The following is a 138,932-nucleotide window of genomic DNA, read 5'->3' on the forward strand; positions in this document are numbered from 1 at the left end:
GTGTGACATCATAGATGTACAGAGATCAGAAAATCATTACATGAAAAAGTTAAACATAATTGGAAAATATGCTTTGTGTTTAACTGGGTTTAATCTCTAAAGACATAAATGAAAAGTAATTTTAAGGGATAAGAAAATAGTTTCAAACAGATTTTTAGGGGATTTTGAACCCTTTTCAAAACTGCAAGTATGCACACAAATCCCACATGGGATGTGTTCAAACACTGCATGTATTCTTTATCATTTCTAGTTAAAACAAGTCCTTTAAAATTGTTTATTTATTCATTCATTTTTATTCTGTGTAGTTTTGAAACAAGAATTTTACTAATAGTAAATTACTATTGTGTTTTCAGTGTCTTTCGAGGCTGATGTGAGACAAACACATTTGCAGTGACACACCCTCATGTGACTTTTCTGCAGAAACGAAACCTAAATTCATGCTGAATTTGGACAGTAAATGCTGTTCAGTCAAACACTTTTGGTTTCTCTCAGTGAGGGTGGGGCTAATATAACATCACAAAGTCATCATGGGACTTTTCTAAGTATTGGAGAATTGATCCATTGTTTTAAGGTATAAACAGTTTATCAGAGTATGAATATTCATAGATACAGCTTCTTCTTCAGCTAAATAACGACATAAAAACTGTTCTTTAAAAAAAATCCATATAAGTCAACCACAAATTCCAGTTTTTTATTTTATTTTATTTTATTCACACAATCTTATCTCCAATAACATTCATTTACAACAGAAATGTTTGATTTCCCGTTCTCAAAATATTTCATTGTGTGTATATCTACAAATGAAAAAAATCAATCAGTATTTTAAAATAAATTTACTCTTAAAGTGATTAATCCTCCCATGTTTGCAAAGTTATTTTCATTTAAAGAAGGCATATTTAAAACGTAAACAAGTTGGCATTTAACCATCACTGCATCCACCAAAAAATTATTAGATCAAGACTGAATTTTTGTGCCACTTTTACCTGAGTGTTGCTGAGAAAACACTTTAGAGGCTTATTGGTTTGCTTTATTTTACTTCAATTACTAATATTTAATTTTCAGTTATTACTATCCATACATTTGGTATCATATTAAAATTTTAAAATTCATTAGTGTCTATTGTGAGTAATATTTGCAACTGTCAAAAGCGAATATTAGTTTCAATTACTTTTTGAAATCTAATTTTCCTTCCTACGTTAAAAACTGAAACACGAAATTGTTTTCTTTCGTTTTTTTGTCTTAGATGTTTCTCCTCGAGTTTTCATCTCATTTTCAGAATCAGGGATTCTCTCCTGTTGTTTTGTCTTTTTAGTAGAATGTGCTGCAGTGTTATTCTCCACGCCATTTGAACTCATTCTATTGCCGGTCTCACTTTCCTCTTCTACTCTTTCACTATCTTCACTGTCTTTGGGTTTCTTTGACTTTTTCCATGAGATTTTCCGTAATTTCCAGAATCTTTTAGATTTTGTAGTTTTTGGTTTTTGCTGGACTTTTTCTTGGCTCAGTGTTTCTGGTTTTGTGTGTGGATGAAGAGAACTCTCTATTATCTCATTTTGTTCATCACTCCCTTCAGTTTTCTGCTTTTTAGCAGATCTTTTTCCACTGGCATCATTTGTTGGTTTTGGTTTCTCTTCTTGTCCTCTCTTGCTCTGATTTTTTTCAAAATCTTTTGTTTTAGATGAACTCCTTTTCCCTGATGCCTTTTGATCCTCTCCCCTCTTAACACTCCAGAAGGCTGGAGTATTATCATGACTTCTGTGCATTTTATGTGTGGTTTCCACCTTTTCCCCTTGGTTCTGTTTAGATGACTCTCTTTCAGGTTTGTCTCCTCCATGTTTGGCTGGAGAATGTCTTTGGACCTGCTGTAGGTTTCCTGATGCAGGCATACCAGTGTCGGGTTTTTCTGTTGCTTCTTTAATCCCCTCTACATTTTCATCTGTCACATGTTTCACAGGTTTAACATCTACTTTTCTTTTCTTTCTCATATTTTCATCAAAGCTTTCACCTTCCTGGTCACTTGCTGCCGTGTTGTGGGACTTCCTGTCCTCGCCCTCCATTTTTACATGTTGATTATCTTGGTAATCAAGTGATGGTCTGCTCTGATGGAAAAATACTCCTGTGTTTTGACCTGCTTCAATACTGAGGCCTGATTCTGACCTTCTAGGTCTTGCATCTGAACAGGTGTCCGTTCTTACTTCTTCATCTCTTTTTAACTCATCTTCCTCATCCTGTTTGTTTTCCACATTTTGACAATGAGCTGGGTTCCTATTGACGTCATGCAGGACTCCTCTGCTTTTGGACACGTCTCTGTTGTCGGGGAAACCTCCACCTCCGGCATGAGCTAAAAAGTTTAGATAAAGTAGCAAAAAAAGAATTACAAGAATATTCAAAAACAACAGACGGAAGGCCTGTTTCTTACTTTTCCGTTTGTAAAACAGAAGATAAGCACTCTGGGATCTATTGGCAAAAAAAGGAAAGAAGAAAACTCTGTCAAGTGGTTCAGGTGCTTCAGAAAAATATACAAAAAAGTTCTTACTTTAAAGTCTCATGTTCCTGGAAAGGTTGGTGTTTCATCTGTAATGAAAAGAAAACAGTGTCTCTTTTTATTTTCCAACATGTACAACTTTATTCAGAAAATTTAGAAATAACAGAGAATCAGTCTTACTAGAGTGACGCAGGAGTCATTAAAGCAAAACCATCTGTCTTCTTTTCCATCCTGACATCTGATTGTTGCAGTATAATGTCCACTTTTCAGGCTCCCAAAGTGCTCCACAAAGGCATAGATTTCATAGATCTGATTCTGATAGACACAGAAAATAATATTTCTATAACAATACTAGAAATCAGCTTTGAATTGATTTTAAATCTCATTCTAAAACCGTACCTCTGGTATGTTTATGGTGTGAGGAACATCCACAAATTGGTCATTTTTGACATATGACATGTAATTGTAGTTGAACTCAAACCTCTTCAGCAGCAACACCAACACCACTGGATGACATGTGATTAAGGATTTCTGAATAGGAAAGGAAAGACGGTCACTTTACGTTGATGATAAACCATATTCACAAACTTGTGGTTACTCACAGACAAAGCATCACATTTGTGGCCACAGTCCTCACAGTACAGCTGGTTGTCTTCATCCAGACAGGACTCCTTAAAAAACTCCTGGATACCATCCACCTGTGGAAAGCACCTGTCTTAGTAAAACTCACCGTTCTCCTTGCATGGACTTTCCAGAACACTCAATATTGTCTGTGCAAACAATGATAGCTTCAAACCACAGCATTAGTTCTAGTTTTTTTAACCTTCAAATTTATTAAATTTGGTGTTTATCTAATGTTGGTTTAAAACAATAAACTCACCACGCTGTAATATTTCCCATGAGATTTCACCAGTGCAAGAGGAAGACTCCAGAATTCAGTTTCTTCATCAATTCTATCATTACACTCTGTGCAAACTGTCCTGTTTGTCATTTTTCCCTGGAAGACCTGAAAACAGAAATATGACAACAGATGAGAACAGATGCTGTTGTTTGTGAAAATGACATCTCCTGTGGCCTCCGTGTTTCACCTGGGATGCCTCCTCACTGCAGAGAGTTAAGATCTTCTCAAAGTACTCCGCTGCATCACGTTGCTGATTCACTGGAGGAGCAGGAAGGAGGATTAACATAAAAATAAAAAGTGGTGATTCTTTTATGTTTCCTTTTCTGAGGCATTTATCCTCTGACATGTATAAAGTTTGATTTATACTAAAAATTCTGCAATATCCATTCATTTTTTTAACTTGCTCAATCCCTTTTGAGCTCATAGGGTTGCTGGAGTTTAGTTCCTGAAGTCAATTGTCGTTGTGTCCTTGGGCAAGACACTTCCCCCTCCCTGCCTCCAGTGTGGTTCCATTGATGTGTGAATGTGATGGTCAGAGTAGCCAGAGCCACACCTCTGTCAGTCTGCTCCAAGCAGCTGTGGCTACATCAATAGTGTAGCAAGACAAAGTATGAATAAGGAGTGAATCAATAATGGATACATATTGTAAGCACTTTGAGCTTTGAGGAGAACGCTTATGATCATAATGGGGTTCAAGCAAAGGCCTTCTAGCTATGAGGCAAGAGTGCTAACCACTACACCTCTGTCCAACCAAATCTGATAATAATTTGATACCTGGAAAGTGCAGGAAAAGGAGCAGTCACTGGCTGGTTAGTAGTGAATACTGTTAGGCTACAAGAAAATTAATGTTATTTGGTTGATTAGAATGAAAGAAAAGCAACAACAACAAAAAAGAAAATCCATGGTTTTGTCATTTTTCTTGCTGATTTGCATCACAAACATCAATATATTAAACATCGTGGTTTTTTTTCTTTAACCTTTTCATTCAAGATACCCAAACAAATATTTCACTATAGTTTATTATGCTTATTTTCTATCTGCTTTTGCAACAATATTTTTGCATGTATACGTTTGATCATATCATTTTATTTTAATTGAAGGTGCTAAACTTTTGAAAAAGTATGATCTATTAGTGTTCACAAGCACCAGAACCATCCATGCCTCAACATGTATAGATTAATAACTGACATGTACTTTTATACTCTACCTCTGTCAATGCCCAGCTTGTTGGTAACCTGCACCGTTTCTGCTGTTTGTCTGTTTAAATCCTGAAACAAGGCTTTGAGTACAGGATCTATAAAAGCAGTGCCATGGGTATTGTCTCTGAAAAAAAAAAACACTTATTGGAGTTAGAGATATGTTACATACACTATATGGTTGGTTAGTTTTGACTTTTCTTTTTTTTTTTAAGTTAAAATTGTGTCCCAAACCTGTTCACAGCATCCCTGAAACCTCTGGTCCTGAACAGAACCTGCAGAACACTGTTCAGGTAACATGTTGATCCCTGGTTTATTAATCCAAACATATAACTTTCTGTGAGAGATCACGTAAAAAAATTGCAATTAAAAATTGAGACAAACTAAGTTTAACTAAAACTATTTAGTCAGAAGATCACAACAACTTTCTTACCTTGATTGTTAAACGTCCACTGAATTTCTGTAGAATTATAAAAACTCATGTTGCGTCAGTGTTTGACTCTTTTTCCTCTCACCTGGTCTCAGCTTTTCTGTGACGGACGGTCAGCAGGATCGCAGAGATGCATCGCCTTTCTCGAGAAGAGAAAATGGTTCTGAACTTGCTTTCCTTTTGTGTGCAGAGGTGATGTTGCATTCAAGGTCTGTCGGAAATGCCAGACTTCAGTGTTAAGTCACAAACGCAATGTTATTTTCTGCTAAATCACTGTGAAATTATAAATAATAATAATAATAATGATAAAGGACTTGTTTTTGTATTTGTATTTCTTGTGTTGAATCAGTGGTGAGTTCACATCAAGGAAATTAAAACAAAAGACTCAATAGGAGGGAGAATTCTTCTTTTAAATGTTAAATTATTTTTAAAGCAAAACGTATTTTCTTAAAATATGTACACATCAAAACCAAAGTTAGATTTTTATCCTTAACTTTCTGAAAATACCGTGCTACATTCATTGACAGTGGAAACTCCCTGAAAGATCTTTTGCATGAAACAGCCTCACAGTTTAGTTTCTATTCAGGGTCAAAGCAAATGTCTTATCTTCTGTCAGGTGACTTCTGGGAAATCTCTCAATAGGAAAACTGCAAACAAAAATTAATGAAACATCTGGTCTAGATTTTATTCTGCATGACAGAGTCACAAAACCGGTAATTTCTTTTTTGTAAGAAAGTGTCGCAAAAATAGACGTTTCCCCTAAAAACACTCATGAGTCCTGTTCTGTATGTAAAAATATAAAGTTTCTTTTTTTTAAAGGAAATATATGTAACATTTTATTTAAAAAAAAAACTTTACTAAACTTATTTTGGCACTAACAAAAAGTGATTTTTGCTAACTGAACTGATTAAAAATGTGTTTTTATATGTGTTTACTCAAAGCCATAAAAGTCATTTTGGGTAAAAGATTAAAAAGTAGATAGCAGAAAGTCATACAGAAGGCAGTGAACAGATAAAGAGGTATACTTTCGGTTTTGATTTTCCTCTTTGGAGCATTTTTCTTGAAATTGAAACAGTGGAACATTCAGGATCAGTGACCGTAAAAAAGGAAAAGATGAGATATGATCCTATAAATGCTTCAAGGTCCAAAGCTGAAAAACCTTGCAGAAAAAGAAACTAAACTGATAAGAAATTTAAATACATTTTTGCATTGTTAGATGCTAATAGTTTGGCCGAGTGTTAGTTTACAGTTAATAGTTTATTTTTTATTTTTATTTTTTTATTGATCGATCTTGTATACAGAAAATAATAGGAATGAAATAGTATTTAAAGATCCACTCTGATGAAAGCATAAACCCCAACTCAAAGGTAAATTCCTAATGAACTTCTGTTGCTTTGCAGAACTATGTCCTAGAAAACTACACAAGTTTTTTGCTAAAAATTTCATAATCATAATTAAAAGACCACTGGGAAGACTTTTAAAATAGATCAAAAGATTAAGCACAATTATCCAAACAGTAAGGGGGGGGGGTTAAATTATTTTTGTTCAGTTAGATGCTGAAAGTTTTGAAAATGAAAATAACTCTCAAAAGCAATTCTGCCCCACTGGAAGCACTGGAACTGTTTATTTTTCTAATTATGTTCACATTTCAAACAAAAGCAGTCACAATGTAGGTTTAAGTGTGGGTTTATTCAGAAATATATCCAACAAGCATTGATGCAAACATAAAACCATATTTTTATATACAATTACACTTATTTTATGCATATATTGAAAATGTAACAAAAGTTTAAGATGAGCCTTTATCGAAAGCTGCTATTCTCAGGGGATAGTGATTGATCAGGATTTTTTTTCTTGTGAGACAGCATCAATAACTACAGTGCTGCTGTTAAATATATTAATTTAATGTCAGCTGTGCATCATGTAGTGTTAAACTGAACTCTTGCTCTTCATTTTTTTCTGTTTTTTATTGTTTTTTAAGTTCTCTTGTATTTTGTTGTTACTGTTGTCCCCTTAATGTTATCATTGTTCTACAATGTAGCTCAGTACCTGTGCTGTTTCGTCAATAATATTGTATTATAATAATAACGGCGGCTGGGTAGCTCAGTAGGTGATAGCCTAACATGCAGGAATCCAAGGTTTGATTCCCGGAGGGGGATAAACAATGGTACTGGGTCAATTACCATATCAATGGCAAGCAATTAACAGTGAGGGTCCTAAGGCAAGACCCTTACCGCTACTGCCTCCCGAGGCTGTAGCGGTAGGCTGCAGCTCACCGCTCCCACAGGGGATGGGTCAAATGCGGAGAAGAATTTCCCCATTGTGGGATAAATAAAGTACCAATTATTATTATTATTAATGTATTCTATTGTAATGATGTAAAAGATAAAGCTGCACAGTCCAGTATCTTCACTGATGCCACACAGGGATGGAAGTTTGTCTGGGAGCGACGCCATCTGAGCATGGTTCAAAATGAGTGCTCGTTTTCAAACATTTAAATGTGGCTTTCAGACACACAAAGCAGAACTCCACTCTGCATCGAGGACACAAAAGATTTTTACACTTTTTCGAGGTGTGCTCCAGCAGAGATCCACAGGTGGGGCAGGCCCTGATGGAAGGACACCCCCTGACGTTTTTAACCGATTCAAAAAGGATTTCTGGGCAGGTCCTCAGAGTTTTCAGAGCCTCGTTGAAGCAACCATCATTATCACAGCGGTCTGTGCGTGGCTGTGGACCCTTCCATTCTTTCAGACACTGCCAGCAGAACTCGTAGGCCCGTCCTTTCCGTACTGTGCAAATCTGGCAGCGCACACTCAGGTTAGAATCATCTTTCCTTGTCACAGAGAAACTACATCCAGGACACTGTAATAATAGATAATAATACATTATTAGAGGAAAAAGGTTCTTGGATTCAGATTTGGAAATATTTCATTTTGAATAAGATACTCACTGTTTCGGAGTTGAAATATTCCCTGGCGGTATTAAGAGCCATTGTGCTTTCAAAGTATTCTCTTTCCTCCGGGGTCAGCAGAGCCATTTTACGAACTTCCACATAAGGCCACTCCCTATTGCAGTTCGGCTGACCACAAACAAACTTGCTTTTACCCTGAATGGACACATAAACAGAATGAAAAGTTAGAAAAACTGCCCTTTTATTCAAATAAATAGATGCTTTGAGTGTGGTTGTGCTGCTACATTTACATGCAGTTATTCAGCTGATGCTTTAATGCAAAAAAGTTTAAAGGTAGGGTTCGATCTGAAAAAAGTGTCTAATTAAAATTTGTTTGATTTTAAACTACAGAATGTAACCTTGAAATAATTAAACTAGATGCGTTTCTTATCCCTGTACTTTCCCAGATCGTTTGACCTTATGTGTTCGTAGAAAAACTGACAAATATGTTAGTATATTTTGTTATAATGAATGTTTGTTAATATAAGTTGAAAATGTGTTTAGTTTATGTCCTTTTTATGCAAAACCACTTTGTCAGAACCAAATAAATTCAATTTTACGATAATAGTTGAAAATGTGAACTAATATTTATTTGAAGCAATCAGAAACTGAAAGATGAATCATAAATAAATTGATTCAATTGAATGAAAGAGGATCACCTGCAGCCGATCAGGAAACACAGTTAAAAGCTTCAATGACGCCGTTTAGTAATAGTGGATAAAACAAACGCACCTCTTCCAACAACCGGCGGCACCAGTTGGTGAGAGACATGGGGGTCACGGCGTGGCCGCAGGACATCTCTGCTCTTGGAGACGCAAATTCCTCATAAAGAACTAAACAAAAACAACAACCACACATGCAGTCACAAAATGAGATCACACTGCGACCAACCTAACGCTAAAATGCGACACAAAACAAGCCTTTAAACCACGCAAAACTTACAATCCATTTCATCCTCTCTGTCCACAAATCTGAGCGTTCTGTCGTGGAGGTTGTAGCTCTTCTCCATGGCGCTCATCTTCCTGAAGGTCTGATCTGTCCTGTGGAGACGAGACGCTGCAACATGAATAAAACACGAATACTTTCGATTCCGCTTAAGTTTCCATATGGAGTCACGTGACCTCCATTCAAAGACGCACAGCAACGTCGCATGGAAGTGTGTTTCATTTGGAAGAAGAAAAAACGCACATTTTACCTCTTGAAACCGTCTTGGTTTTTGGTCTTGGATTTTGGATTTCTGTGTGCTTAGGATAAAACTAAAAATCGCTGCCATTTAAATCCAGCGATTTCAAATTAAAAGTTCCAATGGATGCACACATTTCCAGTGATTTTAATAATTTTTCAAGCATGTCTTTTGTGTATTTTCAATTTTTTTTGGCAGTTGAATACTTTTTTTTTGTTGAAATGAAAGTATAATAAAAAAAGTCTTGATTTTAAATCAAAGCAACGTTTCCGAGATTTTTCCTTTCTGTTTCGATTACTGTGCGTCCATGCCCGATTCAAGCCTTGTTTTTCATCACTGAGTCTGATCACTGAGAGATCAGCACACGAGTATAACTTGATATGAGCAGACCTCGTGTTTTTTTCTTCTTCTCCTTTTTGGATGTATTACAGTAAAAGTAAAAGTTAAAAAATGCAATCTCTGTTTTTCAGCACTTTGGATAGTTCCTTGTCCCCAGGTGATTTTACAGCATGAAAAACCCCTAAACTTTGCAAAGTCATGACAGGACTAAAAACTGCACCGGGGGGTTTCTTGTTGTCTATAGCTTGAATACTTATATCATATTGTATATCATGCAAAACAATGAGGGAAACAGGCTCACTAACTTAAGATGAAAACTAATTTTATACCACATTAAGCATCAATTTATTTGCTGTATCTAATCAAAATGCATATTTAATTTCAATAATAGACCACCACACTTTAAAGTTCTCAACATTTATTTGTGCAACAAATGATCAACTCCAACTGGGGAGAATTTGACAAAAATACAATGATTATAAAGCATAAGAGAAACAAACAAGTATAAACATAGTTGAAAAACTGTTCGTTTGATGGAATGATGAATGTGAAGCAGCTGGATGTCTGATCCCCTGCTATCATGCTCCTCTTCCTCCATCCAGAGACATCACCATCTGGATCAGAGACTTGTGGACGATCCCGAATTCACACAGCAGTTTGTTGTCAGAGTCCAGCCTCTTATCAGCAAAGATCAGCTTCATGTCTGCTGTCATCCGCTCTGCAAACAAACTTTTTTAGTCACTAAAAACAACAAAAAAGAGCTCCTGCAGACTGAAATTTTTAAGAAAGTGTCCCAAACCTGCTTTCCCGGGAAGCTTTAGTGCTATTTTCTGCTTCAGTTGCAGCACAGTCGTCAGCTGCAGCTGTTTCTCATCTTGACACAGGTCGACGGTTATCTTCTGGCCCTCATAGGTGCTCACGATCACCTGGATCACCATCGTTTCAGTCCCGCTGGTAGCGTTGTCTTCATCATCTAAAGTGAAACGGGAGGCAGATCAGACTTTAAACGGGACCCGACGTCACAGAGGGCCGTTCTAGTTTCGCTTTAGTATTATATCTTTTTTTAAATAAATAAATAAAATAATTAGTGAATAAAGTTATGAAGTTCAGGAGAGATGGGGACTTTAAAATAAACTAAGATCTGATGAACTTATTTGTCAGCATATAGTAAAAATGTATGTCTTCAAAATATATTAAAGAAAACTAAACAACGACAAAATAAAAATAAACAATGAATTGTTAGTGATTTTTTTAATGGACCAGTTCGTATAATGATTTATTTTCATTCATTCACTTGTTTTTCCCAAAAGTTGCTGGAAAGGGAAAAAACCAATTACCGCAAATGCAGCATTCACGAAGGAGCGGCAGCTCGAGAAACAGAAAGTATAAATTCAGTCTTCATCCACAGTTCAGATGAGACAGAGATTGTTTTAAAGGTCCATAGTTGTTATTTTCTATTATTGTTTAAAGATTTGTGGTTTTGTTATGGGGCGTAGAAAAAACAAGAAAAGACAAATTATTGATCAACCAGATTCTATAGACAACAGATATCATGGCTTAAGGAATCAGGGGGCAACTTGTTACCTGAACAGTGTTCTGCAGGTTCTGTTCATGACCAAAGACTTCAGGAAAGCTGTCATCAGGTCTGTTCCAAAACTTTCTTCCTCTTCGATCTTTTTTTGTTTTGTTTTTTTAAGAAGCTTCTCACGTCCAGCATGTGTTTTTTTCTGTAGTTCCTCTGAGCCTGACATGATTGATCATCATCTCACCTCCTTGTTTGAGAACTTACAAAATAATTCAGCAAACACCTATGCCATAACGAAACAACTGGGCATTACCCGAGGTATAGTTCGTGCTTTATGTTTCATAACTATCATTTTGATGATTAACAAAACTCATACAACTCCATGTCCATCATGTTTTCAGTTCATGAACAACAGGATGCTGCTGAGTGTCTTGAAAAAATTTTACATTGCACCAGTTTCAAAGCGTCTCAGGTCATACAACGGAAAATTATTTTGATTTCTCTACAAATTAGTAAAGAATCAAACTCTGTGACTGATTTTTTTTCTTTGTGTTTATGAAATTTCAGATATTCAAAGGAGAGCTGACTCACAGGAGCACCTGCTCCAAATGCAGAAGAGTTTCTGAGGACAGCAGCCTGTTCTGGAGTTTACCGCTCACTCTGATGGATCCAGAAAAACACGACTATTCTGTGGTTAGAACATATGAAACTCTTTGGTACACATAATCAAATATGGAAACTTTTTGTTTTATGTCCAGCAGTAGTCCTGGACTGCAAGGATTAGCTTATTTAGGCAATTCTTCTTTCTCACTGACCGTTTGAGTGAAAATTTTGCCCCTGCCACAAACGCACACGTGCAGGACACAAAAACTCACCAATAGTCGCTTACCTAGCACTCAGTGAAAATCAATTTCAGACATTGTGAACTCACCCACCAAAAAGGGATGACATCACCTACAAGAAACTGAAAAATAAAATGGTAGCTATAGGGCAGGGATGCTCATTTAGTTTAGTCTGAAAATTGAATTGAACTAAAACTAACAGAAAAGTTGCCATTTTGAAAAAAGTGGGCCTTATAAAGCTATTTGTGGCTTAAAGTTAGTCAGTGACCATTTCCACTATTGCATTCAAAAACTCAGATGCTATTTTAAACAAAGAGTTTGATCTTGATTATGTCAATATGGGTAGAAAAATGACAGCAAAAGTAAAATTATTAGTTGATTTGCACACATACATGTAGAACCAGATGCAACAGCTGGCTGTTTTAGATGAGGAACTACTGAAAACGACAATTCACAGGCACAGGTACTAAAATGTTGACTAAATAAAATCTACTAGTTTACTGAAATACATTCACTCCATCAACTAATGTGCATTTTCTAATCCAGAATTTGACCTGGCTCTGGTTAATGAGCAAAAAACAAACAAACAGTAAAACTCAAAATTTTGCCAAAAGAAATTTTTTTTCGTACCACATTTCTTCAGCTAAAGCTCAACATTTAGTGTTTCTGGCATTTGTGATAACACAACATGTCATCACATCTGGGGTTTCAGTCAAAACTTTAAGTGAGACAAAGCCAAAAACCAATTTTACTTTGAAATCACATAATTAGACATTTTTAAGGTGGATTTGATCTGTTTTTTTTTATCTATAGTGTGTGTTATTGAAAATTAAACCACATCTTCATTTGTTCAGACGGAGGGGATCAAAAGTTTCCTTGGAGAGTCCAGCATCAGTGGAGATGACCTGATTTATTGTGAGCAGTGCAACGCTAAAACTGATTCTACCAGCGTACGTATAAAGACACTGATTCTGAGGACAGTTGTGGTTTTTAAAGCAAACCCAAGCACAACATCAATTATGTTTGTGCCTAGACACCACAGTAATCAGAATACTATTTGCTGCATGTTCTCATGGATCCTCATTGAAACTCCAAACATGTCCTGATGTTCCTTGTATTTGAATCAGAAATGTGAGCTGAAGCGTCATCCTCAAGTTTTGACGCTGCTGCTGAAGAGATTCAAGTTTGACTGCAGTACCATGCAGTATGTGAAACTCAAACGCAGAGTGCAGATTCCTCTCATCCTGCAGGTACCTCGCCATGGAGATCAGGTAAAACACTCAATTAATCTTTCAGAAATACCTTTTCTTCTTCCTGTTGCTGATTCTCTTCTTCTATTGTACACAGAGTCAGGGGTATGAGCTGTATGCTTTGGTGGAGCACTCTGGAGAGCTGAGACATGGACATTACACCGCAACCATCAGGGCCCAGGATGATAACAGATGGTACCACTTCAATGACATTTCAGTAACAGCGGTAAGATTAAAGATTTTACTTCGTTTTACGACAAAAAAAAGTATTAGCATGAATAGACGAGCAGAAAAAAGATTAATTGTTACCAAAAAAAAAAATCACAATTTTGTTCATTTCTTATGCAGGCACTACAGCAAAAAAACATTCAGGATGACATTAAGTAAGTATTTTTTTTTATAAATGTTTGAAAAGATTGTTTTTATCTATTAGAGATATTCATTCTTGTCATGATCAAGCAGTAAACAGTTTTTTGGCAAAACTCTAAAACATAAAAATATGTAGTCCTTTTCTGCAGAACTGTCTTTTATTAAAATTGACTTTTCTCTCAATTTTTTAGATAAAGTTATTTTGAATCCCTTTGATCAAAAATAATCACACTGTACTTAGATATGTCAGAAATTCTTAAAATTAGAAAAGATTTCTTTGAATAAGCAAAAAATCTGCCAACAGGGTAAAAAGTCTTAGTTTAACAAAAATATACAATGACTTAGTCTTATTTTCTTAAACTTAGTTTGGTATGCTATTAAAAAACAGAAAATAAGACAATTTTTGTTGAAACAAGGGTATTTTCTTTAAGATTAAGTTTTTGCAGAGCAAATCTGAATAAAATCAGTGAGCCATGTTTTTTTAAATATGTTTTTTACATGTGAGAACAAAAAACTCCTTGAAAACAACAAAAAAACTGTTCTCATATTAATTATATACCTGTGTTTGACTAAGATGACAACTAAGTGTTTAAATCTGTCTTTCTAGCTCCCAGACCGCTTATCTGCTGTTTTACAGGAAAAGTAAGAAATGTTTCTTGTAAAATGAATCATTTGAATGATGTCAAGACTTTTTCTGATTTATCTTTCATTCAAATCTTTCAGCTGAAGACACTACAACAGTAGACACCTCTGAAATGTCCAAACCTGAAGCTGAAGACAAACCCTGTCGTGACCAGGATGTTAAGTCCAGCAACAACCAGGAGACGACAATGAGAAGAACCACTGATAACAGGAATGCACCTGATAATGACAGAACAAAGAGCCCAAAAAAATCGAAACGGGGGAAACGATCTGGAGCAAAGGACAATGATTTAGAACCTGCTTCTCCAAAAGTTATAAAGATAGAAAAAGCTCAAACAGGGTCAAACTTTGACCACAAACAAATAGTTTTTGATAAAAAAGATGAAAAAGAAAAACCTGATCAGGGCCTGGAGTGCAACAACTGTGAACTGTCTAGTTCTCCTGCAGAACAGATGGAAGAAAACAGAAAAAGAGGTGAAGAACAAAAAATAACAAAAAGAGAGTCGGCAGGTCTTCATAGTGAGGGGGAAGGGGACACGGCTGAGAAGAATCCAAACACAGGAGAGAACCTCCAGCCTAAAGAAGCACAGGTGCCCATTGAAAATGAGGTGAAAGAGAAAGAAAAGAGTAAAGAAGATGAACGAGATCACTTGTTTTTAGAAAGAAGTGACATGTCTACTTTTAAAGACTCCACACCTACCCACAGCAGTGACGTAAAAGCCAGTGTCCCAAAAGATAATGAGGAGGCCTCACCTGAGGAGCAGTGCGGGGCAGACCCACAGAAAATGGATGAGAAGAGTGAGGAGGAACTGAGACTAGACGAAAAGATGACAGAAAGAAGCAAAGGCCCATACGAAGGGAGTGATAGAACCATCGGATCAGATCAGATCAGTAAAATAGAAGATCCAGGTAAAGCCACTCTAAACGATCTTAGTTCAGACAGAGCAGAAGAACGTACGGAACAAGAAAAGGATGCATTCAAGACTGAAGATGAAGCTTCTGCTTCTATCCAAGTGACTCCAGACGTGGATGTTTTAGCTGCTAATTTGACTAAACTCAGTCTGGAATCACCAGAACCCCCAGGACAAAGTGCCAATGACCTCAGAGGAAAACTACAGAGTAGCACAGAAACTCAGAGCTTTGATGAGAAGAACGATGGGGCTTTGAAAAAATCAGAAGCTCTAAACTCAGGGAAAAGAAAAGGATCAATGAAAAAAGACAAAAAAGGAAAATATAAACAAAAGCATGTGATCTTTCAAAGGGGTCTTGTTACCACAAGATGAAGATAAGTAAAATTTTTCATGTCAACATGACTCTTATTGTTGTCCACAAACCACTTTTTTTTTAAATCATGTCAATCAATTTTTGTGTTATATCATCCCTGGACGTACTTGTTGTAATTTGAAATGTTTATTTATTTCAATAACTAAATCAAAACTTTGATTGAATTTATCTGTATAAAAATATGTGTATTAAAGTACATTAGGTTTTTTTGTTCTGCCATGATATTACATTGCTAAAATGATGCATTCTTTTCTGATTGATCCTTTGTAATAAAAACTAATATTGATACCAAATGTTTCCATATGTTAATTTTGCACAAACTGTCACTGAAGATCATAATTTGCTTCAAAAAGAAAAGAGAAAGCTAAACAGGCCTGTTTTATCTTATCTGCATGTTCCCTGCTATCGTTCTCTGAACTTTGTCCTTTCATTATTGCATTAGTTCACTAGTTTGCATAGTGCACAATACTTTCAGTATATAATATAGTGTATTTCAGTATGTTATAGAGAATGTTTCTTTCTCTGAAACATTTTTAGAGGTTTTTAAAAGAAACAGGCCCAAAAAAACTGCTTCAACCTCTTCAGACAGGCATACACATACAGGGAAATCACATTTTGAGTTATATGAATACAGTAGTTAATTCTGCTTAACTGGGGTCCTGTCAAAGATAAATAAAAATAAATGGCGCTGGGACTTCAAGGTTAAAACAGCTATTCCATTTTAAAAAATGAATTAAAATTAAGTTATTGTCTCCTGAGAAATGGAAACTCATGTCTACAAACTGGTTTTTCTGAGTCACCGGGATGAGGGGTCACTTAACTTTCAATCAGAAGGTTTCAGCATTTACAGGAATTCATCTACTGTGACTGTACATACACACAAACACACTTTCCCACAAACGAAACTGATCATCTTCGTCTTCACCGGCAGTTTAAATATGATAAGGTCTGTCCTGAAAAAAAGTGGAAATTCAGAACGCTTGTTGTGTGTTTTAGGCTTTTATTTGATTTAATTTTTTAACAGAAATTAGCCAAAGCTCCTGTATGTCTGCTATTACCAGATTTGATTTTAATTAGTATCAAATAAATCTAGAAAAGCTTTTTGTGGAAGTCCGTAAGTTTTTGTGTGTCCGTGAACGCACCACAACAGGGGCGTGTCATAAAACAGAATAGAAACCGCTCCGTTCGGTGATTTTGATACATTTATCTCTAAAGTTGTTCAACTGCTCAGCTTTCAATGCTTTTCTCATTAATTTTCAGGTAAGCTTTAACATTTCCTAAACTCTTGTGTACTTGTTTTCATTAATTAATCTCTATATTGTCAGTTTTTAGAAATATTTCTTCGGGGGAAAAACTATTAATCTGTCAAAGAAACCAAAATGTTTTCATCATGGCGCAAACAAACTACCGGTAAGAAGAACGAATAAAAGATTTATTTATATTTTCCGACATTTTTTCGTGACTTTAAAAACCACCTTTATGGCTGTGCTAGAGCATGAAGGTATTCCTTATAAGGGGTTGTTGAACCAGGGAGCGACCTGCTACCTGAACAGCGTCCTGCAGGTCCTCTTCATGACCACAGACTTCAGAGAAGCCCTCCAGAGGTTTGTCGCGCACGCGCAGGACAATCTTCCCATTAACCCTCAGAACTGTTTCTCATGTTGTGTTTATGGTCCACACAGAAGTCACTCCGGATCCCTAGATCGTCGTCTAAAGGAGCTTTTTGATGAGCTGAAGGAATATGACTGCTATACTTATAAAATCACGAAGGCGCTGGGAATCACTGATGGTAAAATGAATCACTTTTAGTGGAATTTTCTGTTGTAATAGTCAAATTTCTTAACATAGAAAGTTAAAGATTCAACGTTCAAGGTACGTTGTTGAATTAAAGTTATTTTGACCTTATTAAGTCATTGTGTCTTCATGAAAGTCAGTTAATATGCCTGGAATTTAGCTTAATATACTATACAGACATTGTAGAACAATTTGAACTAAAGAGTTTGTATTTTTTTATCCTCTGAAGGGTTTGTTCAAGCTGATGCTGCTGAATGCTTTGAGAAAATTCTGAGAAACATGACAAATCAAGAAGCGGCTCAGGTATGATCTTTACGTTAAATACAAGACGGGTGTGTAGGACCCATTGACTGTGTTTAAGAACTGGGGAGAGTGAGTGACATCACCTATAGGTGTCATGATTTGAACTTGTCTTGTTTTTGGTCCTTGTTCTGTCTTGTTTCTGTTTCCTGTTTTATTTTGAAAGTCTCCTGTCTTGTCTGTTTTCTTGAGTTTTACTTCCTTTGGTCCCCATCAGCCCTGATCGTGTCCACCTGTGTCTTGTCTGCCCTGTCTGTATTTAAGTCTTGTCTCTGCCTTCCTCCTGTGTTGGTCCATTAGTGTTCCTGTTCTGGTGTTCTCGTCTTGTCATGCCAAGTTCCTTGTTCTCTTGCCACGTCACAGTGAGTTATGTTTCAGTTCTGAGATCCTGCTCTGCAGCGCTTTTCGTTTGTGTTTCGCATTAAACCCCTTTGCCCCTGATCCTCATGCCTCCGCCTCTGCGTCTGGGTCCAACCGGCTCTCGAGCCACCCTGCACCTTGACAGAATGGACCAACCATATTTTTTGGACCCAGCAGAGCGGGACATGCAGCTCCTAGAGGCTTATTGTCAGGAAGCCGAGCGCACGAGGTCTTACTGGGTTTTCGATCAGGCCCAGTTTGCCTCGTATGCCTGGAGTGGGAGCCACCTGGACTTCACAGGGAGCCGTCTTGCCCTGAGGGGGGGTCGTCGCCGTCGTCCCCGCCGTCCCCTTCCTGTTCCAGAGGTGGTCCGGCACGCACCACATCGCTTTCCAGTGGTGGTGCCAGATGCACCCCATCCCCGTCATGTTCCGGTGGTGGTCCCGGATGCACCACAACCACGTTCAGTGGTGGTCCCGGACGCACCCCGACCCATCCCAGCTCCCAGGGGGTTGCCGCCTGCACCCCGACCCGTCCCGGCTCCCAGGGGGTTGCCGCCTGCACCCCGACCCGTCCCGGCTCCCAGGGGGTTGCCGCCTGCACCCCGACCCGTCCCGGCTTCCAGGGGGGTTCCGCCGGAACCCCGACCGGTCCCCATTTCCGGCTCCACGCCTGACCCGCCTGAGCTCGGCTCCACGCCTGACCCGCCTGAGCTCGGCTCCACGCCTGACCCGCCTGAGCTCGGCTCCACGCCTGACCCGCCAGAGCCTGACTGCTGGCCCGACCCGCCAGAGCCTGACTGCTGGCCCGACCCGCCAGAGCCTGACTGCTGGCCCGACCCGCCAGAGCCTGACTGCTGGCCCGACCCCGCCAGAGCCTGACTGCTGGCCCGACCCGCCAGAGCCTGACTGCTGGCCCGACCCGCCAGAGCCTGACTGCTGGCCCGACCCGCCAGAGCCTGACTGCTGGCCCGACCCGCCAGAGCCTGACTGCTGGCCCGACCCGCCAGAGCCTGACTGCTGGCCCGACCCGCCAGAGCCTGACTGCTGGCCCGACCCGCCAGAGCCTGACTGCTGGCCCGACCCGCCAGAGCCTGACTGCTGGCCCGACCCGCCAGAGCCTGACTGCTGGCCCGACCCGCCAGAGCCTGACTGCTGGCCCGACCCGCCAGAGCCTGACTGCTGGCCCGACCCGCCAGAGCCTGACTGCTGGCCCGACCCGCCAGAGCCTGACTGCTGGCCCGACCCGCCAGAGCCTGACTGCTGGCCCGACCCGCCAGAGCCTGACTGCTGGCCCGACCCGCCAGAGCCTGACTGCTGGCCCGACCCGCCAGAGCCTGACTGCTGGCCCGACCCGCCAGAGCCTGACTGCTGGCCCGACCCGCCAGAGCCTGACTGCTGGCCCGACCCGCCAGACTCCACGCCTGACGACTCCACGCCTGACGACTCCACGCCTGACGACTCCACGCCTGACGACTCCACGCCTGACGACTCCACGCCTGACGACTCCACGCCTGACGACTCCACGCCTGACGACTCCACGCCTGACGACTCCACGCCTGACGACTCCACGCCTGACGACTCCACGCCTGACGACTCCACGCCTGACGACTCCACGCCTGACGACTCCACGCCTGACGACTCCACGCCTGACGACTCCACGCCTGACGACCTCCACGCCTGACGACGCCTCCACGCCTGACGACGCCTCCACGCCTGACGACGCCTCCACGCCTGACGACGCCTCCACGCCTGACGACGCCTCCACGCCTGACGACGCCTCCAAGCCTGACGACGCCTCCAAGCCTGACGACGCCTCCAAGCCTGACGACGCCTCCAAGCCTGACGACGCCTGCCCCCAAGCCTGACGACGCCTCCAAGCCTGACGACGCCTCCAAGCCTGACGACGCCTCCAAGCCTGACGACGCCTCCAAGCCTGACGACGCCTCCAAGCCTGACGACGCCTCCAAGCCTGACGACGCCTCCAAGCCTGACGACGCCTCCAAGCCTGACGACGCCTCCAAGCCTGACGACGCCTCCAAGCCTGACGACGCCTCCAAGCCTGACGACGCCTCCAAGCCTGACGACGCCTCCAAGCCTGACGACGCCTCCAAGCCTGACGACGCCTCCAAGCCTGACGACGCCTCCAAGCCTGACGACGCCTCCAAGCCTGACGACGCCTCCACGCATCTCATGCCGGACCTGCCTCGCCGGACCGCTCGGCCCCCCGGCCGTCCTCCGGACCTGCCTCGCCGGACCGCTCGGCCCCCCGGCCGTCCTCCGGACCTGCCTCGCCGGACCTCTGGGCCCCCCGGCCGTCCTCCGGACCTGCCTCGCCGGACGGCACGGACCCCCGGCCGTCCTCTGGACTCTTGTGCCCGTCGAGGTTTATCCTCCGGGGCCCCCCCCTCATGTGACTTTTGGAACCTCGGAGCGGTTCCTTGAGGGGGGGGGTACTGTCATGATTTGAACTTGTCTTGTTTTTGGTCCTTGTTCTGTCTTGTTTCTGTTTCCTGTTTTATTTTGAAAGTCTCCTGTCTTGTCTGTTTTCTTGAGTTTTACTTCCTTTGGTCCCCATCAGCCCTGATCGTGTCCACCTGTGTCTTGTCTGCCCTGTCTGTATTTAAGTCTTGTCTCTGCCTTCCTCCTGTGTTGGTCCATTAGTGTTCCTGTTCTGGTGTTCTCGTCTTGTCATGCCAAGTTCCTTGTTCTCTTGCCACGTCACAGTGAGTTATGTTTCAGTTCTGAGATCCTGCTCTGCAGCGCTTTTCGTTTGTGTTTCGCATTAAACCCCTTTGCCCCTGATCCTCATGCCTCCGCCTCTGCGTCTGGGTCCAACCGGCTCTCGAGCCACCCTGCACCTTGACAATAGGAAATGGTTTACTTCTGGCTCCAACAAAATCAAGTTAGTTCAGTCCTATTTTAACCATCAACAGTAAATGAGAACTGGACTGAGCAACCCCTCCATCTTCATGTTCCAAATAGGAAGTACCCGCGGGTCCCATAAAGCCAAAATCCCATAGACTTCTATTGAGTCAAAATAACTATTCTTTCTCTACTACCTTTTCCTAACATGTTCCTGCTAATCATTTGTTTTTCATGATATTTTTGTTGTAGCGCCAATCTGATGCCAGTGATTGGCCAGTTTACAACTTGAACAACTTACACTACAGAAAGCAATAACATGTTAAAAAAGAAAAAAAAAGTATCAGAGCAAGAAGGTTTATTCTAACAAATAGAATGACTTAGTAATAGCTGTTGATTTCTCTATAGGAGTCTATGGGATTTTGGCTACTTTGGGTATTTCCTGTTTGGAATGCCCAGGTGGAGGGGTCACTCAGTCCAGTTCTATACGGTCAATGGTTGGAGCAAACTCCTCCACCTCCGCAGATAGCACCTCTCCGGCATCTTCACACACCTACTTCTTTGATTCTTTCAATCATTCGTTTATTGAGTTTGCAGCATCTATGTACATTGTGATTTAGAGTATAAAAAAACATACAAGATGGTCAAAAGAGTGTTTCACTCTCAGGTGCAAGGTTACAATTACGCTGCGCTTGACGCTTTAAAACATCAGCGTCCAGTCTCTCCGTACAAACAAACGACACGCCCACTGTCTACTTGGCTGTCAATACACAAAAGTAATAAATCCTCCAAAGCTTAAGAAACTTCAACTTATGCAAGGCAATGTTAAGCATATAAATTCAAGGTTTATCAAAATATGTCTAACTGGCTCCAGGGTGGAAGGAGGAGGACATGTGTGTGAGCTTTGCTTTCTTTCATTGCAGATATTTCAGGGTGTGCTGACAGTCAAGAGCAAATGCTGCAAATGCAACACTGAGACATGTGATGATAATCCATGCTGGAGTCTTCCTCTGGAACTGGTGGATTCTGAGGCGGAGTACAAAGTTGTGAGGAATCGTTTTGTTACATAATGTTCACAATACTATCACTTTTTTTTTATTTTGATCATGTTGGATTTGTTTTAAGCAAAGTGACTCCCAAATACAGGAAATGTACTTTAGCTCAGCGGTCCCCAACCTTTATTGCGCCACGGACCGGTTTGATGTCTGACAAAATTCTCTCAGACCGGTATGTTATATGTGGCGGACATGCGCTGCAGCAACGCTGCAATAAAGGCAGAGACACGTGATAAGACGTACTCTGCACTTTTAGTTTGACACGCTAAACATTGTACATGCACAGGTGTCATCATCCTCTCCCCTTCCCACACTCATGGTGCTAAAAAGAAGTAAACATAACAGGAAGAAATAACTAAGGGTGAAACAACATAACTGCCAGATGAAAGGACCTGTAGGCAAAAAGAAACACCTGTGCTCAACCCTATTATGACCAAAGCAGGCAAAGGGGATTGATTTAATTCCCTGTGATGCCAGCTCCGACAGTAACCCCTGCAGCCTGTGGAACTCCGACAGCAGACCAAACGTGCACTTGACAGACATTACAATACAACAAAGTGATATGATATGACCTTCATGAAAACTGTGGTATTTTCTAAACATAACAATAAGCACGAATTATGACATGAGCAACGTCCTCTCTACCCACAACACTCTCTGGTCGCTAATCGCTATGATAACGTTTAAACATGCCTTCAAAATAAGTGCATGGAAATCCGACTCACCACAATGCTGAATGGTTCGAGGGAATCTTCCGTTGGGATAAATCCGTATTTTAAGTAGGACTCCTGATAGTGTCTATTAAATGTAGCTTTCTTTTTTTGGAAGTCGAATGTTCCTTTTCTGTCTCCTGGCTGGGCCTTTTCCCCTTGGCAAAGAAACTTTCCAAAGACGTTTGTTTTTTATTCCTTTTGGTAGTTCCTGAGTTTTATTTTAGCTGACCGAGACGAGCGAATTGGCCTGCGTCAAGAGTGACATAAACGGATGTAACAGAGAATCAGGCAATTTTTCAAAAATAAAACATCTTTCAGATTCTGAAATAAATAAAACGGAAGTCATGTAAGTTATTTTATGTTTTCTGTGCAGCCCGGTTCCAAATGACCCACGGACCGGTACCGGTCCCCTGCCCGGGGTTGGGGAGCACTGCTTTAGCTTTAGCTGACACTTCTGTGTCCTGCAAAACAGGATTGAATTTCTCTAATTACCTGAGATTTTGATTTACATACATACAGTATGTATGTATTTGTGAGTCACTGATTGTGCAATGTTCATAGGTACACTTCAACTGTGAGAGACAGAGTGTGAAAAACAATTCAGGGAATCATATTGTTTGATTTTTAAAGAATTTGTTTGAATAATGGTGAACAAAATAAGCATGTGATCAAAAACAAAATCCTAATGCTTTCAAGTTTATTTATATGGTGCCTTAAAATGACCGCAGTGAAGTAAGGTTAAAAGCTCAAAGATATTAAAAACGACAACTAAGAGGTTAAAACAATAAAAAGTGTAAACAAGTGTCATAAAGACATAAAGCAAAAGCCAAACAGTAGAGCACACCAGCAGAGCAGAGTCTCTGGCTGTGTCAAAGGTCTGGATATAAAAATAGGTCTTGATAAGCTTTTTAAAAATGAACAGTGAGGATGTCTGCCAAATGGTCAGTGGCAAAGCAATCCACAGCTTCGATGCACAGATTGAAAATGCTCGTCCCGCCCTGAGCTTCCTCTTGGACCTCAGTACGGCTGATCTGAGGTACTGGGTTAAGAAGCTCAGAGAGGTATGGCGGTGCACAACTAAAGATTTAATGCATTAATTTAAAGATTTAAAAACAAATAAAAGAATCTTAAGATGAACTCTAAAATTCACAGACAGCCAGTGAAGAGTAGCCAGGATGGGGGCGGGGGGGGGGGGGGGGGGGGTCCCTCTTACACGGTCCAACGAGATCCGGAGCAGCAGGGTTCTGGACCAGTTGAGACGTGAGAAGGACAACTGGCTTACTCTGGCTGAGCCAGTTGAGTGCAGTACCTTCAACCCCAATCAAATCTTCCAACTTGGAAAGTAGGATATTGTGGTCCACAGTATCGAATGCCATGGACCAATCCAGCAGAAGGACAATACAGTTCCCATCATCAGTTGCCTGAAAAGTATAATTAAAAACCCTCAGCAGCGCTGATTCTTTGATGTGCAGGATTTTAAAGTCGGACTGAAACTTTTCCAAGACACGATTCCTATTAAGAAATGATTTTAACAGGAAGTAAACCACTTTCTCCAAAATCTTTCAGAGAAAGGGCAACCTAAATATTTTCCAATGAATGTATCACTGGTTGGTGATGACAGAAGGGATTTGATTGGCTCAACCACATCTTGTTCAGGTGTACAATCTTGTCCCTGGTGTCCTTTGACAGCTCTTTGGTCTTAGTAATGGATGTTGCATAAGAACTGGACTGAGTGACCCCTCTCCCTCGTGCTCCAAACAGGGAGAAACCACTGGCCATAAAACGCCAAAATCCTATAGACTTCTACTGATATCACAAATAATTTAGACCCCTTTGACATAATTTTGTTGCAGCCGGAAATAGGCCATTTTCTATAGGTGACGTCACACTCACTCAGTTCAGTTCCATACACAGTCAAAGGTCATGGTGGAGAGGTTACAGTCTGACCTTTTAAGGGCGTGGACAGGTGTGCTTTATACAGATGTCAGTCCAAGCTTTTTACATTTCTAAAGGTAACTCGTGGAGTATAGAAAAGCTTGTTAAAGAAGAAGTTACAGGTCTGTGAGGACCAGAAATTTTGCTTGTTTGTTGGAGCTAAATACTTTTTTCTGTACTATAACACAAATTTTAAAGATGTAAAATGACAATTCCTGGATTATTTCTTAACGTTCTGTTTCTCACAGCCAAAGTGTAGCTGTGGGGAAGCAGCTGATTTCCTGCTGATATATTTCTGGTTTAAATAAAAGTGTTAACCCACAGCAGGTGATGACAGTTGGACCAGTGTGTTTGTTTCCATCATCACATTACTCTGACATGTCATTGTCTGGTGATCCAGTGATTCTGTTCAAACCAAATCTGAAATACATAAAAATAGACCAAGTAGATCTGAACTAATAGAACAGAAGGAGGTTGCATGAAATACAAATTATTCAGACTAAACAATAAGTTCTCAAATAAACTGCTGGTGCCAAAACCCAGCTTTTGACATAACACGGGATTTAACAGTTTGCAACACAATGCTGCCATGAAGCGGTCACTTAATTGAGTGCAGAAAAGTTCATGCTTGACAATAGCACATGAATTAATATAAAACAGTCCCAGATCCCATTTCTATACATATCTATGAATTAATATGTAACAGAACACATTTTAGTTGCTGCGCAACTGATCACGTGTCTCATGATCACATCTATCCTTTTTACGAGCTTCCTTGTTTCACTTTGGTTACATTCGTAGACAATTAAAGCTGTGACTGTCTTTAACTCATGCTGTAATAGTAATGGATGTTATAGGAGGACGGCCTCAGTCAATACTTCTGTCCGTCAGAGGTCAGTGGTCCGGACCAGCTGTTCTGTGGGGACTGTAATGCCAAAACCGACTCTACAATTGTGAGTTTCTATTATTATTACATTTGATTTGTTGATTTTTATTTTGATTATTTGTATTCATGGCCTTTGGGGTTAAAAAAATATATAATGTTTTATTTTTAAAGCTATATTTTTCCATTTTTTATCAAAAGTATTGATATTTTTTAACTCTTTTTATTGTTGTTTTTATTAAGTAATATCCAACAGGGTTAATAACTTTAGTAACTTAACTTTAATAACTTTAGTTTAGAACTTTTAACAAATAAAGAGACTAAAACAGGTAACAAGAAAGTAAGAAATAGCAGGACTTTTAATTTGTCCAAATGTGTAAATTTCTTTTTCACAGTATTCTTTCAACAAAAAGGGTACAAATAGAGCAATCCAGTACAAATGATGTTTATTCCTTTGTTTTCAATCAGAAACTTGAACTGAAGCACCATCCTGAAGTTCTGACGCTGCTGCTGAAGAGATTTAAGTTTGATTACAGTAATAAGTGCTACTTCAAAGTGAAACGCAGAGTGGAGATTCCTGAATATCTAGAGATCCAGGTAAACTGCATAACCTGTTGTGTTTATTTTATTGTTGCTTATGTCATTTATACCTTATTTTTATTTTATTTTCCCAGAACCAGACATATGAGCTGTATGCATTTGTGGAACATCATGGTAATTTGAAATCTGGACATTACACTGCAACAATCCAGTCCCAGGAGGATAAGAGATGGTACAACTTCAATGACAGTAGAGTTGATGTACGTCATGTTTAGTTCTTTTGTCTAAAAGACCGATTGTATTTCACACTTTATTTATTTATTAAAGCTATCCACATTGTTTTGCAGAGTTTCTATCAGTTTTACCAACTGGATAAAAAGGAGACGTAAGTTTCCGCAGTTTCTTTATTTCACTCTGCATAACTATGTTAATGATGTTGATCATGTTGATCCCACTAGATTCCACAGTGCTTATCTGCTGTTCTACAGGAAAAGTGAGATCTCAAACATTCTCCTTTTGGTATTTTTCTGAATGTCTAAGAGATAAGGTTTTTTTTTTAAATGTCCTTTTTTCTTTCTTGTGGGTGAACTTCAGTTTCTGCAGAGGACGCGTTGAATGAAGAAAATAACAAGGGGAGCGTATCTGAATCCCTGGAAACACACAGAAGTGAAACAAACAAACCACACAAATGTGATGAGGAGACTGTAAAAAGTGAGACGAACTGTGAAATGGCACAGAGCTGTGAAAGTGCAGAAAGACGAGAAATGGAGGAGAAGGAAGAGGAGAAATTTATTAGTGTGGAGAGAGAAGATGACTTGAAAGATCAGAGGAAGATGAGTGGGAAAAAAGTAGAAGACTATGAAGATCAGACAAAGACAGGTTTGAAGAAAGAAGACGACTATAGAGGTCAGACGAAGATGAGTTTGAAGAAAGAAGACGACTATAGAGGTCAGACGAAGATGAGTTTGAAGAAAGAAGACGACTATAGAGGTCAGACGAAGATGAGTTTGAAGAAAGAAGACGACTATAGAGATCAGACGAAGATGAGTTTGAAGAAAGAAGACGACTATAGAGATCAGACGAAGATGAGTTTGAAGAAAGAAGACGACTTGAGAGATCAGACGAAGATGAGTTTGAAGAAAGAAGACGACTATAGAGATCAGACGAAGATGAGTTTGAAGAAAGAAGACGACTTGAGAGATCAGACGAAGATGAGTTTGAAGAAAGAAGACGACTATAGAGATCAGACAAAGATGAGTTTGAAGAAAGAAGACGACTTGAGAGATCAGACGAAGATGAGTTTGAAGAAAGAAAACGACTATAGAGATCAGACGAAGATGAGTTTGAAGAAAGAAGACGACTTGAGAGATCAGACGAAGATGAGTTTGAAGAAAGAAGACGACTATAGAGATCAGACAAAGATGAGTTTGAAGAAAGAAGACGACTATAGAGATCAGACAAAGATGAGTTTGAAGAAAGAAGACGACTTGAGAGATCAGACGAAGATGAGTTTGAAGAAAGAAAACGACTATAGAGATCAGACGAAGATGAGTTTGAAGAAAGAAGACGACTTGAGAGATCAGACGAAGATGAGTTTGAAGAAAGAAGACGACTATAGAGGTCAGACGAAGATGAGTTTGAAGAAAGAAGACGACTATAGAGATCAGACAAAGATGAGTTTGAAGAAAGAAGACGACTTGAGAGATCAGACGAAGATGAGTTTGAAGAAAGAAGACGACTTGAGAGATCAGACGAAGATGAGTTTGAAGAAAGAAGACGACTTGAGAGATCAGACGAAGATGAGTTTGAAGAAAGAAGACGACTATAGAGATCAGACGAAGATGAGTTTGAAGAAAGAAGACGACTATAGAGGTCAGACGAAGATGAGTTTGAAGAAAGAAGACGACTATAGAGATCAGACAAAGATGAGTTTGAAGAAAGAAGACGACTTGAGAGATCAGACAAAGATGAGTTTGAAGAAAGAAGACGACTATAGAGATCAGACGAAGATGAGTTTGAAGAAAGAAGACGACTATAGAGATCAGACGAAGATGAGTTTGAAGAAAGAAGACGACTATAGAGGTCAGACGAAGATGAGTTTGAAGAAAGAAGACGACTATAGAGATCAGACGAAGATGAGTTTGAAGAAAGAAGACGATTTAAGAGATCAGACGAAGATGAGTGTTGACAAACAAAAAGATGAAAAAAACAAGCCAGAAGACCAAGCACAAGCTGCAAAACGTTTGACCATATATGACCTTTATACGACTTCAAAACAGAGCAGTGGTAGGCAAAGTGAATACAGACCGAGATCTTCAGAGAGGAGTCAGGAAGGTGATAAAGAGAACAGGAGAGGATCAACACTGCATGAGCAACAAAGCAACAACAAATCCACTGAAAGCCAGATCTCTCCTGGAAATCAGACAGGTAGAGGAAGTATCCAGAGCAACATCAACAGGGAGATGGCAGAAGTTCAAAGAGAAGATTTCAAACATTTAGTGAAACATTTTGAAGGTTTAGTCAATGATGGCCAGGGTCAAAGCAGAGAGGGGCCCTCAAGCACGAGTGTGGATTATGATGCAGGGAGCAGGAAGAACTCATGTATTCAACAGAGGGATGACAGCAGAGATGCTGGAAACGAACAGAGAAATAATGTGCAGCTTCCACAAACTGGAGGAACTACTCTGACAAATGATGGATGTGATGATGATGGTTCTGGTTCTGTTCAGCACTCTGGAACATTATATCGTTCTTCCATGTCAGTTAGCTTACAAAATCAAAGTTCAGGAAAAAAATGTGATTACAAAGAGATAACAAAGAGAACACAAAATGAAGTCATTTTGGATGTATTACCCAAAAGAAAATATAATGGAGAAACTGATGATCAACAACACAAACACAACGATGAACGTACGTCCGAAAGAGATGGCCGATATGAAGCAACTTTAAATCGTCCTGCGAGTTCATCTGAAGACAGAAAGGAAAGAACCAACAGATCTAATGTGGAAAAAACAAGAGAGTCATACAGTTCCTGTGACCGATTACATCACCAAACCGAGCCCCCAAAAATCCTTCAGCAGAATGCAACATCTGGATTTATCAATGCTTCACAAGATTGTCATGTGGACCAAAACAGCACAGAGATGACGCCTGTGCACACAGCTCCACCAAACTCTGATCCAGTGAGCCATTTGACAAAATCTGTAAAGGAATTGACTTTGACTGACAGGCAGACACATGAAGATGTTCTCACAAACACGCCTGTGAAAAAAGAACGCAGGGGTCAGCAAATATTATCTAGCAATCACTATGAGTCTAGCTACAATCCAGAGTCTCCAAACCATGGTCATTCCTGTCCGACTTACCAAAATTCACAAAGTCATACTGCATATTCTTATCCCTCCTTCTCAGGGCACAACATGCCTGTGAATACTGATCGCAGGGGTCAGCAAATGCTATCAAACCCTCATCGTCGGTCTCACTGCAATCCAGAGTCTCCAAATCATGGTCATTCCTGTCCGACTTACCCATATTCACAAAGTAATATAGCACATTCTTATCCCTCCCTCTCAGGGCACAACATGCCTGTGAATACTGATCACAGGGGTCAGCAAATGCTATTTAACACTTATAATTGGTGTGGCTACAATCTGGTGTATCCAATCCATGGTTCTTTATATCCAATTAACCAAAATTCACAAGGTTATATAGCAAGTTCTTGTCCCTTCTACTCAGGACACATCACGCCTGCTGAAAATGTCACAGCCCCCACAGGCGGTTTGGTTATTCCGACTGTCTTTGATTCCTCTATAGATCCAATGCACAATATTTCTGCTCCGCCTGACCCAGTTGGTCCACAGTTAGGTTCTGGAATCAGAACCACCACAGAAATTCTGAGGAGAGAGACTCAAACAGGGTCCAGTCATGAAAACACGGAGCGAGGCTCTTCTGAGTCACAGGCACAAGTCATAACTGAAGACTCAGCTGATCCTTATGTAATAAGAGCGGTGTGCGGTTGTTTATGCCCTAAAACTCACCATTTTTGACCAAAAACAGTTTTTAGTCAGAGAAACATGCAGATTGTTGATTTTTGTTTTAGTCTGAACTTTGACCCTGTACTGTGTTCTTATGCACTGCAGAAAAACATGACCTGCTGGCACAAGAGCAAAATAGGAATTTTGAAAATATTAAAAGCAGTAAGTATTTAAAGCGGTATCTAATAAAATTAAGACTTGTTTTTTTCCAAAAAAAGATTTACTCTAAATACAAATAGAATATAATAAACAACCTTTTGTAACATAATAGTGGTTGGATTACATGTTTGCTTCGTCTCTTCCAATCAATTAAACTCCATTTGTTGGTCACTATTTTTATGGAATCCTGGGTGTGTTGTATATAATCAGTGTAAATAAGTCTATTTTTGTTTATGTATAACTATGTCAAGAAATTCCCTCATCTTATTGTCTTTATTTTCCAATCAATGTATCAAAATATCTTTGATACATTTGTTATTTGTCTTTTTTCTTGTGTTTTTATTGCTTCAAACAAACCAAACTTAAATAATGTATTGCACAGTATATTGAATGTTATAAAAAAAAATGTTAAGTTTTAAATCTGCCAAGAAACAGTGTATTCTGATAATAGAACCTTAACTGTTGTACTGTACATTAATACATGTATTAAAACATTAAATGTAATGGAATCTTTCCATTTTTTTTGCTCAGTAACGTCCTTTGGTGATTTTTTGAAGCATAGTTATTTGAATTCAGTTTTTCAGTGTAGATGATCTCATGATTAAAGACTGCAGGGTTCTGAAAGGTTCTGTGAACATGTATTGAGGGTAAGTCCATGTCACCTCCATCTCTCATTTCACTGTTTTGAAGCTGTTAAATTAACATTTTCATTACAATTCACAAACTAACTTTAACTACATCTTCACTCATTCATTTGGATGTTTACAGTTTTCCATGTTTTATTTTGTTTATTTTTAGCCCACGTTTGAGGCGTTCATGCTACATTGTAAAGTCTAAATGATTTTAAATATGAACATTTTAAGAATAAATAAATAAAACATCTCAATGACAGCTTTATTATATCCTTTGGAGTCAGAAAAATAGGGGGTGAGTTGCTGTCTAACTTGAAAGCTGCTTACATCCAGGATGATCAAATGCAGAGTCACATTTTTACTAATAAAAAGGGATGGAAATTTTTTTTTCTGTAAGCTATAAAAACACATGTGATAAAAGTCGCTGTTTACCATTTCCCTCTATAAAAACTCCTCTGTAGAGCGTCATCACTTCCAGGGCTCTTTAGGTGTCCTCTGCCTCCTCTCCAGTCGGCTGTTAGCAGAAACAGCCCGCTGTGTTTTCTCCTGATTTCTGTTTGAGCTGCGGGACCTTCTGTCCACATCTGGTGAGCCACGGCTCTCGGTTGGATGGGTGATGGCGTAGACGCTGTTGGAGCGTCTTTTTGTAGGGGAAACTGAAGGATTCAGATTCATACTGTTGAAATAAGTCTGTGGTTTTACAGCTTTTCCTTTACTTTTAAAAGCGGTCGTAGCTTCCCTGTGGTTGCTTGTGAATGCAGGTGGTGCAGGATGCTTTCTAGCTCTTGCAGGGCTGCACACAGGTACATACGTCTCTGGTTCGACGTTCCTAATGACCCCTTTTTGAATTTGACCCTTCCTGTTTGTTTCAAAGTGGCGTTCTGCATGAAGTCTGTCAGTGATGAGACCAATGGACTCTGCTTCTGCTCCTCTCTGATTGATGTCAGGATGTTGCATCCCCATTGCTGCTCCCTGGTTGAACTGTTCCTCTTTTAAGAGATGGTCATCTCCACCACTGCAACTTCCACTGCTCAATGGAGGAAAATTAGCAAAAGTCTGTTCATCTCTCTCCCATCCTTCATCAGTTCTTGGGTCACCATCATCAGTCATGTATGGACATCCACTTGCTTGAAGGGAAGCATAGAAAAAAAATCATGTCACAAGCAAAAGTCTAGAGTCTACATGGTTGTTTGCAATTTAAAATTAAAAAGTTATCAAAATTTCACATGCAGTTTTTTAAAAAACCTCAGATTTGCATGTAGCGGTGAACAAAAAAAAGTAGAAACATCTGTATTTTTTTTCAGAGCCACTAGGGGCGACTCCTGTAAAGGGTCTTCTTTCAAAATGTGATTTTTTTTCTCATCTAAATATACACAGTAGGTCATATCTTACTAACTTTTTCATTAATTAAGGCCCAAACTCATCATTTGAACCTCATGAACTCATGAAGGATAACAAAGTATCTTGTAGGATGTAGCTATGCTGTGTTTAATAACCAGTGTTAGTGTGGGGATTTACAGATTTTTTCTTTTTTTTAGCCAGACTCTTGGGCTTAAAGCATAAAGATTTGCTGGAACAATTGTTTTCTCTGAGGAAACACGTTGGTTAGAACTTTTACAGATGTACCCCAAAAATATCTCATATATTTTTGTCAGTTTACTCAGAAAGTGAAACTTTGACTTTATAAAGAACCATCTTCATTACTGGATCTGTTGTTTCTCATCTTCGTCTTGACATCATAGCTTTCTATCGGGTTCAGGTCTGGTGAGTTTGCTGGTCAGTCGACCACAGTAACAATATGGTTATTGTACCAACTTTTGGTGCCAAGTCCTGCCAGCATCTCCATCCAGCTCAAGAATTTCCTTGTTGATGCATCAATGTGGATTTCAGGAACCACAGTGGACCATGACATGACACCTGAACTTCACACTGGACCTTAACATGGAAATGTTCTCAATATTCTAATTTTCTAAGACTGAATTCTGAGTTTTCATCACCCGTGAGCCATAATCACCAATTATAAGAAATGAAGGCTTCAAACATTTCAGTCCAGGAGGAATAATTCTATGTAAAATACAAATGTTACTGTTTAAAGTAAAAATATTGAACTTTTCCTGAGAATCTAAGAACTGACATGGACTCACTACAATAGTGTGTTTTTTGCCTTTTTTAAGTTATTCAAGTTAAGATAATTAAAGTATTTTAAGTTCATGAGAGAAGAAACCTAAACTTACCCTTCATGTACATCAGGAGGTAAGCTGTATGGGACCTATTTAAGAGACAAAAATTGAAAACATGTAAAGAAGCACAAAATATTTATAATCTGAAGAATAAACTGTAATTTACCTTAATGTGTTTTCTCCATTTATAAAATATTTAGAGTCAACCTGGAAAATTAAATGAAACAGAGCAGCTCACCAGGACTGTCTTTGATCTTTAACATGCGAGTGTGTAAAATAAAACAAATAAGGCCTCACATTTTTAACGCTGCGGTCATTGAAACAATACCAGCTGCCAGTTTCAAAGGATTTAATATCTGCGGTGTAGTGACCTCCAGTCAGATCACCAAAATGATCAACCACAGCATAGAGGTCATACCTGCAATTCTAAGCAGAGGGAAATTTCATACATTTTTTTAATGATTATCTAAAAGTGCATAAAAAACTATTAACAGGTGAATTACCGCGATGTCTACAGTTTGAGCCACATCAGCTGTGCACTGCAGCTTGACGTAACACTTGTGCTTGCTGTCAAAGGTGAATCTCTTCAGAAGGAGGGTCAGAGCTTCAGGGCTTTGTGTCACCTCACATTCCTGGAGAACATGAAGGAAAAGGTTAAAAAAACAAACAAAAAAAAGGGAATCAGCACTGATAATAAACACTTACAGTACCACAATGCTCAACCTACCAGGTCTGCATCCTGTTTTTGGTTGCAGCTGTTGCAGTAAAGTTGGTTCTCTCCAGACACTTTTTGCACCTTGAAGAAACCCTCCAGTCCTTGCTGCTGCAGAGAAAATATTTGTCTTCAGCATCTTTTTTTGACCATTTAACTGCAGATAAATGAAGTCCCAGTACCACGTTGTAGGTTTTATGGTTGTAATCTTTGACGGCAAGCGGCAGAATCCAAAAGAAGCTTTTAGAATCACTGGAATTTTTGCACCCGTGGCATGTGGTCTTATGATTCAGCTCTCCTTTAAATATCTGAAAGCAACAAAAAATTAAAAACAATTCATGCTGTGAGCTTAAAATTAGGGGAGCAGCAATGAGGCAAGTTGTTAACCATATCAACCCATGCATAGGGGTGTCAAATTATCGCGCTATTCTTGATTATTTAACAAGTTAGCATGTTATTCTTTTTTTGACATTAATCCCTTTTGTAATCTACAACTATTGTCATGTTCTCACATATAACACAAAGGTCCAACTGTTAACTTGCATAAATGTTTTTGAACTCAGCTGAAAACATGTCTCATCACTTGTGCCCTGGAATGTTGCTGTTGTGATGTCATCAATGTGCGACTTTGTAGTTAAATTGTTAAAATGTATTTTTTCAACATAAAATATATTGACCATCATTTGAAGCAAATACACGATTATCAAGATTTTACTCTCCAAAATCCAAATCTAGAGATTCCTATAGAGCGTACCGACATTTAAAGGTTTCAATTTACATCAAGTTTTTTTTATTTTAAAAAGACATTGACCTAACCCAGATCTGGAAATGAATCTTTTTGTTGCATACATATTTGTTCTGTTAACTGATAATCTTTGTTTATAGGATAAATCCTGTGATTGGTTCTTGTTCAACCTTTATCTTCTTGCCTTTAAGTTTGTTTTGCATTTTTCAGTACTAACTAACCCCCCCCGTCTTTACCTTGGAAGCCTCTGGACTGGTGTGACACAGGATCTTTTCAAAGTACTCTGCAGCATCTCTTTGCTCATAGACTGAAGGAATAAGAAAGGGAGAAGGTTCATAAACGCATCTGTTTATATTGTTGTGTAGATAATGAACACTTACCATCTCTGATGCCCAGTATTTTGGTGATTTTGTGCGTTTGGGGCCTCTTTTTCTCCAAGTTTTCAAAAAGCTCCTTCAGAAGTGGATCAATGCTTGTTGAATTATTCCCACTGCATCTGTGGAGCCGTGAGTTCAGGCAACAGCGGTCTGAGTGAAACTTCTCCATCATTTCTTTACTCTGCATCACATTCATTATTCAAGCAATGTAAATAATGGTTAAGAAAATATAAAGATTCCACTAAGACTTGACAGAACAGATGGGCTATTATCCTCACTTAATTTATTCAGGTTGACATCTAAGATAGCAGAACTTTAAAACATTGTCTAGACTTTATCCTGAAAGTCTTCCTTTTTTTAAGAAAAGCGAAAATTTTAATCGGAAAATATTTGTTTTCTTTTTAATCTCTGCTGGTTTTAATTTTTTAACATATATAGTTGTCGTTTTTGGAGTTCTACAATAAATAAATAATTATTTTTTTATGCTGTTACTGTACACAAATACTATACAAAAGTATTGTCGCCGTTTTCTAGTTAAGATTCATAAAAAATAAACTGGTTCTGCTTTTAGTAAACATGGATAAAAAGTGTGCTAATTTAAGATGGAACATTATTATAAATATATGTCTATTGTTATTATTTATGTCCCCATCATAAGTGGACTAAAACCTGAGGCAGAGAAGAGGTTTCAAACCTTTTCACAGCTTCCCGAAACTCTTCGGTCCAGAAGAGCACCTGAAGTACGCAGTTTAAGTAGCATGTGAGACCAGGACTGTCCAGACCCTGATAATCTGAACAGGAACATACAGACATGTTATCATTGCAGACAAATAAGATTTATCTTTTTTTTTCTTTGGTTTTCACTTGCCTGAGATGGAGAGGTTCTCCAGTTTCTCTCTGAACCTCTTAACGACAAGACGATCCATACTGCTGGTTGATGGAAGCCTCCAGCACCTCCACCGTTGTCTGTCATTTCACGAGAACCATTTCATGCTGTTGTGATGCAGCAAAACAGAAATCAGTTTTTATCAAACGTTCTGACTTAAGAACCCAAACGGACCAAAAATAAAAAACGTTCAAATTAATTTCAAGAAAACCACATTTTGAAGTTTCTGTTTGATACTCTGGAATCTGTTTCGTAGAGCCTGTCTGGGCTCCAACATCTGCCTTCACACACAAAATTACATCAAAAAGGACCACTCAGAATGGAACAAAGAAGGAATATTAAAGACCAGGGATGATAAGCACTGTTTTAGACCAGTTCTGTGGCCTTGGTGGAGCGTCTGCCCTAATACAAGAAAATTGTGGGTTCAAATCCATGATCGGGTCATACCGAAGACTCAAACGGTACACCTGATTGCAGCATTCAAATACCCATTCCCAATCAAACAATAAAACTAGTACTCTCATAAGTAAAATGGTGAATTCTTACATGAAAAAGCAATTTTTCTGCCTAAAAGAAAAAAAAAGGATCATCATGTGTTTTCTTCCCACTTTGTGGCTGATGTGCTGCAGTCCCAAACACCACTAGCAGTTAAATAACAGTACAGGAGTTTGTTGGGCATGGGGAATTCACCACACCTTCTTCAGTGGTTGATCTGAAACACCAGAACTCTGTTAACTGACTGTATCGATATATTCCACTTTAGTGTATCTTGAGCGTCCTGCTTTGGACCTAACTCTTTTATCAAAAGCCATCTACACCTTCTGAGTTAATAATTGATCAATAACGGCTAGTAGCAGGTTGGAAATGATAATAGTTACCACTTGTTTGAGGTAGAATAGAGATGAAACTACTATGTGCCCTTTGAACCAGATGGAGAAGAGTAAAAATTATGCTTTTAACACAGAAGGAGACAGAACATTGTTTTTGGTATAAAAACTTTTTTTAAATCAAGTTTGGAGCCTAAAAGTAAAATAAATTCTAAAAAAATTACTTTTGGCGACTCCTTACTTAAACAAACTGTTAATTAATTTGCAGGAACTTCTGCTATCACCGGGTGAATCGAACACTTACCGGACAAAAGGAAGGTACGGAGAGGGTCCGTGAAGGCAACTGCTGCGTTTTGGGAAAAATTGTACACATTTAGCTTTGACGACCTCTGTAATCTTAAGCGAGAGAGTTCATTCTGCGTTTTTTTAAATAAAATATGTTCGGGTTCACCCACACATCCTGAATTTGGAGATTATATAAAAATTAAAAAATAAAACGCTGGCGCTTTAGAACTCTAAAACAAAACAGGAGTTCACCGCGCTCGCTGTCCGTTTGAACATAATAACTCTTTCCCTTTCGAATGATAAGGACCAGTGATAAGCTTGCCAATAAACGCGATGGAGCTCTTTACACGCGGTACCTTCTCAAACCAAAACATAAAAGTTTACGGTTTTTTTAATCGACTTCCGGTTAAACGCAGTGAGAAGGAGGTCCTAAACTACAGAGACCAAGGAGCCTCGTCTCTACTCAAGCGGACTCCGCATGCGCGAAAACACGTTTAATTCCGTTAATTATAAGAATTTTATTTTTTGTTGCTTTATTTACACATAGAATACTGTTTTTCATGGACGACCCATCCTGTTGTTCCAATGAAACATTTATATTGAATCTAGTCACATTTAAAAACAAAATTATCTTCCTTAGAAAATTTGAAAAAATTCAATCACAAATCATCCAAAGCAATCAGACTATTTAAAGCTGTCGACTTTATTTTTATTTAGCATACCCAAATCTTAAATCCAACATTTTCATTTAATTCTCTTTTTTCGTTGTTATTTAATTTTGTTATTTTGTTGGGTTGAGTTCATAGTAAGAAGTTTTTGTTAAAAATGTTTATATTGTGATTTTTCGTTGTAGTTTTAAGGTATATGTATGCTACAAAATGTTTATTGTATTGCATTTTGAATTAGGCCCGAAAAAAGGATCATAGTATGGGAAATGTTCAAATTCCCTCCCACTAAAAAGTTATATACAGTTGCACGGAACTATCTAGTGCCTTGGATTCTAAAAGAATTTCAGACACAACGCTCACTTCTTTTTAAAATCTTGATTGTTTTTTATTTTCACATGAACCTCCAAAATTATTTAGGTGTTTTTATTTATCGAACAGTTTATTCTAAAAGACTGCACAAGTTGGACAGTTTTATTAAAGGCAATTTTGCAACTTTTTCAGTATCAACAAAACAAGCAGTTTTTGAAGGGAGGTTTTCTACAGCTCATGGGGATCCTCAGCGGCCACAGTATGGATTCTGTGTAAATGAGCCCTAAATTTCCTGCAGAACATCAGCAGTGTTGCCAAAAAACACACGGCAGCGAAGAAGCCGAGGGATGTGACAACGACAGCCTCTGAACATGAGGTTAAAGTTCCAGGAAAGTCACTGAAAAAAAACCAACAAAGTTAAATTAGATTGAGTAACAGCTGGCAGTGGAGAACAAATGTTCAGGAAGTTATACTTGCCATTTGATAAAAGAAGAAGGTGTGCTGTTGTCTTTTAAAGGTGGAGAAACATCTGGATAAACACAAATCCTCTTGTCTGGGCAGAAAACTGAACCATGATAACCTTTAATCTGACAATTCAGACAAAAAGTTTAATTTTTACATTTATAAAAACTATTTTTTCGCTTGCACAATATATCATTTAAATTCTTATAAAAATATATTATAAAAACTGAGGTTATCTTTTCCTATGAAATCCTGTTTAAATTTTAAAAATACAGTAAATACAACTAATTTGAGTTAAAAAAATTACTGGGAAACTTAAACGTTGATGTTTTTTGACTACGGTACAAACATGAGTGTTGCTACTGATCTTCACATGTGGCCAAATTGCACAATAGTTTATGATGTGTTAAATGAGTATAGAAAAACCGATGGATGGATCAGACACACTATCTACAGCAGGCATATGGTTTTAAAAAGACACAGAAAACCAAACAATCCACATTTATTTTGACATATTTCTAGCTTGTCCTGCAACATCAGCATACTAAATGTCAGCTGTTGAGATGCAGCATTAAATGTTGAAATACTTGTGAGTATAAAAAGCTCTGACATACAAGCAGCCATATGGGATGTCAAATCAGTGGAAAAAAATAGATACAGACTTAAAAGCTTCACACTTCTAACCACTGCCACAATGTTTACTGCAAAGCAGCAACAAGAGATTTTACAAAGACAACAATTATTGCTGTTTTTACAAATCAGCAACATAAAAAGTAATACTTTTACAGAGATGTCCATATTTTGATAAGTTTGATAAGTAGTAGCCTTTCACCACCTATTTAAATATCTATTTAATCTTTGTTTATCCTGTTATGACCATCCTGTATATTTTTTACATTTTCTAAAGTCACACTCAAGTCTTTCACCAAATGAGAACCAGACAACTTTATTTTATCATTTTTTATGTGGAATATTTGATGGAGTTTAAGTTATTCAAATAGAAAATTGTAAATTACAAACATCCAAAAAATATTTTTATCGTACTGTATTTTAAATAGATGCGTTTTCACCAAAAAAACATGTTATCTGACTATACCTGAACAGCACCCCCTGCTGGGCAATCAACCCATGTGGAGCCAGACACCTGGATCTGGTACCTGTTTGTTCCAGTGCACCTGTGTCTGTAACAGCGACCCACTATGGAGCTGTTGGTCCTGACCAAATAGCCCTGAGGCAATAAATAAAAACATAATTAATGAATTTAACATTTAAGAAGAAAATGATGAAAAGATCTAACCTCTCTGCTGAGGCTCGAAAAGAAGCAGCGGCTATCGAAGCCAAACATCTCCCCACTCTGTGGATTTTCATCAGACCACCTAGAACTTTCTGTTTTCCAACATTCACTCTGATGAGAAAAAAAATATGTGAAAATATGAGTTTGTAATGCTAACCAAAATATGGGGGGGAGGGGGGTAAGGAATGTCCACAGAAACAAAAATAGGGGGGAAAAAACAGAAGTATACATATTGTGAACTTTGTCGTTTCCAAGAATTAGTGATGACAAAATGGAAACTTACTCCTTTTTTTAGGGGTTTGTAAACTCTACATCCATCCAAGTAAGGATCTGTCTGACACTCCCCCTTGTGGAGATGAAGGAAATGACAGCCTAATCCACTGAAAATTAAAATAACACAAAGATAAAAATAAAAAATAAAAATAATACTGGGCATGAGTGTACGGGGAAGAGTCAACCAAGATAATTATTACAACATTAATTAAAAACACATTTTTAATTTACCTTCCAGTGCAGAAAAAAGAAGATGCATGTTTGCATGTTTTTATTGAGCCAAAAGATTTTCCCTCACCTGTTAGAAGACAAGAATTAACCTATGAAAGTGTTCTTTAAAACTGATTCAAATTTAACTCTTCAATTCAAAGCTGTGCTGATTTGAACGTCTGCTTCGTACCTTCGCCCCAGACTAAACTTTGTGCCAGTCTCAGGTCAACTGTGTACCATCCCGTGTCCTGAAATGCAGCTAAGGTGACTGGGTCGATCCGTATAGTAGTCGAATCTCCCAGTACGGCCCCCATGATGGACCCCTGCAGGACCCGGGACTCCCAGTGGGAGGACACTCCTTCTGCTGCTGCATCCTTGAAAGTCAAGAGCAAAAGTCAGATAGTTTCATTTTGATTGTTTTGCCACAGTAGAGCTGCTCGGTACCAAGTTTTCCAGTGGTCCCCCAAGTTCAGGATCAGAAGACACCAGGTGCTTCTGCATGACTGAAATGACAGATGGAGAGTAGATCCTCGTCTGGCCTGATCCGTCAGAGTGAGTCACTTTACCTCGGGAGGAACATGGAGGACCCACTGCATGAAGGAAAAATCAAATCATTTGCAAATACCGGCTAACAACACCGGAGGACTAAAAAAAAAAAAACAACAATAATAATAACAACCCATAAAAAAACCTTTATTAGATGAAGAACAGTCTTTCCAGGTGTTGAAGAGATCTTTAGAGAAACCCAGAGCATGAAACAACTCGTGAATCACAGTCTGAAAAACAACCACAAATCTTTAACCCTTTATTCCCACATCCAACAGTTAAAAACTGAATATTCCATAAATAAATAAACCTGCACTGCAGTTTGGTGGCTGTATGTCGCTTCTGTTAGTCTGTTTCTGCAGACGACAACCGCTCCCGCCACAGGGCGGCCATTCATGTCTGTCTGACACTGGGCGGCGTAGGCCAAAACATCAGGCTGAGCAAGCACGGGATAACAACTTTAAAAGTGCATCACAAAAAAGACAACCTTCAAAAAGGAAATGAGAAAAGAAAATATCTACCCTTTACCTCTGCTCTACATTTATCAGTGGCTTTTATTTGGAGGTAAAGCACAAAATCTACATCTGGAAGTCCAGCACCTTCAGGTCTGAGGATAGTCCTGTGCGGTGAGTCCGCCTCGGGATAAACATCACATCCAGCCAAGTGATCATCTGGAATCTGGCGATGACTAACATGGTGAGCAATTCTTTACAATGTTGTTTTAATTTATACCAAGCAGCAGAGTTCTAAAAAACAGGTCATACTCACAATCACATCCAGACAAGTTTCATTTCTGTAATATCTGTTGGCTTTTCCACACCTGAAGTTATATACAAACGTTCATATAAATATAAATTGGTAACATATTTTCAGGTGTTTCAATTATATAGACAATCATTTTCATCTTTGATACAATATAGAAAAACCTACTAAAAGTATTTTGTCTGCAAAAAAATTTAGAAAACTAAATTACAATGTGTAAAAAAATTGTGATGAACTGAGTGAACTCACTTCAAAATCAAAATTAGAACTTCCTTTATTGTCATTGTATGCACAATAAAATTATGTTGCTTCCAAATCTATACATCCAGTTCCCCAAAGAATAATAATAGATGTGCTGGTGACCATAGAGTGATGTGATTCACACACCTGTTGTGGTTGACAGAGCTGGAATTCTTCCACACAAATTTACAGTATTTACTGAAGTCTCTGCTGAGCAACAGTGGGTTCGTGGTTCTGTTCACTATTAGAGACACAGATGTTAGGATTTTGTTTGTTAGTTTTCTTTTTCCTGGTTTTGTTTACCTGAAAGTATTGAGGACACTGTCCTCACAGCCTCCTCCACTGCTGTCTTCAGCCTTGTGTCCTCCGTCTCTGATAGGTGGACACTTTCCATGGGAATCCAGCTCTTTATCTTGATTGGTTGAGGAAAAGAGGACTCAGAGAGAGACGACCTTCCCATAATGGCTTTCTGCTTTGTGGAGCGATGCGGTCTGAGAGATGCTCTCGGCCCCTGTGTGAGTCTGGCTTCATGAAGTGAGCTGTGTCGCTGGGAGGTCTCTCCTCTGACCACTTTCACCCCAGCCTGGACTTCATCATAAATGCATCTGTGCAGGGATCCAGGCAGATCCAGCACAACTAGAACCACCATCAGCGTCCATACCTGGAGACAGACAAAGCTGTCATAAAACAAATGTTTTAGAATGTTTTGGACACGATGCAGTGTCTGAGCCACATGGAGAATCTCAGTCACCACTAAACAGTCAGGCATGGTGGTGGAGATTTAATCATTTTGTCTTACTCAGTTTTTAAAAAGCCAGAGTTTTAGCTGCTGAAATGACTCTGGTTGTACAACAAGACCTTATGTTGTTACAATGAGCTTGGATTCCTCAAACCTTTAAAGAAACTGAATAAGACACTCACCAAAAAATTTAAAATAATGTAGTTTTACATTCTTCAAACAGACATTTTGATGCTGTCTGTGTAAAACAAAATGATTTATGAATACAATATAAACAAGATCACTGAAGTTTAGGTCTTTCTGAGGTAATAGGGAGCAGTTATTCCTTATATCTTGGGAATAATTAATTTGCCTAAATCAGGGATCTGTAATTTGAGGCTCTGCAGTTACATGTGCTTCTTTTATTCGTCCATTGTGGCTCCATGGCTCTAAAAAATAAAGCCAATAACAAAAAAATTATATTTTTAACTGAGGTGATCCTTTGATTTTTTTTCTTTTACCAATGCTGACATTACACTACTACATTTGATACTGAAAAACAAAAAGGAGGATAGTGCACCAGTAAATCTTTTATACAAGGGGATTCGCTGCAGCAGGATGATCTTGTTTGACACGGTGTGGGTTTTATTTTGAAAGGAACTTTTAGCTTCTGCATTCAAAAGCAAAGAAAATTATTATATTTTGCCCAAAACAATTGTAATAGCGTAACATTTAAATATTCATGGTTACAGTTTAAAAACAACTTGCCAAATGGTCACAAAAGCATAAAGTGTATTTTTCTAAAGAGTGAAGTAAGACTTTGTGCTTTTTGATGGGTTTGGATGGTAAGGAACTGGAACAAATGGATCTTTTAGTGTCAAAAGTTGCAGAGCTCTGGCCTTAATTATAAAAAAAGAATTCTACTCTTGGAGTAGATTATACATCCTTTCTGTTTTCATTTCAAGTGTGGTCAAACTTGCATTTAGAGATTTCATCTTGAAGGTTCAGAGCTAAAACTCAGTGAAACCACAGGAGGATGAGCTCATTGCACAACTATTGCAGGGATTTGATCTGGCAGCAACAACTCAGGACATGTTTGGTTTCACAGATGTCGGATAACGCAACAACTTTTTGGAAGCACAGACGATGCCCAAAGATTCAAGCTTACATCTCCTCTGATAATCTTTTAACACATTCTGTAGACACCATGCAGAGCTCAAACTCTCCTATCATCATGCCCAGATCCTGATTTAACATCAAAGCTACTATATAACAAAAACAGAACATTTTCACATTGAAAGGGCTCATGTTGTTGGTGACCTAAAACAAGGTTTTTCCAACCTTTTTTGAGCCAAAGTGGATTTTTTTCCTTGACAGAAATCACAAGGCACAGCACACAAAAAAGTAAAATAAAATAAAAAATAAACTGTAGTCTGCAAAAATAATTTAATGTCTGGAATAAGACCAAAAAAAAGTCTTTTAGGAACTTTCACAATTATAAATACTTAGCATGGAATTGTGGATGAGTTGATATCCTGATAATGGTAAATGTTTTATTAGAACAATTGGATAATTTCCCACAACACAAATTAAACCAAGGATGTAGTTGTTATCATATTACATATCTAATATTTTTAAGACGAGACAAAAAAGGTAGATTGTTCAATCAGTTGACTTATAAAAGGACTAGAAATGCTAAATTCAAACTATTTTACTGGGGGGGAAAAAAAAAAAAACTTTTTCTGAAATGTTTTATAATTACCTTGAGTTTGACTGCAGCAGTAATTCCATGCAGCCTCATCGCTCCACCAAAACGTTGTTCGTCTTTGGTTTCACACAGAAAAACAAAGAATTCCCAGAATACAATGCTTTAGTGTCACCCAAGTGTCACCTGATGTACATACAATCCACCCACCCCTCCCCAAAGACCCGCCTTTAAAAGAAAAAAGAACACAAAGCCTTAAAAGTGCAAATTGTTTAATCTCAGCAACATTTGACTTATATACAGTGAAATCGAACTCCTTACATCCTAAAATCACTTTTTTTATTTATCCCATTGCATTTGAACTTAAAACTTCTATTTTACTCCGTAACCGCCACACTACATTCAAAAGAATTTAAAGAATGATAAAAGGACACGCAGCTTGCTGAAATAAAAACACAATAAATCATTTTATCTGAGTTCGAATGGCACACCACAATTATGTTGTGTCAGTCTGCAACAAAATAACAATAATAATAATATTAATAAAGTCTCATCAACGATTGAGGTCATTTTGCGACTTTGCTGCCCTCTTTTAAACGCGAGGGGCGCCTCATCTTTCTGTTCTCACGCTGTGGAATCAGGCACCGAAGAGATTGTCTTTGAAAGTGTTTCTCTTTGAGTACATTCATTTTCTAGTCAGGATAATACCTATGTGTACTTAGAAAACATTAACTATCATTTGAACTACAACAACAGATCCCCCGAAAAGGTATTGCCAACTTGCAGACATGCATTTTACAATGTTCTAATAAAGCCATTGATGTGCTGATGCGTGCGATGAACCAATGTGTGTGTGTGTGTGTGTGTTTCCACAAGGAACTAGAACTTCTCAGGAATCTCCTCTAAAGGCACTTGATTAGGGGGGAATATTGTCCTTCCTATAATATTAGTGACCTCTCATTTCATCCGACTGGGTGCAGAAGTTTACCAGCGTGATTCACATTTACAATCACACTCCTTTGTCTCTTAGGACTAAAAACAAACAAACACTTGAATTCAAACAGTCGCAGTCATTCAAACAACTTTCCGTTGTAGGAGCTCAGCTCATCCAGCCTGACAGTAGCCTGGTCGGTATCTGGATGAGGAAGATCCTTCTGTGCAAACGTTGACCTTCTCTGTGCAGTCCAGCGTTAAGTGCACACCCAATCCACTTTGTTTTGTGTTTTCCCCCCGTGCTTGACACCAACACATGTAAGTCCTTAAGCAAGACGAAGGGAAAAGGGGAAGAAAAAACAGTCCAAGATTTGGCAGGAAATGGCGACAAAATGAAATCCAAAGCAATCAGAAAAGGAACAGACTTGCACAGAGAAGATGAGTGTCGGAGTGAGGCACTCCTGTGCTAAAGGTCGACTGGATGCGGAAGAAACCTAGCGAGCGGTGAGGAGGTCGTTTCAGGTGAGCATGGGCACGTCATCTTCGGAAGTGTTGTCCTCGGACAGCGGGATGAGCAGCACCTCATCGTCTAAGGAAGAGGAGGAGAAAGAAGGAGAGGCCGACAGAGGCATGGAGTTGGTGGAAGAAGAGGAAGTAGAAGAAGAAGAGGGGGAGGCTCTGAAAAGGGAAATACTGAGGCCTAGCGTCTGGAAGATGGAAGCTAAGGAAGGGCTGCTAGAAGGAACGGAAACCTGGGGAGTGCAGGGAGTGGTGTGAGGTGGAGCAGGGGGGGCGTATGGAGGGGGAGGCAGGAAGGCGGCATCCGTTGACGGCAGCTGCAGCAGAGGAGCTTCCTGCTGCTGCTCCGTCGTGGACAGCAGGCCGAGTTTCTGAGAAACGGGTGGGAGGGCTGCCTCCACCACCGAGGAGGAGCCTGTGGGAGTGGACTGGGCTGGTTGTTCACCAGGTGGAGCGGAGTTGGACTGCTGCGGGTTGGAGCTTTGGCTCTGACTCTGCCTGGAGGCCTGCCTGGGGATGAGACCCCACCTCCGCATCCGGCGGACGGCGCGGCGGACGAAGCGAGGCCTGCGACGGCGGTGGGGGGAGTTGGCGGCGTCCTGACGGAGGAGCTGAAGAATTCCCCTCAGAGAAAGAGTCGAAGTCTGACAAAAACAGACAGTTGAGGAAATAAGTGCAAAGACTAAACCCCTGAAATGAATTATAAAAATCTGAAATAACTCATTGATGGTCGGGTATTAGAAAAAAAAAAGAAAATGCTGTCACAGAAATCCGTCGTGCAACTTGGTACCGGACCGCAGACAGAAAAAAAAATGCATACGCTAACTTTGATTATTTCCGTTTAGTTTATTTTCTGATACTGACAGAATTTTTATTTTGGAAAACTGCCGGACTCTGTTCACTAAAAATCCGTCAGATGCTGGGTTGAGTTATCAGTGTAAAACGAAATGTTGCTTTTATTGAATTATGTACAAATCTGAAACAACTTTTACAAATCAACAACTTTGTTTTCATTGAATCTTTGTCATCTATAAAATAAAAAATCTACTGTTTTCAGATTTTTATTTATATTTAAATTTCTTTTAAACGCTTTTTAATTCAAATAATAGGTTAAAGCTTAAAAATATAAAATGCAACCTTTGATATTGTCTGACATTAAACCGGTCCGTGTAAAGTGCTGCTCTAGTGTATTAACTGAGTCCTTTTCTGAGGAAAAAACACCACATCTTTAGACTTACACAACTATGCAACAAATACAGATTCTAAACGAGCATTTTACACATTGACCATCATCTGAAAGTAACATGAAGTTCCCTAAGAGTTTACCCTGTAACACAAGAGCTTTAGATAAAGTGTTGATTTTCTTTCGACTACTCTTTCTCCTTAACCGTTTCTGAAATGAATGCAATTCCTGTGGATTCTGAAGCAGAGAAAAGCAGTAGTAATTTGTTGCACATTGATACAAAGCTGATATGAAAAGCCATTTTTCTCTGTGACAGGATCAGCTGATTAACGTTGATAGTCCAAACAGCTAAGATTGGTCAAAAAGTGTGTTATTTAGGTGTCGCCAGCAACTTCTCTGGTGTTTAAGTCACGCTCTGATCATCTTTTAATCTATTTTTTCAAAGCGTTCCCAGACGTCTTTAATTACGATGATGCCGTTTTTAGCCAAAGTCAAAAAATGTGTCGTTTTCCAGGACATAGTTTCTGCAGAGATTAGAAATTTGCCTCTGAGATGTGGGCAGGACTGTTGATGTGGAGCAACACCTTCATGTCCCTGTTGAAGGGCGGAGCAGGGAGCTTGTGGCCCGCCCAGCATATTTTCTACATAACAAATATGATCTTTTTGCAACAGCATTTTTGCATCTGCTTGTGATTCACAACAGTTTGAATAAAGAAAAACTCAAAAATGTAATTTTTAGCTTAATATTTTCATTATATGTCCTCCATAATCAGTTAAAATGGTTAAAAATACCAAAACCATAATTTTCATCTGCCTTTAAAGGGTTAACCCAAACAGGATAATAAAATCTATAAAACAAAAATTGCTACTTTTTATTTTATAAACCCTTTTCAGCTTAACTTCATTTTACTCCATGCATTTCTTACCTCATTGGGGTTTTCTGTGGGGAAATCCTCCACTGGCGGGATGACACCCTGGGCAATCAGCTGACCATAGGAGGGAGGAGCCTGCTGCTGGATCAACTGGGCTTCCTGGCGGCTTATTGGAGCAAACATGCTGCAACAACAAACACAGACGATTTGAAGAATGTTAATCTTTATAATAAACTTCATTAGTTATTTTACAGGATCGTCAAAAATCTGTTGTAGTGCATGAAAATTCATTTATCAGGTAAGGGGTTTCCAGAAGAGAAATGAATGTAAAAATATTTACTGCACAATTTGAATTCATTTGCTAAATTCACATAAAATAATTTTGTGCATAGAGATCACTATGAAAAGATTTAGTCCTTTAGTTTGTACAGACCAGGAAAGGAGGAAAATATTTGTAAGGAACTGCTGTCTCACTTTCAACACATTGATGCTAAAAACAGGATAACAACCTCACGACGACTCTCTATTAAGATAAATCAAAGAAACAACAACAAATCTGGACTTTTTCTTGCAAAAACAAATGGAAAAGGTGAACAAATACAAATTCAAACAGAGTTTTTGAAGACATCTGGTTTTTATGCCTGTTGGTGCAAATTTATAGGTCCTCCAAAAGTAAATAAAAATTTAAAAAAAGGTAAATGCCAAATCCTTTTTTTCTTTAAATAGATTATAGTTTGACAGCTTTTGATTTTTCTGTTTATTGTACTTTTTGCTGTGACTTTTCTTTATAATCAGTTAATTGACATAATCTCAGAAACAGTTAGATATGCTGATGCTGCACAAAAGTCAAAGCAATTTTGCCTTTTTTCTGTTGTTATACGTTGAAAGTAATTTATAAAACCTTAAATCAATCTAAACTTCAACCATGTTCAAATTTAACGGTAGTCATTTTCCAGCCACTAATCCTGGATTTTACTTATATTTTCTGCTGTTTTGTAATCATTGTTTAATAACTAGGATTTTAGACTTGAGTGGATGTACATGTGTTGATATTCCTTTTACTGTCAAGATTTTTCTTCACTATAAAAGTTGTCAAAATAAAGTATTTTTTTAAATACTAAAGGGATTTTTTTCTTCAAATTCCTTATATTCATCACTCTGAAGATAGCCAACAGGAAGCAGAGCGGGTCTCACCTGTACTCTCTGGTCCTGAGCGAGTACAGTTTGTAGGTGCAGCCCATGGCGATGACCAACAGCAGCCCGCAGACGAGGCTGCCCACCGTTGCTGCGGTGATGACCTTGCGGGGAAGCATGACGGTGCAGTTGAGCTCATCGGTGCCGTCCTTACAGTCCACCTGACCGTCACAGCGCCAGCTCTCAAACACGCACCTGCAATGGAACAATGAGCCGTCTGTGATAAAGGCATGCAGCAGCACAGGGGGAGGACTAAGGAGCCTGATGTTAAAGACCATTGCTGTCTTCAATAACCTTTTAAAGAGTTTGCAAGTGCAGTGAGTACAAGAGAACAAAACCTCCAAATACCCAAATAACTAACATTAAAAAACCTAAAAGAACTGAACAGCGCTGTATATTTCTACAATCTGATGTTCAGAACTCTTCTTCCTAAATGCAGGTAGACCTGCTCTTGGCAGTGATGATGCAGCTCCAGTTCTTTTCCTAATAAAGACAGTCACTACTATCACTGTGGCTCTTCATTAACAGCAACTTGACTTGTATTTTATTTACATAAAACGTGTTTACTGTTCCTGTTTTGGGAACAAGTTCCTCTTTGCTAGCTGCCAATTGAACGTCTGCGCATAGCGAGAAAGGAGCGGGAAGCCCAAGAGAGGAGAAAGCTGGAGGGGGAAAAAAAAAAAATCACAATTTTACCAAAGATAAATCTTTTTTCAATAAATTCCATTCATCGCCCGACCCCTTCTAACTGTGTTCTGTCGTTCATTGGAAGTTGATGTTTTCCATAAATGACACACGGAGAGGTGAAATCCGTAGCGTGGTATTAGAGATGTTTTAAGGTTGTAAAACTTCTCATTAGACACTTTATGGACTTTTTTTCAGACAGACATGAACATTTTCACTCTTTTCTCTCTTAAACTCTCAAAGCTTAACAGAAACATAAGTCCAGTGTTATAGAATGAAAAAAAGATTACGAGATGAAGGGTTTATGTAAATGTGGCAAACTGAAGACATTCTGTACAGGAGACACGAAACAGAGATTGACAAAATCAACAGCCAATCAGGACGCAGAAGACGGTGCGTGTGGAAAAAAAAAAAACATGTAAAATTACACTGAAAATAATCAGTGAAACAAGACTTAAAATTAGATTAAATTGGTTTCATCTATAGTTGCGTTGCACTGAAATGCATATATCCCGCCACCTACATAAAGATTTGCTTCCTAAACCCTCAAATGCGACCAGAAGCCCTGATTGGTCAGTGTGCATCCTTTCAATCAAAAGTAATCCTAATACTCCATGTTTAGGTCTTGTTTTATTCTGATACATAACATCTTATATATCCTGATCTTTTCCATACATAGAGAAGCTCAGAAAAAGTTAGAAGTGTTCTAAAATGTAATCTTTGCCGTTCATCCTCCACCTTGTCCAAAAGCATCCAATGGTTCTCAGCCTTGACACTGACCTGTCGCTGTCACAATGGAAGGTCCCTGGCTGGCACACAGTGCAGTCCTTCTCGTCGCTGAGGTCAGCGCAGTAAAGCTGGTAATTGCATCTCTCTGTCACCGGGTAGCACACCGGCCTGCCAGGGAAGTGGTTGGGCGCCACGGCTTTTTGTCCCACCATTCCGCAGGCAAACTGGTTGACGCCGCAGCCCCTGCACGCCTCCTCGTCCTTTCCGGTTTCGGGACAGTCCCATTTCCCGTCGCAGCGCTGCTCCTTTGAGTAGCATCCTCCCATCGATCCTCCACAGCGATATTCCGACGGCGGACAGTAGCTGCCCACGTGGAACGTGGCTTTGAAGCCTGTTCCCTCAGAGCCGGGGAAAGTTTCGTATGTCAGGGACATCAGGCCAGTGTGGGATTCCACCTGGACTGATTTGTAATTAGATGCACTGGTGATCTGTCAAAACGCAGAGAAAAAAACAAAACATTTTGCTCAATCAGAGGAAAGGAGGACAAAAAAAATGGAAAAGAAAAGCTTCAAGACACCCACATTTTTAATCACATCTCCTTTTCCTTCGCCTCTGTTGTAGATGGTCAGTCTATCGAAAGGCCCCAGCTCCAGCTGTCGCAGGTCTAACCTCAGGGCCCGAGAGTCCTGAGGATCCAAAGTCCAAACGCAGAAGATCCTGTTCCCTCGGGGGGCTGGAGAAGAGAAGGTCCCATAGAAGGTCTGGAAGAGACCTCCGCACGGCCACTCAACGGGAGTTGTGGAGATGAGCACCTCTGCTTTGGTCTGAGTCTGCTCCTGCCCCAGCTGGTTCTGCGTCCTCTCCAGCTGCCAGAAATCCTCATACACATATCCGGGAGTCGTTCTGACCAAGCTTTTGGTTTTCTCTGTGACCATCTGCTTCTCAGAGTCTTTATTTCCATCTGCTGTGGTCTGAATCTCTGGATAGTCCATGTTATCTTCACAGCCCTGCTCATCAGAACCAACGTTGTCATCGGGACAATCTATGCGCCCGTTACAGCGCAGGAAAAGTGGGATGCACTGACTCCCAGGACACTGGAAAGACGTCTTTGGGCAGTTTTCTGACTCTAGGTTTAAAAAGAAACATTATTTTAAAAGAAAAAAATTTGACAAAGATGTTTTTTAAAGACCCAAAACGTGCAGGTGAAAGTGAAGAGCAGCCCTTCATACCTCTGGAATAGCTCAAAATAAACTTTGACACCGGGTATTGGTGTGGAAAGAAATGGTGCACAACTGTGATATTTCCCCCCGGAAACCTGAGAGGCTCTGGCAATGTTTTCCCACAAAGAACCACCGGTTCACCACCAGCTGAGGATTCCAGGGAAACCCATTCGGTGTCACACTTCACGAAGAACCGAGAAAACCTGGAGGGAATAAATGTAAACACTAAAATAGTAAACAAACATAATCTCTTAGTAATAAGAAAAACTAACAAAAAACAAGGATACACTTGCATTTTACCATAATAAAATTTTTTTTTTAATTTTCTAAAAACCTTTAACCCTTTTTGCCTTAAAAAAAATCCTTCAGGCTTTAATGACCCACTCTGATTTAACTGGTTTTTGATGATTTTAACATGTTCTTACGGCATTTTTGTCATGATATATAAAGTTAAGCGCTAAATTGCATTTCTAAGTATTTCTTTATTCTAATCATTGTGAATCAGGAGCAGATGAACGAAGGTCGTTTATTTGTGTCATGGAAACCATGCGGCCACAGGCTTCCTGCTACGACTCATCGCTCCAATACTGCTTGCAATTTTTGTTGCACCGGTTATGTTAGGTTGGAGTTGTGAGGGGTGGAGAGCTAGAATGCGAGCATGTAAACAGAGAGCTCTCAATTATGGGTGTCAGGAAGAGCGAGCCGCAGTTGCCCCGCACCAACGATTCTGCCCTACTGAACTACTGCTGCTCTGCAGAAACTATGTCTGACAGAACAACATCGTTTTTTTATATTTTGGGTAAAAACGGCATAATCATAATTAAAAAGCACTGGGAATACTTTTACATTACATCGAAAGACGATCAGAGTGGGACTTTAAATGAAACATTTTTCTATTCAAACCTCCATTCTGCGTTCGTACCTGAAAACTATCGGTTCGTTCTCCGAACCCTTGATGACCCAACAGTCACAAATAGATCCAAAGCGGTAATACCAGGTGTGGTAAGAAGAACTCCGGATCTCTCCCATGTTACTGTCTAAGACCTGAGGGGAAGTTCCGCAGTGGGCTGACAGACACAAAGACAAGATATTAGCCCATTTTGAAGAAATGCCAATCATAAGAATTTTTATTGAAGTAAAAAATGCTTCATAATTGCAAAGCCGTGGACAATTGTTTCTACAAAAAAAATGTTTTTTTTCACTCACCAGAACAGAAAGCAGAGTCCAAATAGCTGTAAGCTGCCGAAAGAAATACAAAACCAAAATCCGTTAGGAAATCATTTCTCAACATTGCTGGAGTTAAAAAAAACCCCACAAAATTAGATAAAATATTGAACTCAAATAGATCCACAGTAAAGATAGGGCGTCTTACCTGTGATGGAGCAAACTAGGAGAGCGCATAGTTTATGGCTGACTGTCATTGTGATTACACTTCCCCTCTACAAAGTCTTTGAAAGCAGTTTTTTTTAAATAAAAAAACTTAAAAGGTTTTAAAAAGATTCAAATGTAATAAATGTCAGAGAAGTGCCATTGTAGATGATTTCAGGAAGACTTTGCCTAAAAAAGGAAGAAAAAAAACAGTTTTAGACCGAATGGCAATCGAAATTACAAAAGGAAATGTGACGTAAAAAACAAATAAAATCCTCAAAACTTTTTATGGCTATGAATTTAGTTTATTTCTAAGCTCAAAACTCACTAAAAATATTTGAGAGGGCAAAAAGCTGATTTTCTCAGACAGTTGGAATAAAAAATAAAAATGAAAAGTTAACTCTGTGCAGGCCTGTGTCTGGAAAGAAAAAACAAAATCATAAAATGTAGATTTTATTCTGAGTATTCAAAATATGAAACACTAAATAAATATTAGAGCTGTAGGAAAAACAATGATTCTCTAAAATAACTGATTTATTTTATTTTTTTACAAAACTGATATCAATTTCAGTTGCTGTTTAATTAATGTTTGATTAATTTTTTATACGTAATAGTTGTTCAGTGTCTTACTTTTGATTTGTATTTAAACCCCCACACATTAGTCGACAGTGCGGCAAAACCAAAACAATAAGATCTCATGATGACCATCTAGAGATTAGTCTCTCGGTTATTGCTGTTCCACAGCTCAATACAACTCAGATTTAAATGGAAAACATAGAAGATCACTGATAATCTCCCTCCATGTGGGGCTCCCCGCAAGATCTCATCCCATGGGGTCAAAATGATCACAAGAACAGTGAGCTAAAATCCCAGAACCACACGGAGGACCTAGTAAACGAACCGCAGAGAGCTGGGACCAAAGTAACAAAAGCTACCGTCAGTAACACACTACTACACCAATCAGGGACTCAGACTAGGGGATAATGTATAGATGGCGTCCCTTTTAATTCACTGAAATGCCAACAGTTTGTAAATTGAAGGTGGAAAAAAAGTTAATAATTGTGGTTTGTGCCCGGCTGGAATTATGATACAGTCTTTCCTGCATATTATCCTCACGTGATTTTTAATAGTCATTATAGTAGAACTAATGGCAATTCTTCTATTAGGAGATATTGTAGTTTTTGATGCAGCACTTAAGTCACTTTATAACTTCAAATGATTCACATGCTAATCAGGTTTTTCCAGTATAACCATCTTAACTTCATATTACAATTCTAAATACAGATAAAAACAGATCACTGTATATAAAAGGTTAAGAGCATTTTCTTTTTATGTCTTGCCATATAATTTCACTGCCTTAAAAGTTAATTATTAACAAAAGCAGTTTTTTGTTTTGGTGGCTTTTGTGGAACAAACCAAAATAACTTCCTATCTGCCTGAATATTTTACATTATACGCATTTACTGGTGACATATAATCCTGGGAAAAAAAACTATGAAAATTTGAATCAAATTTATCTAGAAAACAACGAAGTTTTATTAGAAAAGATAGTAAGTAGGTACTGCTATTAAAATAGAGGTTCTAGCAGTTCTTTTACAAGAATAAAAAGGCTGTTTAACGTCATTTTTCTACTAGGTTTTAGAGGAAACCGACATACACAGTGCTCTGTAGAGTACAATGGATCAAAAAGGTTATTTTTATCTTTGTTACGCACAACACAGCTACTTCCTTCCTTCTGTGGTCAATATTGACGACAGACAATAAAAGTCTCACAGAGTCACATAGTACATCTTTGGCTGTCAAACTCCGAATTTATCTGTTATGTCACGATGTAAAATATCACCACCTCGTTGACACAAATGCGTATACATCTTAAAATGCTGCCTTTAAACTCCGGCTACGTTGTAGTTTCGGTTTGAACAGACGGAGGAAGCGGCTAACTGCTAACTGTTAGCATCTCCTGGTCTTTTTCTACCGTTGTTCCCCCTTTTTTAAATCTACGACACACCACTAAAAGTCCTCTGACGACAACACCTTGGGGTTTAATACACGCACGTGTCACATTATGGGGATCAGAGTCGGAAATAAGAACGAGAAATGACTCAAAAAATTGGCGGAGGGCGAGTACGTTACCATTTCAGTCGGCCTCTCTTATTGACAAGTTCTGAGCTACTTCCGTGTAACGCGGCCGCTGACAGGAGGGGGCGGAGCTCATGCCGTACATTCACAAGCTTTTTTGACATTTAGAACAATTGTAGCAGCATATAGTAAATATTTGCATTAGTTATTTCTCTTTTGTTTTATTTAGTTGTGTATATCTAATTATCGAGAAACCCCTGACAAATGTGAACAATGCCATACTCCTTTTAACCGCCAGGTGTCACTGATGTTCAATAACAGTGGATTTAATTCATAAAAAATGTTGGCTCTTTCAAACAGGAGATACTTTCATTTAACCCTTCTGCTATCCTAGGCACTTTAACGTTGGGAGTGGTGTCATCTAGACCCACAAGATAGTAAGCTAAACCTTTTTCCTTCAATGATTTGTGATCTTCACTGGTGTCCATGGATAACATGAAATCTTTCCACCTTTATCCACCTTTGTCATGGTAGGGATGACAAGTCAATGTAAGGGTGGGGTCATAGGATATAGCACAAGGTTAAGGATTTAAAGACCATTTCTAATCTATTATTTATCCCAGGACTCATAAACATGACATCTGCGACTGTGAAAAGTGCTTAAGCACCAAAATAGAACTGAAATGACTTTAAAGTCCAAATTAACAATTGAATATACATCAAGGTAATACAAAGAAACAAGAAGAAAATAAAATTAAGCAAAAACGAATTTGATCACAGTTGTTTTAATTTCATTAATTCTATATATTCAAATTTTATGTCATATATTATACTAGGCCTGTTGTTAGATTATATATTTGATTTTGAAAAATTTGATAAAGAATTACACAGACCAACTCCAAATTATGATTAAATTTTATTAAATGAAAATGTAAAGGATTTCATTATTTAGGCCTTTTTGCCAACGGTTAGAATTTCATGGATATTTAGAAGTCATGGTACAGTATATGTTTGACATATAATAAAGTCAAGTCTAATCAAACATAGCTTATTTTGATAACTGGGTTTCATCTACTTTCATCCACTTAAATAAAAGAAAAATAATAAAAAAAATGTTAATAAGGAAAAAAACTATAAAAAACTAAAAAAATAAAAACTAAAAATAATAAAATGTTAATAAGGAAATAAAGCTGTCAAGCTCTCTAAGTGCGCTGCAATAAAACTAAAAAGTAGTATTTACCTGTAACTATTGAAACCCCTGCTTCAGTACTATGAAGTGATATATATGCAAAGACATTGCAAACCAAACGTATCAATATTTGATTTCAAAACTTTTTTTTCCCTTCAAAAAATATTTTTGCGTTTGCAACAAAAATGGTTTTCACACGCGTTGTGTCTCATCACTACCTCCCTATCTTTGATTTTGCATTCATAGTTTCAGTTTATTTCTTTCATCAGGTTTACATTTCTTGAGTGACTTTCAGAATGTGACTAGCCCTGCTTGCATACACACATTTTGAAGGGGGAAAAGACACTGACATTGCATGCTTATAAACATAGCAAAAATAAACACTCCATCCATCCATCCATCCATCGATTTATAAATTTTCTTAACCCACTGAATTCTTTTCTGGGGTCACTGGGTTGCTGGAGCCTATCCCAACTACTGTTGGGAAAAGTCATGGTAACCAGTCTGGCCACACACACACTCACATTCACAACTAAGAAAATCAAGCACTTTAGTTAAAGCTTGTCAGAGATTCCAATCAGAGATTAAAAAGTAAACATAATTGCTTTGTTCGTTTACACTTGAGGCCCTAAAGTTTTTTTTTTCTTTTTAAAAGAAAGAAAAAGTTTTTTTATTGAATAATGAAAGATTGCTCATCACTGCTTTCATTTCAAGTTATGTTTTCATTAAAGTATTAATTCACAACAACGGTTGTGTTAAGGTGCTTTACACAAATCAACAAACCAAGTTAAATGTATTCAACCAATTTAATCCAATTTGTTACAGTGATGTATGATCAGTTTGTCATTCCAATATGGCCATATATTTTAAGATATCTTTTTCTTAAGCCATATATGTCATCAACAGTTTAAATCTGACAGTTTTTTGTGGAATGATGCTGAATGGAGAAGAGAAAGACCTTTATCAGTAAGGGCGGCCATCTGTTGTGATGGATTGTGGGATATAAAAGAGAGAGGGTTAGACTAGGGTTCTGCAACCTGAAGCTCCAGAGCCACACACGACCCCATTTTTCCCTCTTTGGCTTTGAAGAAAAATGCCAACAATCTGAACAAATGGGTTTGTAGTTTAAATTAATGTGTTTTAGTTAATTAAGTTTCATTGATATTTTTTATTAGAACGAGCTTAAATACCATCTTCTGCTGCATAACAGTTGCTGTTCAAAGGCAAAGTTCTTAAAGTATATACTGTAGTTGCATCTATTGGATTTTACACCAGTGTTCTGTTAATCTTCAGAAGTAAAAGGAGAAAAAGGATGAAGGTGCACTAGTCATGGCAAGAAAAACGTAATGTTTGGCTTTCTGGAATTTCTAATTTAAGTAAATCTGCTGCAGTAGGAGAATCTGATTTGACACAGGATGTATTTTATTCTGAAAGGAACTTTTATGTGCTGCTGTCAAAAGTAAATGAAATTGTTAAGTGTAGAAAAATATAACAGTCATAATTTAACAATTATTATAAATATTTAAAAGCTTTTTTTTTGTTTTAAATAACTGAAAAAAATAAATGAACACAAAAAATAGATAAAAGGTATTTTTTCTAAACGGAGAGGTGGGACTTTGTAGTTATCGCTGGGTTTTGGTCAGTAAGAAACTGGATCAAATGGCTTTAAAGGTTTCTGACCTCTGAGTTGGACTAACACAAAAACATCAAAGCATCAGCTAGAAGACATACAGTACATACAGTTATAAATGCAACAATGGGAGACGAGGAAGAAGACTATCGGGTGATTTCAGTATCATAATTGTACCTCAAAATTATATTTGTGAAACAAAGAATGTGCACATGTGAATGTACAGTGTATTACGTGTTTGCATACATATATATTTGTGAATCAGAATGTGTACATTTGTAAAACAGTTGTGTGCATTTCCAAACTATGATACTGAACTGCCCTGAGAAAAAGAAACTCAAAACTAAAAAAAAAAGTTCAGATTTTGGAGATGAACTTTTTAGGCCAGTAGGACCAATGGGGGAACCTTAAAATGTGATGTGATTGTTTGTTCAACATTTGAAATATAACACAAATTCATAAAAAATATAATATAAAGCATCAATATTAACTATTCAAAACTCAAACACTCGATTAGGTAAGATAAGAAATAAACGTTCTTGATCCCAATCTGTATGCAGCAACAACCAATAGGAATTTACGAAATTTACAAGAAATGTTGACTTAAATGTATACAGATGTACATTTAGTGTGGTATTTTGCTGTCCTGTTGCATGAAAACTGTTCAGATCCAGACTGAACTTGCCTGGCAGATGTCCTGACGTTGCCGTGGAATCACGTGCGCACATCTGGAGGAGGACCCTGCGCAGAAAAAAAATCTTTCACCAATATCCTCCCTTCACGGAGCAACCCTAAAGGAACTGAGGCTCTACTGCGTAGACTTTTCTGACTTTATTGAACATTTCGTGCGCTCGGTTCAGAGACACAGCCCCCTAAGTCCCGGGTATTTTGCGCTGGATTTGTTGTGTGCGCTCAGATGTGGAGTTAGTCAGTTCTGCTCGGTTTCCTCCTCGTCTCTGGTGCCTGTGAGGACAGTTTCGTCTTCTCGTCGGGGAGACAGACGGTTGGTGAAGTTGGGCAGAAATGCGGCTGCAGCTGCTCGGCCTGACCTGCGCGCTCTGCTGCTGGAGCTTAATCTCAGCAAATGTGCTGGAAGCAGAGGTAAGGCTGATCCATGTTTGTTTTTTATTAATTAATCATGCATTTTTTAAACTAGGGCATATTAATTATGAGCTTGAAGTTTGTAAATTTGATAGTTTTTTTTTTTTAATATCCTCTTTTTCCCTTTTCCTCCTCATATTTTTGTAAATAAATCCTCAAGTGTCCACGTTTGTTTTTGTCTGCACGGCTCAGCTGAGCTGCTTTGTTCTAAAGGGGGAGCAGTGGTGGTACTAAGGGGGAGGGGGCTAATGGGTTTCATCTGTTTGGTTTGAGGAGACACCATTTCTGGAAGCTTTTTTGCTTTCACAAACTTCAGGAGCTTCAACTCAGGGTCTGAGGGGCTGCAGTTTTTGCTCCATGGAAACACTAACATTTAAGCCTTTACTTTGGTAAACAAGGCTTGCGCAACATGTCTGTGCTCCTAAGGAGTCAAAGAAGAACTGAAGGTATTTTTGTGCAAGATCCCTGTCACATCTTAATCAGCAAAGCTGTGAGGAAACACAGATCGGAGATGCTTATCTGAAATGACCCAGATCGCACCATAGATTTTACAGGAAATTGGATTTATATACCAATTAACGATTAATCAACTTCTTTGATTATATTCCTTCAATTCAAGTTGTTAATAATGTCAATCTATAACAATATAAAATTGTTTCAAACATGAAATATTTCGACTATATCAATATTGGAAAATACCATTTGGATTGAGGATCGATAGGTTTATTTTAATATGATGTAAACGTGACCAAGTGGATCAAAACGGACAAACACACTTGTGATGGCAGGAAAAAAATGATCAGGCCATCATTATTGTCCAATGTGTGGAAATTTGACATGTGACCATACAGTGTGAAAGAATGTTGTAATAATGTTCTGTTTGTGTTATTTTGATGTGGAAAAACAATGAAATTTATGAAACTTAAATGTAAACATATTTGCCATCAATTCCTGTTTTCTTGTTTGTTTGTACACATATTTGATTTACACTTGATTATTTTGCATAAAAAACAAAGGAATCTGGAAAACTTCACTTGCGCTGTTCAGTGCCCAGGTATTCATCTCTGAGTCTCACTGGTTGAATTTTTGGTCAAAGATGTGCTGAATAGATTTTAGGTCAGTGAATCGGATCGAATTAGATCGTTTAAAATGAAGCGACCATAAATCGGATTGTCAACCACAAATAAGTTTATGAATCGAATCATTGCAATAAGGAATTGTTACTTCCCTGCACACCAAATAGTCATATTTCCTGCAGAAAAGTAGCATTGGAGGACATTTGCAGGAGACTGTGTTGCATTGTGGGTGGGCACTGGATGAGCAATGTAGCCAAAGCAGACCTTAGTCACTGACCACAAGGCGAGACAAAGGCAAGTCAGACAGTTTACAAGAAGCTGGAGCCGGCTCCCCCACCATGGAGAACTGAGCTCACACATGTTATGGTTTAAACAGAAACAAGATTGCAGAAAATTTGACTGCTTCAAATTGAGATCACATCTTGGAATCAAGGTGGAGATGAAATAGACTGCATTTTTCCCACTCATATCAGGAATCAAGTGAAAATGTTGTGTCTTGGTGAAGTTTGCCTCCACAAAAGTCTCCAGTGACCTGAAGTCAGTCTGAATGCAGAAAGAGGCTCAACTTTAATTATAGGTTCAGGATTACATCAGCATAAGAAACCTGTGATCAAAAGATAGACACGTCTGTCTCAGAAAAAAAAAGACTAAACTGGAACTTGGCAGATAGAGAACAAAATATTGAAACAAAATAACAATGGTGTTCAACAGAAGTGAAACTCCTTATGACAGGTTTTTTTTTTAGAAACTTCAAATAAAGCACATTTCAAAGTTTCAGAGGAACTTTGTGGTGTCATAGTGTTGCCCAATTCAAGAACATCCTTCTCTGACTTCATCCTGACACACTAAACCCATTTAATGCATGTTGAGTGAAAAAAGAAGCCCCACCAAGAGAGACGTAAAACTTCCTCACTTCTCAGAAAATGAAATGGTCTCTTCTGAAGTTGGCCTCAGGACATTATTTTCATTCACATTTTTTCCCCCTCTCAAACCTTGCTAAAGTTTAATAAAATGCTTAGCTAGACACTACGACCAAAGGAAGCGGGCAGCAATAAAAACAGCAAGTTCCCAACACATTACAAAAATGGGAAATTTAGCATCTGAAGACACATGTTTCATGGTCCAAACACATCTGGGTTTCATTTCGTTTCTCGTTTTTGGAGGGGTTTATACTTTCAGAAAAAACTCTTGTCATGGTCAAATAAAACAGAGATTTGACTGGCAGCTTTTGACACCTAAACAGGCTCAGATAATTAGAAACTGATGAACATGTGTTCATAAGTAAACCGGTCCAGCTTGCATCATCTGATTTTGATCATCTGGTTTTTGATTAGCATGATCAGATTGTTGGAATCGACTGAGGTCAGGTTCTAGGCTTAACGTTTCCTACACTGATTTAAAAAAAGTCATCTAAAAGCCCCAACCGATGTTAAATTTATTCAAATTAACAGAAACATTTTGTATGTCACAAATATCAAATCCATTTTCTACAATTTAAAAAAAAAAGTTTTTTGTTTGAGATCAAAATGACCAGAGAAAGGTAGTTTGCCCTCTCTGGGTGGGTGGATTGCTCCTGCCCCAGGTGGAGGAGTTTAAATATCTTGGGGTCTTCTTCACGAGTGAGGGAAGATGAGAGTTTGAGATCGACAGGCAGACTGGCGCAGCGTCCATCGTTATGTGGTCGTTGTTCCGGTCCGCTGTGGTGAAGAGAGAGCTGAGCCAGAAAGCAAAGCAATTTACAGGTTGATCTTTGTTCCAAGACTCACCTATGGTCATGACTTCTGGGTCATGACCGAAAGAATGAGGTCCTGAATCCAAGCAGTTGAAACGAGCTTCCTCTGTAAGTTGGCTGAGGTTTCCCTTAGAGATGGAGTGAGAAGCTCGGTCACTCAGAGAGAGCTCAGAGTAGAGCTACCAATGGAAATGTGCCACTGCTGGTCCACACGCATGTGTGTGGTGTTCAATAATTTTAGTCAAATATTAAATTTATATTACTGGATTGATGCATATGGTCTTTGCCTATTTGCTGCTATATACAGTGATGTGCGCCATTGCTATGCATTGAGTCACGTCAACAGAACCCTGCTGTTCCAGTTTAAGACAGGCAGGCATCAACCACAAGCATCTGGCTAGCTCCCTCATCCAACCGATTTGCACAAAACATAGCTCGAATTGAAGCATGGAAAATTATTGATCTTGTGGTATATTTCAATATTTACCATCTCTTAAGATTATTCTGTAAACGGTGCAAGAACTGCTTCCTTTTAGTATTACAGGTAACAGATTACTGTCAAATTAACAGCTTCTAAATATCTGTGATTTGCGATATCCCTAAATGCCAGACTCTATATAACTGAGCTTGTAAATGCTTGCCACCGAAGCCCAGAAAGGAGGGAGATAAATGAAGTTCAATAGTTTGAATGGTTGATAAAGTTGACAAAGTTAATTAACATAAGCTTTTTCTTATTAAAAACCCCTCAAAGTGCTAAAAAAAGAGGTATAAATGTATAAGCAACACCTTGTAAAAATCCCCCATAATTAAAAAAATTGTAATAAACTACAACTGTTATTATCTTTTATTATTCTTATAATAGACCATAACATACTGTACCGACCGACGTTAAACTGTGTTAATCTGTGCTGTGTGGCTGTGCTCAGTTAGTGTTAAGTAATTCTGTTGAGTTCTGTGTTTAACATTGGTGCTCCAGCCGTTTAAATGAATGTGATGGCAAGATTGTGAGTCGGGGCGGAGGAGCAAGTGAATATAAAGGAGTGTCGTGAGAGCATGTGTGCGCTGAAATCGAATGAAGAGACAGCGTTAGGGCATGGCGTTCTGTTTTGTGCTGTCTTTGGCGTGGTTGCGGCTGACAGCAAGTGTTTAAGCTACTTTCAAGGTCTCCGACTTATTTTCATCAGGTTTAGCCGGACGTTACAATACTTTGAAGTACTATATGTCAAATGCATTTAAAAATTACAAATAAATAGACGACTTCATGGTCCTTTGAGAATAATAAGGCCGCTTCTCTCAGCTGGCATCTTTGGCTGATACAAGAAACATTTTTAAACGTAAGAACATGTATCATAACATCAAATATACCTGCCAAATTGTTAAGATTCAAAACAAAGTGATATTACCTGTAAATGGTCTGGCAGGTTAAAGTTTTGGGGCACAGCTCCTATCAACTGCTCTCTTCAGTGTACGGTTTAAAAACTGATGGAAATTCACGTTGAACACACAAAATATGCACATTGCTGCGTTGCCTGCATGTATTTTTAGTGCGTCCAGGGCTAAATGTTGTTGCTTTGTCACAAGTATTTAAAGTTAAAGTTGAATTTTAGCTATTTGTTCTCTGCAGTCGACCAATTGGCTGCAGAAAAAGCCGTGCTCGGGAACCATTCGGTTTATTAACCCCAAACCTAACCGTAAATCCTAACCCTTCCTTCAGATCCATGCACCCAAAAAAGAAGTTCAACACTGGTCGCACTTATTTAGAAAATTATGTGCAAATAGTCACTTTCTGTAAAACCAACAACAACATTTAACCTTAGACAATGCAGCAAAGTGCATTTTGGCTGCCTGTAATAAGTGTGGCCAACATGAATTTCCATCAGATTTTGTGCTGGTTGCTTGTAAATATGTGCGAAAAATATCAACAATGTTTTTAAACATTAGAAAACATCAAACATTAATAAAAATATGCATCAATTAACCAAACTAGCATGCTACTTGCTAGCACCCACATTAGCCCACACTCCAGCCTGATTTCTCTCTATTAAAACGTGGTTACTATCCTTTGATGATTCCTCTTGATCGGATTATTTTGTTGTCATGGCTTTTGTAGTTGATTGCAAAATATTGCGTCCCCTTTTGTGATTCTTTACATATTTTTCAAACTTCCTCAGTTCTTCACTCAATGCATAGTAGTGGCGCATGTGTGTCACGTCACATATGACGTGATGGCCAATCCAATATCAATGGTGATTACTTATTACAATAAAAAAATACACCTCTAAGTTTTGCCTTTTTCTATATTAAAAGAAAAGCAACAGACTGGCGACCTGTCCAGGGTGTCCCCTGCCTTCGCCCACAAGTGGCCGGTATTGGCTCCAGCAGCCCAGTGACCCCGAAAGGGAAAAACGGATTAGAAGATGAATGAAAAAAAAAAAGAAAAGCAAAATGCAAATATTAATATTTCTCAATTTAATGATTGTGTTTTATCAATACAAAGCATAAAAGGTTGATACAAATGTGTTTGTTTTTAACTTTTTCCTACTTTATATTACTTTATCAAAAGTGAATAGATATCCGTACCGGTTAAAGTCTGGTACACACCATAGACAAATTCTCAAACATGATTTAGTTTTCCTGAAATATTACATTTGGCAAATTGCATTGTCAAAAACTTCCATAACCAAAGATTTGAGTCAGAAAATGTTGAACAAGAAAGGCATCCAAACAATTTTCTGCATTTAAATGTACTTAGGTAACAAGATTTTCAGAGAAATCCTGACAATTCTCAAATACAAGGAAAGCTATAATTAAGATGGCGTATACTTGTGCTTATTTACCTTCCTTGAAGGCTCAAAACGCTTTACAGTCAAAGACCCATTCACCCATTCACACACATATTCACACACTGCACTTCTGAACATTGGTGCCAACTTTCCACCAGAGGCAATTAGCATAGGTATTGAGTCAAAACACCCAAATATGTAATGAAATTAGTTTTATTGGCAAAATACTCAAGACTAAAATAATATAAAATGTCATTACCTCAATATATTAGTATTCCTAAACTGTTCATTTTTTGACCAATGCTGACCATCCATCCATACATACATACATACATCCATCTTCTTTCACTCATCCTGGAACGGCTTGTGGGGGCAGCATACTAAGCAAAGATGCCCAGACCTCCAGCTCCTCTGGGGGGACCCCAAGACGTTCCCAGGCCGGCCAAGAGACATCGTCTCTCCAGCATGTCCTGGGTCTTCCCCGGGGGCCTCTGCCCAGAAGGACATGCCCGGAACACCTCTCCAGGAAAGCGTCCAGGAGGCATCTGGACTAAATGCCTTTCTTTGACCAGTGACTGGTTTATAGAACCTTAATTGGCAAAATTAAAACAATGCTATTGATATTTAATTTATATATTTGTAACAAACTTTGGTCCTGTGGCTGGATGAGATGCAAGTGAGTATAGGTACTGTAGAAAAGTTTATGCTTCAATTTTGTAGGTGTTTGTCTAAATATATTCTCACTTCAAGATCAAATAAGAGTTCTTAATTTCACTCATGTTGTTAAGGTAAAGTATGACCATAAACCTCTGAGAAATAAGTACTTTATGCCTTAGTCACATGCACCCATGGGGGTTGACCCGTAAGGGTGCTGCCGGTTTTAGGTTGTATGACCGTGTCGTAGAGAAGAGTGGCCGCATCTTTAAGGGAGCGCAGGTGTGTCTTGTAGTTCCCTCACGACCAGCTTAAGGGACGTCGTGAAAATGGAACGTACCATTGCAGTGTTTGTGGTATCATGAAGTACTTGTAAAGTTAATGTAAGTAACAAGCACTTATGTCGTACAAGTGGTGCTGTTGTACGGTGTCCTTACGCTGCACTTTAGTCATTTGTAATGTGGGAATTCTGGCTTCTAACTGACTGCGTGCAGATGCTGCTCACACAAGGTGTGCAAAGGTGCTTGTAAGATGCCCGTATAGGATGGCCACACAAACCACCCTCTGATTGTGTCATTTCCTCATTTCTAACAGTCAGCCTGCAAGCATAGATATGCTTGCAGGCCATCTTTCGCGAGCAGACAGCCCAAATCCATCCATCTGGGCAGTTGTGACCAAGGCTTTGGCTGAGTTTCTTTCTACATCTCTTACAGAGAGCATCATTTTGGCAATTAAACCACTGAATGAATTCTAACTGAATTGATGGATCAAAAAGCAGGATGTTGGTTTCAGCTGTAACTAGGTGAAAGCTGGCAACAATTGAAGGCAAAGTAAAATTCAGAGAACAAAATTCCCTTTTTTTCCTTTCTTCATTGGCATGAAGCGAGAGGAACAACTGACTCAGTTTCCAAAATTCAAACCCAGCCACACTTGTAACCCCTCTGTCGCTGCCCACTTCTCTTTATTGCTTTTACCTCTTAGTCTCTGTAATGCTGCTCTTGAGATCATCCTCTGCAAACTTTGATGCTGCCATCTGCCCTTGTTCTTCCTCCAACCCCGGTGTTAATGTAGACAAGAGAAAACGGCTAGAAATTTCAGGAAATTTCCAAGAGAAAGGTCATTGCTGCTGTATCGTCTCTTCTCTATTTACTCTATATTGTCTCTATTTACAGTTGTATAAATAGAGACAAGGAAGCACATGATGCTTAACCACGGTTCTTTTTATCTTTAGATGAAATGCTTCAGCTTCGCCCACAAGCACTATAGAGGTGTCTGGGGTTTTTCAAATCCAATTTCTGACCTCTGGAGAATTTTTTATTTTTTTTTCCCATCTGAGGATCTAATCAGCCTTATGTACATGTGCAACAACCCACAGAAACACTGCATACATACCACATCACATTTGAGGTCACAACACCCAAACCTTTAGTTTCAACGTGGGACTTCTTCTCATAGAAGGTGGCGCAGCCTGGCATGATCAGGACTTTATATGGACCTTTGATTAACAACATACCAGTGCAAACAATTTATTGGAACATTTGAAAGATATTACAGGAAATAGTCCAGACAGTGGCAGCGGGTTATTTTTGGTTAATTGACCACAGTAAAGTAGAAGTAAGCCCTCAAGACTTTGGTGTCTTATTATTAGGCCTACTCTGGTCATCTTTTGATCTATTTTAAAAGTATTCTCAAGGTTCTTTTAATTATGAAAATTTTGTTTTTAGCCAGAATTTTTTTTAAAAAGTGTTGTTTTCTAAGACAAAATTCCTGCAGAGTAGAAGGAGTTCATCAGAACTAGGGAGCTTGTGGCCCACTCAGTGTATTTTCTACGGGAAAAAAAACAATTTTTTTCAAACTGCATTTTTTTCATTTGCTCTGCTTTCAATAAATAAACACTCAAAACGTAACATGTTAAAAACAGTAAAAACACAATTCTTATCAGAGTTGGTCTTTAAGCTTCTTGTGTCCTGAAAAAGCAAAATACATTTGGCAGCTTTAAAGAATATGTCTTTATTGAAGCAGATTTTGATGCACAGGGCCTCACCTATTAATGTTGGAAGCAGAAATTGAAGAGGAAGCCAAGAAAAAAAGAAAAACAACAAACAGAAGGATTCAAGATCTTAAAGGGCAAACAAAGAAGAAACCAGTTTGAACTTTTTTCTGACTGATCATTTAAATCATGGAATAATTTTCACTTTGCCAACATATTAAAAAGATAAAATATGTTAGAATGTAATGTTTTTTTGTTTAGGAAAAAGCCAGTAAACATAAAAAAAGCAGCTAAACAACCAAATTTGATAATTATTTATTAAATATCTTATATGTGTGTAACTTTACAAACAACAAAAAAGGTCACCGGAGGTCACAAAATTCCAAAAAGTGACCTAGGCCACCAACTTCACATCACATGAGCTGTACTTCACTGTCTGCGCAAAAAGCATCTAGACCACACGTCACTGAAGGACCCAGAGTTGTGTTTACCAAACCGGCTGCCAGCTCTTTGACCACACATGGTTATGCACCAGGCCAACAGGCCGACAATAGCAGCCATGTAGAAGTCTCAATAAATAGACGCTTTGATGGAGGGAGTTTCAGAAAGGAGGGGTGAATGCTGGGATACCTGGCGTGTGAGCCGGAGGCGGTGTCGGTGTGTGGAGTAGCTTTGGGCCGGTGGAGAGGAGTGGTCTTGATGGAGTGGAGAGTGTTTTTATAGAAGCAGAGGCGTCACCACACTGGAGCCACAGCACACAATGGCAGCAGTCAAACTCAGAGGCAGAGAAAGTAAACTTACGAGAGTCAGTAGATGAATTAAATTTACTCGTCTTAAATAATCCTGAGAACTCCTCAGGAGCTTGTTAGACTGAACATGCAGAGATGGATAGATGGGGGGGAAGGTGCCTCTTTGCAGCTCATCATAAGTGAACCTTGTTCTCTGGCTGCACGAGTAACAGTGCCTGAGTGTGCACAGTTTGTATACAGATTGGTAGCATGGCCAATTTGCATCCTTTCCACTTCTTGGCCTGCTTATTTGTGGGATGCAGACTTAAAGAGTAAACTCAGGAACAGCGATAAATCTCAAGAAATATCAGCTTGGGATCATTGCATCTTATTCATTTGTGTTGGACACACATTGTGCATTACCTGATGCAAAAACATATAGACTTAAGGGAATGTTTGCTTCTCTGCTAGTCACAAAGGAAGTGTTGTTGTTATTTAGCATGGCATAAACTTTACAAGTGGAAACAGCTAGCTTGGCCTTTTTACAATGCTAAAAGACATTTCCATAAACACCTTAGGGGCTATTGGCTTTTATCCACATATAATTTAAATAAACCACATACTTAGTTTTTAAACTTTGCAAACTTAGCAAAAAAAGGGATAAAACTTTGATGTTAGACACTTTTGAGAAGGCAAGAACAAAGCTAGTCATTTCCTTTTATTCTTCTGCTGTGAAAAAGAAAAAAACAGGATTATATAATTACAAACTTGGGGAGTGTTTTCTTTTCATTTTTAAGCCCCACTCAAATAAAAATTGAATTTTTTGGTCTTTTTATTGTGCTAGTGTGGCATTTTATCATGTTAGAGGATAAAAATGTAGAAAGTTAAGTTTAAAATTACATTCTGAATATTTTTTTATTCAAATCAATATGAATCAGGAGCAACTGAAAAAATACAGTTTAAAAAAAGATTATATTTGTTAAATAAAAAATGTAGTGTGTAGGCCGCTGCGCTCCATTCTGATGCCTCCACTTGAAGATGATTAAATCCATGAACGACTTTGATTTTCTCGTCTGAGCCGGAATCTGATTCAAAACTGAACGCCTTTACATTTCCAATATTGCTCACCAATTTTGCTGCATCGCTGATGTTAGTTTTGGGTTGTGAGGTGCTGTAAGCTGGTGGGAAGATGCACATGGATCTGTTTGTCTCCAAGTGGATGCATCAGAATGGAGCAGAGCAGGGAGCTTGTGACTTGCCAAACTATCGTCTACGTGCTCCAACAAGCTTTTCCAACAGCATCTTTTCATCTGCTCCTCATTCACAATGATTTGACTAAATAAATACTCAGAAAAGCAATTTTGAGATTCATTTTATTTATTTATGTCCTCCATCATGAGAAAAACGACACAAAACATGCTAAAAAAACATCAAAAACAAGTTTTATCAGAGTTGGTCAAAATCGCTAAAATTTAGAAAACTTCTGTGTGACTTTGTTCTCGTTTAATGTAGGATTTTATACAAGTTGTACTTGAACAGTTCTTGGTCTAATGATTGACCACCAGCGGGAAAAATGGAAAGAAGAGAGACTTTCCAAAAGTAAGCATAAACTGAGCTTGTTTTGGTTTAAAACAGACAGTGTGGAGAAAAGCAGACCAGAGGGTGGCAGGGACACCTGAAGGTCAAGCTTTGAGAAACTCAAATGTAGCTGAGAATCTTACTTTTTCCATCTTAATAGCTGCCAGTTGTCTTTGGCTTAAGTTTTCCAGACACAGTTCTGGGTCATTGTAACAAAAATTACGTCAATGTGTTTTATTTGGATGTCAGTTCCTCCTTCATGCTACTGTCTGACTCTACAACAAAGTTCCCCTAAAAAGTTGGTCAGTTTGTAAAAGTCCCAGTTACATGCAGAAAAGACTACAAATTTAGCAGGCTGGATTACCTCAGTGCGTGCTGCCAGATTTAGAAGAGTAGGTTAGCATGTCAGCTGGGCATACAAAAAGCCATTCAGATGCAAAACACACACACAAAATGTTTGTCTCTTTGCCCCAACATGAAGTTGCGATACGCAGCTGAGCTCAGAGGAGCAGGTCCAGACAAACTTAAGCAAGCAGCTCTTCTCTTCTTTTTTTGTTGACTAAGGTACTTCTACTATTGCAGGTGGTTTTCTGTTGTTTTTGGCACAAACAGAGTAAAAGGGAATTCAAAGTTTGAAAGACAGAAAACCACAAAACACTGTTTGTGTGTTGCAGAAACAAGTAGTTTCAAAAACATGTTTTAGCAATAAAACTTAGCATTCATGTCTAGGTATTTCTGAAATTTTACTTTAAAAAAAATACAACATAAGGCCCTCATCAGCTACTTAGTGGCACTTGCTACTAGTGCTACTTTTTGTATGAATTACAGTTTTTCATTCCTTTGTGTTTTCTATTTTTTGCAGCTATCAAAGCTTTATTTATTCAATTCAGGGTCTCTGTGCTGTTTATTTCAAATTAACTGAATATTCTGACACAATGGCAATATATGATTTTTATATATTTTTTTTAACAAGAATGACTCCTTGTTAAAAATTGAAGTACTTTATGAGATTGTTAAAATTATTTAGGATCTGTCACTGTTAGGCATTTTGTTGGAAATTTTCTACAACTGTTTATTTCCCTTTTACATAATTAATAACTGACTTTCATAGAAAAGTTAAATTTAAGCAAATTGCAAATGGCATGTTAGTGTATTTTCAAAATAATTTAAAAATTAAAGACTATACAAAAATATAACCTTAAATAATAAAAACTGAACAATAAAATGTCATGAAATGGCAACTATTAATGACAAAAGACATTCAAGCAATTCAAAAGTTTTTTTAAGCACGTTTTAAGGACAATTAGTAAATATAAATATGAAAAAATCCCTCTCCCCAAAATAAACAATTAACTTTTAGTAGCTTTTAGTGATTTCATATATGATTTCTTATCTGTTGACAAGACATAAACTGGGCTTTCTGTTATAGTAGTATAGAAAATATATATATATATATGTGTGTAATCCTTTTTGAATTCATTTTTCAGAAAATTCACTGTTTTCTTTTTTTCTCTCTCTCAGGGGTGGCTGCAGCAATATGGTTACCTGCCCCCTGGTGATGTCCGAGCTCAGGCCATCCGCTCACCCAAGTCCATAGAAAAAGCAATAGCCTCCATGCAGAGGTTTTATGGACTGACTGTCACCGGCACCATAGACACAGAGACATTAGAGTGAGTTCTCTCTGGCAATCATTCATTAAATACCACAACATGTTAGAATTTTTTTTTGTAACCCTTAAGGCTTCTTTTTATTTTTTCTAGTGTTAACTGCCGCTTGTCCGCCACCTACAGTTGGTAGAGTCTTTGTGCAAAATATTGATGTGGTGCAAATCTCGTGAATCTTACTCCAGGCTTTTTCTTTCACAGCTTTATTCCATATATGAAAGACTTGGTGTCATATTATTCTGGCTGTGCACAAACCGCGATTAGTAATTTTTTCCTTCATGATTAAACTTCAAACGGTTGGCACTTCCCTTGTGTTTAAAGGGACGCCACCTAAACATCACAACCAAATTCGAGTGATTGTTAAACGTTTGACCTGGTTTAACTTTCAATGCACATTCTGTACGTAAGCCCGAAAACTGTCGTAGAAACTTACGAGAACGTGGAAACCTGAGAAGCATGTTCACTTGTGTTCCCATGTTCACATAGACTTTCATTTGAAGTGGTCACTTGAACGTGCAATGAAGAGGTGAACATACAGTAGCTTTAAACTAATCAAAGCTTTTTTGGAAGGATTTTACCTTACTCAATTGAGTTTTGTAATGTTTTTGTTGAAAATAGAGATTTACAATACCAATACTTCCCTGTAAATACAGCCAGTGTTTTAAAAAGTGTACGGTGGTAAATAAGTAAATGATTCTCTTTTTTTCCAGAGCCATGAAGCGCCCTCGTTGTGGAGTCGTAGATAAATTCGGCCCAGAGTTGAAAACCAGCTTGAGGAGGAAGAGATACGCAAGGCAGGGTCTGAAGTGGGAGAAGTCTGAGGTGACCTTCAGGTCAGAAAACACTTTAAAATGTTCTCTCAGACAACATTTATACCCTCCCTTGCTCGTTTCTTTTTATTTTATGATCCTAAATTCTATCTTCTTCCCTTCTCCCCGCAGCATAGAGAACTTCACCCCCAAAGTGGGGGAAAGAGCCACATCTGAAGCCATTCGAAAGGCTTTCAAGGCGTGGGAGAGTGTTATCCCACTCACCTTCCGTGAGATCCCCTTCAGCCACATCCGAGGCAAAGTCGACAAGTACGCGGACATCATGTTGTCCTTCGCTGAAGGCTTCCACGGCGACAGCACGCCATTTGACGGCGAGGGTGGCTTTCTGGCACACGCTTACTTTCCAGGCGTCGGTATTGGGGGAGACACTCACTTTGACCTCGCAGAGCCGTGGACAACAGGGACCACGGACCAGGGAGGTAAATAGGAGACAGAACCAAAGGAGGACAACGGAGCTGTAATTGTTTTAGTAATGTTTTATTGTTTTGTTTTCTTTTGTGTGAAGGAAATGATGTTTTCCTGGTAGCGGTCCATGAGCTGGGTCATGCTTTGGGTCTGGAGCACTCGAATGACCCTTCCGCCATCATGGCCCCTTTCTATCAGTGGTTTGAGACAGAAAACTTCCAGCTTCCAGATGATGACCGAAGAGGCATCCAGGCTATTTATGGTGAGTTGATTCAATTCAATTCAATTCAATTTTATTTGTATAGCCCAAAATCACAACAACAGTCGTCTCGATGGGCTTCGAAGTAAAACATGAAATCAGAAGGATCACGAATACAAAGAGTTCAATAGAAAAATACTAAAATGAACTAACAAACTGACTAAGCTATACTGGCATCCCTGCCCTTAGACCCCCCTTCGCGGTAAGGAAAAACTCCCAAAAAAAACGGATTCCGGAAAAAACGAAGAAACCTCAGGGGTGCCCACATGAAGGAGGGATCCTCCCCCAGGACGGACAGGCGATTTACCAGAACTCTTAGAGAAGAATTAACTTATCTAAATCTACAACTACATATATAAAAGTCCAGCAGACGAGCTTCATCCAGCCGTGGTTGTGGGGACAGTCAAAGGCGCGAGTCGAGCCGGAGACAGGAACCACAGCCAGGTGTAGGAGCAGGAGCAGAGACGAGGTACTCGGTCAGGAACAGAGCAGAGATTCAAAATAGGAGTTAACCAAGCTATAAGACTCAATGTTGATACGGTCACTATGACTTATGCCTTAAAAGGAAATTCAAATGACAGCTAAGAAAGACCTTTTTTTTTTTTGCTATAAAAAGATTTATTTCCTCTTTTTCTGCTTATGCCACAGTATATGACACACATGGTGGTTCAGAAGTGTGGTTTGTGGTCCTCCTTCATAGGAACCCTTTTTCCCTGACTTTGACAAAATCTCTCCTAACAGGATCAAAGTCAGGGGTGCCCCCTCCTCCTCCTCCCCCCCGGCCCACTAAGCCATCAAAGCCTGACAAGCCTGACCACGGCCCGGACATATGTGATGGACACTTTGACACCATCGCAGTCCTCAGAGGGGAGAAGTTTGTTTTTAAGGTACAGAACCCACAGCTTCCCTCTTTATCCATTGAGGTTTTAATGTTGACCAACTCTTTGGTTGATTGGAATCAAAAAACACAAGGATGAAGAAGTAACATTTCTAGTTTTGTGAGAGGAAATCTAATTAACAAGCCTTCCATTCATAAATAAAGTCAAACTTCTCACATTGGGCTTGCAGGACAAGTGGTTTTGGCGAGTTCGGAATAACAAAGTGCTGCCAAACTATCCCATGCCTATTGGTCACTTCTGGAAAGGTCTTCCTTCGAACATTGACGCAGCCTACGAGAGGACTGATGGGAAATTTGTCTTCTTTAAGGGTAAATTCAATTTGGATTCAGAGTTAAGGCAGGTAAAGCTTTTTTAATCTGTAACATTTCTGTTTTCTTTCCATTTTGTTATGCAGGTGACAAATATTGGGTTTTTAGTGAGTCTACCTTGGAGAAGGATTATCCAAAGAATCTGGGAGATTTGGGCACCGGCCTTCCAAAAGACAGGATTGATGCTGCTCTCCTTTACACACATACAGGACAGACATTCTTCTTTAAAGGATCCCAGTAAGTTTTTCTTCCGATCTACAAGATTGACAGGTGACAAATAGTTCATTTTTTCCCCTTGATATGTTTAAAACTTTCCAAAACCTTTCAAAGAATAACAAACATTTATGGAGGGTTTTAATTTAGCAGAGTTGAAGGGCAGCTTTCTGGTAACCTACATTTCATCTCATGCTCAGTTTGACTCATTCTGATTGGCATTCAGTTCAGATGTTATGTTTTTACTTTATTGGTTCAAAATTGGTTTAAAAAAAATGAAGATTGGAGGTGTAAGCCATGCTATGCTGTAGACAAACCAGCTATATGTTTTGCCTCTTTATTGTAAAAATGTTAAACTCCACATTAAAGCCCAGCTGTATGCTTTAAGTTAAAAACATTTTTAAATGTGTTGCTGGTTGTTGCTGTTTTTACTGCAACTAAAACAAAGTTTTGGTTGAAGTATTATGGAGTTTAAACCAGCTGTTCTATCTTGATGTATGATGTGTAAACACATGACCACAGAGGAGGTTTGCATTCCAGAAAATATAGTTTCAATCAAAGCACAAACAACTTGTTGAGTTTCTATTGTTTTTTTGTTTACCGCAGACGCCCATTTGTGGTTTTAACTGCCTGCATTCTGCACGCAGAGGAAGTAGAATTTCTTTAATGCAATATGCATTTTTGCCCCTAGATATCACTATTTTCAATATAGCAATCCTTTTAATACATTTAAACATACAAGAAATACCTGTTAATGTCCTAAACACAGCAATCAATTAGGGTTTTTTTTACTCAGAGGATAATTTCTCTAAAGAAATTCTTCTAGTCTGTAAGATTTGTTTTTCTTTTCATGCAGATACTTTCGCTATAACGAGAAAACGCGCAGAGTGGACAGAGACTATCCAAAGTCCATCAACACATGGACTGGAGCACCAGATAACATTGAAGCCGTCATCATGAGCGAAGATGGATGTGAGTTTTTCTTCCAATAAAATTTTGGGTGTTTGATGAGTTATTTGTGTAAAGAATTACAAGAAGGAAAAGCTGTGCCTCTCCTTTTACATCAATTTCTTTTACATCAATTTCAAGGAAAAAAACAAATCAACAACAAATATCTATACAATAGTAGATTAAAGACCCGCTCCACTGAAAACTGTGTTTAGTTTAACATGTTTTTTTAGCATTTATCTGATGATGAAGGACATATATAAAGAAAATTAAGCACAAAATTGGATTTCTGAGTATTTCTTTATTAAATTGCTTGTAAATCAGGAGCAGATGGAAAAAAAATGTTGCTTGTTATGTAGGAAATATACTGGGCGGACCGCGAGCTCTGCACCGCTCCATTCTGATGCATCCACTTGCAGACGACTAGATCCATGTACGTCTTCATGTTCCTCATCTGAGCTAGTATCTGGTTCAAAACTGTATGGCTGAAAAACTCCAATATTGCTTGCCATTTTTGTTACACCATTAATGTTAGGTTGAGGGTGTGAGAGGCCGTAAGCTAGTGGGAGAGCATGTAAACAGATGGATGATGGGAAGTAGGGACGGGCTTACTCAACAGTGCCGTCCACAACTCAGAGGCAAATTTCTAATAAACAGCTGCCGCTCTGCAGAAACTATGTCCTAGAAAATGACACAGTTTTTTAAATTTTGGCTAAAAACGGCATAATCATAATTAAAACATCACTGGGAACGCTTTTTATAATAGATCAAAGGATGATCCGAGTGGATCTTTATGATTACGAAAAAAGTAAAACAATCCTCCTAGCTAAGATGTGGTCTCTTTTCTTTTTTCAGCCTACACTTACTTCTACAAAGACAATAAATACTGGAAGTTCAACAACCAGCACATGAAGGTGGAGCCTGGCTACCCCAAGTCAGTGCTCCGCGAGTGGATGGGCTGTGAAAACGAGGAGCCAAAAAAGGGTCGGAACGATGCCACAGACAGATCAGGAGGCGCCGGGGCCGTGGCTGTCGTGATCCCTCTCATCCTACTCGTACTGGTACTGGTCACGCTGGGAGCACTTTTGTTCTTCAGGAAGTACGGCATGCCACGCCGCCTCCTCTACTGTAAGAGATCGCTGCTGGATAAGGTGTAGACGGAGCAGCAGGCGGTTGACTGACTGCCACAGAGGGACGAGCAGAAAAAGGGAGAGAATTTAAGGGGACCGGGGCCCAATGAAAGAAACTGAGAAGGAGAAGAAGTACAGAGCAAGGAATGAAAGAAGGAATAAGGTGTAAAAGGGGGGGGGGGGAATGCCTCAAGTGCCACAAAAGGATAGGAAAGGCCCATAAAACTGAATTCAGGAAAATGTATATTTTATTTTACCTATTTAGATGTCATCTTTGTGTTCAGAAGTTAAAAACAAACCACCATAAGAAAAGGGAACTATACAACACCCCCCCCCCCCTTTTATATACAGAAAAAACTTTCTTATAACTGGACGACTGTAGCAGAACTGCTGTTTGATTCAATTCCTGCTTGAAAAACTTGCTCAGAAATTAATCTTCTCTTTTTTCATTTTTTGCTGTTAAAAAATATTTTCCCACAGTTAAGACACTCTTAAAAAGTTTTGATGCTGTTTGGGAAAGGGATTTTTTTTCTACCACTAAAAAAAGCCACGGGGAATTAATTTTTCCTTAATCAAATCCACAAGAATTTTTTTTTTCATGTAGAAATTGCTCATCTTATACCATGGTACAGTTTCAGTTAAATTTAAAAAAAAAGAAGCATTTCTTGAAACCACGGTACAGAAATCCTTGTATTTTTTTGTTGTTGCTTCTCCCGCTTTGAAACAACGGTTGGGGGTTTTGATGGAGTTGTGTGTAGCATCTCCGTTGTGCACAGTGTTAATACAGAGTTGTTAGTGCAGACTTGAAGATCTGTCAGTCAGACTTAAAGGTTGTTGGAGCCGATTACCCATCAATTGTGTTGCAAAAACCTCAAAGTTTTGACTTGTAAAAACGAAGATGCTCCGCCTGGTTCAAGAATGTGCTCACTTCCTTTGTAACTCAAACTTGAGATGCTCAAACTTGCCAAAGAGACTCTGTGCAAGCTGTCAGAAAGAAAAAGGGGCTTTGCAAAAATAATCAATCAAGTCTCCAGAGAAACTAAGGTGCAATGTTTTTAAAGAACTGCTTTAAGGGTAATTATGATTATAAGTATGATTATTGTTATTATTGTTGTTCTGGCTTTCCATGTGTTGTCATTTGCAGTCCTGCTGGGCAGAGGCGTTGCATGACGATAGAATTGAACCCCATACTACATCATATAAGATTAAAGTGAGTCCAGGGGGTGTTTTTTTTAAATAACAAAACACCACATGCCCCCAAATGCTGGCATAGGATACCGGCCATGTTATTTATGAACTTTGACATAGATGGTGCTCCTTGATTTTTTTTTTTTTTCACATCAATCACAGCCATGTGAGAGTTTATTCGGTTTTTAACAATGATAATAGTAATGATATTTATAATGATGACCGTATTAATAAAACAGAATGATTTGTTTTTCTGTTTGTGTTTTATTTATTTAGTAAAATGAATAATTTTTTTTAATCTTCTATTTAAAAAAATTTGCTCCTCTCAACTTTCAAACTTGCATACATTCACATATTTTTATTTAGTTCATAAAATATCTCTATTTTCACAACTGATTTTAAAAAATAAGCTCTTTCACAATAAAGTTTTCAAAAAAACTTGAAGAGTTTCTGAAAGAGGATTTTTAAAAAAGCTTTTATTTTAGGAAATGTGAACTGTTTTCCTCAAAGTCTAACTCTGAAAAAGAGCTAACTGTGGTTTCAAACTGTTTGGAAAATTACTAAAGTTGATTTCCTGCTGTCACAGGCCTGTTATTTGGCAACCATTAGTTTTTCTTGGTTGACTTCATGGACAAATAAAAAGAAATCAACCAAGAAACCCAAGCAAATATGTGCACCTTTCCACACTTGCATCTTCCAAACTGTGTCTCAGTCATCTGCACAGACACTGCATAAACAGGCCCCCATAGATATAAGACAAAACTTCTTACCCCATTGGCAGATTTTCTTTAAATAAGCAAAAACTCTGCCAATGGGGTAAATGGAATAGTGGAAAGGTTTACAGATTATATTCATCTCCTGGACTGTATATGAGAACTGGATTGAGTAACTCCTCCCCCCCTAGCTTTTCAAACAGGAAGTACCTACTGGTTCCAAGAAGCCAAAATCCCATAGACTTCTATAGAGATAAATGGATTTATTAGTCATAATAACCGTTCGTGCTCTGATACCTTTTTCTTAACATCTTCTTGTTAATCCTAATATTTTTTCATGATGTTTTTTTCTGTATGAACTTTATTCAAGTTATAAACTGACCAATCAGATTGTCTCAATAAAAGTGTTTTTTTCTCAAGCTGAACACTCAAAACATTTGATTCTCTCCTTTTATGGATGACTTCACTTGGTCCAGTTCTCATATACAGTCAATGTTTCAGCTCAAATGGTTCTGAAGAATAACATTTCAGTGAGACCCGAAAGGTTATGGACAACTACCCAAATCATTTGGGCCGAGCCACAAATATAAGATAAAGTTATAGGATAAAACTTTCTAAATCATTATACAACCAACAAATGGAGATCCTTAACTGAAAGATGTGAAGAAGGACAGGGAGCTTTTTTGTAAGTTGTTGGGAAACATCTGATTGTAAGTGTTTACATCTCACACCAGGAGAATGCCATAAATCTTTTTGTTTGTCCTGGCTCCTCAATGTTTTCAGCACACACTCTGGATGCATCATGTCATTTTGGTAAACTTCCATTCTGTTTGGTTGTTGCCCAATCAGCATCTGTGAAGTGAAACCAGAAGGTTTTCTAGAAAACAAACTTAGTACATGCTGCATTTTGTCTGTTATGATAAAATACATTTGAGACTAGAATCCGGAGAGCCAAGGATCACAAAAAGGGACCCAAAAAAGATCAAAAAATGGAAAGAAAAGGTTGACAGGCATGTTAAAGTTCATCTTCTGAGAGTGAGCTCATTACAGGCCATTCTTTGGCTCTCAGATGCTGGCGGGCCACAGAGATGCAGTTCTGCCGCTGGCAGTTTTGGACACAGAGCCAGCAGTCATGTGTGGAGGAAAAAAGGGATGGAACATTCACATTTTTCAGAGAAATGAGTTCCAGCTGAGCATCTGGTATTCTTAAACATCTGAGTGTCTCGGTCAGCCTGCATGTGGGCGTCCATGTGTGGCTGTGCCTCAGTTTATTTGGTTAAACTAGATTAAACTTAGTTATTTAGAAGGTTAAATACTCTTATTAGGGCTTTTGTAAATATACCTAATTAGGACTATTTCTGATGACTTTCTTTTAGGGTTAGATTTAGTTCCATCTGGGGGTTTTTTCGTTCATTTGTGAAGTCAAAAAGTCAGGTCAAGAGCCTGCTTTAGTTTCTGGAAGGGCCCGCAATGGAAAAAAACAAAATGTGTGAAAGTGAGCCGAAGAGAAGTATGAGGGTCCATCCTTTGATGTTTACAAATTGCAGGAGAACAAAATCTGTGTGTAAAGAAAAGAAAAACAGAAACAGGTAGCAAGACGCAGGACATCCGTTGCAGGAACAGGGATATTCTTCATTCAGCGTGTCCCATCACAGCCTCTGTTATTTCCTCACCCACTGCAAAAGTACTTTTGTCCCAGGCTCCGCCTCTTCTCACCACAAATATCTATGGTCTGTTTTTGCTCTCTGTCTTTGCTCTTTCTTCTCATCTTCCCCTCATTCCTCTCTGTTAGAACTCTTTACTGACTGACAGAAAAACTGTAAACAACTGGAGCCAAAATCAACCACGAATTTAAGCCAAAGAACCCCTACATCCAAACTCAAAAGAGAAAACTTTTATGCATAAGGTTTGGTTTATGGTAACGTGGTGGATATGGGTTCTTCTAAGGTAACTTTACTTTGAGGATTCCTCTATATTTATGAGAATTTATCATTCTAAACGTTTGGACTTAAATCTGGGGACTTGAGGCCACAACAAATACATAAATCTCACATATTCTCTTTTGTTTGTTTGTTTGTTTGTTTGTTTGTTTGTTTGTTTGGGTGAATGAAGCAAATATTCTCATTTTTGTCTGTTCCATTTTAACGTGAAAGAAATGTGAGATTTATATATATTTAATATATGATCTCATCTTGTGTAAAATTCCATGAAGTTGTTAATTATATCATTAGGGATTAAATATTTTTATTTAAGTATTAAAGTTATATATTGAAAAGTATTTATTTTCATTGTATTGTCTTCTGCACTTGATTTCTTTCTGTTTTTCTACTAAGCTCATCTGAAAAATGTGTCTGGAAAAAAACAATTTTAAAACAAAAATACTTCTTGTTCTTTTTTGTAGGTCATGCTCGTCTTTCTTTGTCTTCTTCATTCAGGAGTTAATTATAAAATCTGATAATTTCAGCAAAACCAGGGTCAGGTTTTGACTTGTTCTTTTAACAGCTCTGTAACATTCTTCAACCAAATGAGTAATTGGGCCCCTTTTTTGCAGTCTTACTGCAGTTTAAGCAGGTTTAAACTACAGCTGTGAAAGGAGGGCTGCAATAAATGTTTATGAACAAACTATGACTTCTCAGGAAAGTTGTTGTTTCCAATGCTGTCTGGAATCCATCATAAATCAGTCATAAAATACAATAGCTGAGCGCTTTACCAAACAGACTAAACTAAACTGGGCATCCCTGGCCTTAGAACCTCATTTACTAAAGTGGAAGTTCACAATGAGATAAAGCAAAACTGAGTCTGCCAAAGATCTGCTTTACTTTTCCCGTGACAGGCCTCACAGACGGGACCTTAGGCAGATCCTGGAGTCTGTGTTGTCCTCTGTCCTTCTGTCAGCTGCATTAACGCTGAACTCATTTATACAGTGTGGCCGGGCGGTGCAGGAGGAACCATCAGGCTCAGCAGTCCTTCTCCAAGCCTGGCAGGAAGTGGCCAGGACAGCTGCTTGCAATTCAACCTGGGAGTTGGGTGACCTACTTTGCAGAGCGGTGTACTTTCTACTGTAAATGTGGCAGCAATTTTTTTTGCCTTTTATTACAGTTTGTGTGACTTCTGTTATTAACAAAGCTGAAAAATTGCCCTTTTTTTCATTTTACAACACTTGTGATTTGAGGTTCACAATGTTTACAAGTTTAATGCAAAAAGAAAAAATGACAGCAGCACCACTAAGTTGATTTTAATCCTATGGGGACTTACTGATGTTCACTAAATGATGACTAATTGTACAAACATTGGATTTTACTTTAAGGTTCATGTTTAACCCTTGTGCTATCTTAGATGACCCCACCCTTACATTGACGTGTCCTCCCTACCATGACAAAGGTGGATAAAGGTGGAAAGATTTCATGTAATCCATGGACACCAGTGAAGATCACAAATCATTGAAGAAAAAAGGTTCAGCGCACTTTCTAGTGGGGTCTAGATGACCCAACTCCTAATGTTAAAGTGCCTAGGATAGCACAAGGGTTACATCGCATAAAATGTTTTGATTTCACTAATCAGTTCTTACAGTTTTGTCCAAATTGACCATTTCTTTGAAAGTTGCATTCAAACCATGTAAAATGTGGTATTTTCAACTACATCAATTTAAACTCATTTAATAGCTGTCAGAAATGATTTTTTTCAACTAATCCATACTGAAAAAAGTGGTTAAAGTCCCACTCTAATCATCTTTTGATCTATTTTCAAAGTGTTCCCAGTGGTCTTTTAATTATGATTATGCCGTTTTTTTAGCCAAATCCAAAAGCCACAAATCTGCGTAATTTTCTAGGCTATAGTTTCTGCAGAGCAGTAGTAGTTCGTTAGTAATTCCCCTCTGAAATGTGGGCGGCAATGTTGGTGCAGAGTAAGCTTACTCAGACCTGCTCTACTTTTCCCCTGACAGGCCTCACAGACAGGACCTGAGGTGCCATTCTAGAGAAAGTCAGTCCGTCCCCGTTTTTCATGCTCTCCCTCCCGCTAGCTTACAGTCCCTCACAACTCCAACTTAACATTACAGGTGCAACAAAAATGGTGAGCAATATCCGAGCTATCCAGCCGTCCAGTTTTGACCCAGATACCAGCTTGGATGGGGAAAATGAAGACACACATGGATCTAGTCGTCTCCAAGTGGATGCATCAGAATGGAGTGGAGCAGGAAGCTTGTTGCTTTTTCCAACTGCATGTTTTCCTCTGCTCCTGATTCACAACAATTTGGATAAAGAAATACTCAGAAATGCAAAGTTAAGCTTAATTTTTTCTTTATAAATGTCCTCCATCATCAGAAAAACACCACAAGAACATGTTAAAAGCACATTAAACATTATTTCTAGTGGACTGGGTCTTTAAAATCCCACTCCATTCTTTCCCATTTTCTTGAAGTTTTGTTTAAAAAAATGTAACCTCTAAGTGTGGGATCAGAGTCCTGAATCAGCCAAGTTAAGAGGAAGTCAAGTCGTTGCACCAGAGCCTCCACACACTTCCTGCACCTCCAGCTCACTCCATCTGCTAGCAGAGAGGTAGAATTTCAGTGGGCGATGGGTTAATCCACAGATCCAGCCACATCTGTCTCATTCTTTCAGTTTGCTCTTTAGTTCACCTAACCCTCCTCCTTTAAAGCCCCCTCCCTCCGTTGGTGAGTTCTGCACAATAAGCAACATCTGGTTCCCATTTCCTCAACACAAAAACAACATGAGGAGGGGGGAGGCAGACAGAAAGAAGCAACACGTGAAATGTTGGAGCCTGTAGGAGCTTCATCTCTCACCGTCTTTGATGGTGCTGGAGTGAGCATCAACCAGAATGTCACTTCCTAAACAATCCTCCCTTTTGCCCCCCGTGGTCTGTTACATGTCTGTGATACAACAAGCGGCCTTCTCCTTTGGTCCAGGCATGAAAAAAAAACCTTGAAACAAGGAAAAGATGAGGTGGGAAGAACACTCCCTTATCCACAGAAAAGAATCTGCAACTCAGCGGCTAGCAGCCCTAATTACAGTGGGGCTTTGCTGAAGTCTGCAACTAAAGCGGGTTGAAGAGAAAGATTCAAACGGAGGGAGAGGAAAAATGTGAGGAAGGGAAAAAGAAAAAGCAAATGTCACTAATGTGAGCTGGGGGGACAGAGAGGAAAGACTTACCTCATTTTACAGTCAGTTTTAGACTTAGATTCACACCGAGTTAGTGTTGACTTTTACAAGTACACAGCTGCACAGCGTCTCGGCCAATCTTTCCATAGCCTTTTATTCTGTACTTCTGCAGTAACAAGACCTAAACATTGTTTTCGTTTTTTGACCAAAGTCCTCCTTATAGCAAAAATGTTGAAAAAAATCTTAGTTTTAAACATCTTTATCAACATAAGCATAGATAAGGAGGATTTTTGGAAGATCTCTGCAGCAAAGAAATTCCAAAATGCACTCAGTCAATGCAATTTGTGACAAATATTTACTGAATAAGTGAATTTGATGTTTTTTTTCTAACATCCTGGTGGTTTTCACTATTTTTTTTCTTATTGTGCCTTTTAGAGTAAATTCTTGCCTCCGCCATAAACCCAAAATTGTCACAATACCTACGGCTTGGTGGCCGTTTTGTGGCAAAGTGGCTTTCCCCGATTGCTCACACATTTTTTACCAGAATATTGTGAAACTGTAATACATTAATCATTGGCTCAAGCTGAACAAAACAATACGACATACTAGAGGTGTAGGTGTGATTAACAAAAAAAACCTCAGACAAAGGAGCCAAGAAAATCAAAAAATTGATTTTGTCAATTTTTCTAAAAATTACATAGATCTGTTTTTCACCCCCTACCATGACAAAGGTGGATAAAGGTGGAAAGATTTCATGTAATCCATGGACACCAGTGAAGATCACAAATCATTGAAGAAAAAAGGTTCAGTCCACTGTCTAGTGTACATGTGTCAAACTCAAGGCCCGGGGGCCAAATGTGGCCCTCCATGTCATTTTATGTGGCCCGCGAGAACATAAAAGTTTTTAATTTCTTAACATAAAAATAAAAACTTGGTGTGTATTTATTCCTATTTAGTGGGAATCGGACTTGAAATCTGGGATTGGGCAACTATACATTAGGACTTAAACACTGTCCATTTAGCCTAACCTGACAGAATCAAATTTAAAAGAATTTATGCTAAAGTAACAAGCAAACATGTTTTCTATGTAACTGCAATTGTCACTTTAAAAAGTTATAATAAATAAATAAATGAGTTATTTAACATTAAGGAGTAGTGACATTTATTTTTCATTACATTTAGTTACATATATAAGTTATATCTGGCCCTTTGAGGACAACCACCATGCTGAAGTGGCCCTTGGTGAAAATGAGTTTGACACCCCTGGTCTACTGGGTCTAGATGACCCAATTCCAAATGGTAAAGTGCCTAGGATAGCACAAGGGTTAAGGAAACATTGTAGCGGCAACATTTCCATCTTTGGTTTAAACAGCCTCATCAGTTAATTTATAATTAACTGATAATTAACAGATTTTCTGTTTTGTACAATTAGTGAAGCCCATTGAGACAGCATGTGTTGTAATATTGGGCTGTATAAATAAAACTGAATTTCTTCAAATAAACTGATCATTCTTGTTGTCCAAAAAAATTATTAGTTTCTTTAGAAGGGACTTTACAGAGGTTTGTGGTCAGTCAAACAGGTTTGTCTAAAGCAGACTGAATCCATAGAGCGATCATCTAATTTGTCAAATGCATTTTTCAGGATAAATGTTTAGATATTCACTGTAGCAGAAGCTTTTTCCCATGATGCAGTGTTCTAGGATTGCTGGAGACGCCTTTAAATCATCTTGCAGTCTGCAACTGAGCTTAACTTGCTATAAAATGAACAGAGATGGCCATTAAGCTTCTCCACTTGCAAATGATTTTTCCAGACAGCGTTCTTTCCTTCATGATCACAGACTTATGTGCATCTGTGGTTTTCTTTCCAGAATGCAGTGATGGCTTATTGGGAATTTCTACAGGAAGAATAAAGTAAAAAGAATGTTTGCAAACTTTGGTTTTGGTAACAGTGGCTCAATGATTCAACAATGTTAGAATTTATCTGAGTTTAGATATTATTTGTCCTCCATTTTTAGCATTAGTGTGTATTCCTTTTTTTTTTCCTATGGTCATCTTGACCCCATAGGATAGCACAAGGGATAGATGAAGAAAAATAAACATCTCAAAGATGAGCTCAACACAAAATGGTGTTTTAAGCATAAAGCTTGATTTCGAATGAGAAATGCTGCCATCTAGTGGAAGCAGACTGACCTTCCTAACAAAGAAACCCATTGAAGTCAAAAATAAGCCCAAAATGAAGTCAATTGCAGTAATATTTAACAAGAAAAACAAAGTAAAATGAGATCAAACAAAGTAGTTTGACAAATGTTTTATAATAACCTAAGTCACTAGATTTCACTGATAAACTATCCTATGTGCTGATCCTCAGGATGATAGGTGAGATAATATTTGCCAAACCCAAGCATAAAAACAGAAAAAAGTTATGAAAAACGGATGATCGACGGAAAACGTTTTACGATTTTTTTATTAATAGCTTTCCCTTGGGTTTAAGTAAAAGAGACTTTTTGTGCTCCTCCATTCTTTTGGCCTCTTCCTGCTTCTCCTTCCAGGCCTCTATTCCTCGGTCCATCTCTGTGCTCAGCATCACAATCCGTCTCTGGGGAGAACAAAAAGCCGATGAGCAGGAGAGTGTCAAACAACTAATGGGTGACAGGCTTCTGTGAAGAAATCTCACCGCAAGAACTTCTCGCTCTTGTTTTCTTCTCAGCTGGCCCTTCATTGGAGGTGCTGGACGACCATCTGTCCAGAAAAAAGAAAACAGAGTATCAGAATCATACATTGGTCACTTTTTATTATTTATGTGCATAACTATGAAAGAATTGTAATTCACAAGGACATGTAAAAAAGATCCTTAACAATTGGATGTAAGGAATCAAGATTCATGAAAAAATCTCAAAATTAACCCTAAACTTTAAGATCGAGTCTGTTTCATGAGTGTAAAAATCTGGTAAAAGATAATTTTAATATTTTCAAACATAAATAAAATAATTTAAAATAGCAAACTTTCTTTTGGTGAAAAATGCTAAAACTGTATAAAATGGTGTTTAAGAACTTGTGTTATCGTTTTCGCCAACCATTGGACTTCACCCTAAAAACACGAGAAGTCATTATAGCAGCAATTTGTTAATTTTAAGGAAAAAAATAATCCACAGACCCCCCCCCCCCCCCCCCCCCCCATTTAATGTATACACAACATTTGGATTTTAACTGATGTCCAACTTACCTTCTAACGCAACACTTATCTAAAGTAAAAAACTCCAGCAAGAGTTTTTTCTCCTTCCAAAAAATTCTAAACTTTTGTTTGAATTACTTTGTTTTTTCCCTTGTTTGGCTCCCAACAACCGTAATTGTTGGGAGTAGAGATTCAGCGGGTTTGGAAAATGGATGGATGAATAGATGGATTATGTGAGTGTTTTTATGCTTTTCTCAGTTATAGGCATGGTTTTAAGTTTTCTGATCAAGACTGTTTTGTGTTTCTTGTTCCACTTATAGCTTTAAACAGAAAATGTATTTTTTAGTACTTTGAAATTTGTGAATTTACTTTTTGTTTAACTCTAAATTAAAAATATAAGGACAACAAATACTTCAAAAACATAAAAAAAAAAAACAATAAATTAATCTTTGTGCATTTAATTTCTATTTTCAAAATAATCTCCAAACAATGAAGCTATAATACTTTACATGATTACCAAAATGGAAAGGTTTCAAGCAAAGACTGGCAATTTCTCATCCTTATTGCAGGACTATGACACTTTCATGAAAATAAAGACATGCATTTGATGCAGATTGAAATGTTTAAAAATAATAATTCAAATAGACCTGCAAAAGACCAGTCAGGCAGATCAGTCAGAGGCCCATATTCTGTGCCGCTTCTAGAAAGTCCATGTCTGCAAAATAGAAACAAACAAAACCATACAAACATACAACAAAAAAAAGCGTTCAAAGCAACATTAATGCTGCTCTTTATTTTTAATGTTCTATTTTATTTCATAGTTATTATGATGGTTGTAAAGAGTTTATTGATTTTAAATATTATAAAGTATTTCTCTTTATAATATTAACAGGCCAATATTGAAACCTCCTGCTGAGGTTTTCAGTGTCTGTCAGCAGAATAACATAAAAATGCAAAACTGAATTATAGCTGACTTTACGATAAGACAAAGAAAACTTGAAAATAAAAGGATCCATAAAAAGTGTGGCGAAGAAGCACAACCAGTTACCTAAAAATATAAAAACGTAGGAGTTTAGCAGAACGTTACTTACTCCTTCCTCCACTTCTCTCCAGCTCTGACTCCACAGGTGGTGCTGAAGTGTTTGTTGGAATTCTTTAGCACTAAATAGACAAACAAACATAGGATTACATCCCTGCATAAGTCCTGTGTTGTGTCGTTTGTAGCCCAAACAAAACTGTTAGCATCAGCGTTAGCAACAAGAGTATGCCCAGATAACTTGTCATAACGCCTGTTTTAAATTCAGCTAAGCTTGTAGATAAACAAAAACCATAACAACCCTCAACTTATCAAAACTAAAATGAACCAAAGAGGCTCTAAATAATATGAATAACCTCTGTCTCACCAGAGCTGCACAACGTCCGAAAGGAGGCCGCCATGTTTGTAAAATTTTGTGTTGACCACCTGGTGGTGCTAAAGACGCCGAACAGGGAGAGCTGTTACACAAATTAAATTAAATTAAATTAAATTAAATTAAATTAAATTAAATTAAATTAAATTAAATTAAATTAAATTAAATTAAATTAAATTAAATTAAATTAAATTACTGTTTTCCAACTTTGTACTTTTTCTGTACTCCTTTTTATTCAAATGTAAACATTGTGCTTCTGTTGCTAGTTCTGAAATTGTCTTTTGTTGGTTCTTTTGTTCCATTTCACTTTTGTTCTGTTGCAGTTATATTTTATCAATTAACATTTCAAAAGAACATGTGTTTTTTTGTGCTAAAAAAACAAACAAAAAAGACACGTTCTCTTACTAATGATAATAATGTACAATTAAAATGCTTTCTGAATGCATCCATCACACCAAAATACAGGCCTGTGTGCAACAAAAATCATATATTTGAGGTATAAATAAAAATCGAGGTTTTATAAGACCCTTAGATACACTTGGTCAATTTGTGTGTGAATGTATGAATAAAAAACTGCATAATCCATCAAAAGTACAAGCCATTATGTTTATAATTAAATGTTCTCCTTTACCAAAGGTTAAGGTCGTCAAGCTGCTTGTTTTGGACCAACCTGTACCTAGCCCTTGTGCTAACCTATATGGCGTCAAGATGACCATTGACGTGTTATTCCTACCATGACAAAGGTGGATAAAGGTGGAGAGGATTTCATGTAATCCATGGAAACCAGTGAAGATCACAAATCATTGAAGAAAAAAGTTCAGCGTACTATCTTGTGGGGTCTAGATGACCCAACTCCCAATGTCCCAGTGCCTAGGATAGCACAAGGGCTAAATAAGATATGCCTTTATTGTCACTGTGCACTTCATAAATGTAATTGAAGCAGTCACCATTGCAGTACAAAAAGAAATCTAACAAAGTATAATTTAAAACATGTCAATAAAGTCATGGATAAATCTATAAATCAAGATTTGACTGGTCAAAGTCAAACAACTGATTTGTGTGAGAGCTTCCAGCCGGGTGTGGTGGCGCGCACCTGTAATCCAAGTTTCCTGGAGGCTGAGGCTGGAGGATGGTTGGAGCTCAGGAGCTCTGAGCTGCAGTGGACTATGCTGATCAGGTGTCTGCACTCAGTTTGGTATCGATATGGTCTTCCTGGGGGAGCCCAGGACAACCAGGTCGTCTAAGGATGGGTGAATCGGCCCAGGTCGGAAACGGAGCAGGTCAAAGCCCGCATGCCGCTCAATAGTGGGATCGCACCTGAGAGTAGACGCTGGAGCACAGCCTGAGTTTCTCATCCAGACCCAGTCTTTTGTCACACTGACCTTTTGCCTCAGTAATCTGATGTGAACTCCAAACAGTGCTTGAAATGATACAGCACCTTTACACTTCCTGTCTTCTCTTTTCATCCAAAAACATTGTTTCTTTAAGCTTATACACTGCCCCCTGCTGGACAATAGAAGCAGTGACATCAAGCAAAAGCTCACCAAGATAAGTTTTGTTCATAATCTTTATTGATATAATTTCGACAATTTACAATAAAAAATGTTGATGTCTTTCCTTATTTTCTTCATGAATGTAGAAATTACTTTATTTATGTAACTGGTGGTATTAGTAATTTATTGCAAATGAACATGGTTCTGTAACCTAAGAACCTTTCTGAATAATTATGCCTAACCAGAACACCAAGCGACGAAAATGGACTATTTGTGACTATTATTATTCTATAGATTTGTTATTTATATGTATCCAAGCATTAATCCTGGATCTAACTATTCTGCTGAAAGACCCACTCTAGTGAAAATTGTGTTTTTAATATGTTCTTGTGGCGTTTTTCCCTTGATGGGGGACACATTAAGAAAATTCAACTCAAGGTGGCATTTCTGTGTGTTTCTTTTTTCAAATCATTGTGAATCAGAAAGCAGACAAAAAAATGCCGTTTGAAAAAGAGCAGACTTGTTAATACACTGGGCGGCCACAAACTCCCTGCTCCGCCCCATTCTGTTGCAGACAAATAAATCCATGGACTTCTTTGTTTTCCTCGTCTGAGCTGGTATCTGTCTCAAAATTGGACGGCTGGGTAGCTCCTTGCCATTTTTTTTGCACCGGTAATGTGACTTAGGCGTTGTGAGGGGCTGTAAGCTAGCGGGAGAGCATGTAAACAGAGAGCTCTCATCAACATGGAGCGGAAGGGGGGCGAGGTTACTCCATGCCAAAGTTCCCGCCCACAACTCAGAGATTAATTTTTAAGTGCTGAAGTGTAAAGGTGCTGTATCATTTTAAGCACTGTTGGATTTAATGTCAGATTATTGTGATGAAAGGTCCAGAGTGTGACAAAAGACTGGGTCGGGATGAGAAACTCAGGCTGTGCTCCAGCGTCTACTCTCAGGTGCGATCCCACTATTGAGCGGCATGCGGGCTTTGACCTGCTACCTTTCCGACCTGGGCCGATTCACCCATCCTTAGACGACCTGGTTGTCCCGGGCTCCCACAGGAAGACCATATCGATACCAAACTGAGTGCAGAAACCTGATCAGCATAGTCCACTGCAGCTCAGAGCTCCTGAGCTCCAACCATCCTCCAGCCTCAGCCTCCAGGAAACTTGGATTACAGGTGCGCGCCACCACACCCGGCTGGAAGCTCTCACACAAATCAGCTGTTTGACTTTGACCAAGATGCTGCTGTCACACATGAAAGCAGCTTCTACAAGGAAAACCTGACTTTTTTTTTAAATATTGTTTTGATATACTGAAGGAAAAAATGAATACTTTTATGATAACTCGGTCAAAAATCTGCAGCCCAAATTTGTATAAATTAGTATAAACATGTTTTATTCATGTATTCATTTTTTACTACAACTTTAGCTTTAAAAGCAAAACATCTCTTTTGGATGTAAAAGATAAATCTTTTATTCAAGTGTACTTTTGGGAACTTTGTGATGGAACTAATATTTTAAAATATAAAGATTATGCTGAAGGAAATATGAATATTACAAAATAGTCATTGTCATTGTTATAAAAATAAATCTTCTATGAAGATCACAACAATATTGTATATTTTTAAGTAAGTCAGAAACAGCAGATCCAGTTCTACAAAGCAAATCTTTTACAATAAGCCACACATACATTTATTTATTCACTTAATTAAATAAAACATCCTCACTTAAAACTACCAAATGTTTTCACGAACTTTTGTTTAATTCAGAAACTTTCATTCAGTTTTTTGTCAAACATGTAGTATTGTTGAAAAGTCATTGTATAGTATTTTTTAATCTTTTCAATTTACAAAATATATTTTGCTTTTAAGGAAAATATTATAGTGAAGAGTATTTTTTTATATAAATCACAATATAGGCCTGTCCAACTTTAAAAATTGGACTCCAGACCGTTTTCTTGCATATTTCTTTTTCATAAATTTCAGTGGTTTAAAAAATAAACAGATCTCTTTATGAAATGTATTAAATAATGGTTTGATTTTTAAGAATCTGCTCTTGTGAATTAAAATTATTAAATGCCAAATTAAATAATTTATCACTAGAAACCACTCCAAATAATACAATGTATTTTTGGGACGGAATGAGAATAGAATAAGGAAACTTGGAACAGCACCAAAAAAAAATTTTTTTCTCCCCAAAACTATTAAAATATATACATTAAAAAAAGATCAAGTGTTTCTATTTTGATATGATAAAAAGAACAATTTTTTTCTTGAAAACCAAAAAGTACATGTAGTAGTTCTTTGGATGGATGAACAGCATGAACAATTTTAAAATGTATTTCTAAATAAATTACATTCTGACAGTTTTTTTTTTGTAGAAGCTGCTCTCAGGTGTGACAGCAACATCTTGGTCAAAGTCAAACAGCTGATTTGTGTGAGAGCTTCCAGCCGGGTGTGGTGGCGCGCACCTGTAATCCAAGTTTCCTGGAGGCTGAGGCTGGAGGATGGTTGGAGCTCAGGAGCTCTGAGCTGCAGTGGACTATGCTGATCAGGTGTCCGCACTCAGTTTGGTATCGATATGGTCTTCCTGGGGGAGCCCGGGACAACCAGGTCGTCTAAGGATGGGTGAATCGGCCCAGGTCGGAAACGGAGCAGGTCAAAGCCCGCATGCCGCTCAATAGTGGGATCGCACCTGAGAGTAGACGCTGGAGCACAGCCTGAGTTTCTCATCCAGACCCAGTCTTTTGTCACACTGACCTTTTGCCTCAGTAATCTGATGTGAACTCCAAACAGTACTTGAAATGATACAGCACCTTTACACTTCCTGTCTTCTCTTTTCATCCAAAAACATTGTTTCTTTAAGCTTATACACTGCCCCCTACTGGACAATAGAAGCAGTGAAATCAAGCAAAAGCTCACCAAGATAAGTTTTGTTCATAATTTTTATTGATATAATTTCGACAATTTACAATAAAAAATGTTGATGTCTTTCCTTATTTTCTTCATGAATGTAGAAATTACTTTATTTATGTAACTGGTGGTATTAGTAATTTATTGCAAATGAACATGGTTCTGTAACCTAAGAACCTTTCTGAATAATTATGCCTAACCAGAACACCAAGCGACGAAAATGGACTATTTGTGACTATTATTATTCTATAGATTTGTTATTTATATGTATCCAAGCATTAATCCTGGGTCTAACTATTCTGCTGAAAGACCCACTCTAGTGAAAATTGTGTTTTTAATATGTTATTGTGGCGTTTTTCCCCTGATGGGGGACACATTAAGAAAATTCAACTTAAAGTGGCATTTTTGTGTGTTTTCTTTTTTCAAATCATTGTGAATCAGAAAGCAGACAAAAAAATGCGTTTGAAAAAGAGCATACTTGTTAATACACTGGGCGGCCACAAACTCCCTGCTCCGCCCCATTCTGTTGCAGACAAATAAATCCATGGACTTCTTTGTTTTCCTCGTCTGAGCTGGTATCTGTCTCAAAATTGGACGGCTGGGTAGCTCCTTGCAATTTTTTTTGCACCGGTAATGTGACTTAGGCGTTGTGAGGGGCTGTAAGCTAGCGGGAGAGCATGTAAACAGAGAGCTCTCATCAACATGGAGCGGAAGGGGGGCGAGGTTACTCCATGCCAAAGTTCTCGCCCACAACTCAGAAATTAATTTCTAAGTGCTGAAGTGTAAAGGTGCTGTATCATTTTAAGCACTGTTGGATTTAATGTCAGATTATTGTGATGAAAGGTCCAGAGTGTGACAAAAGACTGGGTCGGGATGAGAAACTCAGGCTGTGCTCCAGCGTCTACTCTCAGGTGCGATCCCACTATTGAGTGGCATGCGGGCTTTGACCTGCTCCGTTTCCGACCTGGGCCGATTCACCCATCCTTAGACGACCTGGTTGTCCCGGGCTCCCCCAGGAAGACCATATCGATACCAAACTGAGTGCGGACACCTGATCAGCATAGTCCACTGCAGCTCAGAGCTCCTGAGCTCCAACCATCCTCCAGCCTCAGCCTCCAGGAAACTTGGATTACAGGTGCGCGCCACCACACCCGGCTGGAAGCTCTCACACAAATCAGCTGTTTGACTTTGACCAAGATGCTGCTGTCACACATGAAAGCAGCTTCTACAAAGAAAACCTGACTTTTTTTTTTAAATATTGTTTTGATATACTGAAGGAAAAAATGAATACTTTTATGATAACTCGGTCAAAAATCTGCAGCCCAAATTTGTATAAATTAGTATAAACATGTTTTATTCATGTATTCATTTTTTACTACAACTTTAGCTTTAAAAGCAAAACATCTCTTTTGGATGTAAAAGATAAATCTTTTATTCAAGTGTACTTTTGGGAACTTTGTGATGGAACTAATATTTTAAAATATAAAGATTATGCTGAAGGAAATCTGAATATTACAAAATAGTCATTGTCATTGTTATAAAAATAAATCTTCTATGAAGATCACAACAATATTGTATATTTTTAAGTAAGTCAGAAACAGCAGATCCAGTTCTACAAAACAAATCTTTTACAATAAGCCACACATACATTTATTTATTCACTTAATTAAATAAAACATCCTCACTTAAAACTACCAAATGTTTTCACGAACTTTTGTTTAATTCAGAAACTTTCATTCAGTTTTTTGTCAAACATGTAGTATTGTTGAAAAGTCATTGTATAGTATTTTTTAATCTTTTCAATTTACAAAATATATTTTGCTTTTAAGGAAAATATTATAGTGAAGAGTATTTTTTTATATAAATCACAATATAGGCCTATCCAACTTTAAAAATTGGACTCCAGACCGTTTTCTTGCATATTTCTTTTTCATAAATTTCAGTGGTTTAAAAAATAAACAGATCTCTTTATGAAATTTATTAAATAATGGTTTGATTTTTAAGAATCTGCTCTTGTGAATTAAAATTATTAAATGCCAAATTAAATAATTTATCACTAGAAACCACTCCAAATAATACAATGTATTTTTGGGACGGAATGAGAATAGAATAAGGAAACTTGGAACAGCACCAAAAAAAATTTTTTTCTCCCCAAAACTATTAAAATATATACATTAAAAAAAGATCAAGTGTTTCTATTTTGATATGATAAAAAGAACAATTTTTTTCTTGAAAACCAAAAAGTACATGTAGTAGTTCTTTGGATGGATGAACAGCATGAACAATTTTAAAATGTATTTCTAAATAAATTACATTCTAACAGTTTTTTTTTGTAGAAGCTGCTCTCAGCTGTGACAGCAACATCTTGGTCAAAGTCAAACAGCTGATTTGTGTGAGAGCTTCCAGCCGGGTGTGGTGGCGCGCACCTGTAATCCAAGTTTCCTGGAGGCTGAGGCTGGAGGATGGTTGGAGCTCAGGAGCTCTGAGCTGCAGTGGACTATGCTGATCAGGTGTCTGCACTCAGTTTGGTATCGATATGGTCTTCCTGGGGGAGCCCGGGACAACCAGGTCGTCTAAGGATGGGTGAATCGGCCCAGGTCGGAAACGGAGCAGGTCAAAGCCCGCATGCCGCTCAATAGTGGGATCGCACCTGAGAGTAGACGCCGGAGCACAGCCTGAGTTTCTCATCCAGACCCAGTCTTTTGTCACACTGACCTTTTGCCTCAGTAATCTGATGTGAACTCCAAACAGTGCTTGAAATGATACAGCACCTTTACACTTCCTGTCTTCTCTTTTCATCCAAAAACATTGTTTCTTTAAGCTTATACACTGCCCCCTACTGGACAATAGAAGCAGTGACATCAAGCAAAAGCTCACCAAGATAAGTTTTGTTCATAATTTTTATTGATATAATTTCGACAATTTACAATAAAAAATGTTGATGTCTTTCCTTATTTTCTTCATGAATATAGAAATTACTTTATTTATGTAACTGGTGGCATTAGTAATTTATTGCAAATGAACATGGTTCTGTAACCTAAGAACCTTTCTGAATAATTATGCCTAACCAGAACACCAAGCGACGAAAATGGACTGTTTGTGACTATTATTATTCTATAGATTTGTTATTATATGTATCCAAGCATTAATCCTGGGTCTAACTATTCTGCTGAAAGACCCACTCTAGTGAAAATTGTGTTTTTAATATGTTATTGTGGCGTTTTTCCCCTGATGGGGGACACATTAAGAAAATTCAACTTAAAGTGGCATTTTTGTGTGTTTTCTTTTTTCAAATCATTGTGAATCAGAAAGCAGACAAAAAAATGCTGTTTGAAAAAGAGCATACTTGTTAATACACTGGGCGGCCACAAACTCCCTGCTCCGCCCCATTCTGTTGCAGACAAATAAATCCATGGACTTCTTTGTTTTCCTCGTCTGAGCTGGTATCTGTCTCAAAATTGGACGGCTGGGTAGCTCCTTGCCATTTATTTTGCACCGGTAATGTGACTTAGGCGTTGTGAGGGGCTGTAAGCTAGCGGGAGAGCATGTAAACAGAGAGCTCTCATCAACATGGAGCGGAAGGGGGGCGAGGTTACTCCATGCCAAAGTTCCCGCCCACAACTCAGAGGTTAATTTCTAAGTGCTGAAGTGTAAAGGTGCTGTATCATTTTAAGCACTGTTGGATTTAATGTCAGATTATTGTGATGAAAGGTCCAGAGTGTGACAAAAGACTGGGTCGGGATGAGAAACTCAGGCTGTGCTCCAGCGTCTACTCTCAGGTGCGATCCCACTATTGAGCGGCATGCGGGCTTTGACCTGCTCCGTTTCCGACCTGGGCCGATTCACCCATCCTTAGACGACCTGGTTGTCCCGGGCTCCCACAGGAAGACCATATCGATACCAAACTGAGTGCGGACACCTGATCAGCATAGTCCACTGCAGCTCAGAGCTCCTGAGCTCCAACCATCCTCCAGCCTCAGCCTCCAGGAAACTTGGATTACAGGTGCGCGCCACCACACCCGGCTGGAAGCTCTCACACAAATCAGCTGTTTGACTTTGACCAAGATGCTGCTGTCACACATGAAAGCAGCTTCTACAAAGAAAACCTGACTTTTTTTTTTAAATATTGTTTTGATATACTGAAGGAAAAAATGAATACTTTTATGATAACTCGGTCAAAAATCTGCAGCCCAAATTTGTATAAATTAGTATAAACATGTTTTATTCATGTATTCATTTTTTACTACAACTTTAGCTTTAAAAGCAAAACATCTCTTTTGGATGTAAAAGATAAATCTTTTATTCAAGTGTACTTTTGGGAACTTTGTGATGGAACTAATATTTTAAAATATAAAGATTATGCTGAAGGAAATATGAATATTACAAAATAGTCATTGTCATTGTTATAAAAATAAATCTTCTATGAAGATCACAACAATATTGTATATTTTTAAGTAAGTCAGAAACAGCAGATCCAGTTCTACAAAGCAAATCTTTTACAATAAGCCACACATACATTTATTTATTCACTTAATTAAATAAAACATCCTCACTTAAAACTACCAAATGTTTTCACGAACTTTTGTTTAATTCAGAAACTTTCATTCAGTTTTTTGTCAAACATGTAGTATTGTTGAAAAGTCATTGTATAGTATTTTTTAATCTTTTCAATTTACAAAATATATTTTGCTTTTAAGGAAAATATTATAGTGAAGAGTATTTTTTTATATAAATCACAATATAGGCCTGTCCAACTTTAAAAATTGGACTCCAGACCGTTTTCTTGCATATTTCTTTTTCATAAATTTCAGTGGTTTAAAAAATAAACAGATCTCTTTATGAAATGTATTAAATAATGGTTTGATTTTTAAGAATCTGCTCTTGTGAATTAAAATTATTAAATGCCAAATTAAATAATTTATCACTAGAAACCACTCCAAATAATACAATGTATTTTTGGGACGGAATGAGAATAGAATAAGGAAACTTGGAACAGCACCAAAAAAAAATTTTTTTCTCCCCAAAACTATTAAAATATATACATTAAAAAAAGATCAAGTGTTTCTATTTTGATATGATAAAAAGAACAATTTTTTTCTTGAAAACCAAAAAGTACATGTAGTAGTTCTTTGGATGGATGAACAGCATGAACAATTTTAAAATGTATTTCTAAATAAATTACATTCTGACAGTTTTTTTTTTGTAGAAGCTGCTCTCAGGTGTGACAGCAACATCTTGGTCAAAGTCAAACAGCTGATTTGTGTGAGAGCTTCCAGCCGGGTGTGGTGGCGCGCACCTGTAATCCAAGTTTCCTGGAGGCTGAGGCTGGAGGATGGTTGGAGCTCAGGAGCTCTGAGCTGCAGTGGACTATGCTGATCAGGTGTCCGCACTCAGTTTGGTATCGATATGGTCTTCCTGGGGGAGCCCGGGACAACCAGGTCGTCTAAGGATGGGTGAATCGGCCCAGGTCGGAAACGGAGCAGGTCAAAGCCCGCATGCCGCTCAATAGTGGGATCGCACCTGAGAGTAGACGCTGGAGCACAGCCTGAGTTTCTCATCCAGACCCAGTCTTTTGTCACACTGACCTTTTGCCTCAGTAATCTGATGTGAACTCCAAACAGTACTTGAAATGATACAGCACCTTTACACTTCCTGTCTTCTCTTTTCATCCAAAAACATTGTTTCTTTAAGCTTATACACTGCCCCCTACTGGACAATAGAAGCAGTGAAATCAAGCAAAAGCTCACCAAGATAAGTTTTGTTCATAATTTTTATTGATATAATTTCGACAATTTACAATAAAAAATGTTGATGTCTTTCCTTATTTTCTTCATGAATGTAGAAATTACTTTATTTATGTAACTGGTGGTATTAGTAATTTATTGCAAATGAACATGGTTCTGTAACCTAAGAACCTTTCTGAATAATTATGCCTAACCAGAACACCAAGCGACGAAAATGGACTATTTGTGACTATTATTATTCTATAGATTTGTTATTTATATGTATCCAAGCATTAATCCTGGGTCTAACTATTCTGCTGAAAGACCCACTCTAGTGAAAATTGTGTTTTTAATATGTTATTGTGGCGTTTTTCCCCTGATGGGGGACACATTAAGAAAATTCAACTTAAAGTGGCATTTTTGTGTGTTTTCTTTTTTCAAATCATTGTGAATCAGAAAGCAGACAAAAAAATGCGTTTGAAAAAGAGCATACTTGTTAATACACTGGGCGGCCACAAACTCCCTGCTCCGCCCCATTCTGTTGCAGACAAATAAATCCATGGACTTCTTTGTTTTCCTCGTCTGAGCTGGTATCTGTCTCAAAATTGGACGGCTGGGTAGCTCCTTGCAATTTTTTTTGCACCGGTAATGTGACTTAGGCGTTGTGAGGGGCTGTAAGCTAGCGGGAGAGCATGTAAACAGAGAGCTCTCATCAACATGGAGCGGAAGGGGGGCGAGGTTACTCCATGCCAAAGTTCTCGCCCACAACTCAGAAATTAATTTCTAAGTGCTGAAGTGTAAAGGTGCTGTATCATTTTAAGCACTGTTGGATTTAATGTCAGATTATTGTGATGAAAGGTCCAGAGTGTGACAAAAGACTGGGTCGGGATGAGAAACTCAGGCTGTGCTCCAGCGTCTACTCTCAGGTGCGATCCCACTATTGAGTGGCATGCGGGCTTTGACCTGCTCCGTTTCCGACCTGGGCCGATTCACCCATCCTTAGACGACCTGGTTGTCCCGGGCTCCCCCAGGAAGACCATATCGATACCAAACTGAGTGCGGACACCTGATCAGCATAGTCCACTGCAGCTCAGAGCTCCTGAGCTCCAACCATCCTCCAGCCTCAGCCTCCAGGAAACTTGGATTACAGGTGCGCGCCACCACACCCGGCTGGAAGCTCTCACACAAATCAGCTGTTTGACTTTGACCAAGATGCTGCTGTCACACATGAAAGCAGCTTCTACAAAGAAAACCTGACTTTTTTTTTTAAATATTGTTTTGATATACTGAAGGAAAAAATGAATACTTTTATGATAACTCGGTCAAAAATCTGCAGCCCAAATTTGTATAAATTAGTATAAACATGTTTTATTCATGTATTCATTTTTTACTACAACTTTAGCTTTAAAAGCAAAACATCTCTTTTGGATGTAAAAGATAAATCTTTTATTCAAGTGTACTTTTGGGAACTTTGTGATGGAACTAATATTTTAAAATATAAAGATTATGCTGAAGGAAATCTGAATATTACAAAATAGTCATTGTCATTGTTATAAAAATAAATCTTCTATGAAGATCACAACAATATTGTATATTTTTAAGTAAGTCAGAAACAGCAGATCCAGTTCTACAAAACAAATCTTTTACAATAAGCCACACATACATTTATTTATTCACTTAATTAAATAAAACATCCTCACTTAAAACTACCAAATGTTTTCACGAACTTTTGTTTAATTCAGAAACTTTCATTCAGTTTTTTGTCAAACATGTAGTATTGTTGAAAAGTCATTGTATAGTATTTTTTAATCTTTTCAATTTACAAAATATATTTTGCTTTTAAGGAAAATATTATAGTGAAGAGTATTTTTTTATATAAATCACAATATAGGCCTATCCAACTTTAAAAATTGGACTCCAGACCGTTTTCTTGCATATTTCTTTTTCATAAATTTCAGTGGTTTAAAAAATAAACAGATCTCTTTATGAAATTTATTAAATAATGGTTTGATTTTTAAGAATCTGCTCTTGTGAATTAAAATTATTAAATGCCAAATTAAATAATTTATCACTAGAAACCACTCCAAATAATACAATGTATTTTTGGGACGGAATGAGAATAGAATAAGGAAACTTGGAACAGCACCAAAAAAAATTTTTTTCTCCCCAAAACTATTAAAATATATACATTAAAAAAAGATCAAGTGTTTCTATTTTGATATGATAAAAAGAACAATTTTTTTCTTGAAAACCAAAAAGTACATGTAGTAGTTCTTTGGATGGATGAACAGCATGAACAATTTTAAAATGTATTTCTAAATAAATTACATTCTAACAGTTTTTTTTTGTAGAAGCTGCTCTCAGCTGTGACAGCAACATCTTGGTCAAAGTCAAACAGCTGATTTGTGTGAGAGCTTCCAGCCGGGTGTGGTGGCGCGCACCTGTAATCCAAGTTTCCTGGAGGCTGAGGCTGGAGGATGGTTGGAGCTCAGGAGCTCTGAGCTGCAGTGGACTATGCTGATCAGGTGTCTGCACTCAGTTTGGTATCGATATGGTCTTCCTGGGGGAGCCCGGGACAACCAGGTCGTCTAAGGATGGGTGAATCGGCCCAGGTCGGAAACGGAGCAGGTCAAAGCCCGCATGCCGCTCAATAGTGGGATCGCACCTGAGAGTAGACGCCGGAGCACAGCCTGAGTTTCTCATCCAGACCCAGTCTTTTGTCACACTGACCTTTTGCCTCAGTAATCTGATGTGAACTCCAAACAGTGCTTGAAATGATACAGCACCTTTACACTTCCTGTCTTCTCTTTTCATCCAAAAACATTGTTTCTTTAAGCTTATACACTGCCCCCTACTGGACAATAGAAGCAGTGACATCAAGCAAAAGCTCACCAAGATAAGTTTTGTTCATAATTTTTATTGATATAATTTCGACAATTTACAATAAAAAATGTTGATGTCTTTCCTTATTTTCTTCATGAATATAGAAATTACTTTATTTATGTAACTGGTGGCATTAGTAATTTATTGCAAATGAACATGGTTCTGTAACCTAAGAACCTTTCTGAATAATTATGCCTAACCAGAACACCAAGCGACGAAAATGGACTGTTTGTGACTATTATTATTCTATAGATTTGTTATTAATATGTATCCAAGCATTAATCCTGGGTCTAACTATTCTGCTGAAAGACCCACTCTAGTGAAAATTGTGTTTTTAATATGTTATTGTGGCGTTTTTCCCCTGATGGGGGACACATTAAGAAAATTCAACTTAAAGTGGCATTTTTGTGTGTTTTCTTTTTTCAAATCATTGTGAATCAGAAAGCAGACAAAAAAATGCTGTTTGAAAAAGAGCATACTTGTTAATACACTGGGCGGCCACAAACTCCCTGCTCCGCCCCATTCTGTTGCAGACAAATAAATCCATGGACTTCTTTGTTTTCCTCGTCTGAGCTGGTATCTGTCTCAAAATTGGACGGCTGGGTAGCTCCTTGCCATTTATTTTGCACCGGTAATGTGACTTAGGCGTTGTGAGGGGCTGTAAGCTAGCGGGAGAGCATGTAAACAGAGAGCTCTCATCAACATGGAGCGGAAGGGGGGCGAGGTTACTCCATGCCAAAGTTCCCGCCCACAACTCAGAGGTTAATTTCTAAGTGCTGAAGTGTAAAGGTGCTGTATCATTTTAAGCACTGTTGGATTTAATGTCAGATTATTGTGATGAAAGGTCCAGAGTGTGACAAAAGACTGGGTCGGGATGAGAAACTCAGGCTGTGCTCCAGCGTCTACTCTCAGGTGCGATCCCACTATTGAGCGGCATGCGGGCTTTGACCTGCTCCGTTTCCGACCTGGGCCGATTCACCCATCCTTAGACGACCTGGTTGTCCCGGGCTCCCCCAGGAAGACCATATCGATACCAAACTGAGTGCGGACACCTGATCAGCATAGTCCACTGCAGCTCAGAGCTCCTGAGCTCCAACCATCCTCCAGCCTCAGCCTCCAGGAAACTTGGATTACAGGTGCGCGCCACCACACCCAGCTGGAAGCTCTCACACAAATCAGCTGTTTGACTTTGACCAAGATGCTGCTGTCACACATGAAAGCAGCTTCTACAAAGAAAACCTGACTTTTTTTTTTAAATATTGTTTTGATATACTGAAGGAAAAAATGAATACTTTTATGATAACTCGGTCAAAAATCTGCAGCCCAAATTTGTATAAATTAGTATAAACATGTTTTATTCATGTATTCATTTTTTACTACAACTTTAGCTTTAAAAGCAAAACATCTCTTTTGGATGTAAAAGATAAATCTTTTATTCAAGTGTACTTTTGGGAACTTTGTGATGGAACTAATATTTTAAAATATAAAGATTATGCTGAAGGAAATCTGAATATTACAAAATAGTCATTGTCATTGTTATAAAAATAAATCTTCTATGAAGATCACAACAATATTGTATATTTTTAAGTAAGTCAGAAACAGCAGATCCAGTTCTACAAAGCAAATCTTTTACAATAAGCCACACATACATTTATTTATTCACTTAATTAAATAAAACATCCTCACTTAAAACTACCAAATGTTTTCACGAACTTTTGTTTAATTCAGAAACTTTCATTCAGTTTTTTGTCAAACATGTAGTATTGTTGAAAAGTCATTGTATAGTATTTTTTAATCTTTTCAATTTACAAAATATATTTTGCTTTTAAGGAAAATATTATAGTGAAGAGTATTTTTTTATATAAATCACAATATAGGCCTATCCAACTTTAAAAATTGGACTCCAGACCGTTTTCTTGCATATTTCTTTTTCATAAATTTCAGTGGTTTAAAAAATAAACAGATCTCTTTATGAAATGTATTAAATAATGGTTTGATTTTTAAGAATCTGCTCTTGTGAATGAAAAATATTAAATGCCAAATTAAATAATTTATCACTAGAAACCACTCCAAATAATACAATGTATTTTTGGGACGGAATGAGAATAGAATAAGGAAACTTGGAACAGCACCCAAAAAAAATTTTTTTCTCCCCAAAACTATTAAGATATATACATTAAAAAAAGATCAAGTGTTTCTATTTTGATATGATAAAAAGAACAATTTTTTTCTTGAAAACCAAAATGTACATGTAGTAGTTCTTTGGATGGATGAACAGCATGAACAATTTTAAAATGTATTTCTAAATAAATTACATTCTGACAGTTTTTTTTTGTAGAAGCTGCTCTCAGGTGTGACAGCAACATCTTGGTCAAAGTCAAACAACTGATTTGTGTGAGAGCTTCCAGCCGGGTGTGGTGGCGCGCACCTGTAATCCAAGTTTCCTGGAGGCTGAGGCTGGAGGATGGTTGGAGCTCAGGAGCTCTGAGCTGCAGTGGACTATGCTGATCAGGTGTCTGCACTCAGTTTGGTATCGATATGGTCTTCCTGGGGGAGCCCAGGACAACCAGGTCGTCTAAGGATGGGTGAATCGGCCCAGGTCGGAAACGGAGCAGGTCAAAGCCCGCGTGCCGCTCAATAGTGGGATCGCACCTGAGAGTAGACGCTGGAGCACAGCCTGAGTTTCTCATCCAGACCCAGTCTTTTGTCACACTGACCTTTTGCCTCAGTAATCTGATGTGAACTCCAAACAGTGCTTGAAATGATACAGCACCTTTACACTTCCTGTCTTCTCTTTTCATCCAAAAACATTGTTTCTTTAAGCTTATACACTGCCCCCTGCTGGACAATAGAAGCAGTGAAATCAAGCAAAAGCTCACCAAGATAAGTTTTGTTCATAATTTTTATTGATATAATTTCGACAATTTACAATAAAAAATGTTGATGTCTTTCCTTATTTTCTTCATGAATGTAGAAATTACTTTATTTATGTAACTGGTGGTATTAGTAATTTATTGCAAATGAACATGGTTCTGAAACCTAAGAACCTTTCTGAATAATTATGCCTAACCAGAACACCAAGCGACGAAAATGGACTATTTGTGACTATTATTATTCTATAGATTTGTTATTTATATGTATCCAAGCATTAATCCTGGGTCTAACTATTCTGCTGAAAGACCTACTCTAGTGAAAATTGTGTTTTTAATATGTTATTGTGGCGTTTTTCCCCTGATGGGGGACACATTAAGAAAATTCAACTTAAAGTGGCATTTTTGTGTGTTTTCTTTTTTCAAATCATTGTGAATCAGAAAGCAGACAAAAAAATGCGTTTGAAAAAGAGCATACTTGTTAATACACTGGGCGGCCACAAACTCCCTGCTCCGCCCCATTCTGTTGCAGACAAATAAATCCATGGACTTCTTTGTTTTCCTCGTCTGAGCTGGTATCTGTCTCAAAATTGGACGGCTGGGTAGCTCCTTGCAATTTTTTTTGCACCGGTAATGTGACTTAGGCGTTGTGAGGGGCTGTAAGCTAGCGGGAGAGCATGTAAACAGAGAGCTCTCATCAACATGGAGCGGAAGGGGGGCGAGGTTACTCCATGCCAAAGTTCCCGCCCACAACTCAGAGATTAATTTCTAAGTGCTGAAGTGTAAAGGTGCTGTATCATTTTAAGCACTGTTGGATTTAATGTCAGATTATTGTGATGAAAGGTCCAGAGTGTGACAAAAGACTGGGTCGGGATGAGAAACTCAGGCTGTGCTCCAGCGTCTACTCTCAGGTGCGATCCCACTATTGAGCGGCATGCGGGCTTTGACCTGCTCCGTTTCCGACCTGGGCCGATTCACCCATCCTTAGACGACCTGGTTGTCCCGGGCTCCCCCAGGAAGACCATATCGATACCAAACTGAGTGCAGACACCTGATCAGCATAGTCCACTGCAGCTCAGAGCTCCTGAGCTCCAACCATCCTCCAGCCTCAGCCTCCAGGAAACTTGGATTACAGGTGCGCGCCACCACACCCGGCTGGAAGCTCTCACACAAATCAGCTGTTTGACTTTGACCAAGATGCTGCTGTCACACATGAAAGCAGCTTCTAAAAAGAAAACCTGACTTTTTTTTTTAAATATTGTTTTGATATACTGAAGGAAAAAATGAATACTTTTATGATAACTCGGTCAAAAATCTGCAGCCCAAATTTGTATAAATTAGTATAAACATGTTTTATTCATGTATTCATTTTTTACTACAACTTTAGCTTTAAAAGCAAAACATCTCTTTTGGATGTAAAAGATAAATCTTTTATTCAAGTGTACTTTTGGGAACTTTGTGATGGAACTAATATTTTAAAATATAAAGATTATGCTGAAGGAAATCTGAATATTACAAAATAGTCATTGTCATTGTTATAAAAATAAATCTTCTATGAAGATCACAACAATATTGTATATTTTTAAGTAAGTCAGAAACAGCAGATCCAGTTCTACAAAACAAATCTTTTACAATAAGCCACACATACATTTATTTATTCACTTAATTAAATAAAACATCCTCACTTAAAACTACCAAATGTTTTCACGAACTTTTGTTTAATTCAGAAACTTTCATTCAGTTTTTTGTCAAACATGTAGTATTGTTGAAAAGTCATTGTATAGTATTTTTTAATCTTTTCAATTTACAAAATATATTTTGCTTTTAAGGAAAATATTATAGTGAAGAGTATTTTTTTATATAAATCACAATATAGGCCTATCCAACTTTAAAAATTGGACTCCAGACCGTTTTCTTGCATATTTCTTTTTCATAAATTTCAGTGGTTTAAAAAATAAACAGATCTCTTTATGAAATGTATTAAATAATGGTTTGATTTTTAAGAATCTGCTCTTGTGAATTAAAATTATTAAATGCCAAATTAAATAATTTATCACTAGAAACCACTCCAAATAATACAATGTATTTTTGGGACGGAATGAGAATAGAATAAGGAAACTTGGAACAGCACCAAAAAAAATTGTTTTTCTCCCCAAAACTATTAAAATATATACATTAAAAAAAGATCAAGTGTTTCTATTTTGATATGATAAAAAGAACAATTTTTTTCTTGAAAAGCAAAAAGTACATGTAGTAGTTCTTTGGATGGATGAACAGCATGAACAATTTTAAAATGTATTTCTAAATAAATTACATTCTAACAGTTTTTTTTTGTAGAAGCTGCTCTCAGCTGTGACAGCAACATCTTGGTCAAAGTCAAACAGCTGATTTGTGTGAGAGCTTCCAGCCGGGTGTGGTGGCGCGCGCCTGTAATCCAAGTTTCCTGGAGGCTGAGGCTGGAGGATGGTTGGAGCTCAGGAGCTCTGAGCTGCAGTGGACTATGCTGATCAGGTGTCTGCACTCAGTTTGGTATCGATATGGTCTTCCTGGGGGAGCCCGGGACAACCAGGTCGTCTAAGGATGGGTGAATCGGCCCAGGTCGGAAACGGAGCAGGTCAAAGCCCGCATGCCGCTCAATAGTGGGATCGCACCTGAGAGTAGACGCCGGAGCACAGCCTGAGTTTCTCATCCAGACCCAGTCTTTTGTCACACTGACCTTTTGCCTCAGTAATCTGATGTGAACTCCAAACAGTGCTTGAAATGATACAGCACCTTTACACTTCCTGTCTTCTCTTTTCATCCAAAAACATTGTTTCTTTAAGCTTATACACTGCCCCCTACTGGACAATAGAAGCAGTGACATCAAGCAAAAGCTCACCAAGATAAGTTTTGTTCATAATTTTTATTGATATAATTTCGACAATTTACAATAAAAAATGTTGATGTCTTTCCTTATTTTCTTCATGAATATAGAAATTACTTTATTTATGTAACTGGTGGCATTAGTAATTTATTGCAAATGAACATGGTTCTGTAACCTAAGAACCTTTCTGAATAATTATGCCTAACCAGAACACCAAGCGACGAAAATGGACTGTTTGTGACTATTATTATTCTATAGATTTGTTATTAATATGTATCCAAGCATTAATCCTGGGTCTAACTATTCTGCTGAAAGACCCACTCTAGTGAAAATTGTGTTTTTAATATGTTATCCCTTCCGCTCCCTTAGGTTGGCATGTGCTTTGGGGTCTGCATGACCCCCCTCCAAAAAAATATAACTCCCTCCGCTGTTTTACAGGGCATAAGTGACCCCACGAGGCATTTCTCGGTGGCCAGCACGAAACCCATTCCCTCCGCTGTTTTACAGGGCATAAGTGACCCCACGAGACAATACTTTATTTTTTTTTTCTCTCCATCCTCTCCGCTGTTTTACAGGGCATAAGTGACCCCACGAGGCATTTCTCGGTGGCCAGCACGAAACCCATTCCCTCCGCTGTTTTACAGGGCAGAAGTGACCCCACGAGACAATACTTTATTTTTAATTTTTTCTCTCCATCCTCTCTTCATTTTCCTTACACCCCAAGACCACCAGAAGGTGGAGAGGGAAGGAGGGGGGTAATCAATTTTTTTTTAAATTTATTTTCATACCCCTCGCGCTGTGCTTTCGCTTGCATTCGACCCCGTATTATTAAAAAAACATTCACTCCGCTGTTTTACGGAGCTCAAATGACCCCAAGAGACAATACTTTTTTTTCTCCAAAAAAAGCGTTCACTCCGCTGTTTTACGGAGTGCAAATGACCCCACGAGACAATGCTTTTTTTTTTCACCCACTATTCATTTCCTTACAGCGCACGACCACCAGGGGGAGGGGAAGGGGGGGCATCAATTCATTTATTTATTTACATACCCCTCGCGCTGTGCTTTCGCGTGCATTCGACCCCTGTATTATTTAAAAAAAAAGCGTTCACTCCGCTGTTTTATGGAGCTCAAATGACCCCAAGAGACAATACTTTATTTTTTTTTCTCCAAACAAAAGCGTTCACTCCGCTGTTTTACGGGGCTAAAATGACCCCAAGAGACAATACTTTATTTTTATTTTCCTCCAAAAACAAAAGCGTTCACTCCGCTGTTTTACGGAGCTAAAATGACCCCAAGAGACAATACTTTATTTTTTTTTTCTCCAAAAACAAAAGCGTTCACTCCGCTGTTTTACGGAGCTCAAATGACCCCAAGAGACAATACTTTATTATTTTTTTCTCCAAAAACAAAAGCGTTCACTCCGCTGTTTTACAGAGTGCAAATGACCCCACGAGACTATGCTTTTTTTTTCCTATCTTCATTTTCCTTACACCGCACGACCACCAGGGGGAAGGGGGGGGGGTATAATTTTTTTTTTTGTTTATGGCATTTGGCAATTCCCTCGCGCTGTAGTTTGGGGTGCATTTGACCCCCGTATTTTTTTTCAAAAAAAAATAAAAATTCCAACCGCTGTTTATCGGAGCACGTGTGACCCCACGAGGCGTTTTTTTTTTTTTTTTGGTGGATGGCATTTGGCAATTCCCTCGCGCTGTAGTTTGGGGTGCATTTGACCTCCGTATTTATATAACCCTCCCACTCGCTCAGGTGGGCATGTGCTTTGGGGTCTGCATGACCCCCCAAAAAATCCGCTGTTTTACGCAGCTCGTGTGACCCCACGAGAAATTTCTCAGTGGCCGGCATAAAAAACATTCAGTCCGCTGTTTTACTGATCGTAAACGACCCCACGAGAAATTTCTCTGTGGCCGGCATAAAAAACATTCAGTCCGCTGTTTTACGGATCGTAAACGACCCCACGAGACAATACTTTTTTTATCAACCTCTCTTAATTGTCCTTACACCCCACGACCACCAGGGGGTGGAGGGGGAGGAGGGGGGCATCAATTTATTTATTTATTTTCATACCTCTCGCGCTGTGCTTTGGCGTGCATTTGACCCCATATTTTTTATCATCCTCTCTTCATTGTCCTTACACCCCACGACCACCAGGGGGTGGAGGGGGAGGAGGCGATGAGGGGGGGCTTCAAACTATTTATTTATTTTCATACCCCTCGCGCTGTCTTTTGGGTGCATTTGACCCCGTATTTTTAAAAAAAAACATTCACTCCGCTGGTTTACGGAACGTAAAGGACCCCATCCTCTCTTCATTGTACTTACACCCCACGACCACCAGGGGGTGGAGGGGATGAGGGGGGGCATCAATCTATTTATTTATTTTCATACCCCTCGCGCTGTCTTTTGGGTGCATTTGACCCCGTATTTGTTTTCTTCATTGTCCTTACACCCCACGACCACCAGGGGGTGGAGGGGGGGAGAAGGGGGGCATCAATTTATTTATTTATTTTCATACCTCTCGCGCTGTGCTTTGGCGTGAATTTGACCCCATATTTTTTTCATTTCTTCATTGTCCTTACACCCCACGACCACCAGGGGGTGGAGGGAGAGGAGGGGATGAGGGGGGGCATCAATCTATTTATTTATTTTTATACCCCTCGCGCTGTCTTTTGGTTGCATTTGACCCCATATTTTTAAAAAAAAAAAAAAAAAACATTCACTCCGCTGGTTTACGGAACGTAAAGGACCCCATCCTCTCTTCATTGTACTTACACCCCACGACCACCAGGGGGTGGAGGGGATGAGGGGGGGCATCAATCTATTTATTTATTTTCATACCCCTCGCGCTGTCTTTTGGGTGCATTTGACCCCGTATTTTTTTTTCTTCATTGTCCTTACACCCCACGACCACCAGGGGGTGGAGGGGGGGAGAAGGGGGGCATCAATTTATTTATTTATTTTCATACCTCTCGCGCTGTGCTTTGGCGTGCATTTGACCCCATATTTTTTTCATCTCTTCATTGTCCTTACACCCCACGACCACCAGGGGGTGGAGGGAGAGGAGGGGATGAGGGGGGGCATCAATCTATTTATTTATTTTTATACCCCTCGCGCTGTCTTTTGGTTGCATTTGACCCCATATTTTTTTAAAAAAAAAAAACATTCACTCCGCTGTTTTACGGAACGTAAAGGACCCCATCCTCTCTTCATTGTACTTACACCCCACGACCACCAGGGGGTGGAGGGGATGAGGGGGGGCATCAATCTATTTATTTATTTTCATACCCCTCGCGCTGTCTTTTGGGTGCATTTGACCCCGTATTTGTTTTCTTCATTGTCCTTACACCCCACGACCACCAGGGGGTGGAGGGGGGGAGAAGGGGGGCATCAATTTATTTATTTATTTTCATACCTCTCGCGCTGTGCTTTGGCGTGAATTTGACCCCATATTTTTTTCATTTCTTCATTGTCCTTACACCCCACGACCACCAGGGGGTGGAGGGAGAGGAGGGGATGAGGGGGGGCATCAATCTATTTATTTATTTTTATACCCCTCGCGCTGTCTTTTGGTTGCATTTGACCCCATATTTTTAAAAAAAAAAAAAAAAACATTCACTCCGCTGGTTTACGGAACGTAAAGGACCCCATCCTCTCTTCATTGTACTTACACCCCACGACCACCAGGGGGTGGAGGGGATGAGGGGGGGCATCAATCTATTTATTTATTTTCATACCCCTCGCGCTGTCTTTTGGGTGCATTTGACCCCGTATTTTTTTTTCTTCATTGTCCTTACACCCCACGACCACCAGGGGGTGGAGGGGGGGAGAAGGGGGGCATCAATTTATTTATTTATTTTCATACCTCTCGCGCTGTGCTTTGGCGTGCATTTGACCCCATATTTTTTTCATCTCTTCATTGTCCTTACACCCCACGACCACCAGGGGGTGGAGGGAGAGGAGGGGATGAGGGGGGGCATCAATCTATTTATTTATTTTTATACCCCTCGCGCTGTCTTTTGGTTGCATTTGACCCCATATTTTTTTAAAAAAAAAAAAACATTCACTCCGCTGTTTTACGGAACGTAAAGGACCCCATCCTCTCTTCATTGTACTTACACCCCACGACCACCAGGGGGTGGAGGGGATGAGGGGGGGCATCAATCTATTTATTTATTTTCATACCCCTCGCGCTGTCTTTTGGGTGCATTTGACCCCGTATTTGTTTTCTTCATTGTCCTTACACCCCACGACCACCAGGGGGTGGAGGGGGGGAGAAGGGGGGCATCAATTTATTTATTTATTTTCATACCTCTCGCGCTGTGCTTTGGCGTGAATTTGACCCCATATTTTTTTCATTTCTTCATTGTCCTTACACCCCACGACCACCAGGGGGTGGAGGGAGAGGAGGGGATGAGGGGGGGCATCAATCTATTTATTTATTTTTATACCCCTCGCGCTGTCTTTTGGTTGCATTTGACCCCATATTTTAAAAAAAAAAAAAAAAACATTCACTCCGCTGGTTTACGGAACGTAAAGGACCCCATCCTCTCTTCATTGTACTTACACCCCACGACCACCAGGGGGTGGAGGGGATGAGGGGGGGCATCAATCTATTTATTTATTTTCATACCCCTCGCGCTGTCTTTTGGGTGCATTTGACCCCGTATTTTTTTTTCTTCATTGTCCTTACACCCCACGACCACCAGGGGGTGGAGGGGGGGAGAAGGGGGGCATCAATTTATTTATTTATTTTCATACCTCTCGCGCTGTGCTTTGGCGTGCATTTGACCCCATATTTTTTTCATCTCTTCATTGTCCTTACACCCCACGACCACCAGGGGGTGGAGGGAGAGGAGGGGATGAGGGGGGGCATCAATCTATTTATTTATTTTTATACCCCTCGCGCTGTCTTTTGGTTGCATTTGACCCCATATTTTTTTAAAAAAAAAAAAAACATTCACTCCGCTGTTTTACGGAACGTAAAGGACCCCATCCTCTCTTCATTGTACTTACACCCCACGACCACCAGGGGGTGGAGGGGATGAGGGGGGGCATCAATCTATTTATTTATTTTCATACCCCTCGCGCTGTCTTTTGGGTGCATTTGACCCCGTATTTGTTTTCTTCATTGTCCTTACACCCCACGACCACCAGGGGGTGGAGGGGGGGAGAAGGGGGGCATCAATTTATTTATTTATTTTCATACCTCTCGCGCTGTGCTTTGGCGTGAATTTGACCCCATATTTTTTTCATTTCTTCATTGTCCTTACACCCCACGACCACCAGGGGGTGGAGGGAGAGGAGGGGATGAGGGGGGGCATCAATCTATTTATTTATTTTTATACCCCTCGCGCTGTCTTTTGGTTGCATTTGACCCCATATTTTTTAAAAAAAAAAAAAAAACATTCACTCCGCTGTTTTACGGAACGTAAAGGACCCCATCCTCTCTTCATTGTACTTACACCCCACGACCACCAGGGGGTGGAGGGGATGAGGGGGGGCATCAATCTATTTATTTATTTTCATACCCCTCGCGCTGTCTTTTGGGTGCATTTGACCCCGTATTTGTTTTCTTCATTGTCCTTACACCCCACGACCACCAGGGGGTGGAGGGGGGGAGAAGGGGGGCATCAATTTATTTATTTATTTTCATACCTCTCGCGCTGTACTTTAGGGTGCATTTGACCCCGTACTTTTTAAAAAAAAAAAACTTTCACTTTCACAAACTTTCATTTACACAGAGTATAAATGACCCCACGAGACATTACTTGGTGGCCTGCATTTGGCAATTCCCTCGCGCTGTACTTTAGGGTGCATTTGACCCCTGTGTTTTTTTTTTTTTTTATCCATCCACTGTTTTACTGTGAGTGACCAACCAGACATTCTTTTTTTTTTTCTCTCTCTTCATTTCCTTACCCCTCGCACTTGCTTAGGTTGGCGTGTGCTTTAGAAAAATCCCCTCCCCAGACACAGGGACACAGACACAGAAAGCTGTAGAACGAGCTCAGAGAACACGCGCGAGAGAGATAGAGGGGGGAGGGAGGCATGCGGAGACCTCCGCTCTGTGAGGCCGACCGAGGCACGTTAGAGAAATCCCCTCCGCTGTCAAGCCAAGAGAACAGCCAGAGAAACAGCAGGCCAGACGCAGAGGAGGGACCGTGCTGCCTGCAGCTGCGAGGAAAGACCAGAGTTTTTTTTTTTTTGAGGAAGCAAGGGAACTCGGCCGATCAGCAGCTTTCTTCTGTGTTTCAAAGCAGGGAGGTTCTCAGCTCAGGGAGCGGGCAGGGCCCTGCAAGAAAAGCAGCGTCTCGCAGCTATGCCGAGCAGGATTTTCAATGTCACTAATCACAAAGAGAAAATAAAAAGGATGCTCGTTGGAGCATTGCTGGTTTTACACGCCTGAGTGTCTGCAAGTCACGTCCAAAGCCGCTTGGCTTCGGCTCATTCGCAGAGCTCCCTCCCTGAAGACGACGTGTTTGCATTTTTACACACACCAAATACGTGTCCACAGCTCAGCTTTTTGTGGGGCCAGATCAGAGATGAGGGCAGTGGGCAGACACAGAAAGCTTTCCGAAGGGGCTCAGAGAACGCTCGCGACAGAGAAACAGAGAGAAAGGGAAGAAGGAGGAGGTGGAGGAGGAGGAGGAGGAGAGAAGGAATGTGAGGCAGAGACTGGGGAGAGGGGGTTGGAGACAGAGATGATTTGGCCTCGGCTCTTGGAGAATGACTGACTCGGACCGCCCAGTGGAGCCTCACTCACGAGCGGGCGGGAGAAACAGCAAGGCAGACCCAGAGGAGGAACTGTGGTGCCTGCAGCTGCGAGCAGGGAGTTTTGAGGAAGGAGGGGGCAGGGAACTCGGCCGATCAGCAGTTTTCTTCTGTGTTTTCAAAGCCGCACAGCCTCTGAGCTCTGCGAAGACAGGGGCCACGGCTCAGGGGGGAAGAATGCAGCCTTACTCTCAGACGAGTCACACAGCCTCTGAGCTCTGCGAAGACAGGGGTCAGCCCAGGGGCAGGCCGCAGCCTTTCTTGGTGGGGGAAGAATGCAGCCTGTCGAACCAGAGCCAGCCGCACAGCCTCTGAGCTCTGCGAAGACAGGGGCCACGGCTCAGGGGGGAAGAATGCAGCCTTACTCTCAGACGAGTCACACAGCCTCTGAGCTCTGCGAAGACAGGGGTCAGCCCAGGGGCAGGCCGCAGCCTTTCTTGGTGGGGGAAGAATGCAGCCTGTCGAAGCAGAGCCAGCCGCACAGCCTCTGAGCTCTGCGAAGACAGGGGCCACGGCTCAGAGGGGAAGAATGCAGCCTTACTCTCAGACGAGTCACACAGCCTCTGAGCTCTGCGAAGACAGGGGTCAGCCCAGGGGCAGGCCGCAGCCTTTCTTGGTGGGGGAAGAATGCAGCCTGTCGAACCAGAGCCAGCCGCACAGCCTCTGAGCTCTGCGAAGACAGGGGCCACGGCTCAGGGGGGAAGAATGCAGCCTTACTCTCAGACGAGTCACAGCACGGCTCAGAGGCAGGAGGCAGGCTGGAGGCGGCAGCCTTTCGCCATCAGAGACGCACAGCCTCTGAGCTCTGCGAAGACAGGGGTCAGCCCAGGGGCAGGCCGCAGCCTTTCGAAACCTGAGCCGCACAGCCTCTGAGCTCTGCGAATGAGCCAAAGCCAAGCTCTTCCTCTCAGAAGAGTCACAGAGGCCACAAGACAGAGCCGTGGCCTATGTCTTCGCAGAGCTCCTTGGGAAAGGTTTTTCTCTAGCTGTATAACAGAAATCAAAAATAAAAAAAAGTGACAGAAAATCCAAAGCAGCACAGAAATTTCTTTGGTGCGCGATGACTTTTTATTTATTTTTTTTTCATTACAACCCAGGGATAGCTCAGCGAAATGGAGAAAGAGTTGGAGCAGGATATTCAATGTCACTAATCACAAAGAGAAAATAAAAAGGATGCTCGTTGGAGCATTGCTGGTTTTACACGCCTGAGTGTCCGCAAGTCACGTCCAAAGCCGCTTGGCTTCGGCTCATTCGCAGAGCTCTGAGAGCCTGCCCCCACAGAGGGCCCCTGAGGAAGCAGCGGCAGGCAGGCCAGAGTGGAATTTTCCTCTCTGAAGACGACGTGTTTGCATTTTTACACACACCAAATACGTGTCCACAGCTCAGCTTTTTGTGGGGCCAGATCAGGGATGAGGGCAGCGGGCAGACACAGAAAGCTTTCCGAAGGTTCTCAGAGAACGCGCGCGACAGAGAAACAGAGAGAAAAGGAGAGAGGAGGAGGAGGAGAGAAGGAATGTGTGTGACTGCAAGAGGCACAGACTGGGGAGAGAGGGGGGAGAGAGACAGAGATGATTTTGCCTAGGCTCTTGGAGGCTGACTGACTCGGACCGCCCCAGAGCCACACAGCCTCGTCGCTCTGTTTGCATTTTTACACACACCAAATACGTGTCCACAGCTCAGCTTTTTGTGGGGCCAGATTAGGGATGACGGCAGCGGGCAGACACAGAAAGCTTTCCGAAGGGGCTCAGAGAACGCGCGCGACAGAGAAACAGAGAGAAATGGAAGAAGGAGGAGGAGGAGAGAAGGAATGTGTGTGACTGAAAGAGGCACAGACTGGGGAGAGAGGGGGGAGAGAGACAGAGATGATTTTGCCTAGGCTCTTGGAGGCTGACTGACTCGGACCGCCCCAGAGCCACACAGCCTCGGCGCTCTGTTTGCATTTTTACACACACCAAATACGTGTCCACAGCTCAGCTTTTTGTGGGGCCAGATCAGGGATGAGGGCAGTGGGCAGACACAGAAAGCTTTCCGAAGGGGCTCAGAGAACGCGCGCGACAGAGAAACAGAGAGAAATGGAAGAAGGAGGAGGAGGAGAGAAGGAATGTGTGTGACTGAAAGAGGCACAGACTGGGGAGAGAGGGGGGAGAAAGACAGAAATGATTTGGCCTCGGCTCTTGGAGGCTGACTGACTCGGACCGCCCCGTGGAGCCTCACTCACGAGCGGGCGGGAGACACAGCAAGGCAGACGCAGAGGAGGAACCGTGGTGCCTGCAGCTGCGAGCAGGGAGTTTTGAGGAAGGAGGGGCAGGGAACTCTGCCGATCAGCAGTTTTCTTCTGTGTTTCAAAGCAGGGAGTTTCTCAGCTTAGGCAAAGACCAGAGTGTTACTTGTTTGTTTATATCTTTCTTTATTTTCCTTTACATATGTAAAATACATTTAAAAAAAAAAAATACAGATTGCGAGAGGAGCAGGAGGGATAGACCAGCATTTCAACAGTTTGATTTCTGCCTGAGGCCTCCAGCACAAGCCTTGTCTACAGAATCAATGTCTTTTCTCTTTCTTTTATCGCGAAGCCCTTTTCGCACCTTAAAAGAGTTGTAAAGTGCTATATGTATGAACAAAGTGTCATTCGTTCGTTTTATTTTATTTTTTAATGAGACCAGGCTGGACTCTTTACAGCCATTCCCCCCATTCGTTCTGACATGCAAGATAAGTGTGTGTGTTGGATTATGTAAAGGAAATTGTTTTAGTATTATCATTGGTTTAAATGTGTATGCTTAAATGTTAACTCAGATTGACCTTTTTACCTTTTTAGAAAGATTTGTGTGTTTGTTCATCTGCTTCTCATCCCAGCACGGCTGAGGGGGTTTGACGACACACTGTCCTTAGCTGATAAGGACTGGTTGAAGTTAGAATGCACCAAATGGGTCATTATACGACACCCACAATGAACTTTTTTCTGTGTTTTGAAATTTTTACCTTCTTCTTGTGTTCTTAATAAAAACAGCACGAGGAGAGACAGAACCTTGGTGTTGCTCCACCAACAGAACTCTCCAGGAAAGTCCGGCTCGCTTCAAAGCCTGAAGATTTGTTTTCCAAATTCCTCACTCCACACGCACGCACAAATCAGTGAACATTTCAGACAAATCTTTACATTATCGTTGGTTCTGTGTTGCATTTTGGACCGTAAAGGGGGTACAAGGTGAGGATGAAAATAACCAAGAGCAGCATCGCCGTTACGGTTACTAGAAAAACCTAACTGGAGTATGTTGGAGGAGGAGGAGAGTCTGGAGCTCCAGCTGGAATCATGTTGGTCAAATTCAGCATGTAGCCCGGAGGCTGTCCTGCATCGCTGTTTTTCATACGGCAGATGAAGGGAAACAGAAATTACTCTCAACAAACACAGGCCTGGATGAGGCAGTTATATTTTAATAAATATTGTTATTTCATTGAAGGGAACCTGAACGAATGACACTTTGTTCATACATATAGCACTTTACAACTCTTTTAAGGTGCGAAAAGGGCTTCGCGATAAAAGAAAGAGAAAAGACATTGATTCTGTAGACAAGGCTTGTGCTGGAGGCCTCAGGCAGAAATCAAACTGTTGAAATGCTGGTCTATCCCTCCTGCTCCTCTCGCAATCTGTATTTTTTTTTTTTAAATGTATTTTACATATGTAAAGGAAAATAAAGAAAGATATAAACAAACAAGTAACACTCTGGTCTTTGCCTGAGCTGAGAAACTCCCTGCTTTGAAACACAGAAGAAAACTGCTGATCGGCAGAGTTCCCTGCCCCTCCTTCCTCAAAACTCCCTGCTCGCAGCTGCAGGCACCACGGTTCCTCCTCTGCGTCTGCCTTGCTGTGTCTCCCGCCCGCTCGTGAGTGAGGCTCCACGGGGCGGTCCGAGTCAGTCAGCCTCCAAGAGCCGAGGCCAAATCATTTCTGTCTTTCTCCCCCCTCTCTCCCCAGTCTGTGCCTCTTTCAGTCACACACATTCCTTCTCTCCTCCTCCTCCTTCTTCCATTTCTCTCTGTTTCTCTGTCGCGCGCGTTCTCTGAGCCCCTTCGGAAAGCTTTCTGTGTCTGCCCACTGCCCTCATCCCTGATCTGGCCCCACAAAAAGCTGAGCTGTGGACACGTATTTGGTGTGTGTAAAAATGCAAACAGAGCGCCGAGGCTGTGTGGCTCTGGGGCGGTCCGAGTCAGTCAGCCTCCAAGAGCCTAGGCAAAATCATCTCTGTCTCTCTCCCCCCTCTCTCCCCAGTCTGTGCCTCTTTCAGTCACACACATTCCTTCTCTCCTCCTCCTCCTTCTTCCATTTCTCTCTGTTTCTCTGTCGCGCGCGTTCTCTGAGCCCCTTCGGAAAGCTTTCTGTGTCTGCCCGCTGCCGTCATCCCTAATCTGGCCCCACAAAAAGCTGAGCTGTGGACACGTATTTGGTGTGTGTAAAAATGCAAACAGAGCGACGAGGCTGTGTGGCTCTGGGGCGGTCCGAGTCAGTCAGCCTCCAAGAGCCTAGGCAAAATCATCTCTGTCTCTCTCCCCCCTCTCTCCCCAGTCTGTGCCTCTTGCAGTCACACACATTCCTTCTCTCCTCCTCCTCCTCTCTCCTTTTCTCTCTGTTTCTCTGTCGCGCGCGTTCTCTGAGAACCTTCGGAAAGCTTTCTGTGTCTGCCCGCTGCCCTCATCCCTGATCTGGCCCCACAAAAAGCTGAGCTGTGGACACGTATTTGGTGTGTGTAAAAATGCAAACACGTCGTCTTCAGAGAGGAAAATTCCACTCTGGCCTGCCTGCCGCTGCTTCCTCAGGGGCCCTCTGTGGGGGCAGGCTCTCAGAGCTCTGCGAATGAGCCGAAGCCAAGCGGCTTTGGACGTGACTTGCGGACACTCAGGCGTGTAAAACCAGCAATGCTCCAACGAGCATCCTTTTTATTTTCTCTTTGTGATTAGTGACATTGAATATCCTGCTCCAACTCTTTCTCCATTTCGCTGAGCTATCCCTGGGTTGTAATGAAAAAAAAATAAATAAAAAGTCATCGCGCACCAAAGAAATTTCTGTGCTGCTTTGGATTTTCTGTCACTTTTTTTTATTTTTGATTTCTGTTATACAGCTAGAGAAAAACCTTTCCCAAGGAGCTCTGCGAAGACATAGGCCACGGCTCTGTCTTGTGGCCTCTGTGACTCTTCTGAGAGGAAGAGCTTGGCTTTGGCTCATTCGCAGAGCTCAGAGGCTGTGCGGCTCAGGTTTCGAAAGGCTGCGGCCTGCCCCTGGGCTGACCCCTGTCTTCGCAGAGCTCAGAGGCTGTGCGTCTCTGATGGCGAAAGGCTGCCGCCTCCAGCCTGCCTCCTGCCTCTGAGCCGTGCTGTGACTCGTCTGAGAGTAAGGCTGCATTCTTCCCCCCTGAGCCGTGGCCCCTGTCTTCGCAGAGCTCAGAGGCTGTGCGGCTGGCTCTGGTTCGACAGGCTGCATTCTTCCCCCACCAAGAAAGGCTGCGGCCTGCCCCTGGGCTGACCCCTGTCTTCGCAGAGCTCAGAGGCTGTGTGACTCGTCTGAGAGTAAGGCTGCATTCTTCCCCTCTGAGCCGTGGCCCCTGTCTTCGCAGAGCTCAGAGGCTGTGCGGCTGGCTCTGCTTCGACAGGCTGCATTCTTCCCCCACCAAGAAAGGCTGCGGCCTGCCCCTGGGCTGACCCCTGTCTTCGCAGAGCTCAGAGGCTGTGTGACTCGTCTGAGAGTAAGGCTGCATTCTTCCCCCCTGAGCCGTGGCCCCTGTCTTCGCAGAGCTCAGAGGCTGTGCGGCTGGCTCTGGTTCGACAGGCTGCATTCTTCCCCCACCAAGAAAGGCTGCGGCCTGCCCCTGGGCTGACCCCTGTCTTCGCAGAGCTCAGAGGCTGTGTGACTCGTCTGAGAGTAAGGCTGCATTCTTCCCCCCTGAGCCGTGGCCCCTGTCTTCGCAGAGCTCAGAGGCTGTGCGGCTTTGAAAACACAGAAGAAAACTGCTGATCGGCCGAGTTCCCTGCCCCCTCCTTCCTCAAAACTCCCTGCTCGCAGCTGCAGGCACCACAGTTCCTCCTCTGGGTCTGCCTTGCTGTTTCTCCCGCCCGCTCGTGAGTGAGGCTCCACTGGGCGGTCCGAGTCAGTCATTCTCCAAGAGCCGAGGCCAAATCATCTCTGTCTCCAACCCCCTCTCCCCAGTCTCTGCCTCACATTCCTTCTCTCCTCCTCCTCCTCCTCCACCTCCTCCTTCTTCCCTTTCTCTCTGTTTCTCTGTCGCGAGCGTTCTCTGAGCCCCTTCGGAAAGCTTTCTGTGTCTGCCCACTGCCCTCATCTCTGATCTGGCCCCACAAAAAGCTGAGCTGTGGACACGTATTTGGTGTGTGTAAAAATGCAAACACGTCGTCTTCAGGGAGGGAGCTCTGCGAATGAGCCGAAGCCAAGCGGCTTTGGACGTGACTTGCAGACACTCAGGCGTGTAAAACCAGCAATGCTCCAACGAGCATCCTTTTTATTTTCTCTTTGTGATTAGTGACATTGAAAATCCTGCTCGGCATAGCTGCGAGACGCTGCTTTTCTTGCAGGGCCCTGCCCGCTCCCTGAGCTGAGAACCTCCCTGCTTTGAAACACAGAAGAAAGCTGCTGATCGGCCGAGTTCCCTTGCTTCCTCAAAAAAAAAAAAAACTCTGGTCTTTCCTCGCAGCTGCAGGCAGCACGGTCCCTCCTCTGCGTCTGGCCTGCTGTTTCTCTGGCTGTTCTCTTGGCTTGACAGCGGAGGGGATTTCTCTAACGTGCCTCGGTCGGCCTCACAGAGCGGAGGTCTCCGCATGCCTCCCTCCCCCCTCTATCTCTCTCGCGCGTGTTCTCTGAGCTCGTTCTACAGCTTTCTGTGTCTGTGTCCCTGTGTCTGGGGAGGGGATTTTTCTAAAGCACACGCCAACCTAAGCAAGTGCGAGGGGTAAGGAAATGAAGAGAGAGAAAAAAAAAAGAATGTCTCGTTGGTCACTCACAGTAAAACAGTGGATGGATAAAAAAAAAAAAAAACACAGGGGTCAAATGCACCCTAAAGTACAGCGCGAGGGAATTGCCAAATGCCGGCCACCAAGTAATGTCTCGTGGGGTCATTTATACTCTGTAAAACAGTGGAGTGAAAGTTTTTTTTTTTTAAAAAAGTACTGGGTCAAATGCACCCTAAAGTACAGCGCGAGAGGTATGAAAATAAATAAATAAATTGATGCCCCCTTCTCCCCCCCTCCACCCCCTGGTGGTCGTGGGGTGTAAGGACAATGAAGAAAAAAAAAATACGGGGTCAAATGCACCCAAAAGACAGCGCGAGGGGTATGAAAATAAATAAATAGATTGATGCCCCCCCTCATCCCCTCCACCCCCTGGTGGTCGTGGGGTGTAAGTACAATGAAGAGAGGATGGGGTCCTTTACGTTCCGTAAACCAGCGGAGTGAATGTTTTTTTTTTTTTTAAAAATACGGGGTCAAATGCACCCAAAAGACAGCGTGAGGGGTATGAAAATAAATAAATAGATTGATGCCCCCCCTCATCCCCTCCTCCCCCTCCACCCCCTGGTGGTCGTGGGGTGTAAGGACAATGAAGAGATGAAAAAAATATGGGGTCAAATGCACGCCAAAGTACAGCGCGAGAGGTATGAAAATAAATAAATAAATTGATGCCCCCCTTCTCCCCCCCTCCACCCCCTGGTGGTCGTGGGGTGTAAGGACAATGAAGAAAAAAAAATACGGGGTCAAATGCACCCAAAAGACAGCGCGAGGGGTATGAAAATAAATAAATAGATTGATGCCCCCCCTCATCCCCTCCACCCCCTGGTGGTTCTGGGGTGTAAGTACAATGAAGAGAGGATGGGGTCCTTTACGTTCCGTAAACCAGCGGAGTGAATGTTTTTTTTTTTAAAAATACGGGGTCAAATGCACCCAAAAGACAGCGCGAGGGGTATGAAAATAAATAAATAGATTGATGCCCCCCCTCATCCCCTCCACCCCCTGGTGGTCGTGGGGTGTAAGGACAATGAAGAGATGAAAAAAATATGGGGTCAAATGCACGCCAAAGTACAGCGCGAGAGGTATGAAAATAAATAAATAAATTGATGCCCCCCTTCTCCCCCCCTCCACCCCCTGGTGGTCGTGGGGTGTAAGGACAATGAAGAGAGGATGATAAAAAAAAAAGTATTGTCTCGTGGGGTCGTTTACGATCCGTAAAACAGCGGAGTGAACGCTTTTTTTTTTTTGAGAAAAAAAATAAAGTATTGTCTCTTGGGGTCATTTGAGCTCCGTAAAACAGCGGAGTGAACGCTTTTTTTTTTTAATAATACGGGGTCGAATGCACGCCAAAGCACAGCGCGAGGGGTATAAAAATAAATTTAAAAAAAATGATACCCTCCTCCCTCCCTCTCCACCCCCTGGTCTTGGGGTGTAAAGAAAATGAAGAGAGGATGGAGAGAGAAAAAAATAAAATAAAGTATTGTCTCATGGGGTCACTTCTGCCCTGTAAAACAGCGGAGGGAATGGGTTTCGTGCTGGCCACCGAGAAATGCCTCGTGGGGTCACTTATGCCCTGTAAAACAGCGGAGAGGATGGAGAGAGAAAAAAAAAAATAAAGTATTGTCTCGTGGGGTCACTTATGCCCTGTAAAACAGCGGAGGGAATGGGTTTCGTGCTGGCCACCGAGAAATGCCTCGTGGGGTCACTTATGCCCTGTAAAACAGCGGAGGGAGTTATATTTTTTTGGAGGGGGGTCATGCAGACCCCAAAGCACATGCCAACCTAAGCGAGCGGAAGGGATAAGTAAGAGTGAGAGATGGACAGAGAGTTACAGTAATCCAGTCGAATAGAAACAAAGGCGCGGATTGCTGTGTCAAAGTGCTTTTTTGATAAAAACGATTTGACTTTAACCAGCTGCTTTAACTGAAAGAAGTTGGATTTCCCCACTGAATTTGACTGAGTAAATCCACAGTGAAAATAAATTCAGGAACTTGACACTCTTCGATTGCCGGAGGCCAGACCGGGTGTACCTGTCTGGGGTCCATACCAAAGGGGGGTATGCGTTTTTAAAATGACCCCCCCTCCTTACCTTTTTTTTTAATCCATGCTTTTCTTTCCCCCTAAGACAGCACAAGGGTTATCCTGTCTCAAACTGGCACAGATCGCAGCTGTACGTTTGTTAACTGGCATGTGGAACAGAGAGCATATTACTCAAGTTCTGACTTCTCTACACTGGCCGACTGTCCACTTTAGAGTTCATTTTTAAAATTCTTTTATTTTTTTCTAAATCTTTAAACGGTCTGGCTCTGCCCTGTCTCTTTGAGCTGCTACAGCTGCATTCCTCTTAGTTCAGCTGACCAGCTGCTGCTGGATGTGCCAAGGACACGGGGGAAACTCAGAGTGGATGGAGCATTTGCCTTTGCTGGCCCCAGCTTGTGGGATGCACTGCTCATGCCGGTTAGGCAGGCCCATTCTTCGAATGATTTTAAATCCAAGTTCAAAACTCAATTTTTCTCACTGGCTTTTAACTTAGTTTGAGTTGGTGATTGTACTGATTTTTATTACTTTTGTATTATGTTGTTCATTTTGGTTCGTTGTCTTGTTTTATCTTTCATCGTTAAGCACTTTGGCCAGCTTCTGCTGTCATAAAAGCGCTTTATAAATAAAGTTTACTTGACTTGACTCATGCCTTGCTGGAGTGAAAACATAGTTGAAAGAAAGAAACAAAAACAACAATGAAAAACACATCAACCCCATCATTGTTTTTATTGAGTTTCACAGGCAAGTTTACTGTAGCACAAGCAACAGTAAAAAGACAAAAGCATTTTTAAAACTAAAAAAAAAAAACAATATTTAACACACTCAAAGCGTCTGCCAGCACAGAGTCCTTTCACTGCTAGCGCATTTCACAAGAACAGGCTGGACTGTGAATAGTAGTCGCAATGGTCATACACACAGTCAGAGAATGCGATTACACGGAGAGCGAGCCGGAGATGTCGGTCGCGAGCATGGCGATCTATTTCGCATCGTGGTACGTCAGAGAGAGGGCCGACGCGTCGTGCTCGTAAAAGACGGTCCGGGGGCGCAGAAGCCAAGCGTGAAGGAAGAAAGGGCCATCAGGACGGTCCCGGGTCACGTGAAGTTCTGTAAAGCTCACCTGGCCGAGATAGAGTACGGCACGATGAAACTGTTGGCCGACGTGGGCATGTGAGACAGCTTTTTCTTAGTTACGGGGGGGGCGGTACGCGAGTCGCGCTGGGCTGAGTCCGCAGGCGAGCGCGCCAGCAACCTGGTCTCGTTCCACAGCGAGCGCGAGGAGCGCGGGGGAGAGGGGGCCAGTCCCCTCACGGACCCAGACCACTTCGAAATCGAGACCCTCCATTTTCCCGTCGTGGATCTGAGCTACTGCGACGGCAAGACCTACAGGCCTGAGGGGACGCCGGGAGTTTCTTGACAGCTTTCGCGAGCCCGGAGGATGAGCGGCTACAGGCCTTGCTAAAGGCTTGCGTCGAGTGTCGAGAAACGGAGGCCGACACGCTGATGGTGGAGTTGTCCAACGCCCTGACGGGCTCAGTGACAGTGTGCACAGGGGACACGGATCTGATAGCCGTGCTCGCTGCCAGCGGACGGCCCGGCCTGACACTGAGGTTGGACAACAAAAGCTACACAGAGGACAGAGCCATGCACGAATCGCCCTTCGGCGAGCTCCTTGTCGAGCCAGCGGTCCAACGGACCGCCAGCAGAGCGCCGGGCGCCACAGACGACTGGGAGGCCTTCTGGAGAACCACTGGGGCGAGGCGTTCAGACTCTCAGTGTACGAGTTCTTGTACCGGGGCGGTGTTCGAGGCTCGGTTTACGGCGCTTCCCTGAGCGCATTCTTCGAGTCTGACGCGAGGAGCAAACTGAGCGAACTGGCACTGGAGAGCCAGAAAACGTACTTGCCCGGCACACGCAGCGCAAACACGTTACGCTTCGCCTTCACGGTCCTGTGCGGCGCGAATGACCCGAAAGTCTTAGGTGCGGGGAACGCGCCCTCGTCGCAACTTTTCGGTAACGCAGCACGCTCGGTCGAGCGGGGATCTAAGTGCCCCCGCGAGCCAGGGGTCGACCGGGAGGGCGAAGCAGAACCAGAGATCGGATCCGACCCCCAGAAGACCAAGGTGAAGATCACGGCTGGGCTCAAGCGCACGGCCAAAGCCTACGCGGACGGAGCAATTCTGGAGTCCACTCACGCCCGTTACCTCAGACTGCCTCGCTCCGGAAGGCAACTGTTCCTGAGAGACAAATCCGGAGCGCAGGAGGACCGCAGCGTCCGATCCGAACGCTTGCTGTTCATGGCCCTCTGCGGAACAGACTACAGCTTCACTCCAGTGGGGCTGGGAATCAAAAGGTTGCTGGGTGGCGCGATACGCAACCGAGAGAAGTTCAGCTCTTGGTGCGCCAAGCTCGTGACCGCGCTGTGGTCCCGGGACGGAGAGGATGGCGGAGGGAGTGAAAGGTCCCTTGAGTTTCGCGCCATGGGCGAACAGTTGGCCAGCCTCACAGGAGTCCCCAAGTCTACGAGCTCAAAGCATTGGACTGGAAAAAAGTTTGAAATCATGTGCAGGACGCTCAAACACGTGTGCGACCTGTGGACCCTGAAGGGTCCCCAGATCTGTCCCCATTATGGGTTTCATGTGCACGACGGAGTCGTGCGTTTCATAGAAGAGGAAGACCCAGAGTCTGTGTCTTGAGAGTTGACACAGGGGCGAGATGTATTTTATTTTGCTGTGTAAAAACAAATGAAGAAAAAAAAGCGAACAAACACGATGGAAACAATAAAAGCAAATTCAAACACACCAGTTCTGTTTTCAGAGTTTTATTTCATGTGGGCACGGCTGTATTTACATGAGCGATACAACAAAAGCCATTGCTGAAGCAAAAGCGCTTGTGCGGTTTCAGAGTTTTATTTCGTTTGGGCACGTCTGTATTTTCACCACACAATGTCGATTTGACTCTCGAAGACATCTTACGGCTGGAGTTTGTCGTATGTCAACTGAAAGGATGATCGGCGGACTCGAGCTTTCTTATCCAAGTAGATCAAGGCCATAGGCGGTGCTGGCGATGAACAAGGGCCGCAAAAGAACACGAAGAAGCAGGACGAGACCCCTGGCCCACAAGCGGGGAACGAGAACGGTCGAGCCAGAGGGTCCTCAGCCCGACTCGGAAGGGCAGCGCGGGGGACCGAAGCCGGGCCGCTACGAACCCTACGACTGGGATTCTGACTCAGACGGAGGAGACGTAGACAGAGGGGGCCACGGCCGGGTCGGCCGCGAAACTCGCGAGGGCCGGCGATCCGATCCGCCGCGGGACGAAGCCAGCGAGCCCGACGAGGGAGCGGCCGAGCCCGGGGGTCCTCGGCACGACTCGGAAGGGCAGGGGTGGGGAGACGGGGACAGAGGCGGCCACGGCCGGGTCGACCGCGAAACTCGCGAGGGCCGGCGATCCGATCGCCGCGGGACGAAGCCAGCGAGCCCGACGAGGGAGCGGCCGGGCCCGGGATTCCTCGGCACGACTCGGAAGGGCAGGGGTGGGGAGATGGGGATGGCCGTCGATCCGATCCGCCGCGGGACGAAGCCAGAGAGCCCGAGCCAGAGGCTCCTCGGCACGACTCGGAAGGGCAGGGCCGAGGCGACGAACCCTCCGATTGGGATTTGTACGAGTGTGAAACAGACGTGGACGAGCTCGACGGTTCTCAGAGTGAAACGGAAGAACAGGACCAGGGCCCCAGGTCATCGGGCGAGGAAGACGTTGAGGAAGCCGTCGAGGAAGACGTCGAGGAAGCCGTCGAGGAAGACGTCGAGGTTGACGTCGGGGAAGAGCCAGCCGCGGAGAGCGCGAGGGTGTACCCGGATACATTTTCCTCCAAGAACGGCAAAATAAAGTGGTCTGCGACTGAGCGTGATTGGTCGAGTGCCCGCGCGTCCCCTCCTCACCGGCCCTCGGGCCCTACCGCTGAGGCGAGGGAGGGGGCTCGAGACATCCTGTCTTCTTTTCTTTTGTTTTTCACTCCGAATGTAGAAAGACTGATTTTGATAGCTACCAACCGCCAAAGCGCCGATAAGGCCCACGCCTTAAAGACTCCGAAACCCATGGACGAGATTGAACTGAGAGCCTACGTGGGAATGCTGATCTTGGCCGGGGTGTACAGGTCTCGAGGCGAAGCGTTGGTGAGCCTGTGGGAGCCCGAGTGCGGACGACCGATCTTCGGGGCAACCATGTCCCTGAGAAGCTTTTACCAGCGCTCTGCGACGCTCAGGTTCGACGATCGAAGCACGAGAGCCTCTAGGAGCGCTTCGGACAGATTGGCCGCAGTCAGAGAGGTGTGGGAAGAGTGGTGCGATCGGCTGCCCAGGCTTTACGACATCGGACCCGAGGTGACTGTGGACGAACGAATGGTTCCTTTCAAAGGTGAGGTTTCAGCCTCCCTTTTTACTGTTCTCAGGGTATCCTTGACGTATGCGCGTCTGTCTTAACTCTTCCTTTTGTTTTTCTTTCTCTACGCAGGACGTTGTTTTTTCAGACAGTACATTCCCAGCAAGCCTACCAAGTACGGCCTCAAACTATGGGTCGCTTGCGACGCAAGGACAAGCTACGCTTGGAGGGTCCAACCGTACATACCGTACATAGGCAAGCTGGCTTCGGGTGCTCGAGAGACAAACTTGCGTCCCGAGTGGTTTCGGATCTCACCCGGGGACTGGAGCACCGTAACGTCACGTGCGACAATTTCTTCACTTCGTACGCGCTCGCCACCGAGCTCCTGAAACGGAACATCACCCTGCTCGGTACGATCAAAAGCAACAAACCCGAACTGCCTCCGGAGCTCGCGTCGGCCCGCGGACGAGAAGCACTCTCCTCCAGGTTCGCCTTTACGGACTGCGCCGCGGCCGTTTCCTACGTGCCCAAAAAGAACAAAAACGTCCTGCTCCTTAGCACGAAGCATTCGAGGGTCGAAATATGCCACGAACGCAGGGACAAAACACCGGAGATGATCTTGGATAACAATAGAACCAAGGGCGGCGTGGACAACCTGGACAAACTGCTGGCCACGTACAGCTGCAGGAGAATGACCAAGCGCTGGCCCTTGGCTATGTTCCACAACATGATAGACATGTCGGCGTACAACGCGTACGTGATATGGAGGGAAATGCACCCGGACTGGATGCCGTGGAACCGCAACCGAAGGAGAATCTTCCTCGAGCAGCTGGGCAAAGATCTCGTCAGACCGCTCGTACTTCGCAGGAAGCGAGTTCCTCGCGCAAGGCCGGCCTACGATCTAATGGTCAGCATGCAAGAAGCCGGCGGGACGAGCGCGCCCAGCGAGGGCAAAAGAAAACGATGTCAGATATGCCCGCGCTCCAAGGACACAAAGACGCTGATCTCCTGCAAGAGCTGCGGAAAGAGCATCTGCAGAGGCTGCACTGTCCCCTTTTGCCCCCTTTGCTCCGAGCGCCAGGGAAGGGAAGGCGACACAGACGCGTCCCAGTGAAAGGGATCGAGCTGTCTGGTAGCGCGACCTGATGCCTCGTTTCCCACCCGAGTAACTGAAAATCTGTTCTGTTTTGATATCAGCGAGTCTGTCCTCTGTGCCGCCCTGTATGTCCTCTGAAAATAAAGCTGAGAACTGCTGTCGTACAAAGGTGTCTGTGTGCGCGTGTGTCTGTGTGAACATTCGAGAAGCAAAACTGTTGAAAGGGTTTGAGGGGTCTACGCGAAGGTACGGATATTTCGATCCAACGTGTTCGATTCACAAAGAAAGGCCTACAAACGAGGCTGGTTTGAGCTCGCAAAGCCTCTCAGCGCCCACAGGCCAACTCTGTCCTCGTTCGAGTGGATAAACAGAGTCAGAAGGGATTCTAAGCTTTACGGGGAGAGAATTGGCCTGCAAGCTCTGAGGCTTGGCGTTCTGGAGGTATCTTCACATTCAGAATGCTTGAGTCCGGAAAGATTTTTTTTTTTTCTTCCCACTCGAGCTGTCAGAATTACATGTGGAGCCAGCTTGGGGAGGGAACCGCAACAGCCAAGAGCTCAGCGGAAGGGGAAAAAAAAAGAGTTGGCCTTGTAGCACCAAATCTCTTATGAATCTTATGAGCTCTCCACCTCAACCTACTGTGAATGTTGTGTGAGATTTTCCCTGGGTGTAAAATAAAATAAAAACAGAACAAATAATCGAAAAGAACCCAAAAATTATAGTATTTTTTTTTTGTCTGATTCGGGGATGTCTTCTGATGCAAAAGGCTCGTAGCATTGGCCAGCCTTCGCGATCTGGTCTGCGCCCTGGAAACGAGCAGCGTGGGTTTGTGAGGGTAGCCGAGCTGCCACACGGCTGCTTGTTCTGGGATAGGATTGGCCTGCGAGCTCCTCTCATCAACGACACGCTTCAGTTTCCCTCTGAGTCGGCTTCCCTGAAACAGCGCGCTGTGCTGTGACTCTCAGAGCCACACATCAAACCCTTCCCATAGAGCTTCATGTGCTGTCAAAGGGGAGGCGATCGGCCTGCTCTGGGGCTGGGCTCCCCTTGGGGTTGCTTCACATTTGGAACATTTGGAGATACAAGCGGAGCCAGCCCGGAGAGGGAACAGAAACGGACCACAGCTCAACGGAAAGGAGAGAATGTTGGTCTTCGAGCACTCCGCCTGAAGCTATCGCAAATATTCCGTAAGGTTTCAGTGTCTGTAAAATAAAAATAAAAAACAGGACAGAAAATCCAAACGAACACAGAAATTGTTTTTATTTTGTAAGACTTTTTTATTACAACATGACCTGGGTATCCAACCCAGGGTGCAACCGAAACGGTCAGAGCTCAGCGGAATAGAGAAAGTCGGCCCTCCCTGACACAGAGCGCTGCGGTGTGACTCGTGGCATACAGCCTGTCTCTCAGTCAGCTCACTCGCAGGCGCAGGCTGCGTGTGTTTTTCAGACGCGAAAGGCTCCAGCCTGTCTCTGAGGATGCCCCCTGCCCCCCGACACAGAGCTCTGTGGTGTGTGGATTGTGTTCTGAAAGGGTTTTCTCACTCGAGCGGTCAGAATTAAATCCTGAGCCACGCAGAGCCGCTCGTGCGGTTCCCTTGACCCGACCTGAGCCTCTCTACGAAGCTTCATGTGCTGTCAGAGGGGAGAGGGTCTGCGTGCGGGCTGCTCTCAGCCAATGCACGATCTAGCCTGCCCCTGCGCGGTCCAGCCTTCCTTTCATTCTCCTCCCCTGCAGGCGCGGGCTGCGTGTGTGCCTCAGACAGGAAAGGCTCCAGCCTTCCTCTGCCTCGGCCCCCCCTTGAAACAGCGCTCCGTGGCTTTACTTCACGCAGAGCTGCTCAGGATTTTTCGCTACACACACACACCAAGCCTTTCCGTCGAGCTTCATGTGCTGTCAGAGGGGACAGGCTCTGACTGCCGGCTGCGCTGCGGCTCGGCTTCCTTGAGGTTGCTTCAAAGTCAGAACGCTTGTGTTCGGAAAGGGTTTTCTCACTCCGGCTGTCAGAATTACATCCTGAGCAACCCTGGAGAGGGAACAGAAATGGCCCAGAGCTGAAGAGACTGAAGAGAATGTCCTTCTTAGAGCTCTACGCCTGAATCTATCGCAAATGTTCCGTGAGGTTTTCACTGGCTGTAAAATAAAAATTAGAAAAAAACAGGACAGAAAATCCAAACGAATTTCCCCCTGGGAGGGGATGCGTGTGTTTCTCTGACGCGAAAGGCTCTGGCATGCCTCTGAGGGTGCGGCCTGAGCCTCTGTAGAGATCCTCCCTAGAGAGGCTCGAGCTGCAGCCTGCCTGCGAGTGGGGAGTTCCCTACAGAAGCGGAGCCCTGTGCTTTGTGACTCGTGGTGCGAAGGACCGCAGCCTTCTTCTGAGCCGACCCTGCCTGACACAGATTTCTGCGGAGCGTGGCTGGTGTTGGGAAAGATTTGTTTTCTCATTCGAGCGGTCAGAATTACGTGCAGGGCCAGCTCGGGGAGTGAACCGAAAGGGCCCGGGGCTCAGCGGAGTGAAGAGAAAGTTTGCCACCGAGCTCTTTGCCCGAAGCTGTCTAGAGTGTTCTGTGAGGTTTTTGCTGTCTGTGAAATAAAAATAAAAACGAAATAAAAACTGGACAGAAAACCCAAAAGAACACAGAAAGTTTCTTTTGTGTGATGACTTTTTTTATTACAACACGAGCTGGGTATCGAACCCAGGGGTGGAACAGAAACGGTCCGCAGCTCACTCGCGGACGGGGGCTGCCTGTGTTCTCAGACGCGAAAGGCTCCGGCCTGACTATGAGTCTGTGAGCGGAATTCCCCTTCCAGCAGCACATCTGAATGCTCTCTCAGCCTGCTTATGAGTCGTGGCATCCTGCCTGTCTCTCGGTCCGCTCACTCGCGGGCGGGGGCTGCCTGTGTTTCTCAGACGCGAAAGGCTCCGGCATACCTCTGAGGGTGCGGCCTGAGCCTCTGTAGAGAGCCTCTGTAGAGAGCCTGCCTGCGAGTGGGGTCTTCCCGACAGAAGCGGAGCCCTGTGCTTTGTGACATCTGTTGCGAAAGACCGCAGCCTGCTTCTGCAGCTTGCTTGACACGGATTTCTGCAAAGCGTGGCAGGTGTTGGGAAAGAGTTTTCTCACTCGAAAGAGTTTTCTCACTCGAGCGGTCAGAATTAAGTGCAGGGCCAGCTCTGGGAGTGAACCGAAGGGCCCGGAGCTCAGCGGAGTGAAGAGAAAGTTTGCCACGGAGCTCTTTGCCCGAAGCTGTCTAGAGTGATCTGTGAGGTTTTTGCTGGCTGTGAAAAAAAATTAAAAACGAAATAAGAACGGGACAAAAAACCCAAAGGAACACAAAAATGTATTTTGTGTGATGACTTTTTTATTACAACACGAGCTGGGTCTCCAGCCCGGGGCTTGAACAGAAACGGTCCGCAGCTCAGCCAACCCTGCCTGACACACAGCTCTGCCGTTTGACTCGTGGCATCCAGCCTGTCTCTCGGTCTGGTCACTCGCGGGTGGGGGCTGCCTGTGTTTTTCAGACGCGAAAGGCTCCGGCATGCCCCTGATGGTGCGGCCTGAGCCTCTGTAGAGATCCTCCCTAGAGAGGCCCGAGCTGCAGCCTGCCTGCGAGTGGGGACTTTCCTACAGAAGCGGAGCCCTGTGCTTTGTGACTCGTGTTGCGAAGGACCGCAGCCTTCTTCTGAGCCGACCCTGCCTGACACAGATTTCTGTGGAGCGTGGCTGGTGTTGGGAAAGATTTGTTTTCTCACTCGAGCGTTCAGAATTAAGTGCAGGGCCAGCTCGGGGAGTGAACCGAAAGGGCCCGGAGCTCAGCGGAGTGAAGAGAAAGTTTGCCACCGAGCTCTTTGCCCGAAGCTGTCTAGAGTGTTCTGTGAGGTTTTTGCTGGCTGTGAAATAAAAATAAAAACGAAATAAAAACCCAAAGGAACACAAAAATGTATTTTGTGTGATGACTTTTTTATTACAACACGAGCTGGGTCTCCAGCCCGGGGCTTGAACAGAAACGGTCCGCAGCTCAGCCAACCCTGCCTGACACACAGCTCTGCCGTTTGACTCGTGGCATCCAGCCTGTCTCTCGGTCCGGTCACTCGCGGGTGGGGGCTGCCTGTGTTTTTCAGACGCGAAAGGCTCCGGCATGCCCCTGAGGGTGCGGCCTGAGCCTCTGTAGAGATCCTCCCTAGAGAGGCCCGAGCTGCAGCCTGCCTGCGAGTGGGGACTTTCCTACAGAAGCGGAGCCCTGTGCTTTGTGACTCGTGTTGCGAAGGACCGCAGCCTTCTTCTGAGCCGACCCTGCCTGACACAGATTTCTGTGGAGCGTGGCTGGTGTTGGGAAAGATTTGTTTTCTCACTCGAGCGTTCAGAATTAAGTGCACCGCCAGCTCGGGGAGTGAACCGAAAGGGCCCGGAGCTCAGCGGAGTGAAGAGAAAGTTTGCCACCGAGCTCTTTGCCCGAAGCTGTCTAGAGTGTTCTGTGAGGTTTTTGCTGGCTGTGAAATAAAAATAAAAACGAAATAAAAACCCAAAGGAACACAGAAATTTATTTTGTGTGATGACTTTTTTATTACAACACGAGCTGTGTCTCCAGCCCGGGGCTGGAACAGAAACGGTCCGCATCTCAGCCAGCACTTCCTGACACACAGCTCTGCCGTTTGACTCGTGGCATCCAGCCTGTCTCTCGCTCGGCACACTCGCGGACGGGGGCTGCCTGTGTTTCTCAGACGCGAAAGGCTCCGGCATGCCTCTGAGGGTGCGGCCTGAGCCTCTGTAGAGAGCCTCCGTAGAGAGCCTCGAGCTGCAGCCTGCCTGCGAGTGGGGACTTCCCGACAGAAGCGGAGCCCTGTGCTTTGTGACATCTGTTGCGAAAAACCGAAGCCTGCTTCTGCAGCCTGCCTGACACGGATTTCTGCGGAGCGTGGCTGGTGTTGGGAAAGAGTTTTCTCACTCGAGCGGTCAGAATAAAGTGCAGGGCCAGCTCGGGGAGTGAAACGAAAGGGCCCGGAGCTCAGCGGAGTGAAGAGAAAGTTTCCCATGGAGCTCTTTGCCCGAAGCTGTCGAGAGTGTTCTGTGAGGTTTTTGCTGGCTGTGAAATAAAAATAAAAACGAAATAAAAACGGGACATAAAACCCAAAGGAACACAGAAATTTATTTTGTGTGTTGACTTTTTTCTTTTTTATTACAACATGACCTGGGTATCCAACCCAGGGGTGGAACAGAAACGGTCCGCAGCTCAGCCAAACGGAGAAAAAGTTGTCCTTCCAGGACCACATCTGCAGCTATCGCAGCCTGCTTAGGAGTGTGCACCTCCCGACAGACAAGGATCCCTGTGGAGCGTGGTTCGCGTTGCGAAAGGCAGCAGCCTGCTTTTGAACCGCCCGTGCCTGACAAAGAGCTCTGTGGAGCGTGACTCGTGTTGCGAAAAGCTCTCAGCATGCCTACGAGTGTGCACCTCCCGACAGACACGGAGCCCTGTGGAGCGTGGCTCTTGTTGCGACAGGCTCCGGTCTGACTATGAGTCTGTGAGCGGAATTCCCCTTCCAGCAGCACATCTGAATGCTCTCTCAGCCTGCTTATGAGTCGGCCCCCCCTGACACACAGCTCTGCCGTGTGACTCGTGGCATCCAGCCTGTCTCTCGGTCCGTTCACTCGCGGGTGGGGGCTGCCTGTGTTTTTCAGACGCGAAAGGCTCCGGCATGCCTCTGAGGGTTCAGCCTGAGCCTCTGTAGAGAGCCTCCGTAGAGAGCCTCGAGCTGCAGCCTGCCTGCGAGTGGGGACTTCCCGACAGAAGCGGAGCCCTGTGCTTTGTGACATCTGTTGCGAAAGACCGCAGCCTGATTCTGCTTCTGCAGCCTGCCTGACACGGATTTCTGCGGATCGTGGCTGGTGTTGGGAAAGATTTTTCTCACTCGAGCGGTCAGAATTAGGTGCAGGGCCAGCTCTGGGAGTGAACCGAAAGGGCCCGGAGCTCGGCGGATTGAAGAGAAAGTTTGCCACCGAGCTCTTTGCCCGAAGCTGTCTAGAGGGTTCTGTGAGGATTTTTTCTGGCTGTGAAATAAAAATAAAAACGAAATAAAAACCGGACAGAAAACCCAAAAGAACACAAAAAATTTCTTTTGTGTGATGACTTTTTTATTACAACACGACCTGGGTATCCAACCCAGGGGTGGAACAGAAACGGTCCGCAGCTCAGCCAAACGGAGAAAAAATTGTCCTTGCAGGACCACATCTGCAGCTATCGCAGCCTGCTTAGGAGTGTGCACCTCCCGACAGACAAGGATCCCTGTGTAGCGTGGTTCGCGTTGCGAAAGGCAGCAGCCTGATTTTGAACCGCCCGTGCCTGACAAAGAGCTCTGTGGAGCGTGACTCGTGTTGCGAAAAGCTCTCAGCCTGCCTACGAGTTTGCACTCCCCGACAGACACGGAGCCCTGTGGAGCGAGGCTCGCGTTGCGACAGGCTCCGGTCTGACTATGAGTCTGTGAGCGGAATTCCCCTTCCAGCAGCACATCTGAATGCTCTCTCAGCCTGCTTATGAGTCGGCCCCGCCTGACACACAGCTCTGCCGTTTGACTTGTGGCATCCAGCCTGTCTCTCGGTCCGCTCACTCGCGGACGGGGGCTGCCAGTGTTTTTCAGACGCGAAAGGCTCCGGCCTGCCTCTGAGGGTGCAGCCTGAGCCTCTGTAGAGAGCCTCCGTGCTACTGCCTGCCTGCGAGTGTGGACCTCCCGACAGAAGCGGAGCACTGTGCTTTGAGACTTCTGTTGCGAAAGACAGCAGACTGCTTCTGAGTCGCCCCTGCCTGACACAGATTTCTGCAGAGCGTGGCTGGTTTTGGGAAAGGTTTTTCTCACTCGAGCTGTCAGAATTAAGTGCAGGGCCAGCTCTGGGAGTGAACCAAAAAGGGCCCGGAGCTCAGCGGAGTGAAGAGAAGAGCTCCGGCATGCCTCTGAGGGTGCGGCCTGAGCCTCTGTAGAGATCCTCCCTAGAGAGGCTCGAGCTGCAGCCTGCCTGCGAGTGGGGACTTCCCTACAGAAGCGGAGCCCTGTGCTTTGTGACATCTGTTGCGAAGGACCCCAGCCTTCTTTTGAGCCGACCTTGCCTGACACAGATTTCTGCGGAGCGTGGCTGGTGTTGGGAAAGATTTGTTTTCTCACTCGAGCGGTCAGAATTAAGTGCAGGGCCAGCTCGGGGAGTGAACCGAAAGGGCCCGGAGCTCAGCGGAGTGAAGAGAAAGTTTGCCACCGAGCTCTTTGCCCGAAGCTGTCTAGAGTGTTCTGTGAGGTTTTTGCTGGCTGTGAAATAAAAATAAAAACGAAGTAAAAACCCACAGGAACACAGAAATTTATTTTGTGTGATGACTTTTTTATTACAACACGAGCTGGGTCTCCACCCCGGGGCTGGAACAGAAACGGTCCGCAGCTCAGCCAACCCTTCCTTACACAGAGCTCTGCAGTGTGACTCGTGGCATCCAGCCTGTCTCTCGCTCGGCACACTCGCGGACGGGGGCTGCCTGTGTTTCTCAGACGCAAAGGCTCCGGCATGCCTCTGAGGGTGCGGCCTGAGCCTCTGTAGAGAGCCTCCGTAGAGAGCCTCGAGCTGCAGCCTGCCTGCGAGTGGGGACTTCCCGACAGAAGCGGAGCCCTGTGCTTTGTGACATCTGTTGCGAAAAACCGAAGCCTGCTTCTGCAGCCTGCCTGACACGGATTTCTGCGGAGCGTGGCTGGTGTTGGGAAAGAGTTTTCTCACTCGAGCGGTCAGAATTAAGTGCAGGGCCAGCTCGGGGAGTGAAACGAAAGGGCCCGGAGCTCAGCGGATTGAAGAGAAAGTTTGCCATGGAGCTCTTTGCCCGAAGCTGTCGAGAGTGTTTTGTGAGGTTTTTGCTGGCTGTGAAATAAAAATAAAAACGAAATAAAAACGGGACATAAAACCCAAAGGAACACAGAAATTTATTTTGTGTGTTGACTTTTTTCTTTTTTATTACAACACGACCTGGGTATCCAACCCAGGGGTGGAACAGAAACGGTCCGCAGCTCAGCCAAACGGAGAAAAAGTTGTCCTTCCAGGACCACATCTGCAGCTATCGCAGCCTGCTTAGGAGTGTGCACCTCCCGACAGACAAGGATCCCTGTGGATCGTGGTTCGCGTTGCGAAAGGCAGCAGCCTGCTTTTGAACCGCCCGTGCCTGACAAAGAGCTCTGTGGAGCGTGACTCGTGTTGCGAAAAGCTCTCAGCATGCCTACGAGTGTGCACCTCCCAACAGACACGGAGCCCTGTGGAGCGTGGCTCTCGTTGCGACAGGCTCCGGTCTGACTATGAGTCTGTGAGCGGAATTCCCCTTCCAGCAGCACATCTGAATGCTCTCTCAGCCTGCTTATGAGTCGGCCCCGCCTGACACACAGCTCTGCCGTGTGACTCGTGGCATCCAGCCTGTCTTTCGGTCCGTTCACTCGCGGGTGGGGGCTGCCTGTGTTTTTCAGACGCGAAAGGCTCCGGCATGCCTCTGAGGGTTCAGCCTGAGCCTCTGTAGAGAGCCTCCATAGAGAGCCTCGAGCTGCAGCCTGCCTTCGAGTGGGGACTTCCCGACAGAAGCGGAGCCCTGTGCTTTGTGACATCTGTTGCGAAAGACCGCAGCCTGATTCTGCTTCTGCAGCCTGCCTGACACGGATTTCTGCGGATCGTGGCTGGTGTTGGGAAAGATTTTTCTCACTCGAGCGGTCAGAATTAGGTGCAGGGCCAGCTCTGGGAGTGAACTGAAAGGGCCCGGAGCTCGGCGGATTGAAGAGAAAGTTTGCCACCGAGCTCTTTGCCCGAAGCTGTCGAGAGGGTTCTGTGAGGATTTTTCTGGCTGTGAAATAAAAATAAAAACGAAATAAAAACGGGACAGAAAACCCAAAAGAACACAAAAAATTTCTTTTGTGTGATGACTTTTTTATTACAACACGACCTGGGTATCCAACCCAGGGGTGGAACACAAACGGTCCGCAGCTCAGCCAAACGGAGAAAAAATTGTCCTTGCAGGACCACATCTGCAGCTATCGCAGCCTGCTTAAGAGTGTGCACCTCCCGACAGACAAGGATTCCTGTGTAGCGTGGTTCGCGTTGCGAAAGGCAGCAGCCTGCTTTTGAACCGCCCCTGCCTGACAAAGAGCTCTGTGGAGCGTGACTCGTGTTGCGAAAAGCTCTCAGCCTGCCTACGAGTTTGCACTCCCCGACAGACACGGAGCCCTGTGGAGCGAGGCTCGCGTTGCGACAGGCTCCGGTCTGACTATGAGTCTGTGAGCGGAATTCCCCTTCCAGCAGCACATCTGAATGCTCTCTCAGCCTGCTTATGAGTCGGCCCCGCCTGACACACAGCTCTGCCGTTTGACTCGTGGCATCCAGCCTGTCTCTCGGTCCGCTCACTCGCGGACGGGGGCTGCCAGTGTTTTTCAGACGCGAAAGGCTCCGGCCTGCCTCTGAGGGTGCAGCCTGAGCCTCTGTAGAGAGCCTCCGTGCTACTGCCTGCCTGCGAGTGTGGACCTCCCGACAGAAGCGGAGCACTGTGCTTTGAGACTTCTGTTGCGAAAGACCGCAGACTGCTTCTGAGTCGCCCCTGCCTGACACAGATTTCTGCAGAGCATGGCTGGTTTTGGGAAAGGTTTTTCTCACTCGAGCTGTCAGAATTAAGTGCAGGGCCAGCTCTGGGAGTGAACCAAAAAGGGCCCGGAGCTCAGCGGAGTGAAGAGAAGAGCTCCGGCATGCCTCTGAGGGTGCGGCCTGAGCCTCTGTAGAGATCCTCACTAGAGAGGCTCGAGCTGCAGCCTGCCTGCGAGTGGGGACTTCCCTACAGAAGCGGAGCCCTGTGCTTTGTGACATCTGTTGCGAAGGACCCCAGCCTTCTTCTGAGCCGACATTGCCTGACACAGATTTCTGCGGGGCGTGGCTGGTGTTGGGAAAGATTTGTTTTCTCACTCGAGCGGTCAGAATTAAGTGCAGGGCCAGCTCGGGGAGTGAACCGAAAGGGCCCGGAGCTCAGCGGAGTGAAGAGAAAGTTTGCCATGGAGCTCTTTGCCCGAAGCTGTCGAGAGTGTTCTGTGAGGTTTTTGCTGGCTGTGAAATAAAAATAAAAACGAAATAAAAACGGGACATAAAACCCAAAGGAACACAGAAATTTATTTTGTGTGTTGACTTTTTTTCTTTTTTATTACAACACGACCTGGGTATCCAACCCAGGGGTGGAACAGAAACGGTCCGCAGCTCAGCCAAACGGAGAAAAAGTTGTCCTTCCAGGACCACATCTGCAGCTATCGCAGCCTGCTTAGGAGTGTGCACCTCCCGACAGACAAGGATCCCTGTGGAGCGTGGTTCGCGTTGCAAAAGGCAGCAGCCTGCTTTTGAACCGCCCGTGCCTGACAAAGAGCTCTGTGGAGCGTGACTCGTGTTGCGAAAAGCTCTCAGCCTGCCTACGAGTGTGCATTCCCCGACAGACACGGAGCCCTGTGGAGCGTGGCTCTCGCTGCGACAGGCTCCGGTCTGACTATGAGTCTGTGAGCGGAATTCCCCTTCCAGCAGCACATCTGAATGCTCTCTCAGCCTGCTTATGAGTCGGCCCCGCCTGACACACAGCTCTGCCGTTTGACTCGTGGCATCCAGCCTGTCTCTCGGTCCGCTCACTCGCGGACGGGGGCTGCCAGTGTTTTTCAGATGCGAAAGGCTTCGGCCTGCCTCTGAGGGTGCAGCCTTAGCCTCTGTAGAGAGCCTCCGTGCTACTGCCTGCCTGCGAGTGTGGACCTCCCGACAGAAGCGGAGCACTGTGCTTTGTGACTTCTGTTGCGAAAGACCGCAGACTACTTCTGAGTCGCCCCTGCCTGACACAGATTTCTGCAGAGCGTGGCTGGTTTTGGGAAAGGTTTTTCTCAATCGAGCTGTCAGAATTAAGTGCAGGGCCAGCTCTGGGAGTGAACCAAAAAGGGCCCGGAGCTCAGCGGAGTGAAGAGAAGAGCTCCGGCCTGCCTCTGACGGTGCGGCCTGAGCCTCTGTAGAGATCCTCCCTAGAGAGGCTCCAGCTGCAGCCTGCCTGCGAGTGGGGACTTCCCTACAGAAGCGGAGCCCTGTGCTTTGTGACTCGTGTTGCGAAGGACCGCAACCTTCTTCTGAGCCGACCCTGCCTGACACAGATTTCTGTGGAGCGTGGCTGGTATTGGGAAAGATTTTTTCTCACTCGAGCGGTCAGAATTAAGTGCAGGGCCAGCTCGGTGAGTGAACCGAAAGGGCCCGGAGCTCAGCGGAGTGAAGAGAAAGTTTTCCACCGAGCTCTTTGCCCGAAGCTGTCTAGAGTGTTCTGTGAGGTTTTTTATGGCTGTGAAATAAAAATAAAAACGAATTAAAAACGGGACAAAAAACCCAAAGGAACACAGAAATTTATTTTGTGTGATGACTTTTTTATTACAACACGAGCTGGGTCTCCAGTCCGGGGCTGGAACAGAAACGGTCTGCAGCTCAGCCAACCCTGCCTGACACACAGCTCTGCCGTTTGACTCGTGGCATCCAGCCTGTCTCTC

The 138,932-nt window shown here is 41.6% G+C and overlaps 11 protein-coding genes and 1 long non-coding RNA gene across 21 annotated transcripts; 5 read left to right on the forward strand and 7 right to left on the reverse strand.

Moving 5' to 3' along the window:
- Positions 1-681: 681 nt before the first annotated feature.
- On the reverse strand, positions 682-5,283 carry LOC101170221 (ubiquitin carboxyl-terminal hydrolase 47-like). 3 transcript variants are annotated; one of them, XM_020711690.2, is made up of 11 exons: positions 5,098-5,283; positions 4,817-4,919; positions 4,594-4,709; positions 3,574-3,644; positions 3,366-3,491; positions 3,088-3,183; positions 2,885-3,016; positions 2,666-2,800; positions 2,537-2,574; positions 2,420-2,457; positions 682-2,341 (listed from the first exon to the last, which is right to left on the reverse strand). In XM_020711690.2, exons 2-11 carry the CDS (start codon positions 4,909-4,911, stop codon positions 1,197-1,199), a joined length of 1,992 nt encoding a protein of 663 aa, XP_020567349.1. In that variant the 5' UTR covers positions 4,912-4,919; positions 5,098-5,283; the 3' UTR covers positions 682-1,196. The 3 variants fall into 3 exon arrangements, with proteins under 3 accessions (XP_020567349.1, XP_011485862.1, XP_011485863.1); XM_011487560.3 differs by having other exon boundaries at positions 5,016-5,282; XM_011487561.3 differs by having other exon boundaries at positions 682-2,329; positions 5,016-5,281.
- A 1,398-nt stretch (positions 5,284-6,681) lies between these two features.
- LOC101171199 (uncharacterized protein DDB_G0292642) lies at positions 6,682-9,041 on the reverse strand. Its single transcript, XM_004079833.4, has 4 exons — positions 8,905-9,041; positions 8,695-8,795; positions 7,963-8,118; positions 6,682-7,874 (listed from the first exon to the last, which is right to left on the reverse strand). The coding sequence occupies exons 1-4, from the start codon at positions 8,978-8,980 to the stop codon at positions 7,422-7,424; spliced, it is 786 nt and encodes a 261-aa protein (XP_004079881.1). The 5' UTR covers positions 8,981-9,041; the 3' UTR covers positions 6,682-7,421.
- An 844-nt stretch (positions 9,042-9,885) lies between these two features.
- On the reverse strand, positions 9,886-10,475 carry LOC101171442. Its single transcript, XR_177543.4, has 2 exons — positions 10,284-10,475; positions 9,886-10,202 (listed from the first exon to the last, which is right to left on the reverse strand). It is a non-coding gene; the product is annotated as an uncharacterized LOC101171442 (long non-coding RNA).
- Positions 10,476-10,855: 380 nt separating this feature from the next.
- Positions 10,856-15,689, forward strand: LOC105356428 (ubiquitin carboxyl-terminal hydrolase 17-like protein D). The gene is made up of 10 exons (XM_011487562.3): positions 10,856-11,127; positions 11,218-11,327; positions 11,411-11,481; positions 11,577-11,702; positions 12,706-12,801; positions 12,979-13,122; positions 13,199-13,327; positions 13,450-13,484; positions 14,078-14,112; positions 14,194-15,689. Exons 1-10 carry the CDS (start codon positions 10,970-10,972, stop codon positions 15,393-15,395), a joined length of 2,106 nt encoding a protein of 701 aa, XP_011485864.1. The 5' UTR covers positions 10,856-10,969; the 3' UTR covers positions 15,396-15,689.
- Positions 15,690-16,546: 857 nt separating this feature from the next.
- Positions 16,547-30,568, forward strand: LOC105356430 (uncharacterized protein PF11_0207-like). 4 transcript variants are annotated; one of them, XM_023966033.1, is made up of 13 exons: positions 16,547-16,656; positions 16,722-16,806; positions 16,889-17,000; positions 17,079-17,185; positions 17,420-17,493; positions 21,638-21,760; positions 25,275-25,370; positions 25,769-25,897; positions 25,975-26,100; positions 26,188-26,225; positions 26,299-26,333; positions 26,435-29,259; positions 29,422-30,568. In XM_023966033.1, exons 2-13 carry the CDS (start codon positions 16,776-16,778, stop codon positions 29,884-29,886), a joined length of 4,161 nt encoding a protein of 1,386 aa, XP_023821801.1. In that variant the 5' UTR covers positions 16,547-16,656; positions 16,722-16,775; the 3' UTR covers positions 29,887-30,568. The 4 variants fall into 4 exon arrangements, with proteins under 4 accessions (XP_023821801.1, XP_023821800.1, XP_011485868.2 ...); XM_023966032.1 differs by having other exon boundaries at positions 26,435-27,460; positions 27,545-30,568; XM_011487566.3 differs by having other exon boundaries at positions 26,435-30,568.
- A 343-nt stretch (positions 30,569-30,911) lies between these two features.
- Positions 30,912-37,161, reverse strand: LOC101170467 (ubiquitin carboxyl-terminal hydrolase 47). 4 transcript variants are annotated; one of them, XM_011487570.3, is made up of 12 exons: positions 36,697-37,161; positions 35,548-35,672; positions 35,374-35,470; positions 34,683-34,798; positions 34,539-34,609; positions 33,743-33,865; positions 33,573-33,665; positions 33,349-33,477; positions 33,143-33,271; positions 33,012-33,052; positions 32,900-32,934; positions 30,912-31,792 (listed from the first exon to the last, which is right to left on the reverse strand). In XM_011487570.3, the coding sequence occupies exons 2-12, from the start codon at positions 35,603-35,605 to the stop codon at positions 31,134-31,136; spliced, it is 1,551 nt and encodes a 516-aa protein (XP_011485872.1). In that variant the 5' UTR covers positions 35,606-35,672; positions 36,697-37,161; the 3' UTR covers positions 30,912-31,133. The 4 variants fall into 4 exon arrangements, with proteins under 4 accessions (XP_011485872.1, XP_011485870.1, XP_004079958.1 ...); XM_011487568.3 differs by having other exon boundaries at positions 33,740-33,865; XM_004079910.4 differs by having other exon boundaries at positions 33,573-33,668; positions 33,740-33,865.
- A 908-nt stretch (positions 37,162-38,069) lies between these two features.
- On the reverse strand, positions 38,070-43,960 carry LOC105356444 (leishmanolysin-like peptidase). Its single transcript, XM_023949019.1, has 13 exons — positions 43,922-43,960; positions 41,745-42,102; positions 41,565-41,682; positions 40,968-41,127; positions 40,750-40,875; positions 40,585-40,669; positions 40,338-40,483; positions 40,084-40,267; positions 39,915-39,981; positions 39,694-39,790; positions 39,414-39,521; positions 39,213-39,344; positions 38,070-38,241 (listed from the first exon to the last, which is right to left on the reverse strand). The coding sequence occupies exons 1-13, from the start codon at positions 43,958-43,960 to the stop codon at positions 38,122-38,124; spliced, it is 1,740 nt and encodes a 579-aa protein (XP_023804787.1). The 3' UTR covers positions 38,070-38,121.
- A 159-nt stretch (positions 43,961-44,119) lies between these two features.
- On the reverse strand, positions 44,120-54,790 carry lrp10 (LDL receptor related protein 10). Its single transcript, XM_004079911.4, has 10 exons — positions 54,700-54,790; positions 52,571-52,755; positions 52,405-52,437; positions 52,121-52,265; positions 51,208-51,401; positions 50,560-51,104; positions 50,030-50,466; positions 48,566-48,760; positions 47,426-47,555; positions 44,120-45,960 (listed from the first exon to the last, which is right to left on the reverse strand). The coding sequence occupies exons 2-10, from the start codon at positions 52,617-52,619 to the stop codon at positions 45,316-45,318; spliced, it is 2,373 nt and encodes a 790-aa protein (XP_004079959.1). The 5' UTR covers positions 52,620-52,755; positions 54,700-54,790; the 3' UTR covers positions 44,120-45,315.
- A 3,436-nt stretch (positions 54,791-58,226) lies between these two features.
- LOC101171699 (matrix metalloproteinase-14) lies at positions 58,227-77,202 on the forward strand. The gene is made up of 10 exons (XM_004079834.4): positions 58,227-58,565; positions 70,628-70,776; positions 71,481-71,603; positions 71,712-72,019; positions 72,106-72,267; positions 73,006-73,151; positions 73,333-73,471; positions 73,558-73,708; positions 74,541-74,656; positions 75,488-77,202. The coding sequence occupies exons 1-10, from the start codon at positions 58,488-58,490 to the stop codon at positions 75,787-75,789; spliced, it is 1,674 nt and encodes a 557-aa protein (XP_004079882.1). The 5' UTR covers positions 58,227-58,487; the 3' UTR covers positions 75,790-77,202.
- Positions 77,203-85,225: 8,023 nt separating this feature from the next.
- mrpl52 (mitochondrial ribosomal protein L52) lies at positions 85,226-87,473 on the reverse strand. Of its 2 annotated transcripts, none has more exons than XM_004079835.4 (5): positions 87,356-87,473; positions 87,044-87,113; positions 86,600-86,667; positions 85,455-85,519; positions 85,226-85,376 (listed from the first exon to the last, which is right to left on the reverse strand). In XM_004079835.4, the coding sequence occupies exons 1-5, from the start codon at positions 87,387-87,389 to the stop codon at positions 85,233-85,235; spliced, it is 381 nt and encodes a 126-aa protein (XP_004079883.1). In that variant the 5' UTR covers positions 87,390-87,473; the 3' UTR covers positions 85,226-85,232. The 2 variants fall into 2 exon arrangements, 1 of the variants encoding a protein (XP_004079883.1); XR_910584.3 differs by having other exon boundaries at positions 85,227-85,376; positions 87,345-87,426.
- Positions 87,474-125,150: 37,677 nt separating this feature from the next.
- Positions 125,151-126,494, forward strand: LOC111946351 (the record flags this gene model as incomplete). Its single annotated transcript, XM_023949020.1, has 1 exon — positions 125,151-126,494. A coding segment is annotated over one exon (1,251 nt), but the record flags the coding sequence as incomplete, so codon positions are not given.
- LOC111946352 (piggyBac transposable element-derived protein 4-like) lies at positions 126,447-127,482 on the forward strand (the record flags this gene model as incomplete). The annotated part of the gene is given in 2 exon segments (XM_023949021.1): positions 126,447-126,585; positions 126,588-127,482. Coding segments are annotated over 2 exon segments (966 nt in total), but the record flags the coding sequence as incomplete, so codon positions are not given.
- Between the last annotated feature and the right edge of the window lie 11,450 nt (positions 127,483-138,932).

Source organism: Oryzias latipes, chromosome 18, assembly GCF_002234675.1.
Source record: "Oryzias latipes chromosome 18, ASM223467v1".
NCBI lineage: Eukaryota > Metazoa > Chordata > Actinopteri > Beloniformes > Adrianichthyidae > Oryzias > Oryzias latipes.

What these genes read in the sequence shown, in the direction of transcription:
- LOC101170221 (XM_011487560.3), bottom strand. Translation starts at nt 5,064, where the DNA reads ATGAGTTTTTATAATTCTACAGAAATTCAGTGGACGTTTAACAATCAA. An exon ending in ACAAATGTGATGCTTTGTCT is followed by an intron (nt 3,017 to 3,087) that starts GTGAGTAACCAC and finishes TTTCCTATTCAG; the next exon opens with AAATCCTTAATCACATGTCA. An exon ending in ACACCATAAACATACCAGAG is followed by an intron (nt 2,801 to 2,884) that starts GTACGGTTTTAG and finishes TGTGTCTATCAG; the next exon opens with AATCAGATCTATGAAATCTA.
- LOC101171199 (XM_004079833.4), bottom strand. Translation starts at nt 8,980, where the DNA reads ATGAGCGCCATGGAGAAGAGCTACAACCTCCACGACAGAACGCTCAGA. An exon ending in GCCGCCGGTTGTTGGAAGAG is followed by an intron (nt 8,119 to 8,694) that starts GTGCGTTTGTTT and finishes GTGTCCATTCAG; the next exon opens with GGTAAAAGCAAGTTTGTTTG. An exon ending in AATATTTCAACTCCGAAACA is followed by an intron (nt 7,875 to 7,962) that starts GTGAGTATCTTA and finishes CTATTATTACAG; the next exon opens with TGTCCTGGATGTAGTTTCTC.
- LOC101170467 (XM_004079910.4), bottom strand. Translation starts at nt 35,605, where the DNA reads ATGGATCGTCTTGTCGTTAAGAGGTTCAGAGAGAAACTGGAGAACCTC. An exon ending in CCAGTCCAGAGGCTTCCAAG is followed by an intron (nt 33,866 to 34,538) that starts GTAAAGACGGGG and finishes TGTTGCTTTCAG; the next exon opens with ATATTTAAAGGAGAGCTGAA. An exon ending in ACCATAAAACCTACAACGTG is followed by an intron (nt 33,669 to 33,739) that starts GTACTGGGACTT and finishes TTTTCTCTGCAG; the next exon opens with CAGCAAGGACTGGAGGGTTT.
- mrpl52 (XM_004079835.4), bottom strand. Translation starts at nt 87,389, where the DNA reads ATGGCGGCCTCCTTTCGGACGTTGTGCAGCTCTG. An exon ending in GCCTGACTGGTCTTTTGCAG is followed by an intron (nt 85,520 to 86,599) that starts GTCTATTTGAAT and finishes TTTTCTGGACAG; the next exon opens with ATGGTCGTCCAGCACCTCCA. An exon ending in AAGAGCGAGAAGTTCTTGCG is followed by an intron (nt 85,377 to 85,454) that starts GTGAGATTTCTT and finishes TGTTCTCCCCAG; the next exon opens with AGACGGATTGTGATGCTGAG.
- LOC105356444 (XM_023949019.1), bottom strand. Translation starts at nt 43,960, where the DNA reads ATGAGGCTGCATGGAATTACTGCTGCAGTCAAACTCAAG. An exon ending in GTGAATCACATCACTCTATG is followed by an intron (nt 41,128 to 41,564) that starts GTCACCAGCACA and finishes TCACCATGTTAG; the next exon opens with TCATCGCCAGATTCCAGATG. An exon ending in TCTTTTTTCTGCACTGGAAG is followed by an intron (nt 39,791 to 39,914) that starts GTAAATTAAAAA and finishes TTTAATTTTCAG; the next exon opens with TGGATTAGGCTGTCATTTCC.
- lrp10 (XM_004079911.4), bottom strand. Translation starts at nt 52,619, where the DNA reads ATGACAGTCAGCCATAAACTATGCGCTCTCCTAGTTTGCTCCATCACA. An exon ending in GGACTCTGCTTTCTGTTCTG is followed by an intron (nt 52,266 to 52,404) that starts GTGAGTGAAAAA and finishes TGTGTCTGTCAG; the next exon opens with CCCACTGCGGAACTTCCCCT. An exon ending in CTCAGGACCAGAGAGTACAG is followed by an intron (nt 47,556 to 48,565) that starts GTGAGACCCGCT and finishes TTGTTGTTGCAG; the next exon opens with CATGTTTGCTCCAATAAGCC.
- LOC105356428 (XM_011487562.3), top strand. Translation starts at nt 10,970, where the DNA reads ATGGGGCGTAGAAAAAACAAGAAAAGACAAATTATTGATCAACCAGAT. An exon ending in TTCAGGAAAGCTGTCATCAG is followed by an intron (nt 11,128 to 11,217) that starts GTCTGTTCCAAA and finishes TTTTTTCTGTAG; the next exon opens with TTCCTCTGAGCCTGACATGA. An exon ending in CTAAAACTGATTCTACCAGC is followed by an intron (nt 12,802 to 12,978) that starts GTACGTATAAAG and finishes TATTTGAATCAG; the next exon opens with AAATGTGAGCTGAAGCGTCA.
- LOC105356430 (XM_011487566.3), top strand. Translation starts at nt 16,776, where the DNA reads ATGTTTTCATCATGGCGCAAACAAACTACCG. An exon ending in ATGGCGCAAACAAACTACCG is followed by an intron (nt 16,807 to 16,888) that starts GTAAGAAGAACG and finishes TGGCTGTGCTAG; the next exon opens with AGCATGAAGGTATTCCTTAT. An exon ending in CAACTGGATAAAAAGGAGAC is followed by an intron (nt 26,226 to 26,298) that starts GTAAGTTTCCGC and finishes TGATCCCACTAG; the next exon opens with ATTCCACAGTGCTTATCTGC.
- LOC101171699 (XM_004079834.4), top strand. Translation starts at nt 58,488, where the DNA reads ATGCGGCTGCAGCTGCTCGGCCTGACCTGCGCGCTCTGCTGCTGGAGC. An exon ending in AGGGACCACGGACCAGGGAG is followed by an intron (nt 72,020 to 72,105) that starts GTAAATAGGAGA and finishes TTTTGTGTGAAG; the next exon opens with GAAATGATGTTTTCCTGGTA. An exon ending in AGGCATCCAGGCTATTTATG is followed by an intron (nt 72,268 to 73,005) that starts GTGAGTTGATTC and finishes CTCTCCTAACAG; the next exon opens with GATCAAAGTCAGGGGTGCCC.